General features: G+C 40.7%; 1 protein-coding gene and 1 pseudogene across 6 annotated transcripts; one reads left to right on the forward strand and one right to left on the reverse strand.

Annotated features, from left to right (window-relative positions):
* Nucleotides 1-411: 411 nt before the first annotated feature.
* USP25 (ubiquitin specific peptidase 25) lies at nt 412-102,894 on the reverse strand. 6 transcript variants are annotated; one of them, XM_061627910.1, is made up of 28 exons: nt 102,523-102,894; nt 85,926-86,001; nt 75,383-75,460; nt 73,452-73,596; nt 65,228-65,351; nt 62,228-62,390; nt 47,618-47,704; nt 44,097-44,234; nt 42,933-43,009; nt 42,133-42,206; nt 39,152-39,300; nt 38,255-38,323; nt 36,351-36,478; nt 34,612-34,707; nt 33,659-33,820; nt 32,612-32,817; nt 31,673-31,743; nt 28,548-28,776; nt 27,686-27,886; nt 27,036-27,169; nt 19,315-19,428; nt 14,766-14,861; nt 12,069-12,247; nt 9,714-9,792; nt 8,930-9,009; nt 6,979-7,102; nt 2,066-2,261; nt 412-1,031 (listed from the first exon to the last, which is right to left on the reverse strand). In XM_061627910.1, exons 1-28 carry the CDS (start codon nt 102,549-102,551, stop codon nt 859-861), a joined length of 3,477 nt encoding a protein of 1,158 aa, XP_061483894.1. In that variant the 5' UTR covers nt 102,552-102,894; the 3' UTR covers nt 412-858. The 6 variants fall into 6 exon arrangements, with proteins under 6 accessions (XP_061483894.1, XP_061483895.1, XP_061483897.1 ...); XM_061627911.1 differs by lacking the exon at nt 85,926-86,001; XM_061627913.1 differs by lacking the exon at nt 14,766-14,861 and having other exon boundaries at nt 102,523-102,893.
* LOC133386272 (5S ribosomal RNA) lies at nt 75,042-75,160 on the forward strand (annotated as a pseudogene).
* Nucleotides 102,895-144,179: the final 41,285 nt, after the last annotated feature.

A 144,179-nucleotide genomic window follows, 5' to 3' on the forward strand; every position in this document is an offset into this window, starting at 1 on the left:
TCAAGCATGGACTTCAGGCAGATCCATAGGTTTAAGCACTCTGGAAGGGTCAACTTGCGTTATCCTGATCTATTAGCCTGCACACTTGCTGTGTTGTCTATATAGGCCATATATATGATCTCAAAATAAGCATCAGGTGCTGCTCTTTGCAGCAATAATTGCCAAATGACACCCATAACATCAAAGAATTGCAGGAGCCCACAAACATTGCAAGCTGGACAGTGGAGTACAACAGCCTAAGGAAGCCTTCTATATGCCAACATACAAGTCACCAATCTCTGTGTAAAACCATCCTTAAGGACATGCCGATACTCAGTCTCCTCCCCCACAGTAGATCACTATGCTTTACCTTCATCATATCTAAAATATACCTTTATAATTCAAAAATATACAGTTTATTTGCAACCAAAGTAGCCATAAATAAAACTTTTTTATTCTTTGATGTAATTTACAAGCTACCAGGTACCATGTATTTTACACTGGTCACTTTAAAATTGATGCAGTCACAGAATGGCCCAGAGTGAACAGAAAGCTGTTGTTGATGAAGTAAAGGATCTTAAGACAAAAGCAAAGTAATACTGTAACAGGTAAGTGGCAAAAAAGCAGATTTGCCATAACAAAGTAGACTTGTAATGTTGCATGAGTTCTGGTCAATACAAAAACTGAGCGCCATGCGATTCTCAGCGTTATTGCCTGCTGTCTGGCTAATGTCTGTACAGTCCTCTTTCCTCTTTTGCGATTTGTTAAAATGAAAAAGTTAAAAACTATAGCAGCAACAAGCATACCCTGTGACAGGAAGGCAAGGGTTAAAGAACTAAAAATAGTTTATACAGTATGCTTAAGGGAGGTCTTCAGAGTTCATCTTCCATCAGCTGGAGTTCGACTGAGTGACAACATGATTCGGGCAAATCGTTCGCACAGTTCATGGGTGGAATAAGAAGGTAACTTTGGTGGGTTGTTGAAACCTTTAATTTCTGTAGAACAATCCAGCAATTTTGGCAGGAAGTCCGTCAGCTTTTCTTGCAAGTTGGCTGTAAATAAGATATATATATATACCTGTTTATAACTGGCCAAGTGACTTACACTGTGAGTCATCTGTGCATGCAAACTTTTAGGGTAACAGATTTGTTTTTAAGGGCCAACTTAAAAAGGCAAGGAAGTCTGCACTCTCTTAACCCTTAGTCAGCTCTCTTACCTGAATTTATTCTTAAAACAGCAGCAACAAAAACCCCTTACTAGAACTTTAGGAATCTGTAGTGTTTCTAGCTGTAGCTGTACAGATGTTTCAAACAGGAGTGAAATTAGAGTTGTATGGATAAGGTCTCAGTGACTGCACCCTAAAGGTTTTACTGCTTAATTTTGGATTGAAGCTACGATGGCCTTCATGGGCAGCTATAGCAGAAAAGCTTCTCCATGATGTAAGCCAATAAAGTTAGAGCTAGTGTAAGAAGGGGCAAATTGTGAGTCTTTCCTATGTAAGAATAGCATTTGGAGGAAGGATGCTCTGCGGGAAAGATGTATGTGATTTATTCCATGCATGTGATTGCATCATTCACACACATCCCCAGCTGTTTAGGAAAATCAAAATTCATAAATGTGACACAGGTAAAAAATAAATAAGGGTGGCTTACAGTACTGATTTCATGTAGCTAAAGAACAGAATCAAATACAGTGAGTGTGGCTTAGACCCAAGGGAAGCAACTACACTATGTACACTCTCCTCTTGAGGTGATATTAAAATGAGGTGAGGTATGAATATGCATTGCTTTTATGGTTCAGAATGATCAGTCTTGCAGATTTTTTATGTGCCTCAAAATGTGTTTAAGGATTACTACAACAGCTGAACTCTCATTTCTCCCAACTTTATTTTATCATTATTTTCCAATATTATTCTCCCAGGTTTAATAAAGGGATATCATACTATCTGAAGTGGAGATGGACAAGTCCTTACATTGCACTTTAAGTGATATGTGAAAACAAAGGAAATGCAACTTACTCAGACTTCCTATTAACACATCTCATTACTATATGTCTCAAAGGAACAGTACAATTATAAACAACTTACGCTCCATTTCTTGTCCAAGATATGAACACCATCGATTTCTCATATCTTCTACAGCAACAATATCCTTTTCTTCTGTTTCATCCACCAATAACAATGGCAGACATGGGACAATAAGCTCATTCATAATTTCCAGACCTTTATTCACTTCATCATCATCTCCAGATTCAAACTGTGCTGCAGCACACTCATTTAACTTCTTCATGTAACATCAAGAGAAAAATCAAACTATTAGTGCTGATATAGGTACAGACTGAACCATTTTTTCTCAAGAGGTACAAGCTGTTTGTCTCAAACACTTGAGAACCTAGGGTAACCTACATAATCAAAAGCTTTTCCACAGCTTAACCTTTAAGTATCATGCAATTACTTATTTGTGCAAAAGCATTTTCTCATCAGCCTAGTTATTCCAAGTGAGGGTGCCTATGATATGTTAAAAACACGTGCAACAATGGCTTTATGCGAGTTAGCAATAATGCTTAAGTGCAGTTTCATTTAGAAAGCCTTATCTTGTCAAATATTCATCTGAATCAGCTGCAACTCCTCTCACATTTATTTATTTATTTATTTATTTTTATCCAGCCCTTCCTCCCAGCAGGAGCCCAGGGCGGCAAACAGAAATGCTAAAAACACTTTAAAACATCATAAAAAGACTTTAAAATACATTAAAACAAAACAACGTTAAAAACATTTTAAGAAAAGCTTTAAAAACACCTTTTAAAAAAAGGGTTTAAAACATATTATTCAAGAAAACATATTAAAAGCAATTCTAACACGATGCAGACTGGGATAGGTCTCAACTTAAAAGGCTTGTTGAAAGAGGAAAGTCTTCAAAAGGTGCCGAAAAGATAGCAGAGATGGCGCCTGCCTAATATTTAAGGGGAGGGAATTCCACAGGGTAGGTAGGTGCTGCCACACTAAAGGTCCGTTTCCTATATTGTGCAGAATGGACTTCCTGATAAGATGGTATCTGCAGGAGGCCTTCACCTGCAGAGCGCAGTAATCAAGTGGGTATATAAGGGGTAAGACAGTCTTTCAGGTATCCTGGTCCTGAGCTGTATAGAGCTTTGTACACCAAAACTAGAACCTTGAACTTGGCCCGATAGGAAATGGGCAGCCAGTGCAATTCTTTCAGCAGCGGGGTGACATGTTGGTGATACCCTGCTCCAATGAGCAGTCTTGCCGCTGCATTTTGCACCAGCTGCAGCTTCCGGACCAATCTCAAGGGCAGCCCCACATGGAGTGCATTACAATAATCCAGCCTGGAGGTTACCACTGTGTGGACAACAGTGGTCAGGCTATCCCGGTCCAGAAACGGCCGCAGCTGTCTTATCAGCCGAAGCTGGTAAAAGGTACTCCTAGCCAAGGAGGTCACCTGGGCCTCTAGTGACAAAGATGGATCCAGAAGCACCCCCAGACTACGGACCTGCTCTTTCAGAGGCAGTACGACCCCATCCAAAGCAGGCAACTCACCAATTATCCGAACTTGGAAACCATCAACCCATCTTGCTAGGATTCAGACTCAATTTATTGGCCCTCATCCAGCCCACCACCGAGTCCAGGCAGCAGTCCAGGGCTTGCACAGCCTCTCCCGATTCAGATGTTATGGAGAAACAGAGCTGGGTATTGTCAGCATACTGCTGGCACCTCACCCCAAATCTCCTGATGACTGCTCCCAAGGGCTTCATATAGATGTTAAACAGCAGGGGGGACAAGATGGTACCCTGTGGCACCCCACAGCACAACTGCCAGGGGGGTGAAAGACCAATGATATTCTCTGAGAGCGACCTTTGAGATAGGATTGGAACCACTGTAAAACAGTGCCTCCAATCCCCATCTCACCAAGTCAGCTCAGAAGGATACCATGGTCAATGGTATCAAAAGCTGCTGAGAGACCAAGTACGAACAACAGGGTCACACTCCTTCTGTACTTCTCCCAATAAAGGGCATCCATCAGGGCAACCAAGGCCGATTCAGTCCCATAACCAGCCTGAACTCAGACTGGGATGGATCAAGATAATCTGTTTCATCCAAGAGTACTTGCAACTGCTGCACCACAACCCTCTCAATCACCTTCCCTAAAAAGGGGGTATTTGCAACCGGTCGGTAGTTGTCATAAACCAATGGGTCCAGGGTGGGCTTTTCCAGGAGTGGTCGGATCACCGCCTCTTTCAAGGCACCTGGAACCACTCCCTCCCACAATGATGCGTTGACCACACTCTGGATCCACTTGGTCAAACCCCCTCAGCAAGCTTTAATAAGCCAAGAAGGGCAAGGGTCAAGAGGACACGTTGCTGGCCACAATATCGCAAGCACCTTGTCTATGTCATCAGGCCGCATCAACTGAAACCATTTCCAAGAAGTTGCAGCAGACGTTGCACTGGACACTTCATTGGGGACTACAGTAGATGTAGAGGGGGTATCAAGACTGCTACGGAGGTGAGCAACTTTACCCTCAAAGTGCCTTTCAAACAATTCACAGTGGGCCTCCGAAGGGCCTAAAACTCCACTGCCTGGAGTTGATGTCAACAGACTCCTGACAATATGGAAAAGCTCCACCAGACGGCTACTTGAGGATGTGATGGAGGCACAGAAGTGGGCCTTCTTTGCTGCCCTCACCACCACACAGTAGGCACGGTTATGATGTTTTACTCGTGCCCGATCAGCCTCATAGCACGTCTTTCACCACTTGCACTCTAGCCGTCATCCAGCCTGTTTCATTGCCCTTAGCTCACTGGTGTACCAAGGTGCAGACCGGGCTCCACAATGCTGGAGAGGGCGCTCAGGGGCAACCATGTCAAGAGCTCAACGTGCCTCATTGTTCCACAGCGTGACACGGGCTTCAACAGGTCACTTCAAGGGGATCACCTGCTCTATCTACTGGGCATTCTACCAGGGCATTCAGGAATCCAGTGGAGTCCATTAGGCTCCAGGGGCAGACCATCTTAATCTGTCCACCACCCCTGCAGGGAAGGATCAGAGCCATAAGTCTAAACTTCAACAGGAAGTGGTCTGACCATGACAATGGGGTGACATCCACCACCCCCCATCTCCAGACCACTCCTTCCTCCATCTGGAGCAAAAACCAAGTCGAGGGTGTGACCTGCCCTATGTGTCGGGCAAGTGATGACTTGAGACAACCCCATGGAGGCCATGAAGTCCCGAGCCAGAACACTAGAGGCAGCCTCAGCATGGACATTGAAATCACCCAGCACTATCGTTCTGGGCTCCTCCAACACCACAGCTGAGAAGGCCTCCACCAGCTCAGTCTGAGAAGCTGCTGGGCAGCAGAGTGGACGGTACACCAGCAGCAAATCTAGTTTACTGTCTCCTTGGCCCGACACCAGGTGCAGGCCATCACAGCCAGCTCCAATACAGAGCGGTTTCCTGGTGACAGAGATGGAAGTTCTGTAGACCACAGCAACTCCTTCCCCTGTCCCTGCAGCCTGTGCTGGTATTGCACCGAGTATCCAGGTGGGCAAAGCTGGGTCAGATCAACTCCTCCCAGCTCACCCACCCAGGTCTCAGTAATGCACACCAAATCGGCACCTTCATCCACAATCAAATCATGGATGAGAGTGGTCTTATTGTGTACTGATCTGGCGTTAAACAACAACACACACAGGCCAGTGGGCACAGCAGATGAGCAACGAGGAACCCATCCATGAGAGAAGTGGCAGCAAGGAACAAGGTGCAGATAGCCTTGCCCTCATCTTCTACGTTAATTCACCACATCCCCATGGCTATATTTCCCTCTACCCGTGATCGCTGAAATTGGGGTGGCATCACCCATGTTCCTCCGTACTAAGACTCCTCCTAAACATCTGATATGGACCCAACGCGAACCCACCAACAAAGCCTGCTGGAGCCCATTATCCCAGATGACCTCTGCGAGAATTGGGAATAGTCATACCTGTTCAAACTTTTTCATACAGGGCCCATCTACTCCCCCTTCTGTCTCACACCCAGAGAGGGCCAGCCTTCTGCCAGTTACAGACTCTCACTCTGAAGGCATCTGGCGACTTTCTCCTACCATTCAGTTCACTGCGCAGGCTCTCACCCTTTGCAGGAACTACACATGTACCACACACCCTCCCCACCACCAATCTCCTCTATATTGGTTTAATAGATAATTAAAGCAAGCAAAAAAGAAAGGTAATAGAAGGGGGGTGCGCCCTCATCCTCGGTTCTCCCTAAGGTGACCCCACCAGTGGCAGACCTGCCGCACAAGGGCAGCTGGGCTTTTATGCCTCCTGACCAAGCCAGCAGCTGATGCAAGAGGCTGCAAGATTAACTGCAGCCTCTCTTTAGAGCCAGGGTCAGGCAGGGGGTCCCAGTCCTTGCAGCACTTACCAGGGACTTCAGCTGTCTTGAGAGACAGCACCCAAAGGAGCAAGCAGCAAGCACCCAGATGCTCAGGTACTCACTCCCAGGGCAGGTCTTCTTCAGTCCCCTAGTGCTGCAGCTGTTCCCAAGGACCCTCCTTTATTGGAACAGCCCTTAACATTAACTTTTGTTAAATCCTTGGTAGAGGCTGTGTGGTACTTCCATTTGCATTCTGGCAGAATCATAGAAAAAGCCATTTATATATTGGTTCCTTATTGAAATTGATTCTGTTAAGCCATATAGCACCAAGGTTGCTCACCACTGTGAATGTGACTCATTTGCACTATGGAATAAGCAGCATAGGATGTATGTTAATGTACTCTAAAGTGTACTGTATGCTATAGAATTATTGCACAGGAAAAAGTATAAGCACAAAGTTGTCTGAAGCCACACATAGCACTACACATGATTATAGTTCCTTTTTAGAGGAAGTTGCAATTTTACTTTGTAACTTAAACATTGTACACCAATTGAATCAAGAAGCAACAATGATGGAAGGATTAGAAAGGTGTTCTATGTATTTTACTTACTAGCAAACATTCTCTTCTATAATAGGATATCAGTTCTTCATCATGACCTCTGTATAAGCCTTTTGACGTGAGTTCTTTGTTCTTGTGATAAGCACAGATAAGGTACAACAAGGCATCCTTAAAACTAGAATACAAATTAAAAACAAAATACTTTTTTAACATACTAGAAAGTCATTCTTAGCTCGATTCTTGAAATGGTGTCAGTGGCTTACAATATTAAATATAACTTCAGAAACATATTGTATAATATGCCTCAAACACCCAATATGTAATTTTTTTTGTCCCGTGTACTGAGAATGGGTTACAAGTTGATAAGGCATAAGCGTATGTTGCAAGAAAACATTCAGTAGAGGCAGCTCAGTTCTATGGACAGCAGCAGCTAAGCCAGAGAAACTAGTTTACTGTAATTAAGTCCTGATCTGGAAATGCCTCCATGCAGACAATTCCGCTAATCCTCTTTATAACATATTTATTTAGAATACTAATTTCCTGCTTTATAGCCTCAGGAGGCTCTCAAAGCAGCTTACAAAAAGATTCTCAAAATCACATCCAAATCAGGTACAGGAACAGAAACTGCATGGTGTCCACAAAGAACCAAGGTTATTCATTTCCTGCCCTTGGCCTTGTTTTCTCCTGGTGATACCTGACAGCAGCTCTCAAAGCCCTCTGAGGCAAGGGAGTAGGAGTCAGCAGATAAAATTGCTCAGCCATGATGGATGCTGGCAGCACTGGAATTATTATTATTATTGATAAAATATTGTTATGTATCATCATCAGTATTTGAAATGGCTTTTACTCTTTACATTGTTCTTCATATTTATACTGATGCCTCTGTAAGGCGAACCAGCATTTTTACTGGGGAGAGCAATGGAATGTCACTGCCCATTTGCTCTGTGGGAAAGGGAATGTAAGAGGAAAAAGAAGACATGGACAACAGTTCTACCACAAAGTAATGTACATAAATAATTTCTAAAAAAACATTTTATTGATTTTAGCTGTATTTTATTGATAATTTTATTATGTACACCCCTTAGAGAGATTAAGTAGTCTACAAATATTTCTAAATAAAAATAAAAATGGAATCCAGAAGGCAAAGCACATCTTTCAGGGACCTGCTCCAACACTTTATTTTAGATGGAAACTAGAACACAAAACCCTTGGCTCTTCAAAGCAACACACTTAGCAGACAGGCACAAGACTTGACAGAAGAGAGGTTCATGATGGGCCGGAACTAGCCCATGATTCAACGTTAGCCATATAGCCCAATATGCTAACACTTTGACAACATTCAAGACTTCAGTCTTCCCTACACACCCACCCATATAAAATGATAGCATTGCACTCTTGAGTGTAACATCATAGTCCCTGCTAAATAAACAAACACAACTCCTACAGTAGGACAGAAAAAGAACAATGGCGTCAATGTAAAGCATTTTTCTGCTGGATTCTGCCTGTAAATGTTTCACTATCTACTGCAATGGAGAAATAAAATGGCATATCGTTTTCTGTATGACACCAGGATTACTCTGCCATGTCAAAGTATCTCATTCATCTCTGGCCATAGAAGAGGTTTTGGGGCCTCGGACTAGTGTTTACTTGCAGGCTTGATCTTCTATCCCTCTACCCTTCTTACAGAACAGGTACATCAGGCACGCTGGGCCACAGCAAGGCTAATGCAATTCAAGTTAAACTGAATTAAAATCACTAGTTATATAAAATAAATGGAAAGATTATAGATATTTAAATGTCAGTAACAAACTTTTGTAAGAAAAAACACTCTACAGAGTGCACAACTGAGTAGAAAACTTCTGTTTCCCTCCTCAGTCATCCTTACACATTACCACCATTATTTATCACTCCCTTTTGTCTGTGTATGTGGTGTATATATCCATCAGATTTCAAATGCACTGCAATACTTTCTTTACAGATTTTAAGTGGTGGATTCCCTTACTTCTTCCTTTGGAAATGTTCCAATCCCACCGTGAGGCACACAGTTGTATCTCTGAAATTTCTGTATTCTTGGTGCCACCACTGCATGCAAAAGAGAAAATGTGTGCATTATTTTTATGAAGGAATAATAAACCCAAAGTTTCAGTCATGTCATACTGTGAGCTCAAAATATTTTCTCTTCCTTCCTTCCTTCCTTCCTTCCTTCCTTCCTTCCTTCCTTCCTTCCTTCCTTCCTTCCTTTATTTATTGCACTTGTATACCGCCTCATAGCTGAAGCTCTCTGGGCGGTTTACAGCAACCAAAAACATTAAAACAAATATACAATTTAAAACACATATTTTAAAAACAATTTAAAACACAATTTAAAAATTTAAAACAATTTAAAACACATGCTAAAATGGCTGGGAGAAGAGGAAAGTCTTTAGACGTCACGTTGATGAGAAAATATCTTGTAACTCCAGCTATGGAAATTGAACATTCCATTAAAAACAGTGTATTCTACCTGCTGTCTGATTTTCTGACTTTTTTTCTATTTCTGTGCAAACACTGCTTATCACAAGGAAAAAGCTTGCAAGCAAGTTTAAAATCAAAAGCAAAAGGCCACGTAGCTATCCATTTCACTGAAAATTCACAGCTTCTGACCTCAATATTTACTGTTTGCTGTTGTCTTAGGACTTGCTTTCTCAGCACATAATTTATTTTGGGCTCCTGCTGGGAGGAAGGACGGGATATAAATCTAATAAATAAATAAAAAAATAAGAGGAAATGTTTCAGACAATACTAACCTCATAATCTTCCATGTTGACTTCATCTGGCTTTATTATTTCAATTTTGGCTTGAGCCACTTTCATTATGTGGCGGCACCTTAAAAAAAGAAAAAGGAAAAAGGCATTATAGATTTTTCAAACTCCGTTTTGTTTCCTGAGCAAGAACCTGACCTTGCGTTCCAGGCAAAAAGAGAAAACTGCTACTCTCCAGACACCTCCTTCGTGTGGGCCTGCCATTTTCTGCAGGATTGGTGTGGGTGTGTATTTAAACAGCCTCTCATATCAGATGCAAACTGATTTTGGACCATTCTGGATTCATGCAGAATGGGCAAGGAGATGGGAGGTTCTGGGAGGCTGCAAATAAAAAAAGGCCTAGCCCCTCCCGTTCTTCTGAAGAATGGTATTCATGGGAAAGAAAAAAAATATGAACCTGGACCTTTCATGTCTCGTCAAGTAACAGACCTACTGGTTGGCCAGTCATTACTTTTGTGACTTTGTTGTTATTTTTGGTTGTTTTATTTTTAGATGGCTTGACTTTATGAACTAGCCTAATGCATTGCTTCAAACTGCTGCTATAAGAATGGTGTTGTCTCAGGGGGTCTCTTTTTGTGTTACAGCTGTATATGAGAATGGTGTGCTGATTGCCTTTCCTCCAACCTTGGACAAAATATACCTGCTTGATAGATACTATACTCCTCAAAATGCATTTATGTATAGGAGATGCATAGATTGTATTCAATGTTAACCTCTTTTCTACATTTTCCCGAGCTGACTTGGTTGTGCAGCACCATATTTCATAGAAAACTACTTTTTAAAAAAAGTATTTTGTTTCATTTTTCTTATACTTCCTTTGTTCTTTCATTTGTTATTCATTGCTCATTTTAGGGCCCTTTACACTGCAGTGTTACATGCTGTACAGGATAAAGCCGGCCTTGGAATAGATTTAAATTATCAATGTGTGTGATCACATACACAGCACACACTTTTATCTGGTTAGTTATGGGATTAGAGTGCAGACTTCCATTTAAACGTGTATTGCCCCACATGAGCCTTTCCTCTTTTGCTGTAATGCAATGCCAGCAGTTATCATTAAATGTCACAAGATGGAGCTACAGCACTTTTTAAAAATACCTACAGTTTATCTCATAGAAAAATGGTATTTCCTTTTGGAAAGTGCTCGTTTTACTTAACTGCATTTGCTGTGAGAAAACAGTTGACTTTCCCTCAATTAGTGCCAGTATTGACAATGCTAAAAGAGAAGACACGTGAGGGTCTACATTGCTCTATCACAGCCTTTCCCAACTAGTGGGCCACCAGGTGTTGTTGGACCACAATTCCCATGTTTCCTGACCATTGGCAATGCTGGCTGAGGCTGATGGGAGTTGTGGTCCAACAACATCTGGTGGCCCACTAGTTGGGAAAGGCTGCTTTATCATAACTGTTCAGCTACGAGGAGAAAAGAAGCTGGCAGTTGTCTTTTGTCTCCCTTTGCCTCCTTCAATACGCCTTTCTAAAATCTGCATCAACTGGTGATCTCAGCTTTGGGTCAATAAGCCTGTGTCTTCTCCACATGCTGATGCCCATATCCCTAGCCAGATGGCCACTGTGTCTGTGGTACTCGATTAGGGTCACCACTGTCAGATTTCCCTCAGAACCTATCTGCACTGGACTGTACAAAGTTTGTTTTATGAAAGCTGCCTTAGATCCAGACTTCGTTCCTGCTGCCAGAAAAGATGAGGCCCAACTTTTTCTAATTTGCCCCTTCCCCCTACAGCCCCTTACATCCTCTGGAAATCTGCCCTGGGTGATTAGGGGAGCCTCCAGAACAAGGAAGGGGCTGCAATAGGAGAGGTTAATCAGCCAATATTGACTCCTCCCCCTTCCAGTAGTGGGATCCCTCTGCTGGATCAAAAGCATGTCATGAATGGACCAAGCCCTTCTGTATGCATATGGCTAAGCATTCATTTCACCCACCGCCCTTTCCTACTATTTCTCCAAATTATTAGATGTACACCTGTCCTCTATCCAGACAATAAGCCAAAGAGGAAGGTAGTTGCTAACTAAATGACTTATCAATCTAGAGATCTGGCTATTGAAGACTGACTACATTTGAAAAGGCTTGAAAGATAGTTCAGTCAGAAGTGGACACGCTGGTGGCATAGGAAGAAATATCTACAGCTAGAAAGCACTGATGTTGGTACAAGTCTATTGGGAAAAACAACTATTTTCACAGAATTGTTTTTAAAAAGCAGAATATGGAAAAGGGAAAGAATACATGCTGAAGCTAAATAATTTTTTTTTTTTAACAAAGACCAATATTCTGCTGACGCTTTGCCTAAATTATGTTGGTTCAGATGTGCTTAAATAAATTACCTTTCATCAAAACTCAAATTGTGATCAGCAAACTGTTCCAGCAATGTTCTCTCAATTATTTTGTTTGCAGCCTGGTTTTGGATGAAGTATACAACTGCATGATGCAAGCGATAATCGCACTCAGGTTGCGTGTCTTCTTGGGCAAGTTTGAGTAATCGTGCATATTCCAGTTTTATTGCCTAAACACAAAATAGTAAGACAGCCATTTTTAACAACCCAATTCTTCAAAATGAATATACCGTACTATGTGAAAGGTTCTATACAATTAAAATTACAAAGCAATGTCACTAAATAATAAACAAAAATATTTACAGCCCAGGGAATAATTTAATTCAAAAGCCATGATTCTCTTTTTCTATGTAACTTGACACTTCAAGCTATCCCGGATGAAGACAGGAAGAAACTGTAAAACATCATTACAGCAGTATAGAAAAGGGGTTACAATAAAGCATATAACAAACATTCAGCTTCTAAAAATAAGAAAATAGTTTAAACTGCAAGATATCAAACCAATGGGTTGTATCCAGTGTTTATTTTATTTTATTTATTATGAAATTTATATCCTAGCCTTCTGCCCAAAGGGAGCCCAGGGCAGCAAAAAACAAGCAATAAAATAATGTCTTTTAAAAATCTGAAAAGAAAACTTTAAAAACATCCATGTTAGTCCTAATCAGAGGAGATTAATGGAAAATAATGAGCATGATTTAGGTCCATTAATTTTAATGGCTCTCCTCTGAGTAGGACTTACTTGGATTAACCATCAATAACAAAACTAGTCCTACAACAGGACTAGGCTGCATCTTCACAGTATTTAAAAATCCTAATCCTCAAATGGCAAATGGGCAACAACAGACAACATAATCTCTGGGCAGAAAGCACTTCAGTAAAGATGTCATGCATTTACAGTATTTTTAAAAATATTTCAACATTTTATTTTGAAGAAATAAATGGTGTACCATACACTCCCTATAAACAAGCTGTACCATAATGTCTATCATATTTCCTAGACATGTGACCTATAGCATACAGAATACTAGTGTAACAACAAAGTCCATGCTTTACACATTTAACTGGCTAATGCTGCTTGCTCATCTCACTGCTGAGAGCTCCAACATTTCCCATCTAAAAATTTCTTTCACAAGTTACCGCATGGGAAAGGCAAACAGACGTAAGAGATAGTCTTTCTTCGTGAAATAAAGTAATTTAGCAAATTAAAGAAAGTAAGCAATTGAAAATTGAAGTGCATCACTATATTACTAGCCTTCTTCATTGTAGTGTCCTCCAGATATTTTGGACTACATTTCCCATAGCTGATAGGACTAGTAGTCCAAAACATCCAGAGAACACCAGGTTGGGGAAGTCTGATCTATTTTGCAGTTTCTATAATAGAGCATATCTAAAACACAAACTGTATGGATTGTGTCCTAAAATGTTAAATTAAGGAAGCTTGTAGAAGTAAAGTTTCCTGTCAACAGCTCTTCATGTCTCGTTTCATATTGATAAGAACATAAGACCCTGCTGGATCAGGCCAATTGCAATTTTCTAGTCCAACATCCTGTTCTCACAGTGGGCAACAAGTTGCCCATGGGAAACCCACAAGCAGAACCTGAGTGCAAAGAGCACTCTCACCTCCTGTGGTTTCCAACAACTGGTATTTGGAAGCATACCGCCTCCATCTATGGTGGCCAAGCATAGCCATCATGGCTAGTAGCCACTGACAGTCTTTTCAGGAGCCCCACCTACTCAAATCCTCTAGAGAAGCTTTTTTGTGTTCATGGGTGTCAGGAAGCTTTTCTTCTATGAACTTCCATAACTGAACATCTTAGGATCCATCATGGATGGTTCCTTTAAAACAAATACAATCTAAATTCTGAGAAGTTATAAGGCAACAGGACAAATACACTTTTTGTAATGATACTTTTATTTACTTAATCGAAACATATAATAATTAAAGGCAGACCATTTTTCCCTGGCATCAGATAAGGAAGAGTGGAAATCTATCAATAACTACATGTCAGGAAAGGCAAATAAAGCTTGGATCCTTGATCCACGTGTGTAGTAAAGCATGGTGTCATCTAGAAAAAAAATATGAGGGGCAGGGGACAATTTTTATGTTGGTTAGTAAGTGCTGAATTGGAATATGTCTTCTTCAAAAAGGAGGAAGTGGATGGGCAGAGAGTTAACAGTACAGATCGAGCATGGGCTATAGCCATGCCTAGTTATCAGCAGTACAAATTAGTAAACATAATTGTTTCACCTGGTGGTGGGCAGCACTGATGCAGTAGCTGTGCATGATTTCTTGCATACAGGTTAGCAGACTAGTGTGGTAACAACCAAGCCCTACTTATACTTCTATAACTCCAACTGAAATCAACATTTAATGCACAAACCTGGACACAAATGTAGAGCAGAGGCTACATAAGGTCTTCCACTGCCATGTAGAGCTTTCTACTGGTGTGCTACTTTTTATTTAACTTTATGTGGGAATATGAATTACTCTTCATATAATTTATTTTTAAGAAGAACCCCTTTCAAAATATTGGATGGCACCATGTCAGTCCTTATTTTTCTCTTGATAAACCCGCCCCCAACAACAATTAGATGTAGCAATGAATCAAAACTCCAAGAACAGTCAAACTTTTAATTTTAGTTTAAGTACAAAGTAAGAAAGAAAGAAGGTGAAAGTGTTAGTTGTACCTTAAAGAACCCTGCTTCTGGCCCACACCTGTCATAAACATTCGTGGCTTTACCTATAGCCATGATAATACCTTGCATGTTCGGGGTCAGCATGACCTGTCACAGGAAATTTAACATATATATTTTGAATGAAGAGAAATATATACAACGCAGGTCAGTATCTGCCTTGACATACTCATGCAACTGCATGCATACTTTGCAATGGCAAGCATTTCAGCATTGTATTGTGGCATTCACAACATTCTGGTCCATCTCTAATATATAACCTAGTTACACTACATTAATAAACCCTTAAGGCATTTAAGAGGGGGAAAAATATTTCAAAGCTTCATGTACATGCATACTAGACTCTTGAAGACGAGCTGTTAGTGAATAGAATTAATACACAACTCTATTAAGAGATCTTGGCTTCTCCAACAAGGTACACAGCACTCTATTCTTCTCAGTTAAACATAATTTTGCAATTCTTATCTCTGCAGATAAGTCATAGATTTTTAATGTGCACGTTTGCTTAACCACACCGCTATCACAAATACTCTGCCCTAATTTCATTATAGAACTAAAGATGAAGCCGGAACATGGCTATAGAAGCATCTGATAAAGAAGTAAAAAGCAGCAAAATGGGAACTCCTCCTAAAATTATTCACATTTTCAAACTGGGAATACATAATGCAACAGCAGGGCTTCTCCCATTCATGGAAGTGCCCGCAGCAGCAGAGGCTTGCACTGTAGGAAGGGGGGGGGGGAGAATAGAGATTATTTTTGCCAATCCACATATTTATGGAACAGTGGAAAGAAAACGTCCTCCTCAGTCATCTATCATGTAAGTCACCCACTCATACTTCCAAGGCATGGCTGTACATGGATTATTTTGGGATGGACACATTTCTTCAGTGCAAACATCACTGCATGTCACAAGTGGTTTTCCCCCAGAGCCAAACCAGTCTTGTAATCATTTCAGTGAGCCATGTGGATTGGCAGAGGCATGTATGATCTGCATGGCTGCCTCTGTGTGGACAATGAGTTGCATTCTAGGTGGTGAACAGATTAAACTGTTATGGGGTGACCGCATGTTCAATGTATGTAAATTTCCCATCTAAGAGTCTTTAAAATATATGTATTAATCCTAATGTATAAGATATTTTATGTCCAGGTTTGCAGACCTCATAGTATCCAGTCAAGCCTTGTAAAGTCCAAACTGGAAAAAAGTTTTTCTGCTCCCTCCTTTTTCTAGTTCTGGGCCAATGTACTCTTGTTTGAATAAACAAAGGAAACAAGTTGTAGGAGCCACAGAAGAAAGCATGGTGTGAACAACCCCTGCTTCTGGTTAAAGTGACTAGTTGGAAGGTTAGCTCGTTCCACCTGCAGCCTCTGCAAGGCGGCACGAGAGATGTTGCATAGAGGCAGACAGCTGTTGAGCAAGGTCATAGCCTTGAGACACTCCTATAAAAAGAGGAGCTCAGGAGCAGTATTTGGTTAGACTCCCTGGAGACTTGGTTGAAGACACACCACTGCCAATAACCAAAGGTTTGTCTCCCACAAGGGTGATATGGTTGCATTTCGTTATGGATAAGAAACAAAAATATACTAAAAGGAAATGTAACTTGTTTGATGTTGGTTCCTTGCAATATAACTTCACCATTATTGCAATGTAACTTGTATAACATATAAGTCTGAAGTGATAGCACATTATACTTTAAGATGTGTTAACTGTACACTGCAATGTATATTGATATATAAGCCTAATATGTAATTCTGAGCTATAAGCCTTATATTTGACTTCTGATCATAACTGATTTCACCTATTTGGCTCAGGCCTATACTGAAGATGTAACCAAACGAAGTCATACATGTACACTTTGAAACATACTTTGATTTAATTCTGACTCAATGGCTAAGGCCACTGTATGCATTACTAGTAAAGATGTTGAATGTTTAACGAATAAATATTATGACATTTATAAAGATTATCCGATAACAAATTCCTATTTTTGCTGAAATATCCCTAAATCTTAGTATGTTCTTTGGTGGGACCTCCAACCGTTAGTTCACCTAGACAGACCTAACTGCTGTCAAAAACACTAGAAGCTTGGGTGACCACAATATTTGCCATATACGTTGTCTAGATATGGACTAAGGGGAGTATGAAAGAACCCTCAATCCAGTGCATTCGTGAGAGCAATGGCTCGAGAACTTTTCAGAACTCTCTACTCACCTACTGGTGAGCAGAAGATTCAGTCCTGCTCTCTGAAGTGCAGTTGAGAACCTCCTCCAAACTGCATGCTTAATTAGGGCTTAAAATCCTAATTAAACTTTAGGGCTCCCCCCCAAATTTGGAGCCCGGATATGGGTTGGGTTTCTCCTGGATCAGAGCTGATCTGAAGTTCCAGATTGACCCCAGTATCAGATATGGGGGGCTACACAGATCCCTAATATCTAGGACATCTCACACATTTATTTTTTACTGCTGGCAATTCTGTAGAAGAAATGGCATTCTACTGTCCTCATAACTAAATACTGATTTTATTTTGAAGGATTTGCCATCTAATTTGTAACAATATCAAGCTTCAACCCCAGGTTCTCGGGCTGCACGGTTTTACTGAAGCTGTGGGGAGCCTTTGGCCTCTTAAGATGTTCCTGAACTACAGCTCCCAACAGTGCCAGCAAACATGGCCAATGGGCAGGGATGATAGCACTTGTAGTTCAGCAACATCTATCGGGCCAAAGATTCCCCACACCTGTTTCACTGTTAAATATCAATACAACCAGCTGTGCCATGTATCATCTAAAAACAATGTATGCTTTATCACAAACTATTGGGCTGTATCTAACGTAGCGGTACATGACTGTTCCATCAGGATTTCTGACTGCACAACAGACCATTCTTGCCCCCCACCCCATAAGTCTGTTCTAGGGGTTCTAAAGAAGGTGCAGGGGGAGGAGGGGGGGAAAAGCCCCATTGTACAAACAGCAATACTTGTGCTGATGAGACATATTAGTTGAATACTACCCACTGTTTATTCATTTGCAAATTGATGATCGATTAAACAAAATTTATATAACTCATCAACTAAGATTTTTTAATTGGGTAGCATAAAACATAAGAACATAAGCTCTACCTCGTTCAGAATCCAGTTTCCAACACAAGGCAGCATATTACCTCCAGGAAGCCCACAATAAGGACATAAAGGCAACCATTCGGGAACCTTTGTTTGTCCTTGTGTGTGTGTTTGTGTGTACAGACAGACACACATAGCCTCCAAACATCAGGGCTCTATTTAAGGATGGTAACCATGCAAACACAGGGAATTGTAGGCTCACCAATTGTTTATATAGGGATGTACATTCAAACGTGTATCAGAGTCTACGCTACATTGTTTTTAATGGAATGTGCATTTTGATGTTCAGATGATGAAAGTAATGCAGTGCAGTTAGACTATCTGCATAGGGATCCGCATTCCATTTACCCTGGGTCCAATTATATTAAAGGGTAAAGATTCTGCTGTGAAAACACATACTTAAGTGCGTATAAGAGATCTTCCACTATAATTTTTTAAGATCACACAGACCCATTGATCATGACCAGTAATTCTGTGGATCCAAAGACCAAACAGACAGACAGACAGACAGACAGACAGATGCTCAGAATGTGGTTTGTCACCCAGCAGAGCCTGCTTTTACCTAATCCCTCTGTGGATCCATTAGGCAAGAGGATCCACTGTGCTCATGTTAGCCAAAGCTATCATTAAATCCCCCCATAATATATGCCATAACTGTGGCATAGAAAACAATGAGGATTGTTTTCTAGGGCCTACTCCATCTGCTCTACTAAGTCCATCTCCCAATTCAGCTTCTCTCCCTGAACTCTTTCCACTTAAGCTGCTCATTGTATAACTTTTAAAACCTGGTGGCTGAATGCACTTCCTTTCCTCTTCCCTTAACATCCATTTTTCCCTTGTCATGTCTTCTAGATTTTAAGCCTGCAACCAGCACTCTCTTGCTTTTAATCTGTGTACAGTGCTAAGCAATTTTCAATGTGTTATAATTATTCATAAGTAGGAGAACAGATTACACTCACAGAGGACTTCCAATAAGACAATGACTTTTATAACATTAAAGCAGCGATGGCTAACCTGAGGCCCTCCAGATATTGTTGGACTCCCATCAGCCCCATCCAGCATGGCCAATGGTCAGGGATGATACAGTTGTACTCCATTACCATATAGAGGACCACAAGATTATTAGCCACCAAGATTACTTGCTTAGTCTTCAGTTACTATGGATAATCTAAACACGATGCTTAAAAATGCTCATAACAAATATGCCAGTGATCTTAGTCAAATTTTATTTCACAACATGCAAAAATAGGAAAGAGAAGCAGCATCTATCAATTCTTGCTGATTTGAAAGATTCCAGTAAAATCAGTTAAGACTTTGGTAAGTGTTTAGATACGTGCCACCATGTGCAAGCATACCAAAGGCCACTCATCAGGCAGCTGTCTACAGCACATGAAAGGTGCAGAAATATGTGATTAAGGTAAAGGTGGTACCTCATCATCATAACCTCCCTCCTCTGACTCAATCACATAAGTCCCTAAGTCGGGGATCGCCACCTCTAATAGTTTCTGTTTAGAAGCTGTTGGAACTGGGACACTATCAGAATTCTGTAGGGAAAAAAATCATGTTGAAAAAATCAAAATGTTCAGATAAGGTACTCTGAGAATACTGGCAAATCTTACTTTTACTGTTTTAAAAAATCAATTAAAAAAATTAAATGTAAGTAAACAGCTTAAAACTAAAAATTAAGGCAAACACAATAGGTTGCATGTACATTATAGCCATTTACACAGAAATCCTTGATATTAGGTGTTTTTAGATTTCAATGGTTGTTTCTCTCTCTTCTTCGCCTGAAAATAATCAGGTGAGGTAAATAATAAAATAGTAGTAATAGTAGTAGTAGTAGGAATAGTATTTTTTTTTCATTTATATACTTAAAAGCTCCCAGAGTGGTATATACAATATATAATAAAACATAGTAACAAACAAATAATTTAACAAAGCCCTCATATTACACAACTATAATCAGAACAGAAAATACGGCGGCAGATGAAGCTACCATGTAACAGTAGCAAACAGTAAAAATTACTTGGCAAAAAGTATCATGGAGTCCCAAAGGACTGAGAAAACAGGTGATTTAAGATGGCATCAAAACTGATGTATTGTTTACTCCCATCACATCTCCAGAGGCAATAAGTTCCATAAATGTTATAATGGAAAAGGCCCTATCACTATGTGGACACCACCATGAGGAAGGCCCCCTCCACATATCTCAGGCAGGTTGGCATATGCAACAAGAGGTGGTGCTGAAAGAGAAAGAGAAGACTGAGGGGAGATATGATAGCACTCGTCAAGGACTTGAAAAGTTGTCACACACAGAGAGGAGGGCCAGGATCTCTTCTTGATCATTCCAGAGTACAGGACACAGAATAATGGGCTCAAGTTACAGGAAGCCAGATTTTGGCTGAACATCAGAAAAAACTTCCTAACTGTTTGAGCAACATGGCAATGGAACCAATTACCTAGGGATAATAAGGAGGTGGTGGGCTCTTCAACACTGAAGGCTTTCAAGAGACAGGTGGAGAACCACATGTCAGGTATGCTTTAGCTTGGATTCCTTCATTGAGCAGGGGGCTGGACTTGATGGCCTTATAGGCCCCTTCCAACACTACAATTCTATGATATGAAAGTATTTGGGCTCAAAAGAAAATAGACAGAAATAAGTGTAATATGGAGATCATGGAGAATAGGTGTAATATGGTCCGACCTTATCAGCACTGATTGCCAATTTGTTATAAATTTAAGGTTCTTTTGTTGAGGTATAAAACTGGGACCAGGAACACTTTCTTCTTTTGGATGAGGCCCGCTCGGTTGTACTGCATCCTGATGTCCATCTTTTGACAACTCAGTAAAGAGCCTTTTCCATTGTAACACTGAGCTTATGGAACTGCCTCCCCTCAGGCATTTAGTTTTTTAAAATAAAATTTTTATCATGTAAGTAAACAAAACAAAACACCCCCAATTCAAATTGAATACAATAATCATCAGGAGTGCATCACTCACATGAAAACACATAACTCAAAGCAGAAAAGTATTACATAAAACAGCATCATATTTCATACACCAGTGTAAGAAGTGAATCCAAAATATTATTAACTAATGTAAGAAATAAATTCCCACCATACTGCATAAAATGTTCAGGGTTCTCTTGTCCCTCAGATCATGGGTAATTTTTCCCCAAGTTAACCAAGTTACATAAATTCTTATACCAAAGTTGTAAGTTCAAATTTTGTGCAGTCTTTCATTTCTGTGCTATAGAAAATCACCCTTTGCAGTGTGTTAATGCAGTCTCTATTATGTATTGTGATGTATTTTAACGTGTTGATTTTATTGGAATTTTATTGTTGTGAACTACCCTTGTATTACTAATGAAGGGCCATACAGAAGTGTTTTAAATAAAAAAAAAATGAGCAGCAGCATTCTAAACAACTTCCAAACCATCTTCAAGAATAGCCCTCCATACACCATATTACAATAATTAAGATGTAAGGTTACTAGGAGATGGATCCCTGTGGCACAGCTATAAAGGTCCAGGAACAGCTGTGGCTGGAAATGGGCATTTTTGCCACTGAGACAACTTGGGCCTCTAGTAACACCACTGGATCCAGGAGCACCCCCCAACCTACACACCTGCCTTCAAGGAGAGTGCAACTCCATCAAAACAGTCTCAGTCTCAGTTTTTTGGCACTCTTCCAGCGCATTACTGCCTCCCAGCACTGATTGAGCATCTTTACAGCCTCATCCAATTCAAATGAAACTGTGAGAGAGAAAGCTGGGTGTCATCAGCATACTTGATAACACCTTGACCGAATTCAGGCTATAAGCTAGCAACAAAACATGTATGAAAAACTGAGCCTGGAATTCCCACATGCAAATATTGCATCTTATTGTCTTCCCTATACTATACTGAACAATTAAATTCCACTGAGGTAATGGGGGAAAAAACTAAAAAATCCAATTTCTTGACCTGAACTGAATTATGGACTATGAAATAATGATACTGTCCATTCCATGTAGAAAGTTTGAACAGTTTGATTATTCATGGGATCCACTCAAACACTGTTTTTCTTACCTTCAAATGAGAAGGAAAGGCAGAAAATACACACACACGTTACTTGTGAAGTGCAACAAGCATGTTTGTTTCTGACTGTATATTTGCAGTAAAGTTAACAGACTGTAGTTTGCAAACAACTATATACATTTTTTACAAATGCAGAAATCATGTCTATAAAAACACTCAAGTTTCAAGTGGCCCACAGTATGTAGCATACCAAGTGTGCACTTGCTGAAACATGTTACCTTGGGGTATAATGTGGCAAGCAACAAGGTTACAGGAACTGTCATGATAGGCCTTAGATTTCTGCACCTAGAGTTAAAATTACCACCTCTAAATTTTGAAACATCAAAATGATTTCCTTTTGGACTAGGGATTTCATTTTAACAGGATGTTCAGAGGTGAAACACTTGATTGGGAAAAAACAGAAATTTGCCACTTCAAACAGCACAAGTTGCTTCATTTTAAGGTCACTCGAAGAAATGTGGGTAATGGAAGGAAGACGGAACTTTAGGAAGTACTTTGGGGGAATGAATTGTGAACTGTTGAGGATGACAGATGAGGAACTAAAAAAAGGCACAGATTATATATTACACTATAGGTACTCTAGGAAACAAGAGTTATTAACTTTGAAGGAATGACAATTCAAATGAACATTTTAACAAGAGCCAATGGCTTTTCACTTAATAAAAAATGAATGCATGAATAATTTATGTAGCATATTTCAAGTCCATTGTGTCACTAATGAAAATATTAACCACCTATAACCAAGAAGAATAGTTTCAAACTAGTGCTTCAAGATGAGTATAGTGGTGAATAGTTAATTTTGCAATTTATTGTTTTGTATCGGATGGCATAATTTTTGTTCAGAGAACACCATTTACTGCTCACGCAATGCACCTTACATATATTCATAAGTGGCTAGTTGGTTTTGGTTTGCAGCATGAGTTAGTTCTGCAAGTTCTGTCCTATGTCCAGTATTCAAGTCCCCAACATGTTTGTAAGCATACTGGCAAAGTAAGAAAGTGGTTCACGCTTATTGTGACTCCCACATAAAGGACTTGGGATACATACGTAGGCCTTTTGCTAATACTTGTACATAGGATTATGTACTGATTTTATGCCTTCTACGTTAAATTTTACCTTTGTAGTCCTTTTAGTATCACTCCCTATATATATGTATGCGTGTATATATATATTGTATTTTATGTATTTTAATTATTTTAATTTATTTTAATGTTTTTGTGTTTTTACTGTTTTTATTGTTGTTGTTGTTATGTGCCTTCAAGTCGATTACAACTTATGGCGACCCTATGAATCAGTGACCCCCAAAGAGCATCTGTCATGAACCACCCTGTTCAAATCTTGTAAGTTCAGGTCTGTGGCTCCCTTTATGGAATCCATCTCTTGTTTGGCCTTCCTCTTTTTCTACTGGTAAGAGCCTTTGTTGTAGAATCTTGAGCATTACTTTACTTGCATGGGATATTAATGCAATAGTTCGATAATTACTGCATTCCCTGGGATCCCCTTTCTTTGGGATATATATTGAACGCTTCCAGTCTGTGGGCCATTGTTTAGTTTTCCATATTTCTTTGTCAAAAGTTGGACAGATTCAGTCTCAGTAGCTTGTAGCGACTCTATTGGTATGCCATCTGTTCCTGGTGATTTGTTTCTTCCAAGTCTTTTAAGAGCAGCTTTCATCTCGCATTCTAAAATTTCTGGTTCTTCATCATATGGTTCCTCCGTGAATGAATCTGTCATTCTGTCATCTTTTTTATAGAGTTCTTCAATGTATTGCTTCCATCTTCCTTTTATTTCATCTCAGTCAGTCAATGTGTTCCCATGTTGATATTTAACATCCCTACTCTTGGTTTAAATTTCTCTTTCATATCTCTAATCTTTTGGAATAGGGCTCTTGTTCTTCCCTTTTTGTTGTCCTCTTCTATTTCTATACAATAACTATTGTAAATGTTTTCTTTGTCCCTACGTACTAGTCGCTGTATTGTTGCATTTAGGGTTCTGACCGTGTTTCTATCTCCTTTTGCCTTTGCTTTCCTTCTCTCTTTAACCATTTTAACAGTTTCTTCAGTCATCCATTGAGGTCTTTCTCTCTCTTTAATTAGAGGTATTGTCTTTTTGCATTCTTCCCTGATCATGTCTCTTGCTTCACTCCATAGTTCTTCTGGTTCTCTGTCAACTAAGTTTAAAGCCTCAAATCTGTTCCTTATTTGATATTTATATTCTTCTGGAATGTTATTTAAATTGTATTTTGGCATTATGATTGTTTTGTTGTTCGTCTTTAGCCTTACTCTGATTTTTGATATGACCAGTTCATGATCTGTACCAGTATGATCCTGGTCTTGTTTTTGCAGAAAGTATGGAACTTCTCCATCTTCTGCTACCAATTATATAATCAATTTGATTTGTATATTGACCATCTGGTGATGTCCGTGTGTACAGTCGTCTTTTCAGTTGCTCAAAAAATGTGTTTGCAAGAAACAAATTATTGGCTTCACCGAATTCAATAAGTCTTTCTCCTGCTTCATTTCTGTCTCCTAAGCCCCATTTCCCCACAATTCCTAGTTCTTCTGTTTCCTACTTTTGCATTCCAGTCCCTCATGATTATCATATCTTGTTCTGGTGTGTGATCAATTTCTTCCTGTACTTCTGTATGAAATCTCTCCAATTCCTCTTCTGCGTTTGATGTTGGAGTGTAGACTCGGATGATGGTTGTGTTAATAGGTTTCCTGTTTAAAATCTCATTGATGTAACTCACTCAAACCTTGCGTTATAGCTCCTAATTGCTTTTGCTACGTCACTTCTCACTATAGAGCCCTGTTTCTTCTTAATTTCTCATTTCCTGCATGAAATATTTTGGTTTTGCCTGATTGAAAATGTCCCATTCCTGTCCATTTTAATTCACTCACACCAAGGATTGTAATGTTGATACGTTCCATTTCTTGCTTGACAATTTCTAACTTTCCCTGGTTCATGCTTCTCACATTCCATGTTCCTATCATGTGTGTCGTACAACTCAGGACTTTCCTTTCGCATCTGTGCACATCAGCCTCTGGGCTTCCTTTCGGCTTTGACCCAGCTGCGTCATTAGTCATAGTGCTACTTGTACTGGTCCTTTGTTCTTCCCCTGTAGCTCAGTGAGTGCCTTCTGACCTGTGGGTCTCATCTTCCAGCACTATCTCGTGTTGCATTTTGGATACTCTGTTCATAGGGTTTTCGTGGTATTCAGAGATATTCAGAGGTGGTTTACCATTGCCTTCCTCTGAGTTTGGATGCATCTTAGTGTGGTGTGTCAGCTTTGACCATTCCTCCTTGGGTGCCCCTGCTAGGAGTCTAGCCTCTTGGTCTAGACTCCTGATGGCATTGCTCTCAGCTTCTTCAACACTCTCAAATGCCCTCACCTTAAGGTGTGCATCCTAAAGGGTTTACACTTTTATTATGTACGTGTTTGATTTTATTTCTGTAAGCCGCCCTGAGTGCCCTATTATAGGGTAGAAGGGCGGGATAGAAATATTTTAAAATAAAAATAAAAAAATAAAAAATAATTTCTGAGAGCTAATGTTCCCAACAGCAGCAGTGAACATGAAAACCTGAAAAAGAGCGCTGCTCATGTGGGATCTCTTTAATATGAACTTACCTCATGTAGAGGCAAATAAATGATACAGTGCCATTTATTCAGATTATCTAACAGGTCAAGTTCACATTAGCACCTCTGTTTTACTATAACTGGATGATATATCAATGTGACATTTATGGCACTGAGTTGTATTTGCGTGTGTCCAAATGCATTTTAATCTACAATTAAATTATGTGATGTTAAATGAATGTGCATTATGGAAGAATGAAAGTTTACTGTTCCTCAAAGTAGTTAAGGCTATAACATCATGTTTGGGTTACTTTAGAAAATACAGATAATTTGATATGCATTATGTAAAGTTCCTCCTATGTGACAATCTTTTTTCTTATAATAAATCAATCCAAATGTGGCCTTTAATGCTTTTGTTCACATCAAACCATTAATTTTTACATCCTAACACAAACAATGACTGACGAACCATAGGGAGGCTCTTTTCCAAATTTGGTATAAAACAGCTTCCAATTCCATCCAAACAGAGAAAACTGTTTTTTATATACCAAAACAAGTTTAAAAACCAAGGCTCATATTCACAGGAAGTGGAAAACTATGTTGCATACCTCATCTTGAATGGAGACTTTGAATCCCCTTCCCTTGTGCATGAAGGAGGGAGAAAGGGGAGGGGGAAGTGTGCAAGCCCAAAACTTGAAAAAGTAGTCTCCTCAGAACAAACCATTGTTTGTTGTGATGTCTAAATGTGGCCAATTTTTCTATTTTCTAATAAAGGTTCACAGAATATAGACTGAAAAACATGTTCTTTTCACATGTTACAGAAGCTTATTCATTGTAGGCATCAGTAAATAATTTCCCTGGGTTATTCAATTGCTTAAGCAAATACAACACTGTGAAAGTATGAAAAGTATAACAGTGAAATAATTGGTTTACTGCAAGAAGTAAAAAGTGTTCCATAAGAAGTAGTAAATTATACTGCAAGTCAAATATAATTAGGGTGAAACTCAGATACATAAGGTATTTTATTATTTTAGAAAGTATAAAAAATATTGTGATGACATTTACATACATATACATTTAACAGTTTTCCCTGAGATCATCACATGCTTACCTTCTAGAAAAATCAATTTACAGAGGCTTCTGCATATAAAGACCTGAAATAGAACACTCTTTCAACAAAGAATAGCTAAGGGACAGATCCTACTGTGTAACTGGTGAAGTGTAACATGCATCAAGAGGCTAAGCCCACTGCTGATATATCAGAACATTAGAAATTTTGGACCAGAAGAGTGAAAACAAGGACTTTTAGCTCAATTCTAACTCCCAGGCACTTTATTTAAGTCTTACTTAAAATGCGTATACCATTTGTTTGTGAAAAGAACCTCTAAGTAGTTTACAAAAAAAAAACTTATGTATTTTTATGTACACATTCTCTAAACATAACAGAAAAAAGCATTCAATGCATATGAAGAACACAAATATTTTGCATTTCTTACCAAATGCGTAATAGCTTCAGGACTCTTATCCTCTTGTTCAGTGAATGCTTTTGTGATTGCTCGTACAGAATCTTCTTTCAACTGCTTTGAGACATCAATTCTTGAAGGTTGTTCCAAATATTCTGGTTCTTCTCCTTGAATGTTAGGAAGGTGGAAAAGGGTAAATGTTTATATTATAAATACAATAGTACAATGTTACTAAACCCACTGCTTTCCACTTAAGTCCGCTGCTTTCAGTGGGTCAACTCTGAATGTGATTAATTGTATTACAAACATGAGAAAAGCAGCACAAGGGGCGATATCCAATATTTACCTGTCTTAATGGAAGCTTAAGCAGTTACAAGGAAGGGGTGATAAAACAGCAGCTATACATCTTGATGAACTCTTTAAGACGGGTGGGGAACCTTGCAACGTCCAGATGTTACTGAACTACAACTCCCATCTTCCCTGGCCATTGACCATGTGTGCTAGGTGTTGTATCTGGATGGGCAAAGATTTCCCCTATTTTAGGATTCTGGCATTGGGCATTCATTGCTGTTGTTGAACAGGCTTATCTGTGCTCTCATCCTCCGGTTCTACTGATCACAGATTGGGGTACTGGGTTGGGATGGGGAAGAGAAAGTATTACAGAAGCTGCTTTCTTTACTTACCTTGGGCAGTGGAAGGCATAGGAACCCTGGGTGTTGGGGACGTTAATACTTTGTCCTGTTGTGCTTTCAAAGCAATCTGTGCATCCCAGTCTTCTAGCTCTTTTTCAAAGTGCTTATTGTCTTCTTTGACATAATCTCTTAGATCAGGAGGTAATGTATCCATTCCAACCACCATATGCCCCGTTTCCTTGTTGAATTCCTCTATAATAGAATATCATTTGTGTGTTTCATGCATCAAATAAAAGAACATGAAAAGGAACATGATTTTTACAAAATATTTAAAACCAAGTAGCTAGATCAGTTTCATGCAACAGTCAGCTCAGGATCTCTTTATAAGACTTCAGCTTTTGATTTTAAAACTACAGCTGCACTAACATGCTATATCATTGTAATTTTTATATAACAGTGCAACTGTGCTAGCATTGGTTAATAGGCTATTGGTTGAGTTAAACTAGATGAATATCCCACCTTGCTTTTACTGTCAGCAGCAAGAGGGCCCACACCACATTTACAAGGAAAAAGCCTCTGCAACATGATTTTCTCCAGCTACTTTCCTTCCAGCTGATGATTCTTACTATATTTGTTGGTTATGTGAGCTAAAGTGGCTGGAGAGAGTTGCAGATGAAAGTGAAGTTCCAACACCCCTCCGCATCCATCACTACAAATCCCTTCCAATTTGCTGTTTACTTACATAGGACCTACACTTAAAAAGCAAAATACAGACCCAGTAAATTGCACACATGTGTTCAAATTGCAAAGCAGTAGTGCCTTAACCTTGTCACAGGTCCCTAGGTATCAGGATTAACTAAAGTCATTCAGATGATCAACCTCTGAATTCTGCATTTTCTATTACAGTATTTACCTTGTATCAAAAATGGTTCTTTATCATTGATATACATTAAACAGTAGGCACTCGCATTCCGGTAACCACCAAATGAGTCACGTTCAAGCTCTTCCCAAGTAGACTTAGTTACAGAAATATCGTTGTATTTCATCCACCTCCTTTGGTAACTATCATAAATATATGCCCAGTAGTGTCCTGCATTAGCCTGGCCTTCGTGAACTAATACAGCATGTAACCGATAAGGAACCTAAGTCAGATAAAATCAAGGGTTAATGGGCAAATTAGGTCACAATTATTAATAAAAAGGACAAAAGATTAAAAAAGATGTGAACAAGGAATTAATCAAAGACCTATCAGTCAGAAATAGCTCATAGTAACATTTTATTCTTCTCATCAATACTGTAAAGCACTTCACCCAGCTATACCTGCCCATTTTACTAAGCTCTGGTTTGAAGGAGATTATTATTATTATTATTACTATTATTATTACTATTACTATTGTTATTGTTATTATTATTTATTACATTTGTATACCACCCCATAGCCGAAGCTCTCTAGGCGGTTTACAACAATTAAAAACATTAACAACAAATATACAAATATACTAGCAACTACCTTCTTCCAGTGCCATCTTAAACTTCATCAAACTTTAACAGAAACAATTGACATTTTCACATTCATAGCGCAGTCTTACACATATCTACTCAATAGTTGTTCTCATGGAGTTCAACTGGACTTACTCCCTGGTATATATGTTCAGCATTCTAGTCCCAACAATCATAAGTTATGTATTTGAATAAAGATTTTTTTTAAAGAAGTATGTTACAGGATAACATGTTGTTCAAGTGAATTTGAGCTACAGTTATGCTCAACTGAAAATAGGAATAGACAACCATGGGGAGGCAGTGAGCTACCATAGAAGATGAGGGCAAGGCTATGTATAACTTGTTCCTTGCTCCCACTCCTCCCATGGACAGGTTCCTCATTGCTCATCTGCTGTGCCTGCTGGCCTGTGTGTGCTGCTTAATTCCAGGTCGGTACACAATAAGACCACACTGATTTGATCATGGATGAGGGTGCCAATTTGGTGTGTATTACTGAGACCAGGGTGGGTGAGCTGGAAGGAGTTGATCTGACCCTGCGTTCGCCCCTGAACACTTGGTGCAACACCAGCACAGGCTGCAGGGATGGGGGGGATGGGTTGCTGCAGTCCATAGAATTTCCAGCTCTGTCACCAGGAAACTATCTCGGAGCTAGCTGTGGGTTAGAGAACTGGGAAGTCTGGGCCCATGAACGTCCCAAATGGAGGTTGGCTATTATCAAAGGTGCTATGGACTTCAAAGAAGCATGAATACAAGGTGAACGGGACAAACATGCTAAGCGGAAGGCACATCAAACAAATCCTCATCGCAACCATCTTCCATCTGGAAACCTGTGTTCTCACTGTGGGAGGCTGTGTGGATCCAGAATTGGTCTCCACAGTCACTTACGGACCCACTGTTAAAGACCTTATCTTGGAAGACAATCTTACTCAGCCACGAGTGATAGCCAATGAATGAATGAGTTAGTGGTTCCCGAGTTTGGATAATTGGTCAGTTGCCTGCTTTGGATGGAGCCGTACTCCTTCTGAAAGAGCAGATTCATAGTCTGGGGGGTGCACCTGGATCCATCTTTGTCGCTAGAGGCCCAGACGACCTCAGTACCTAAGAGTGCCTTTTACCAGCTTCTGCTGGTAAGATAGCTGCAGTTGTTTCTGGACCGTGATAGCCTGTCCACTATTGTCCATGCACTTGTAACCTCCAGGCTGGAATACTGTAATGTACTCTCTGTAGGGTTGTCCTGGAAGCTGCAGCTGGTGCAAAGTGTGGTGGTGTGGCTGCTCACTGGGGCAGGGTATAGCCAACATGTCACCCTGCTGCTGAAAGAACTGCACTGGCTGCCCATTAGCTACTGGGCTAAGTTCAAGGTTCTGCTTCTGGTGTACAAAGATCATCTTACCCCTTATATACCCAGTCAATCACTGGGCCTCCCACAGTATTAGAAGGCCCGTTCCACACAACACAGGAAGCATACTCTTAGTGTTGTGGCATCTACCCTTTGGAATTCCCTCCCTTAAATATTAGACAGGCACAGTCTCTTATCTTTTTGGTGCCTCCTGAAGTCCTTCCCCTTTCAATAAGCTTTTTTAGAGACCTTATCCCAGCCTGCATCTGTGTTGAAATTGCTTTTAAAGATGTTTTTAAAGCTGTTTTTTAAAAAAGTATGTTTTTAAAGATATTTTCTTTTAATATGTTTTAAAGTCTTTTGTTTTTAAGATGTTTAAGAGTGTTTTTAGTGTTTTTGTTTGCCACCCTAGCCACCTTCTGGAAGGAAAGGCAGTATAAAAATTTAATAAATAAATAATAAAAAATAAAAATAAGCATAAAATAGAGGTACTAATATGTGCATCCACATCATCCTGCTCCCCTATTCAATGGACTGCAAGTTTTGTGGCTCTTTAGTTCTTCCTACTAAGTTTGCTATATCCAGAATAACCAACTGCAAGAGAAAAGTAAAGAAAAATGGTGGGGGTATTAGCATCTTAAAGGAACTGGATATTGTTGCTGATCTTTTGCTGCAAGACAATAGCTTTGGTCTGCCTAAAATAAGGTGAAAAAATAATTTAGACCCCCAAAAATAAAAGGGCTGTGTGTAATATGGTTCCTGTACAGTGCATCTTCACCAGTGAGACCAGTTTACATATAAGTCAGCACTAGTTTACACATGGCCCCAACATGTAGGTTATACATGCAATGGAGAGCAATTGTCAAGCTTATGTATACAACCTTTCATGTAAGCTGATCATAAACAAACTGAGGACTATGACAGTATGTCCTGTTGGTTGTTCTATTTATTGAAGAAAAGTCTGGGCAGAACTGTATGAATGGGTGTTACTGGTGTAGGAATTTTCATATCTAGGACTGCAGAAGTTGGTAAAACCCTTAGAAAATCTTTGATTAATAGCATAAAGTGTTATTGCACAGTGTTGTAAAGGTGGCTGAGAACTTTTTAAAAATCTTAAAATACACAACAGGTCACTATGATTATATTATTATATTTAGAGGGAAATAACTGATTTTCTCTCATATAGAAATGATACTTACCTGCACCATTGATTTGTCAGAGTACATTAATTCAATTGTCCGCTGTATTCTAGATATGCTTTCTTGCAAGTCTAAGGTGAGAAGAAAAAAAGTTATTTCCTCCAAGATTCTGTACGACTCAAAAATTACACTTCTGTAGATAAAAATCATTCCACTAGTAGCTAATTTACATACTCAGTAAGTTATGAATCATAATTTCTCCCTGCATTTAAAAAGACATTTTCATTCAGGTACTGACATTTCCCAGCACTGCATCTCACAAGTAGTGTCATCCTCAGATATCTGTATCTGTCAACTTTTCAGAGAAAATATGAGACCATGAAATATTCATTCTCTCTCCCTCTCCGTGCTTTGCCCCATTATCAAAAATTCCCAATAATGTCAAACCTCTCACATATTTTTACTGAACAGCCAAGACTTCTATGGGCAGAGGTCTGGCTAGAACCAATTTACCAACTGGTCCCCATCCCATTTATAGAGCAGGGCCTGCATAACTTTAACATAAAAACTGATTCCATGTAATCAAAGTTTCCAAATTTTACCTTATAGGCAATTCCTTTGCTACTCCTCAGTTGTTATAATATCCAGTAAAAAGAAAAATAGAAAATTGAAGTTATAGCCTCAGCCAGAGGACAGCAAATTTTACCTGCCTTAGTAAGCAACCAAAATCACTTGCCAATTCCATCCCTTTGCCAATATGGGAGGAGCAGAATATTGTTTTCAATGCGACACTGAGTATCTCTGAGGGCTAATGAGACTGTGGTGTTTACTGTGGTGCCCCTGCCCTGCTCTAAGCTAGGCAAGAAAAAGTGCTGGCACCAGCCTGTCAACATGAGTTTATCCAAAGGCAGCGCTTTACATGAGACCTTGCTTAGGCTCCAGAAAAGAGATGAGTGCATTTGTGAGTCCCTGGCCTTGGCCAAACTTCTGAACCAGTACCTCTAGTGTCATTTTCTACTTCTGTTCTCCAACGATGTAAACAGCCCTCCAGCACTGAAAGCTCCTCTTCAGTTATGTGTCTTGGTGCTGGGTGCATTGGCAGGTCTGGAGGAATCCGAGATTGTGTGAATGGCTTGTGTATTATTGACCGTTGTGCAGGTGATGTGCTTTGTGTATCTGTAGAAGGCCCCTGTTGTTCTGTTGTGCTACATTTGTTAAAAATGTGAAATATTCAAAATAAGCAACTGAATCAAACAATTTCAAAAGATACTACACACTGATAAACAGGTCTCTGCCTGCTGAAATGAATGCCGTTCCAAGCCATCATTAAAAGATGCCCATTGCAATATACATTATTCGAAACCTGAAAATTGAAAATCTGGGGGCAGAAAGCCATCTACACATAGAACATGAGAATTTGTACATTTTGGTTTTTGTTATGCCTATTAAGCAGACTACCTCCTCTCATATCAACTCTTTTAGTATCATATGAGGGCTTGGGACTGTCTTCAGAGCTTTTGACACCCAAATCAGTATATCAAATCTGATGTCTTCTCTTATTGTACCAATGTCTTCTATTTTTTCACTGATGAACTATTTTCTAGAATATTTATTAATAACATTTTTGCTCAAATTGCATTTGAAAAAGGAAAAGAGGCAAACACCAAAAACAGTGTGAAACCACATTTGTACAGAATTAAGTTGTTTAGAGTGAAATTCTAGACATCTCACATGGGTTGGTGATACAAAGCTGTGCAAAGCATGAAATATTTTCCCACGTGGCCCCAAGTTATGATCTGAAGGGACATGATGCCACTTTGCTGAAACTAAGTAGGTTTGGGTCTGATCAGTGCCTGGATGGGTGACCAGACATACTGTCTTGGGTTACATAAGGTAAGTGAAATTTAAATGCAAGAACAACAAAATATTTTCAAGTATTTAAAAATATTTAAGAAATGTTCTATTTAGTCACTTAGTCAGTGACTAATTAACTGCAGTTAAGCTAATTATAATCAGAAACACTGGACGCATATGATGCATTTTTACCTTGGTATTGCCTGTGTCGACAAAGTACCACTAGGGAGAGCAGTAGCATTAAGATCCTCAATAGGAGATGTACAAACCGGCTTACTTGATGCAAACTCTAGAGCATACTGTAGGACATCTACCAGGGGAAATCTTTTGGGACCAGAGCCATAGCTTAAATATCTGCAAAAATATATTAATACCCTCATTACATGACAAAATGCATCCAAAACATATACATTCATTTCAGGGGCAGTTATCTTAATGGTAGCTCCAGAGGATAAGGCGTGCTTCATATATTACTCTGACAGTGTAGTTGTAGAAGAGAAAACAAGTCAGATGGGGTAACCTTCACCTGCTAAATGTTCTGAGAGAGCCAGCTACTATGTAGTTCTGGCCAATTTTAAAGCCAACAAACTCTGCTATCTCCCATGATTAAAATTGGCCTGGAGCACTTGAATGCCAGTGCACACAAATACCTATGAATCGGGTATAAAGGATGATTCTTATATACAAAAGAACGTCTAGTAACCAACTAATTTTCAGGGGAAGGGTTGTAGCTCATTGGTGCAGCACACGTTTTGCATGTAAACATGTCTAAAGTTTAATCTAGCATCTCAACAGGGGTAGCAGAGACATTTTCCTGAAATTCTGGAAAACTATAGAGTGTAGAAAATGCTAAGATGGATGAACCAGTGGTCTGTCTTGGTACAACACAGCTTCTTATCCTAACAATACTATGGGGCAGTCTGAAAGGATCTGCAGTACTTACTGTTACATATTCTTATAAGTAACAGAAACTAATTGCAATGAAATATCACTTTATTTCTTTTGAATTTAGACAAAACAGAATAATCTAAAAGAAACATGAAAAATTCTGGGGAAATAATTATATAAGGGCAAAATAGGTTCTAATTTATATACCTGAAATTCCTCATGAGTGACATTTAGTATCAAAAAAAAATCTATGTTACCGTTCTAGTCTTTGCTGCAATATTGTTAGGTATTCTTTAAGCCTCTTGATTTCTTCCCGTTTTATTCGTGTTATTTCTCTGTTTTTGTGCATATATCTGTCAATAGAGGAGCGATTTCTCTGTATTACATTTTAGCAACAAGAACACATGGTATCTGAACACTTGCTTATACTGATTTGATCCACAATATTTTGATATTTTAGGCTTTTTATGAAAAAGATACTGCACATTCAAGTCTGAAAAAATCTGTGTAACCTTTGAATACAGGATAGATTTCTAAACAATACAGGATAAATTTATAAACAATTTCCATTGTCAAATTCTCACTTAATTCTCTAGTTATTGGAAAGTGACTTTCCAAATGCTTTAAAGATATTTTTCTGGCATTAGGGATGTTACTTCTCTAGCTTGCTGGCTAAAGGCCTTTATCAGCTTAGCTTACAAAGCCCAAGGCCTCCCTATCTTGTAAAGTACCGTAGTCCACTCTACCAGGTTGGCAGCTACCACAGCTGCCTTCTCTGTAAGTGACCCCCTACCAGATATCTGTAGGGCAGCTGCTTGGTTGTCTCCAAACATGTTCATCTTCCTCTATAAGATAGACACCTATACCTCTGCCAAGGCTGCTTGTAGATGATGTGTTCTCCAGCACATCATCAGACAGCCTTCCCGTTTCTCCCTCCCCATCTACAGGCTGCTTTGGTACATCCCATCTAATGGACTGTCCTCCAGGGAGAAAAGGCCATTGGCCTTACCTAAACTCAATTTCTCCTGGAGGACAGACCATCAGAACCCATCCTTAGTGGAGTGCAGTTGGCTGCCCAATGTTCATTATGAAATCAATGTTATATCAGTCCCTTTCTAAAGTTAATGTTCTTTGAGGAAGTTCCTATTTTTTTCCTTACTGGCACTGTTGCACTGTTGCACTGTTGTGGTGTTCTTCTCTATGTATGTTTGTCATTCTCAGCTTTGCTTGAAACTACCTTCCGGACAATTGTCATGAAACGGCCTGGGAGAATCGTGAGACTATCTATTTCCTCATATCTTTTGTGCTGTATTTCCTGCCTGTGGTCAATAGATGGCAGCAACTCCCATCTGATGGTCTGTCCTTCAGGAGAAATTAAGTTGAGATAAGGCCAACAGCCTCATACTAAATAGGGTGCTCCATTTTGGTGTTAATTGTATTTTACAGAATATAGAAAGTCCCTGATATTTATTTTTAAGTATTTGCTGTTTATTTATGATGTTTAAACTTATGTTGTAAACCACTTAGTTTTCTTTCCATATAAGCAGTATATAAATTGTCCAAATAAAACAAAGAAACTGGTCAGATTTTCCTCAATACAAGCTGTGTGCCTCAGGGGGACAAACAGACTGAAGACAGAGGAAGGTGATACTGGATATAAAGATTGAGAGTGATAACACCAAAATAGAACATCCTTTTTAGTATCATGAAATGCTATTTAAAGTTATATAAATACTCATACATATCCAAGTCCAACAAAGATTATTTCTGTGCCATACACAAATGTTTTGCTTGGCAAAGTTAAAGCATACACTGTAATCCTATGCACAGTTATCTGGCAGAAGCCCCTTTGATCGCAGTAGGATACATGGGGAGCTGTTAAAACTTTATACTGTGTAGAAATGAAAAAACTTGTCAGATAATTGGCTGGGGGTACTCTCTATTTATTATATTGTATGTTATATTATGCAATATAATATTGTACAAGGTTCTGTACCTGTCCAGGTATAGAACTTGAGGAAATTCTAATTTGTTGTGTATCTTCTCTGGCCTTCCCAAAGCCTGGTTGAATTCGAATCTTGAAAGCTCAAAGGTTAAGACAGGTGGAAGTTCAGTAAACCAGTGCTGAGGGGGGAAAAACACACACACAGAAAGAATAATTGCATTTTACCCATATTATCTGGTAAAGAATATAACTTTCAACTCTAACCATCAAAGTAAAAAAACCATTTTGGAGAATAGATCAGTGTAAACTTTCCATGGCACATCTTTTATAGTTGCATTTAAAAAAAAATGCTTTCAGTCAAACATGAATTAACAGAATTAACAGGTTCCAGTTCTCAATAATGACAAGAAGTCTGTAAAACATATGATGAAAACTCAGGGAACTTATACAGATCTACAGAACTTGAAACCACACAAGTTTAGTTACAATAAGGCTTGTGTGACTAGCAGGCCTTGCATCCCTTACATCAACATCTGGGACAAACACACAGCTGTAGGCTTTCTTCTAAAAAAGTCTGTTCTCTTTGAGGCTTCAACATAAATATTTTTTAGAATTCATTTTTTCTTTGCTGGTATGTTTTCTTTGCTGGTAATTGGTAACTGTACAGCAATGTATTTCTACATCACAATAAATGACTTGCTTTTTAAGTTTATTCACTACTACTGATTATTCTGTGAATTGAGATGTAATGCAAACTGACTTTGGTTCAAAGATAAAGTTGATTAAAATGCTAATATAGCATACTTTTCTATATTAAAATTTGGAAAAGCATTGTACACTCTTTGCTTTATTCATGTATTTAATCCAAATTACTGACCTTGGTATACAATAATCAAAATGTGTCAGATGCATATAATTTTGTAGTGTCTGCTTTTCTAGAAAATGAACAGATCTGTTCTCTTTATTCCAACTCACTAGGCTGAACTTTGGATGCAGTAATTGCATTGAGAAACTCTTTGGGTAAGATGTTATCCTAGAACCTTAGAGAAGATCAGGACAAAAAAATGAAAAACACAAAATGTTGTTATCTACAAAGAAAGCCCGATAATTGTGGAAGATTTCTAGACATACCTGAGAAATTAGCTCCTATTCATAAGGGAAACTCATTAAAAAAACTATGTACATATTTAAGTAGTAAAGCTTTATAAACGTAAGGTTGAGAAAGAAAGTACAGAAAAAGTTTAGATTTTCTTATTAAAAATGAAGTCCATTTTAAGAACCACTTCTTGAAGATGACACTGAATGCATAGCTAAGAAAAAGCTATTTTTCCTACTTACTAGACAGGAGATACATATTAACTTAAATTACATTGTTTAATATAGTGCAGTCCTTATTTTACTGAGTTGCCAAGAACAAATGCATCTAAATCAGGATTACCCTTCCAGTTCTATGGCAGAGACAAAAGCTGAGTACAACTGTAAAGCATTTTGTATACTGAGGAATACAATAGAAGTTATAAGACCTGAAAACCTACTGTTCATCTGTGGTTTGAAGCACTATTCTGAGATCTACCAGCATGTGGAACAAACAGGTATTTTCTCACACATGTGCTTCATAGTCTATGGGTCATATCCAACTAAGTCACACCCAGAGTAGACCTACTGAAATCAATGGACAAGTTAGTCATGACTGCTAATTCCATTGATTTCAGTGGGTCTACTCCAGATATGACTTAGGCAGACCACGACACTGTACAGCTCAAAGTAAAAAGATAATATTCCACTCAAATTAAAAGGTGACCTTCCAATAAATTGCCAGGTTATTATTAGCTCATTATTAGCTCACACAGTGACATCTTAACTGTTTTCATCAGTTCAATCACGCTGAGATAGAAGAATCAATTTCAAAAGGAAAATTGTAAGGGAGAAGAGATTTGACATAAACCTAGTCTAACCTCCAGTCTCTTTTTCCTGACTGAACGTTTCCTCTCTTGAGAACATTGTTCTGCCTGTTTCATCATCACCTGAAGAAGAGCATGGACAAATGAGTCCAAGGAAATATTTCCTCCTAATCTCCATTAAACATAACTTTTCTAACAAAAAAAGAAAAAAGCATCCCTTGTTATAGAGCTATGTTACAGAGCTGCAGCTTGTGCAAAATGCAGCGGCCAGATTGGTAACAGGGACCAGATGGTTTGAACATATAAAACCAATTCTGGCCCGCTTGCATTGGCTGCCTGTATGTTTCTGAGCTCGATTCAAGGTGCTGGTTTTAACCTATAAAGCCTTACACGGCTTAGGACCACAATACCTGATGGAACGCCTCTCCCGATACAAACCCACCCATACACTACGCTCAACATCTAAGGCCCTCCTCCGGGTGCCTACTCCGAGGGAAGCTGGGAGTCTGGCAACAAGGAAGAGGGCCTTCTCAGTGGTGGCCCCCAAATTATGGAATGATCTCTCTGACGAGGTGCACCTGGCGCCAACACTGTTATCTTTTCGGCACCAAGACTTTTCTCTTCTCCCAGGCATTTTAGCATGTGTTTTTAAATTGTTTTTTGTGTTTTAAAATTTGTATATTTGTTTTAATTGTTTTTAATTGCTGTAAACTGCCCAGAGAGCTTTGGCTATGGGGGGGATATATAAATGTAATAAATAAATACATTTTCCAAACTGGTGGGGATCCAAATAAACAGAGAGTATATTTGGGCTGAAACAGTGGACAAGTCTTATCAGAGTAAATAAATGACCTGCCAAAATATTTTGCATTTGTGTAATTATATTTTAACTTCAGTCAGCATCGTAGAAAGGATTGCAGATGTCTCTAGAAATCTAAGCATATCACTCACCTCCTGGCCGGATTTCCCAGAATTTTCTGAGTGCAAGGATTCAATTTCTCCTTCAATCATGGCAGCTTCTAAGCACTCATGTAGATCTTTGAAGCCGTTAACCTGAAGTGGGTACTGGCCAAACATCTCTGTATTTTCAAATTTCTTCCCTTATCAGAAGAGGGAGGAGTTAAGATTTCAATAGTAAACATTTGTCTTCATATAGGTGCACTATGAAGATGAATTTTATTTCATAGCAGCTCTCAGATCAATGCATTTGAGGACCTTTTCTAGTTCTCACAGCTGCCCTCCCCAGTCCTAGCCTTCTTCTAATTTCTTGACTATTGTCTCCATTTTGGTTAATGACTGTATTGATAATCCTTGACAAGTTCAATGGCCTCATTGTCAACTTAAAAGTTAGTGGGATTTACTTCCCTGCAATCATGCTTAGGATAGGTGAAACTGACCACAAAGGGATGGGGAGGGGAGGAGGGGGTGGGAACAGGCGGGAGGGGAGGAGGAGGGCAGGTTTTATCATTTGTGTTCAAATTGCCAAGTAAATTTTAATTTTTGCAAAGTAATATTCTTGAATTCAATGGGATTTACTCCTGTGCAATCATGCTTAGGATATGTAAAACTGACCATTGGGGAGGGAGGAAAGGAGAAAGGGAGGAAAGGAGGGCTGGAGTGGGCAGGGGATGAGGAAGAAGAAACAGGGATGGGGAGGAAGGAGGAAGGGAGAGGAGAGGAGGAGGAGGGAAAAGGCAGGTCTGATCATTTGCATGCTTACTGAGTTTAATGGGATTTACTTCCATGCAATCACGATTATGATCGGTAAAGCTGACCCATGGGGGAAGAGGTGGCAGAGGGGAGAGCAGAGGGAAGGTGGAAGGGAGGTGTGCCGAAGAAGGGGGAGAGGGAAGGAGGGAATTGGAAGGAGAGGTGTAAAGAAGGGGAGGTGAAGGGCAAAAGGGAAGTGATGAGAGGGAGGAGGAGGGAAGGGCAGGTCTGATCATTTGTATGCTTATTGAGTTTAATGGGATTTAATCCCATGCAATCATGCTTAAGATAGGTAAAACTGATCATAGGGGGGAGGAGGGGGATGTGAGAGGGGAGGGGAAGGAGGAGGAGGAGAGAGGGAACTGAAAGGGGATGGGGAGGGAGGGGCAAAAGAAGGGGAAGGGGAGGGGCAAGAGGGAGGGAATAAGAGGGAGAAGGAGGGAAGGGCAGGTTTGATCATTTCCATGCTTTTTGAGTTCAATGGGATTTACTCCTGTGCAATCATGCTTAAGATAGGTGAAACTGACCTGGGGGAGGGGCAAGGAGGAAGGGGGAGGGGAGGATGTTGGGTGGGTGGGCACTGGGCAAAGGAGAAGCTCTTTCCCTTTCCAAAAGGAAAACACTGTTAATAGTATCATTGTTTTTCAACATTTCCCCCACCTTTTTATTCTACAGCAGGCACATGTAGTCTTCCACCAAAATTTAAACCAAAGCTGTGGCTGGCCATATCTACACCAGACCTTTATTTCACTTTGGACAGTCATGTCTTCTCCCAAAGAATCCTGGGAAATGTAATTAGTGAAGGGTGGTGAGAGTTCCTAGGAGATGCCCTGTTCCCCTCACAGAGCTTCAATTAGAGCAGCTGACTGTTAAACCACTCTGGCTACTGGAGCTCTGTCAGGGGAATAGGAGTCTCCTCTCAGCACCGTTCACAAACTATACTTCCCAGGATACTTTGGGGGAAGTCATGACTGTCTCAAATGAAATAAAGGTCTGGCGTGGGTGTGACCCCCTGATTAGCCTAGCCAAGCCAAGCCAAGCAGCTGTCAGTCTGGCTTTTGATGGTTGTAACTGAGCATGCCTGGGCTTATTATTGACTGTAATGCTAAATTTCTTAAATTAATTAAAATTCAGCCAGCCATTTTTTTTTAACTTTTAAACTGCAGAAGATGAAGGTCAGAGTACAGGGCAAGGTCAGTAATAGGGTTACAAGTACTCTGTGAATATCGCTGATTTTTAATGAATTTCAACATATTATGAGAACTCTGACAGAAAAAAGTCCAAAAGGGGTCTGTTTCTTCTTTCTCTTTTTATTTTATTTATTTATTTATTATTTGACTTATATCCCGCCCTTCCTCCCAGCAGGAACCTTTAACCTTTGAACTCTGGATTCTCTCTGTTTTGTGTATTGCCATGAAAACTTAGAGGGTGTTAAGCAAGCATTTCTGAGTTCAGGATTATAAGTTTTGTAAGGTTTTGTTTTGAAATGAGCTTATGGGAAGCATCAGAATGGCATGGGGGCATATTTTCAATTTAACATTGCAGAATGCAAAAAATCTATGCTGGCTATAGTATACACTCTCATGGGTGTATACTAAGGGGGAATAAAATATTATTGTATTGTGCAGAGAGGAGCATGTAGGCCTCCTGGCACACCACCCCTCAACCCTAATCACTTCTACCTCCTTTCTAGGATACTTACTACAAGTGGTTAACTGCTTGAGCAAGGCAACTCTCTCCTCTTCTCCCCGTCTCCAGTACCCCATCACCACTCCACTACTATTACCTTAACATACTGTATATCATGAAGACCTCATATATGGGAGTGCTTCCTCACTGACTTCAAGTGGGAAGGGTAACTCTGGAGGTATATGAGAATATGTCAGCAGAGCTACCCAGCACTGAAATTATGCCTCATTCATGGCAAACAGATGCATAAAAAGTATTTTCCATAATCCTTTATGAAACACTTGTCAATAACTTTAAACTGTTGGGAGATTACACTTTCAGTTTAACCAGGTACTGTCAAACCAAGTCCTGCTGCACTTGCACACCACTATCCAGAACATTTAGAATGTTTCCCCTAGATTTTTAGTTCACTGCTCCTCTAAGCATACATACACTTTTACTTGTTTGCACTATTTTTGTTCATCATTAACATTTTCATTACAGAGATCTGATTAACTTAGCTAACTTAGAATGTTCCCACTCAAGAGCTGTACCTTCAAGAACTCCAACTGCTAGAAAACGTCCATAAAACAGCTCTACCATCGGGTTCTTTGGCTTCTCTCCATCCCTAAAGATACAATGAATATGTTGAGAATAAAAATTAAAAACCTGAAATTCCAAGAGTAATCTGTTTGCTTTAAGAAAATGTTCATGTTTATCCTTGGAAAAATCTCTGCAGACAGATGCTATCTGTCATGTACATTTACAATAGCCAATAGTTCTCAGGAGAACTTGAGATTTATTTTTTACAAACATTATTATTAATGTATTCAGATTGTATCCATATTTTTCAACCAGAGTCCACAAAGTGGTTAACATCAATAGCAGTTTCATCATAGATATTTTGCTTAAAGCAAGCAACCCCCGCTCTCATAAATATGGACAGCATGTAGTTCCTCTAAACACAGGAGAGGAGTGTAAGGGGCAACTCTGATCTGACCCAGGTGCTGGTGTGTGATGGTTCTTTGTCTTCTGCCCCTCTTCTGGTTTTTTGTCACAGGGCAGTTGTTGTCCACATGGATGACATGGTGTGGGGAGGGGACAGCCCAGCTGATCAAGGAGGAAATATGTGATGGTATTTTCGTTTGTCTTCCTCTCTCATAGTTGATATTACATGGCTGCTATAATGCCAAGTTTTATCAGTACTGCCGCTATTGGAATTTATTTTCTTAGTATGAACAAGGAGCATATTTAGATTCCTGAAAGTGAATACTGACAAAAGCCTCTCTAGTCCAAACAGATTCCCGTCATACAGAAAATCAGGATATGCTGCTGGCCTAAAATGCCTACTTACTGTTCCTCTTCAGCTTTTATCTGGAAGGCATCCTCTAACCAGTCTAATAACTTGTGTGTGAATTCGCTGACATCTTGCTGTTGAGAGAATACACAAACACATATTTAAGTCTAACACTAAAGAAAATATTCTATGTACCTTATGGAAGATGATTCTTCACTGGCTAATATAGTAGAATCAGCATTTTAAAAACACATTATTACCTGCCTGGGAGCCTCTGTGGCTTCAAGCGTGCCCTCTAAGTAAAAGGTACTATAGCAATCTGAAGGCTAGCCTATACTATTCTTTGAATCTTAAACATTTTCAAGGAAGTTAGACTGTGGAATAAGTTCCAATGTAAGCAGGAAGTATCGCAATTTCTTTCTCTCAATCACACACAGGCATGTGGCCTAGGGCAAAATGGCCATGGTAATACAGTACATTCCAACTTCCAGGTTTATGTTGGCATCAAAAGACTACAGGATATGATGTGTACCCATCACTATGGATCACTGCTACAATGCCAACCATAATGTCAATGAAGACATGGTAGTGTTGTGTAAACTGCAGTGTAGTTACATGAACTTTAGGAGCAACTGCATCTTTTGCAAGACATGTTACCTTAAGACACTCCAAGGTTACAGATATGCATAGCTGTAAAGTAACAGACATAATTCCACTTATACATAACAAATTGATATTTCAGCTAGCAAAATTAGCTCTCTAGGCAGAAATAATGGCCTGCTGCAATCCTTGTTTGACTCCTCAACCCCCCGTAGTGCCATGTGTATTAAGAGTGAAACCACAGCAACTTCAGTGGATAGGAAACATAATGGATAAATTATGCCAGTCCTTAAGATTCAGCAAGATGGTTTCTGTTGCCAACTCCCTAGTTTCCCTTATTCTATCATAATCAAAGATAAATTTATTCTAATTTTAATGAGGCGGAAAATTCCAGAATATAAAATTGGAATGAAACAAAAAAGTGTATATGAAGTCCAGGATGTATGCATTGGTGCAAAGGCTATGCAATTATTGGAGTACTGTATAATATTTGATCACAGCAGGTAAGCATGGTGTCTCATATTTTAATGAAGTAGTAGAAATTGTAATGTCACATTTGCATCATTTGCTCTAACGCAGATGGTTATATCTATTCAAAATAAGATAGAACATTAACATTACCTGCTGGGAGTCATTCGATTTGAATGCATCTTTAAGGATTTCAACAGCTCTGGATGGATCAACGTATTTTCTTTTCGAGCCAACAAGAAGTGCAAATAAGTATCTTAGCTCACGCATAAAAGGCAAGTTTCTATGCTCCTGTGTTTGAAATGAACATAATTCTTTTTAAACTTTTCTATTGTTACATTATAACTTCTGAATTGCTACTGCCTAGCGAAACCAGAAAACTGTTCTACAATAGCAACCACAACATTCTGCAAAAAAAGGAAAAAGGAGAGACTAAGTAGGTTCCCTGAAACAGCACAATGAATGACTAATACCGCCAAAATATCCAATACAGTGTACTACTTTAGGACAAGAAAAATTTCCCTATGTCAATTCCAGTCCACAGAAAGGGGATCAGTGGCCTAGATAAGTCTCTGAACAGTTATACTAGTGTTAGACACTACACTCTAAGTTCTTTTTTTAAAACATTTTATGTTTTCTTTGCCATACAAATATCAGACTCTAAGTTCTATTCATCTGCCATAAGGCAAAGCCCTGTCTTCCATTTAACTATGTAAGGATTACCATACATTAACTAGTCACACATTTATACATTAATTTATACATGATTTGCAGAGTGATATCACAAGTCATCAGAAGTGATGGAAACAAAATGAAGATGTCTCTCATCTCTTGAAGCTCAATTCTATTGTCTGCAGCTGTTGCGACAGAAGCTTATGGTGAAACACTAATCATAGTATCCTGAATGAATCAAGTGGTCCAAAGCTAGACAGTTTTACTTGTTTGCCTTTAAATGCAAAGTAAAATCTCTTGCTAAAGGTTGGCAGCATTCTCAAGAGCTTAGAAGGCACTCTGCAGACCTAAGGATGTACTGTGAAAGACAGTCTCCTTCCCTACAGACTGTCTTGGGTATTAAGACCAGCAGAGGAAGCACTCTTGGTAGTTCTACCACCTTAGAAGTTCAGGATGTGGCAGTCTCTATGGCAGCCCCTAACCTGTGGGAGTCCCTGTCCAGAAGAGGTACGTTGTGTGTGTGTTATGTGCCTTCAAATGGATTATGATTTGTGGTGACCCTATGAATCAGCAACCTTCAATAGCATCTGTCATAACCACCCTGTTCAGATCTTGTAGGTTCAAGTCTGTGGCTTCCTTTATGGAATCAATCCATCTCTTGTTTGGCCTTCCTCTTTTTCTACTCTCTTCTGTTTTTCCCAGCATTATTGTCTTTTCTAGTGAAACCTGTCTTCTCATTATGTGTCCAAAGTATGATAGCCTCAGTTTCATCATTTTAGCTTCTAGTGACAGTTCTGGTTTAGTTTTATCTAACACCCAATTATTTGTCTTTTTTGCACTCCATGGTATGCGCAAAGCTCTCCTCCAACACATTTCAAATGAGTTGATTTTTCTCTTATCCACTTTTTTTCACTGTCCATCTTTCACATCCATACAGAGATCGGAAATACCATGGTCTGAATGATCCTGACTTTGGTGTTCAGTGATACATCTTTGCATTTGAGGACCTTTTCTAGTTCTCTCATAGCTGCCCCCCCCCCAGTCCTAGCCTTCTTCTAATTTCTTGACTATTGTCTCCCCTTTGGTTAGTGACTGTGCTAAAGTATTGATAATCCTTGTCAAGTTCAATATCCTCATTGTCAACTTTAAAGTTACATACAGTAGGGCCCCGCTTACCAGCGTTCTGTTTTGCAGCGTTCTGCTGATGCGGCGGCTCTCAATTAGGGGAAATTCCCCGTTTTAAAGCCGATTTTGCAATTTTATGGCATTTTGTGACATTTTCATGTCATTTTCGCGCAACGCGGCCCATTATAGCCAATGGGTTCCGCTTTATGGTGGGGGCCTGGTCCCTAACCCGCCGTATAAGCGGGGCCTTACTGTAAGTCTTCTGTTGTCATTACTTTAGTCTTTTTGATGTTCAATTGTAGCCCTGCTTTTGTGCTTTTCTCTTTAACTTTCATCAACTTTCATCAGCATTCATTTCAAATCAATACTAGTTTCTGCTAGTAGTATGGTATCATCTACATATCTTAAATTATTGATATTTCTCCCTCCAGTTTTCACACCTCCATCATCTTGGTCCAATCCTGCTTTCTGTATATATCCTGTATATAGATTAAATAAATAGGGTGATAAAATACACTCCTGTCTCGCGCCCTTTCCGATGGGGAACCAGTCAGTTTCTCCATATTCTGTCCTTACAGTAGCTTCTTGTCCACAGTATAGGTTGCGCATCAGGACAAACAGATACTGTGACACCCCCATTTCTTTTAAAGCATTCCATAGTTTTTTGTTGTTGTTATGTGCCTTCAAGTTGATTACAAAGTATGGCAACCCTATGAACCAGTGGCCTCCAAGAGCATCTGTCATGAAACACCCTGTTCATGTCTTGTAAGTTCAGGTCTGTGGCTTCCTTTATGGAATCAATCCATCTCTTGTTTGGCCTTCTTCTTCTTCTTCTACTCCCTTCTGTTTTTCTTAGTATTGTCTTTTCTAGTGAATTATGTCTTCTCATTATATGTCCAAAATATGATAACCTCAGTTTCACCATTTTAGCTTCTAGTGACAGTTTTGGTTTAATTTGTTCTAACACCCAATTATTTGTCTTTTTCGCAGTCCATGGTATGCGCAAAGCTCTCCTCCAACACTACATTTCAAATTAGTTTATTTTTCTCTTATCCGCTTTTTTCACTGTCCAACTTTCACATCCACACGTAGAGTTTTTCGTAATCTACACAATCAAAGGCTTTGCTATAATCTATAAAGCACAGGGTGATTTTCTTATGAAATTCCTTAGTCCATTCCATTATGCAATGTATGTTTGTGATATGATCTCTGGTACATCTTCCCTTTCTAAATCCAGCTTGAACATCTGGCATTTCTCGCTCCATATATGGCAAGAGCCTTTGTTGTAGCATCTTGAGCATTATTTTACTTGCATGGTATATTAAGGCAATAGTTTGATAATTACTGCATTCCCTGGGATCCCCTTTCTTTGGAATTGGGATGTATATGGAATGCTTCCAGTCTATGGGCCATTGTTTTGTTTTCTATATTTGTTGACAAATTCTTGACCAAATTTGGACAGATTGAGTCTCAGTAACCTGTACAGTAACGTACAGTAAGGTATGTTAGACACCTTCATTATGTTGTTTTACCTCTTTATCCTAGCCTCTGACACACAATATTCTCATGACTGTAATTTGCTTTAACTGGTTTTTATGTTGCGTTTTTAAATTGCTGCAACCCACCCTCTCATGGTGAAGGGTGGGTAAAAAATCTAATAAATAATAATTAATGTTGCCTACAGTAGAACCTTAGTGCTAACCCTATACGTTATTGTTTATGAGTGGCAGGTTTTATAAATCTAAGAATTTTCATGCAATTCTCTCCTTTCAACACTACATCTAAATTTTCCAAAATTGGGACAAGACACAGTGAAGCACTATGCATGAGGAGAAGCATTATGTTACTCCATTGACAATGTATTTCTCTAGTTATACCTTTTGGTTTCGGGGCAGATCTTGAGCACTTGCAGGAGGACTATAATTCAGGACTAGCCTTCGGAATTCCAGCAGATTAAATAATGACTGAAAGATAAAGATAGGAATTGTATATAACCTTTAAGAAAATGTATATAAATTAATGTTTGGTATTTACACTTTAAAACACTTAAAAATACAGTAGAAGTACAGAACTAGTTTTTAGGTTGTAGCCCACGTGGAGTGCTTTGTATGCTTTTTGCTTTATTGTGAAGAGCTCTGCGGAAAAATCACTTTTCTCTAACTGTATTTTCTGAGGTAAACCTTTTGTTTTAAAAGGAACGTACAAAGATATTCACAATGTGAAATGTAAAAGATTAACTATATAAACGATATGCTTTCTGCTAGGATTTGTAAGAGATACCCATTATCAGAATGTGCAGGTGACTGACTGACAGTTAACTGACACATTAACAGCAACTTTCTGTTTTTAGAGACACACACAGGATTGAAAATGGTAGGTTTTGATCGGTCTAGTTAGTGCACATTCTGCCTCCCTCCACTCCAGACTAGAATTATGATCCAATGGGGGGGGGGATTTCTATCCAAATTTAAATTGATTGGCTGGAGGATGCTGCTGCTTGAGCATAAAAGGCAGGTATCTGACCTCAGCAGGGGTCAGTTGTGAGGAGGGTCAGACAGAAGGAGTAGTAGCGGGTCAGCTGAAAAGGTGAAGCAAGGAGCCAGACAAACTATACTGTGATTTAAAGGGGCTTGGGAAGCCTGAATTCACTGGCTGGAGCAGCAAAAGATCTGTGAGGGAGACAGTCCCAAGAGAGAGGCATAGAGAGAGCGCAAGAGCTAACAGTTGGCAGGCTGCCAAGTGCTTATGGCAGCAGAGGTTGCTGGAACAAGGTGAAAACTGTGGCAGGCAGAAGTCCTGATAGAAGCCTGACAGACTCCAAGGCAAGTAGTCGAGGCCCAGATTGAAAACAGCAACTATAATCTTCAGTGCCTAGTTGTTGAGAGTTAACTGGGTTGGAGAGGCATAGGGTAATAGGGTTTAAATAGGGAAAGGAATGCAATCTCTCAAAGCTGCTTTTTTAAAAGCTACAGTAACTTACCAAATATTCTGATTTAAAGTAACAGTATCCAAGTTAAAGTTAATTTATAGTAACTTTTCAAGCTATCGTAACCATGTTTTTATTTTTTCACTTTAAAGTGGTGTCTGTGCTGTTTTGTACCATACCTAATCACAGTTACTGGTGGGTGAACTAAGTTTTATCATTGACTGATAATTTAAATACATGACGGCAGTAGGAAAAGGGTTTTAACAAAAAGGAGATAGCGGGAGTCACCAACCTTTATGGACCAGAGGGCTCATCTCAAATTTTGAGAAAGTTCTGGGGACGCCAGTCACAAAATGGCTGCCACGGGGATGTACCTTCTGAGAGTAGTAATGGTGAAGCTTTCCCCTTAATTGTATTTCCATACTAGAAAAGGCCTAGCCTTTTGAATTTCTGCTTGCCGTACTGCTGTTAAAGGCACAATAATCGTGATTGTTCACAATGCCAAACCTAAACCAAAGCCTTGGCTGCCATCCTGTACCCACTTACCTGGAAGCAAACCCCATTAAACAGAGAGTCTAATTTCTGTGTAGACATGTATACCATCATACTGTAAATTAATTATACACTGAATTCTTAATATGTCCCTGGTCTTTAGCTCCTGCAAAGTAGGATACATGCCTATGTCTCTATAGAAAGTTTTCACATTTGCCTACTGAGGGGAAGGGGATTCTTTAACACATCCCTAAACTTATTGTGTAATAGTACTAGTAGAAAAGAAAATAATTTCTAGGCACTACCTCATCTCAGGTGAAAAACGAAGGGAAACCATTCCAAGGACTGGTAAAAAATGATGAGAGAAGAAAAACTGCACTAAAAGGGAACGCAAAACAGCAGCTCTTTAGAACCCTAGGGATTAGCTGATGTCCAAACAACTCACTAGTCACAGCACTGACTTCACTCACTAGCTAATAACATTGACAGGCAGGAGCAGTCAGGCTGGCTCATTTCACATAAACTGAAGGGTACTCCACATTTTGCTCCAGAACATCCTTTCTAGGAAGGCAAAGCACTTCTTTAAAAAAAAATGAAAGCTCAGATTCTGGACTACCACCTGGTGGCATCATCAAAGGCCTTCACAGGTGCCATGACACTTGCAAATTTGAATACTGCAGAAACATAATTTTAGTTGGCCAAAAGTGGTTTGCAATTTATCCGTACAACCAATAGTGGTTGGCAGAGCAGGGCTGCTTACATGGCTTCCCAATGCTGGGGTCACTACCAGTTACTAAGAGAGAGGGGTGCAGCAATGGGGAGATTGGTGCAGTGCCATATTGGCTCAGCCAATGCATCCTTGATCTCCCCAGCACTCCTGGTAACGAGCAGCAACCCCGGTATTGAGACACCAGGTAAGCAACGCCGCTCCACCCTGTCCTGCCAACTGCTACCACGCACAATGGCTTTGGAAAAAACAATAAAGACTGAGACAATTATGTTCATAATTCATAGCAAAGCAACTGTGCGTTCTTGAGTATCTCACATGCATACCTATCCCTTTACTGTAAAAAATAGACTGTTTCTTATTTTAAAAAAACCTCAGAACTAGTCTAAATGTTTCACTCTCCAGGTGGAAGTTCTTAAACCCTCCATATGAAGAATCCATCTGCAACTGTACCAGTGGAGTGAATAACCATGCAACCTCCCACTAATATATGAAGTCTCTGAATAGCACCAGCAGATGTTTACGGCAGACACTGGAATGGAGACTCTCTGTGAAATGTATGTTTTAGGCTGCTGGTATGTAACATTCACCATGCTAAGGCTGTTTGTGAAAATCTCAATATGGAGAATGCAATGAATACAGCCTTCTTTAGAACAAGCTCATTACTACAGAGCACTCCAAATGCAGTTTAACCAGAACTGAATGTATCTTCTGGTCACATGTTATATATTCACTAATAGGGAAAAAAAAAACCCGCAGTTTAAGAACGTACCTATAGTCAATAGGTATTTCTATCAAACTTGAAAAGCCAGGAAATTGGGAAGCTATACAGGAATACCCCGCAATACGGACCTTCATTTTAAGGACACTCGCAAGTACAGACATACTTACAGTAGCACCATTCCCGTTTACGTACGCTTGCTTCGCAAGAATGGGCACTTAACCTTTGGTTATGGCCTGTTCTTTCGGTGCATGGGGGGTAGAGAGACGCGATCGCACGACCGCAAATCAGCTGGGAGGTGCGATCGCGATCAGCTGGGAGGTGCAGCAGCAGAGGCTTTAGCACGGGGCTTTGAGAGGTGGAACAGTGGCAGCGCAAGTGAAAAAGGGTAGTGCTTCACTTTAAAATACATTTTCGGTTTACGTACTCGCTCTGGACCCATTGCGTACGTTAATGCGGGGTATTCCTGTAATGAATGCACCAGGGGAGCAGGAGACCTGACTTCCTCTCTGAGATATTGTACTGCCCTACAAATTTGTAAAAATTCAAACACAAATTGGGTTGGTCTTTCACAGTGCGATCCACTTCCTGTGTAGCTTGGAAGAATTTGGTAACGTGCCTTTAAATTTAACTGCTTTTTAATCTGGGAGATCCTGTGCCAAGTTTGCTGAGAATGGATTGATCACTTGCATACTTATTGAGTTCAATGGGATTTACTCCCCTGCAGTCATACTTAGGATAGGTGAAACTGACCACAGGGGGAGGAGGAGAGGGGGGAGAGAGAGCTGGAGTGATGGGAGAGAGGGGGAGGCGGAAGGAGGGGAAGGCAAGTTTGATCCTTTGCATGCTTATTGAGTTCAGTGGAATTTACTCCTGTGTAATTTACTCCTGTGTAATCATGCTTAGGATAGCTGAAACGGACCGGGGGAGGAGGGGGACTGGAGGGGGGAAGGGCGAAAGAGTAGTGGGTGGAGAGATTAGATGGGTGGACCCTGGTCAGAGGGAAAGCCCCTTTCCAAATGGAAAACATTGTTAACAATGTCATTATTTTTCAGGGTTTACCCCATCTTTTTATTCTACAGCAGGCACATGTAATCTCCCACCCAAATTTAAATCAAACCTGTCTCTGGCCATATCCACACCAGATATTTATTCCACTTTAAAGAGTCATTGTTTCTCCCAAAGAATCTTGGAAAGTATAGTTTCTGAAGGGTGCTGAGAGTTGTTAGGAGATGTGCTATTCCCCTCACAGAGCTACAATCACCAGAAATCTCTGGGAAGAGGGGCTGGTTGTTAAACCACTCTGGCTACTGCAGCTCTGTCAGGGGAATAGGAGTCTCCTAACAACTCTCAGCACCCTTCACAAGCTACACTTCCCAGGATTATTTGGGGGAAGCCATGACTCTTTAAAGTGGAATAAATGTCTGGCATGAGCATGCCCGCCTAATTAGCCAAGCCAAACAGCTGGTAGTCTGGCTTTTAGAACACTGACAGTTGGTTCTTATTGACCATGCCTGTGCTTATCATAGACTCCAATGTAAATTTTGTTAAATTAAAAAAGCGCATGGCTGGTTTGTAATTAACTGTAATTAACAGCTGCAGCACTGGGGGACTGGAGAAGACCTGCCTTGGGAGTGAGTACCTGAGCATCTGGGTGCTTGCTTGCTTGCTCGCTCCTCTGAGTTGCTATCCCTGGTAAGTGCTGCAAGGACTGGGACTCCCTGCCTGTTCCTGACTCTCAGAGAGAGGCTACAGTCAATCTTTCAGCCTCCTTCATTAGCTCCAGGGTGGGTGAGGGGGCATAAAAGCCCGACAGCCGTTGGGTAGACCCTTAGGGAGTCCCAAGGGTGAGGGCGCTACCCCTTCTCTTACTTTAACCAATCTACAGGAGATTGTTAGTGGGGAGGGGAAATGGTGCATGTGTAGTTCTTGTGCAGGATGAGAGCCTGTGCAGTGAACTGAACAATAGGTGAACGTTGCCAGATGCCTTCAGAGTGAGAGTCTGCAACTGGCAAAAGGCTGGCCTTCCGTGGGTGTGAGACAGGGGGAGTAGATGTACCCTGAGTGAACAATATTGAGTGGGTTTGACCGTTCCCAATTCTCTCAGAGGCATACTGGGATAACTGGTCCAGGTAGATTTTGTTGGTGGGCTCTTGTTGGGTCCATAACAGGTGTTTACGAGGAGTCTTAGTAAGGAGGAACATGAGTGATGCCACCCCAATTTCAGTGACAATGGGTAGACAGAGATATAGCCATGGGGAGGTGGTGAAATACTACAAAGGATGAAGGAAAGGCTATCTATGCTTTGTTCCTTGTTCCCAGGCCTCTCGTGGACAGGTTCCTCATTGCTCATCTGCTGTGGTGACTGACCTGTGTGGTGTTGTTGTTTACACAGTAAGACCACACTCATCCATAATTTGATTGTGGATGAAGGTACCAATTTAGTGTACATTACCGAGACCTCGGTGGGTGAGCTGGGAGGAGTTGATCTGACCCAGCTTTGCCCACCTGGATACTCGGTGCAACACCAGCACAGGCTGCAGGGATGGGGAGCTGGAGTTGCTGTGATCTACAGAACTTCCATCTCTGTCATCAGGAAACCACTCTGTCTTGGAGCTGGCTGTGAGGGCCTACACCTGGTGTCATGCCAAGAAGACAGTAAACTAGGGTTGCTGCTGGTGTACCATCCACTCTGCTGCTTGGCAGCTTCTCTGACAGAGCTGGCAGAGGACGTCTCAGCTGTGGTACTGGAAAAGCTCAGAACAATAGTCCTGGCTGCCTCTATTGTTCCAGCTCGGAACTTCATGGCCTCCATGACAACCATAGGGCTGTCTCAAGTTGTCACCAACCCAACACATAGGACTTTGTTTTTGCTCCAGATGGAGGAAGGGTGGTCTGGAGATTTGGGGGGAGGATCAGACCACTTCCTGCTGAAGTTTAGACTTACGGCTCCGATCCTCCCCTGCAAGTGGGGTGGACAGATTAAAATGGTCTGCCCCAGAACTAATGGAATCCACTGGATTCCTCAATGCCCTGGAGAAGTTCCAAGTAGACAGAGCAGGTAACCCCATTGAAGCTCTTGTCACACTGTGGAACAGTGAGGTGCATCAGGCTCTTGCCACGGTTGCCCCCGAGAGCCCTCTCTGGCATTGTAGAGCCCGGTTTGCACTTTGGTACACTAGTGACCTAAGGACAATGAAAGAGGTTCGACGATGGCTAGAGTGCAAGTGGCAAAAGAAGTGCTGTGAGGCAGATCAGGCACAAATAAAACATCATGACTATGCCTACTGTGTGGCTGTGCGAGCGGCAAAGAAGGCCCACTACCCTGCCACCATAGCATCCCCAAGTAGCCCTCCAGTGGAGCTTTTCCATATTATCAGGGATCTTTTGACATCAACTCCAGGAAATGGGAATTCTAGACCCTTAACAGGCCCACTGAATTGTTCACAAGGCATTTTGAGGGTAAAGCTGCCTGACTCCGAAGGAATCTTGATGCTTCATTCACATTTCCTGTGCGGTCACCAGTGAGTTGTCCAATGCAACGTCTGCTACAATTTCTTGATATCGGTTTCAGTTGATGCAGACTGATGATGTGGACAAGGTGCTTGCAACGATGTGGCCAGCAACGTATCCTCTTAACCCATGCCCTTCTTGGCTTATTAAAGCTTGCCGGGTGTGTGTGTGTGTGGATCCAAGGTGTGGTCAACACATTGTTGCGGGAGGATTTAGTTCCAGCCTCCCTGAAAGAGGCAGTGATCCGACCTCTCCTTAAAAAGCCCACCCTGGACCAATTGGTTTGCGATAACTACTGCCCGATCGCAAGTACCTCCTTTTTAGGGAAGGTGATGGAGAGCAGCAACTGCAAGTACTCTTTGATGAAACCAATTATCTTGATCCATTGCACTCTGTGTTCAGTCCTAGTTATGGGACTGAATCGGCCTTGGTCACCCTGATGGATGACCTTTATAGGGATGAGGACAGGGGGAGTATGCCTCTGCTGTCCTTATCAGATCTCTCAGCGGCTTTTGATACCATTCACCATGGTATCCTTCTGGGCTGACTTGGTGAGATGGGTATTGGACGCACTGTTTTACAGTGGTTCTGATCCTATCTCAAAGGTCGCTCTCAGAGAATAGTATTTGGCGATTGTCTTTGGCACCCTGGCAGGTGTTCTGTGGGGTGCTGCAGGGTACGATCTTGCTCCCCATGCTATTTAACATCTATATGAAGCCCTTGGGAGCAGTCATCAGGAGATTTGGGGTGAGGTGTCAGCAGTACCCTAACGATACCCAGCTCGATTTCTCTGTAACATCTGAATTGGGAGAGGCCGTGCAAGCACTGAACCACTGCCTGGACTCAGTGGCAGGCTGGATGAGGGTCAATAAACTGAGTCTGAATCCTAGCAAGACAGAGACGCTGTGGGCTGGTGGTTCCTGAGTTCAGATAATTGGTCAGTTGCCTGCTTTGGATGGGGTTGTACTCCCTCTGAAAGAGCAGGTCCGTAGTCTAGGGGTGCTCCTGGATCCATCTTCATCACTAGAGGCTCAGGTGACCTCAGTGGCTAGGATTGCCTTTTACCAGCTGCAACTGGTAAGACACCTGCAACAGTTTCTGGACCGGGATAGCCTAATCACTGCTATCCATGCACTGGTAACCTCCAGGCTGGATTACTTTAATGCACTCTATGTGGAGCTGCCCTTGAGGTTGGTCCGAATCACTGGGGCAGGGTATTGCCAACATGTCACCCCACTGCTGAAATAATTGCACTGGCTACCTATTAGCTACCAGGCTAAGTTCAAGGTTCTAGCTTTGGTGTAAAGTCCTATACAGCTTAGTTTGGGACCAGGATACCCGAAGGACCGTCTTGCCCCTTATGTACCCAATCAATCCCTGCACTCTGCAGGTGAGGGCTGTGATGTTCCTGCTTATAGTGTAAATATGGTAAGTGCTGTTTATATAGAAGACATATGGTAAGTGGAGTGAAAGAGGAGGGGGGAGTACATGAGCAGTAGAATGCTGGATGATTGGCTGAGCGTTTGAATGGCTGGGAGTATAAATGGAAGAATGACAGTTGAATCTGGGTGGATGGTAGTAGGGTGGAGAAGAAGGTGTTTGAGGGTGGATGTTGGGAGTGTGGAGAAAGAGGTATTTGAGGGGGGAGGTCAGGAGTGTGGAGAAAGAGGGAGTTGGAGTTCTGATTAATAATAAGTCAAGTACAAAACAGGAATAGATGAAACCATATGCTTGTGAAACATTCTAAAACTAATCTTGTTATTTCTGATATTTATAAATACTTATTTGGTTTACCAAAGGCCTGATCCTTGGCTGGGGGATATACATACCAGAAGGGAGGGCAAGGTAATTACCAAGGCTGAACAGAAACAGTATCTAATGGTGGCAGCGGTGGAATAATAACAATTCAAGTATCCAGAGCAACCCAGAGTTGTATGCGTTATCTATAAAGATACAACGGGGTTGGGAACAGCATAAGCACGCAGTCACAAAAGTAACCAGCTAGAGAGAGACTCAGGCAAAGTCTCTGGGAGTATTGGTTATAGGACGTGACTGGTGGTGCTGCCTAGCAGGGGGATCTAGTGAGATCTGTGCTAGAGCGGAGTGAGAAACCATATGAAGGACGGTCCGGACTGGTGGTATCCCTGGTGGTGCCTAGTGAAAGGCAGTAGCCACATGCAGGTGGGAACCTGACAGGGAGAACCAGGGAAGGACGTCACAAGGGCCTCCTGCAGATATCATCTTATCAGGAGGTCCGTTCTGCACAACATAGGAAATTGACCTTTAGTGTAGTGGCACCTACTCTTTTGAATTCCCTCCTCTTAAATATTCAACAGGTGACATCTCTTATCTTTCTGGCATTTACTGAAGACCTTCCTCTTTCAACAAGCCTTTTAAGTAGAGACCTTACCCCAGAGTCTGCGACAGAATTGCTTTTTAACATGTTTTTAAACCTGTTTTAAAAAAGATGTTCTTAAAGCTTGTTTTAATAAGTTTTTAAGGATGCTTTGTTTGAATATATTTTAAAGCCTGTTTTTATGATGTTGTAAAGTGTTTTTAGTAGTTTTGTTTGCCACCCTGGGCTCCTACTGGAAGGAAGGGCTAGATATAAATAAATAAATAAACTGCAGAAAATGAAGGTCAGAGCATGGGGCAAGGTGAACAATAGGATTACAGGTCCTCTGTGAATATGGCTGTCAGGAGCCATGCAGGGAGGGGGTGGATAGACGAGCGTGAAACAGGATGGACTTGGACTAGGAACCCGGAGAGGGGGCAGACAGCAGGGTAGACTCGCATGGTGGACTCGCAGGGTGGCCCAGCCTCTGTCTTTAACAGGTCAGCCCCCTCAGCTCCTGACTCCCCTGTGGAATCACCACCTGGTGTGTCTGACACTCTCCAGCTGGACATGCCGCCACCACCACCACCACCAGATTCAAACTTGCACATCAGACATTTCCCAGCCAAGTGCTTCCCAGCTTCCCACCCCCGAATTGACAGTTAGCACTCCCCCTGTTGGAGGGGAAGCTGAGATCAAACCACCTTCACCCTGCGCTTGAGGCAGGAAGTTCAACAGACTGAGCTGAGGTGGACTCTTCGTTTGTGCGCGTGATCCAAGCCTACTTAAGTGGACTCAAGGGGTGAACCCAGTTGCTGATTAAATGTGTTAAGAGTCGCGAAGTCATACTTAGTTAGAGCTAGAGTAGAGCTGAGTTCCTAGAAAGAGCAGTTAGGTTAATGAGGTGAACTGCTTTGGATGTATCTAATAAAATGAGAAAAAGTCACAGCCGAGTCTGAATCCCTCAACTTCAGGCAATACAATGGCTGATTTTTAATTAATTTCAACAAACTATGCAACCACTGACAGAAAAAAGTCCAACAGCGGCCTGGATTTCTTTATTCTTGTTTAAGACTCTGAACTCTGTATTTTCTGTTTTGTATATCGCCAAGAAAATTTAGAGGGTTGCTAAGCAAGCCTTTCTGAGTTCAGAACTATACGTTTTGTAAGATTTTGTTCCGAAATGAGCTTATAGGAAGTGGCAGAATGGGATGGAGGTATTTCCAATTAAACATGGTATAATGTGAAAAATTAATGCTAGCTATAGTATACAGCCATTTTGTGGCTGTATCATTATATCCAGCAGTCCTCATATGCTCGGTTCTTTTGACTCTTCAGCATATGAAACTTAAAGAGTATTTAGTATTGTTCCTTTTTTCTGAATGCATTTATACAAAGTTCCCAGTTTTACAAAACTAATTTCAAATTTGTCTCACTTTCCTGGTTTAGAGATTGCTGCTTTCTGCCAAGTAAGTCTACACTCAAAAGCCATGACAAACTATACATAAAACTTCCTAGCAACACACCAGTTCTAGCACAAAGTTGAAAAAAGGGGACATTGCTTTTTTGGAACAGGAAAATGATTTAAAGTAGTTAAGCATGCAACTTAAACCTTTACAAGTTTACTCAGAACCAAATCCCATTAAATTAAAGGATATTTACTCTTGGGTAATTGTGCAAAGGAAGGCAGCCTTAAATACATTTGAATTAAGAGGGAGCAGCCTTGAGAGCATTTCAAACATTACTAAGACTTGCACTTTTCTTTTCACACATTCTACTGTTGCACTGCATGTAGGGCTAACATCCTGAATCTTACTTGTACAATTAAACCTACAAATAGCATTTTAGATACCACAGAAGACATGGGGGTGGGGGAGACAGGGAACATATGCTGCTTATGCCTTCCCTGTTTGTGTGTGTGTGTGTTTCCAGTAATGGATTCAAGGATGCAACACAAAAAATGGCCACTGACAATGTTAGTATAAATTATTATACAGACATTAAAATGTCTTATTCAAATGAATCATCCATACAATTTGCTCTTGGACAATCCTGCAAGTAACGTCAATCTGTGAATTCAACTTGCTCAAGAGGAAATTTTCCAAGTTGTGTAGATAACCCATTTGGTTGATACTTTTTATACACACTTGATTACTACAGAATCTCTTCTACGAATGCTACACATTACACAACCAAAGTAGTAAAGGAACAGTTAGAAGGAGTCATATGTATCAGTATGGTGTGATATTTTTGGAGTGAGCAGTACAGTACATTTCTCGTTATTTGTTATGAATCTCCTTAGTTGAACACACACACTCTGTTGCCATAATGTTAAAGCTAAAGTGCACATTTTTGTGCGTTAGGGAGGATGCAAGTTATGTATGTGTGAAAGGTAATATGTTATAGTGACATTATTCCAAATTAATGTACCATGCTTAATTTTTATTTTTATGAAATGTATCAGGGAGCCACAGGCTCACCCTGCAGACTGTACTCCTCCACAGCATTCAACTCAATAATAATAATGATTATGATGATAATAATAGGTACAAAGTCCAGCCTTGATTACATATAGCAGGATCCTAAAATGTGTTGTGGGAAAAGTAATCAAGACGGATATTTTTAAACATTTGTTTTCCTGAACAACACACACAATACACATATACATACATACACACAATATAGTGGCTGCCCATTTGCTACCAGGTCAACTTCAAGGTTCTAGTTTTGGTGTACAAAGCCCTATACAGCTTGGGACCAGGATATCTGAAAGACCATCTTACCTCTTATATACCCAGTCAATCACTGCGCTCCGCAGGTGAGGGCCTCCTGCAGATACCATCTTATCAGGAGGTCCATTCTGCACATCATGGGAAACAGACCTTTAAGTGTGGCCACACCTGCCCTTTGGAATTCCCTCCTCTTAAATATTAGGCAGGCGCCATATCTGTTATCTTTTTGGTGCCTTTTGAAGACTTTCCTCTTTCAACAAGCCTTTTAACTTGAGATCTATCCCAGTCTCCATCTGTATTGGAATTGCTTTTTAATGTGTTTTCTTAAAAACTTCTCTTTTTAAAAAAATGTTTTTAAAGTTGTTTTGTTTTAATGGATTTTAAGGTGTTTTTATGATGTTTTAAAGAGTTTTTAGTGCTTTTGTTTGCTGCCCTGGGCTCCTGCTGGGAGGAAGAGCGGGATATAAATCAAATAATAAATAAATAAATAAATAAATATTTGTGTCAGGGCAGTTGTGCTTTCATCATTTAAAATTCAACAGAAATGCTTCTTTTTAATTGTTAAACTGAAGATATCCCACTGGAAAGGAAAAGCCAGTTACTGATGAGAGTACTTAGTGTTGATCAGAGCCAGTAATTCAATCCAGATGTCATGGAGCTGACTGCCAAGCCATGATTTGAAGTGCCCTCATTGGCTCACAATCTCTTACCCTCCTTTCTATCATTTGAAAAAAGAGTCAACGAAATTCATGCCAGAACTTTTTTATCTAGTTACTGAAGAAATTCTGCTGTCCACAGAAGATGAGTTACTCTTATTGGTTGTACAACTATGTAGAACAAAATAAGATGGAGAGTAAATTGAAATAGTAAATGGGTAAATAAACCATGGGATATAATTTTAAATTCTAGAAAAATTTAGAAGGTGATCTTATTATGACTTATGAAAGAAACTGGGATCTTCATATTCAGCAGTGCTCACTTGTAGGTGCGCTGCTGAAATTGATAATGATGTGATTGATGTTATTGTAATACTGTGTTTTTCAAAAGTGCAGTTTTATATATATATTAAATAAGTAAATAAATGGCTAGATATGGAATCCCAATTTCCTATTCAGCCATGAAATGTCATGCATGAATGCCATGTGAAAGTTAAGTTTTCAGAAAAGATTGTTTCAAAACATTTGTGTTACCACATGGTCTAACAGAACGTTCAAAACAACTTTGCTTTCTGGCATATGAAAAATATACCAACTGAACAAAAATAAACTTTTGGCTCAAGATGCAAGTGGTGAAAAACAAAAGGAATGATCCATAAAAAGACAACATCAATATAACTAAGGCTGCAATCCAATACACATTTACCTGGGAATAAGTTCCATTGAATCCAATGGAGCTTACTTCTGAGTGGACATGCACTGCATTGCACTGCACTGTAAACTTCCATTAGGGCAAGTTTTCAAAAGGAAACTTGTAACAGTAGTTAAGATTTGTTTTTGTTTTATCTTAGTACTATTCCACACAGCACGTCACTGATTAATGAAGGGTAGCATTACACATTGCTGACCTCTATTAAAATGTGTCAGATTTCCCTATGGGAAGTTTGAAATATTGTCACACAGTTGATGCAACCTAAGGAGCCTATCAGTGCTGCGGTTAAATAAATACAGTAGTAGGTAATGTCCAAATTTACCCACATGAAGTAAACCAGGATGGTTAGATGAAACATAATCTGTTCTGGTTGTAGATAAACATAAGAGTATGTATTTCTATCACCACAAAATTGTAATATGTCAAACTTGGAAGTTTAAAGCAAATTTTGAGAAGATAATTATTGTTCTAATTTGTACCATGTATATGGCAGATAGCAGCCAATATAATACTTCTATAAAGTATAAAGTTGCATATTGGTTGTAATTAATACAACATAACAAGACAAAAATCAGTTTTTAAGTATCTGGACAAGATTAAGTTTCCACTACCCGGATATACACAAATACTGGAAATGAGGTCTATTGTAAATGTTAGGGAAAACTAGGCTTTGAGAAGTTATTTGGTTCTCCTCCATTTGAACAGCACCACTAGGGAGAAGAGTGGAAGGATTACATATAGGCAAAAGGACCACATATATCTATAGCCAAGGACATACTTCATCACATGCTGCAGTTGTATCAAAGAGTCTCAAAAGTTGCTACCAAAAATGGATGGGATACAAGCCTTGTGAATGTGCATACGGAAGTCACGAAGCAACTAAGTCATGCCATGCTACAGCCAAGCTGCAATGTTATGGTATGCAACTACCACCGCTTACCACCTAAGACTGTGGTGACAGCCACATTTTATGTCTATTATTTTAAATGTTTATCGCAATTTAATTATAAAAAAAATACTTTAAAAATCAACAATGCAGAAGTATTTTGCAACAGGAAGCAGTATTAAAAACTGTTAACTTCCAGTGATCTACAGGTCAAAGGCTTTACAAAACATTAACAATTTTGTGGCCTTCCTAAAAGTTTCATTCCATGGGAACTGTATAAACCAGAAACCATCACTGAAAAAGCCGCAATTCTACTGATGGGTGACAGGTTTTAACCCAAAGGGTGGCATCTGAAATGATGTCAGAAGTAACAGACTGTAGCTTCAGGGAAGTTTTACATGGAATTATTGTGCATGAGAGTAATCTTTTTACTTTTTACAAAATCTATATAGCCTCTGAGTTAATATATTTATAATGTTTTTATAAGGTCTTTTATTCTTTTTGCAAGAAAACCAAGCTAATTCATCAATTTGTTCATTATTAAAGCATGTTTCCGTTTGTAACAGCCAAGTTTTCTTTGGCATGAATTCTAAAATGCACATGCATCGTAGAGGGAAATACTAGGGCATTATGTTAAATGTAAGAAACACTGCAAGTTTTCTACTTCTTCATATTCAAGTTTCAGCATAGCATTATTTTTGTGTTAAAACACACTTATATCTCCAGTATATGTAAGTGCCAAGTACAAACCATGGTTCGATTTTTTTAAAGTGCATAAATCCTTTACCTGAATAACTGCACTGAACCAGCATGTGTTGCCAACATTTTTTAATCCCACTGGACAATTATCTTGACGTTTTCTATCATATGGATTTGGAGAGTCATTCCACACTTCTGGATGTGTCCTTTTCAGACTTGCTTTGTTTTCTGCTATGCTGGCTTCTAAAACTCTTAGAAATCAAATGAAATAATGAGAAAATGCAAAATAAGCAACAGTATGTTGAGATCGTGGTATAACAGGAAAGACAACAGCTCAAAAATGTAAGATACATCAGGGCAGATTTTCCATACAACAAATAATAATTTAGCAACTGAGCATTTTGCCCTTAAAAATAATTTCTAGAATGGGAAGCCATGTTAGCCTATAGCAATAAAAACAATAAATTCGTGTGGCAACTTAAATAACACCATATTTATTATGCCATATCCCAAGCAAATTTTTCTGGCCCTCTAACAATCCACCATGTTTTGCAGCAGCAGCAGCAAAAAGAGAAAAATGTAGTAAAAATACTTGCTTTAAACCTCATCACCTGATGTGGATGCAAATTCCCCCTTCCCTGGTCACCAGTCCTTTGTTGAGTTGGGAGCCAACTATAACCCCTTCTCAACAGCTGATCTGCATATAAGCATCCTGGGAGTACACACATACGTGGGCTGGCCAGACCCATTGCTAGCATGTGGTCCCCGGAAGGTAAACCAAGGGAGAATGCAGAACAGAGGCCCAAAAGGTTACTAAGGCTGATAGCATAATCAACATATTGGTCTTTAAGGTGTCACAAGCTTCTTTGTTGTTAATAATAATCGATGTCTAGTGTTATATAGGTATAATACAACCATCACCATTCTTTTTGAAAATTAAAATTTGCAAGTATGTTTAAACAACTGTTTTTGATTTAACCTAAAATTAAAGTGCAATGTTAATACATTCAATTTTAACAATACACAGAGCACACTGCGTATCCAATCCATGTTATCAAGCATGAAATAACACATTTTTTAACACAGAATTGTTCCCTGATGGGGGCAAGACCACTAAAGGTTGTAATTCAACTAAGTCTTACTCAGAGAAGACACACTGAAATTAATGATCCTTAGTCGTGTATTAACGTCAATGGGTCTACTCTGAGTAAGACTAGCATTGACTACCATGCTAAATGTGTTGGAAAATGACAATGACAAACTGTTAAAAATATACAGCAACACATGGGTACATGGCTCCTCAAATCAAAATTCCTACCATAGGATTATCATAACAGAGTTGCAAGGTGAATTTCCCAAACCCTATTTTCCTTTATATAGACACTACTTATTTAAGCAAGAGACACTGAAATTCCCAATAGGGGTACATCAGCACTCAGCAGACTATATCTGTATCCTCAGTTTGAATCATGTTTACTAATGATACAAGCCACCTTTATAGTTTAGGACCATTACACACTTCCAGGCACATGCATATAAAATTAAGAAACATTTTTTTGAAATTGAAAGGATGAATTATGGGAGCTATAATAAAAAAGTAAATAGCTGCCTGTTTTCAACAGACCATTTTACTGGGCTGCAATGTTTGCCATTTTCTCAGGAGCATTCTTAGGCTTCATTAGTGATAACCTAGATAAGCATACTCGTATCTACTGGCAATTCAGATATAGGTACGCAGACCACATAAAGTAGGAAGTCGAAATATAAAGAATCAACACTGGTATAAATCTCTTCCACTTATTATTTTACATCAGGAATGACAAATGGACAGTCCTCTCATAATGTAAGATGAGAAGTGTTCTGAGGCTTCTAGTATTTCAGATGTATTTCTCCTATGAAGAAATCAATAACGAACTTCAGTACAGATAAGGACTTGGATGATTTAGAAATTTTAAAAATGTGAAATAGTAATTCAAGACCTTCCAAACTTTAGAATGTAGATTTCATTTTACCCTCTAGCTGTTAATGGCTTCTGAGATAAAGAGCATCTGAAGTATCCCTTTCTTTCTGCTAAGCACAATGTAGGCAGTAAAAAATTCTCTTTTAGTGTATTCTTTCCAAGCTCCAAGTCGTACTAAAAAAAATCCCTCATAACAGAAGAAAAAAACAAGTAGAGCCTTTCTTTTAACAGATTTATCAAATGCTTTTTGATTTTGCCCTAGGCTATCTAGTCACTGACTAGCTGCTAATCTTCTGACTGTAGCTACACTCAGGCAGAATGTACACCACTTGGTATACCATTACATTTATCTGATGTTATCCAAATCCATTTATGATGGCATTGCAGGTGAGGAACAAGAGAAACACACACAGGGGTAAAGGAAAATATTAACAGCAGAGATGTGCCTGGAGGAAGGAGAGGAGAACAAGAATGAATAAGTGGAGCAGGCAGTGGGCGACCACAACTTAAAGTAGGGGTGGCTGACCTGTGGCTTTCTATATGTTGCTTAACCACAGTGCTTATCAGCTCAAACCTGCATGGCCAAAGCTCAAGGATGATGGGAGTTGTAGCGCAACATCTGGAGGGCCACAGGATAGCCATCCCTGGTCTGAAACTACATTACTGGTACCGCAATTTATTATCATATACATAATTAATTTTACTGATTTCAATGGATCCAAGGCATGCTAATTCTGAAGATAATAATGCTACTTTAAGTTAAAGCCTGCAAAAGTTTCCAGCTCTTGGGAGAGCCAATTGCTGGATGCAGCTGCCATGCATAGAGCCATAATAATTTTTAATCCTGAAATATATTGAAAAGTGACAGTTAAAGTTTAATGTCAAATTCCCTTTCACACATTCTTCTCTGAAGAATTACAAAAATAGGTAGTTATAACACATGAACTTTTATGAGGAGTAATTTTTAATATTTGGAGCACAGCCCAACAAAGTAACACTCAAGAAAACAAATGAGACCATCTGCAGTATAGCAATATAAGTGAAACTTACAATTCATAAGGAAAATCAATACAGGTCTATTTGATTCTTTTTAACACATATTTCTCATCATACAACCAGTTTGCTTACCTGCTAATGGCTTGTTCTTCATCTGTTATGCCAGTCTCCCTGAATGCCCTGTTTGATTCCTCCAAACTGAGAGCAATTGCTCTCTGAAGGTCATCTTTATCATCTCCTGTGAGATCAATCACATCTGAAAGGAAAAACTATATTTCTCAAAATTAAAAATGCAACAGATTAAAAAGCAAGCCCACTGCAGATGATTCAAAATTATAACAATATTGACTAGCTTCTTCATTCTCTCAACATTCCATCATCCCTAACACTGAACTATTCTTATTTTCCCTGACTTTGAAACATTGGTCATATTCAGACAATCATCCATGTCTTCATAATCCCTGACTTATTTTATATAGTGCCTTGCAAAAGTAATCAGACCTCTGACCAATGCTCTCATATTACTGAATGACAAATGGTACACTGCAATTTTGTTTATTTATTTTATTTATTTATTTATTTATTAAATTTATACCCCGCCTTCTGGCCAAAAGGCCCTCAAGGCGGCTTACAAACAACACGAACGTAATACATCAATAAAACATAATACAGCAATAAAATAATACAGTTCTCAAGATTAAATAACAATTCTCAAAATTAAATAACAATTAACATTTGCACTAACTAACTATAAAATAAGATGATTCCCACATCATAACATAACAGTTAGCAAAAAACAAAACAAAACAAAGCAGTTCTGTATGATATTTTATTTTGAAACACTGAAACTCAACATCAATTATTGTAAGGTGTTATGCTGGGAGATGTTTGTAAGAAACATACAAAACTGAAACATGTTCCTTGCATGTACAACCCTTGTACTGTGGAAGCTCCCAATTTACACAAATGAAAGAAACTGCCCTATCGAGGACACAATTACCTTACCATTGGCCTCCACCTGTGAACCCTTAAAGTTGCTGTCACATTGTCAGGATAAAAAACCCACTGTTGAAGAATCATTGGTCAGGCTGTGGGTCTGAAGGAAAATGAAGACCAAAGAGCATTCTACAAAAGTGAGAGATAATGTAAGACAAGTGCAGAATAGGAAAAGGGTACAAAATAATATCCATGTGTTTGGATATCCCAGTCAGCATAGTTGGATCAATAATCAGGAAGTGGAAGCTGCATCACACCACCCAGGCACTGCCAAGAAAAGGCCGTCTCTCAAAACTCAGCATTCAAACAAGGAGACTTGTGAGATAAGCCACAGAGAGGCCAACAATCACTTTGAAGGAGCTACAGAGTTCAGTGGCTGGGAGTGGAGTAATGGGGCACCAGTCAACCATATCAAGAGCTCTGCATAACACTGGCCTGTATGGAAGAGTGGCAAGAAAACTTTATTCAAAAAGCATCCTCTGAAAGCATGCCTGGAGTTTGCCAGAAAGCATGAGAGTGCCCGAGCTGCAATGTGGGGAAATGTTTTGTGGTCAGATGAGACCAAGATAGAGCTTTTTGGCCAAAACTCAAAGCGCTAGGTGTGGCACAAACCTAGCACTGCCCATGCCTCAAGCCACACCATCCTTACGGTGAAGTACAGTGACAAAGAGTCTGTTGCACTGCGTTGGAAAGAGCATTACCACGACCTCCTTAATCGTAACTCTTACGTGACTGGTGAGGTCTTCTCGCAAATCCCACAACAACAAATTAGAGATGAGCTTGCAGTATCCCCTAATTTGGATGAAGTCAGTAAAGCCATTAATCAAATGAAGAATAACAAAGCTAGTGGGCCTGATGGGATTCCTGCTAAAGTCTTTAAAGAAGGTGGGCCTGAACTTACACAACAACTTCATAAGCTCATCAAAAAAATCTGGATGAGGCAGGAGATCCCGGAAGACTTTAGGGATGCCATAATTATCACTCTTTTCAAGAAAGGTGATAGAACAGATTGTGGGAACTACCAAGGCATCTCTCTTCTAGCTACCGCAGGTAAAATCCTTGCAAGGATCCTCACAAATTGCCTCCTACCTATCTCAGAAAACATCCTCCCTGAATCCCAAAATGGTTTCTGCCCTTCCAGGGGGGACAGTGGACATGATCTTCACTGCACGACAGCTTCAAGAAAAATGCAGGGAGCAAAACAAACCTCTGTATATGGTGTTTATTGATCTGACTAAGGCCTTTGATACTGTAAATCAAACTGCTCTCTGGACCATCCTTCTGAAAATTGGATACCCTGATAAATTTGTGAATATTTTGCGACTCCTCCATGACAACATAAAGGCGACAATTTTGGATAACAATAGCTCTCAATGTGATCCATTCAAAGTGGGATCAGGCATCAAACAGGGATGCGTCATTGCTCCGACCTTATTTGCTATTTTCATTGCCATGATTTTACACCTTGTTGAGGGGAAACTTCCCACTGGCGTGGAAATCACATATTGAACAGATGGAAAGCTTTTTAATCTCAGTAGGCTAAAAGCAAAAACTAAGGTAATTACAACCTCCATCGTAGAAATTCAATATGCCGATGATAATGTAGTCTCCGCACATTCAGAGGAAGATCTTCAAACTATCCTAAATGTCTTTGCAGAAGCATATGGAAAGCTTGGCTTCTCGCTTAACATCAAAAAACCCAAAGTGCTTCATCAGCACGTGCGAACCAATCCCTCTGTAGCACCATCAATCCATCTTAATGGTGTGACGCTGGAGAATGTTAATCACTTTTCTTATCTTGGCAACCATCTCTCTGTAAAAGCTGACATCGATGCTGAAATTCAGCATCGTCTGAGCTCTGCGAGTGCCGCATTCTCCGAATTAACCGGAGAGTGTTCGAGGATCAAGGTATCTGCAGGGAGACCAAAATGATTATTTACAAAGCCATTGTACTACCGACCTTACAGTACGCCTGTGAAACATGGACCATCTATAAACACCATAAGAACATAAGAACATAAGAAGAGCCTGCTGGATCAGGCCAGTGGCCCATCTAGTCCAGCATCCTGTTCTCACAGTGGCCAACCAGGTGCCTGGGGGAAGCCCGCAAGCAGGACCCGAGTGCAAGAACACTCTCCCCTCCTGAGGCTTCCGGCAACTGGTTTTCAGAAGCATGCTGCCTCTGACTAGGGTGGCAGAGCACAGCTATCATGGCTAGTAGCCACTGATAGCCCTGTCCTCCATGAATTTGTCTAATCTTCTTTTAAAGCCGTCCAAGCTGGTGGCCATTACTGCATCTTGTGGGAGCAAATTCCATAGTTTAACTATGCGCTGAGTAAAGAAGTACTTCCTTTTGTCTGTCCTGAATCTTCCAACATTCAGCTTCTTTGAATGTCCACGAGTTCTAGTATTATGAGAGAGGGAGAAGAACTTTTCTCTATCCACTTTCTCAATGCCATGCATAATTTTATACACTTCTATCATGTCTCCTCTGACCCGCCTTTTCTCTAAACTAAAAAGCCCCAAATGCTGCAACCTTTCCTCGTAAGGGAGTCGCTCCATCCCCTTGATCATTCTGGTTGCCCTCTTCTGAACCTTTTCCAACTCTATAATATCCTTTTTGAGATGAGGCAACCAAAACTGTACACAGTATTCCAAATGCGGCCGCACCATAGATTTATACAACGGCATTATGATATCGGCTGTTTTATTTTCAATACCTTTCCTAATTATTGCTAGCATGGAATTTGCCTTTTTCACAGCTGCCGCACACTGGGTCGACATTTTCATCGTGCTGTCCACTACAACCCCGAGGTCTCTCTCCTGGTCGGTCACCGCCAGTTCAGATCCCATGAGCGTATATGTGAAATTAAGATTGTTTGCTCCAATATGCATAATTTTACACTTGTTTATATTGAATTGCATTTGCCATTTTTCCGCCCATTCACTCAGTTTGGAGAGGTCTTTTTGGAGCTCTTCGCAATCCCTTTTTGTTTTAACAACCCTGAACAATTCAGTGTCGTCAGCAAACTTGGCCACCTCACTGCTCAGTCCTAATTCTAGGTCATTAGTGAACAAGTTGAAAAGTACAGGTCCCAATACTGATCCTTGAGGGACTCCACTTTCTACAGCCCTCCATTGGGAGAACTGTCCGTTTATTCCTACTCTCTGCTTTCTGCTTCTTAACCAATTCCTTATCCACAAGAGGCTCTTCTCTTATTCCATGACTGCTAAGCTTCCTCAGAAGCCTTTGGTGAGGTACCTTGTCAAACGCTTTTTGAAAGTCTAAGTACACTATGTCCACTGGATCACCTCTATCTATATGCTTGTTGACACTCTCAAAGAATTCTAATAGGTTACTGAGACAGGACTTTCCCTTGCAGAAGCCATGCTGGCTCTGCTTCAGCAAGGCTTGTTCTTCTATGTGCTTAGTTAATCTAGCTTTAATCATACTTTCTACCAGTTTTCCAGGGACAGAAGTTAAGCTAACTGGCCTGTAATTTCCGGGATCCCCTCTGGATCCCTTTTTGAAGATTGGCGTTACATTTGCCACTTTCCAGTCCTCAGGCACGGAGGAGGACCCAAGGGACAAGTTACATATTTTAGTTAGCAGATCAGCAATTTCACCTTTGAGTTCTTTGAGAACTCTCGGGTGGATGCCATCCGGGCCCGGTGATTTGTCAGTTTTTATATTGTCCATTAAGCTTAGAACTTCCTCTCTCGTTACCACTATTTGTCTCAGTTCCTCAGAATCCCTTCCTGCAAATGTTAGTTCAGGTTCAGGGATCTGCCCTATATCTTCCACTGTGAAGACAGATGCAAAGAATTCATTTAGCTTCTCTGCAATCTCCTTATCGTTCTTTAGTACACCTTTGACTCCCTTATCATCCAAGGGTCCAATTGTCTCCCTAGATGGTCTCCTGCTTTGAATGTATTTATAGAATTTTTTGTTGTTGGTTTTTATGTTCTTAGCAATGTGCTCCTCAAATTCTTTTTTAGCATCCATTATTGTCTTCTTGCATTTCTTTTGCCAGAGTTTGTGTTCTTTTTTATTTTCTTCATTCAGACAAGACTTCCATTTTTTGAAGGAAGACTTTTTGCCTCTATTCTGCAAATTACTTGGGAAGATAGGCCAACTAATGTTAGCGTACTGGAAGAAGCAAAGACCAGCAGTGTTGAAACAATGATCCTCCAACATCAATTTCGTTAGACTGGCCATGTTGTTTGAATGCCTGATCACCGTCTTCCAAACCAGCTACTTTACTCCCAACTTAAGGATGGAAAACGGAGTATCGGTGGACAGCAAAAGAGGTTTAAAGATGTCCTCAAAGCTAATCTAAACAAATGTAACATGAGCATAGAGAACATGGAAGCCTTGGCCCATGAGCGTCCCAATTGGAGGTTGGCCATTATCAAAGGTATGGACTTTGAAGAAGCACGAGTACAGGGTGAAAGGGACAAAGAAGCTAAGCACATCAAGCAAATCCTCATTGTGACCATCTTCCATCTGGAAACCTATGTCCTCACTGTGGGAGGCCGTGTGGATCCAGAATTGGCCTCCACAGTCACTTACAGACCCACTGTTAAAGACCTTACCCTGGAAGACAATCTTACTCTGCCATGAGTGATCGCCAATGAAAATGAATGACAGTGAAGTATGACGCTGGCAGCATCATGCTGTGGGGATGCTTCTCACCAACCTCGAGCGAATCTGCCAAGAAGAATGGGCCAAAAGCCCTCCGACCCTGTGTGGAAAGCTGGTACATACCTACCTCAAAAGACTTAAAGCTGTTATTGCAGCGAAAGGTGGCTCTACCAAATATTAATGTGTGTGGGTTGAATACCTATGCAAGCAACATATTTCAGTTTTTTATGTTTCTTACAAACATTTCCCAACATAAAACCAATGTCACCTTACAATAATTGATTTTGATACTAAATATCACACAGAATGAAATTACAATGTACCATTTGTAATTCAGTGATATGACAGCATCGGTTAGGGGGTCTGATTACTTTTGCAAGGCACTGTAAATAAAATAAATTTATGAAACTATGAATGAGCGTTGTGGCCGCATGCTCCCACCACCACTTCATCTTATGCTGGTTTCAGCACAAAGATCTTCAAGATTCCTCATTAAATCTGAACTGGGGAATTACAGTTAATAAACCATGATACACCAGGATAAAACAGGGAATAGGAAGCACTGCCTTAATGCAAACCAGGATTTCCACAAAGAAAACTAAAGTGCAACAGGATAAAGGAACAGGGGAGAGAGGAGGGCTGAAGGAGAAAGGTGGATAATGATCCAATACAGCCAGTGAAGAAAAACATTTTCCCCAGAGTATAAGTACATATATTTCCTACATGTGTTTTTTTTTTTAAATCACATCAGGTAATCAGTTCAAATGAACACATCTCAGTTATTACTTGAAAACAACTTCAAACCAACTGGTTTGTTCAGAACCTAGTAACTATAGGTTCCTGGTTTGGACATAATGAGGAACTATGATTAATTTTCCCAAGTAATCTTCAGCAGCAGTGCTCAGGAAAGGGAGGGAAGGGGCTGATGTCAAGACAGAATGTACGGCCACACAGCTCATGCATATCTTGGTCTAATAAGCTGGGATGTGTATGTATGAACTGGATCATATTATACGGTGGTCACTAATGGCCAACATGGCTGCTAATAACATATAGGAAAGCCAGTCATCTGCAGAGTCTAGTGAGTCCAACAGTGCCATGCTCCCAAAACTGCTTGGAAATCTGGAATAATCTGTGTTGGGTCATGAAAAATCTGGAGGATGAAGATAATCAGCTTTCTACAAGGTTGGAACACTTCATGTATTAGAGCTAACAAACAGGATGGCTTTAAGCAGCTGCCACCATACAGTTTAGAGCTTGTCTGCTATCCTAGGTGTGTTCCAAGGCATTATTCTTTCATTTCCTTTATTTTAACAAGAACACTATCACGACAAATCAGACACTACTACCCATTGTTAAACATGCAGAATCTGCCAAAATGAGTCAAGGTCACACTCTACTGCCCTTCCCAATGTATATAAACCCTTCCCTTTCCTTATTCCTGAACAACAAGTTTTTCTGCAAAAGGGAGAGGGGGAGTAGACGGAGTTCTCACACCTGTCACAATAATGATAACATTAACATGTAGCAACCCAAAAGAACACAAAATTAAAATACAATTCTGGATTAACAAAAGGTTGGGGTCTAATGCTTAGAAATGTACCGTGTGTGGTGCTTCACATTTAGTTAGCATTATATATGAATATTACAGGTCAGACATATTTATTGGTACATTAGCTTTACTCTACACTACTATAATTTGTTAAAACCAAGAATATATTAACTTTTAATTTTAAATCTATGCAGCATTATTTGGCTAAATTGCCAGTTTTTTAGTATATTGCTTTGGGACACATGGATTCCAAACAGAAATGGTTACAGTCTGACTTTTAAAAAAATTTATATGGATTGCTATTTGATTGAACATGGGTTGCACTGCAGTGAGTCCATTTGCATGCCGTAAGGTTTTTGGGTACAGACAGCAAAATAGGCAGGGGTGTTCATCAGAGGAAAGCTTCATGTACACTACTGTATAGCAGGTGAACAGGCCTTAGAATATAGGGCAGATATATATTTAGATGATTTTTATGATTTCTTAAGTTTCACTAAACAATCATGCTTTATTGCTTAATATTATGAAATAATCATCCATTTGGAGGCATTTCTAAGAGTACACAGATAGAGCTCGAAAGATACTGTCAGCAATTTTCCAGGATAATGAAACAATTAACAACCAGATATTAATGTTACTCTTCATACAAGGATGGTGAATAGATACAGTTACCTCCACTAAATGCTTGTGGTTTCCCTTTCAATTTTAAAACATCAGAAAATAAGGACTGGTGGACCACAGATTGGAACATATTGCAGAATCATGGGGCCATGGCTCTAATGGGTCTTGTCTTTAGCAGTTCTGTTCTAACTTTCTTAAGAGAAGAAACTCTGTTCAGAGCCTCCTTTCATATAAAAGTTTTATATGGCAAAAGTGATCTCTAAAATGTTTTCAACAGGCTATGAAAATCAACACCAGCATCTTGAAACAGGCTCAGAACTTCATGTATGACCACTGTATTTTCTGTAACATCTGTCTTCACCAAAAATACAATTGACTAACTTTTTAAAACCCTTTTGAAAGTTATATTTAAAACAAAATCTCCAAGATCTGTAGGCATAAAGGAAACAATTAATGTAAAGTATCAGACTGGAGCAACAAGATTTTTCTGACCAACCTTATAGTTTGGTTGATCTTCAGTTGCACAGAGAAAAGGCACTTACTTGTATCTACCTGGCTGCCTACACTGATGTATCTGTCATTGCCAGAAAGTGCTGTTTGATAGTATGTTGTCTCTTCTTGTTGAGGAATCTTAGCATTCTTTGCAGTAAGGAAAGCAACCGCTAACTCCAAATTCCCATTGCTATCCTTTAAATGTAACAGAATAAACTTATCAGTATGCTATTTTATAAACAACCAGTTTGTACATAGCCAATTCTCAACATCATGTCTAAGTGACTTTCATGTTACAACTGTACATAATACATACAATGTTATGATTGGAAGCTTATTATACCGTCATTTATATATAAGATAAGTATCAGTAAGGAAGATGATAGATTTAGGATAGAATCTAACTAAAGCTAAGTACTTTTGAGTCCAACTGATTTCAGCAGAACCCTCTACCACTGCAAAACCAATAGAAATTAAAAACACTTAATTTCCAATTAGACAATATGCATAGTGTACAGGTTCCTTGAGTCAACTGATTGCAAAATGAATTTAAGACTAACTTGCAACTTCAGTGCTGAATCTGAAGTAAGTATGCAGTTAAGCAGGGTAGTAAATCCTAGCCACTCCATGCAGCTATATCTGATCCTGAAGAATATTAACCCCCACACACACTGTTGAGCTGCAGCCCCCCCATCCTATAAACCTGTTGCTTAAAAGCAATTCTGATGTCTTAAAATTTGAAATATTTTGCCAGCTCCAAGGATAATAATTTGATAACACTCATGCTAAAGCTCACAACAGACATTCTATATAGCAAGTATTAGGTAAACCAGCAGAACAAGCAGTCCTACAAGATTGCTATTTTTGAAAGGAAATCATACCTTTTTCATATATTTGGCTTAAATGTTTTGAGATTACTCTACTTTTTTCCTTTCTTTTTTTAACACATTCTCAAGTAGTAAATCTATGACTGAAACAGCTTACAATTGATAAAAAGAACAGCTGAGCAGCAAGGCCTGCCAAAAGCTAAAGAACATAGATGAGGCAGATAAGATTCATGTCCAAGGCAAGCCACATAGGCTTGAGACTTATCTTCTCTCCCCTGTTCTCAAGTTCAGGAGAGACAGTAAGAAAAAACATGTTTTTCCAAACAGCAAGAGGTGGGAGGATGTTGAGGTTGACTGGCATTGTGTAGGCATAGGCGAGCAAGGGGGAATGTGCAGACTTAACCCTAACCCAAGATATCTTTTCTCACCTGTGTTTCTCTTTGCATAACTGGCCATGTGGAGGCAAAGGTCAACGTCTCAGGTAGATGAAACAAATGTTTTTACCACTGTATGCTCTATATGCATAGTATTTCTTAATTACATAAAGTATTTTATGGGCATGTTGAACCACTTCAAAAGGCCCTTATGTTTCTTAGACCACAGGGTATGGTCTGATGGCACATGAGCTTCCCAACTTGCTTGCTAAGCAGGTCTATATCTGATGAATGCCTGTATGAGATCATGTATGAAGTACATACACACTATGCCTTCAGTTTCATAACTGAAGGAAGAAAGGCAAGATATAAAGGAATAATTGTTTTTAAAAATAGTTCTTTATCATACTTTGTTATCTGAATCTCCTACATATATGATAGCTATGGCCAAACTACCCTGAACACGCCCGATCTCGTCTGATCTTAGAAGCTAAGCAGGGTCAGGCCTGATTAGTACTTTGATGGGAGACCACCTGGAAATACCAGGTGCTGTAGGCTTAGAGGAAGGCTATGGTAAACCACCTCTGAATACCTCTTACCATGAAAACCCTATGAATATATCCATAGGGTCACAATAAGTCATAATCGACTTGAAGGCATATAACAACAACAACAACCATATATGATTTTAAAGCAATTGTTAAAACTTTTCCAATCAGAAGGAACCTAATTTAGACACAGACAGATATATAACAGAGTCATCTTTGAAAACCACTATACCTTCAAGGCTTGCTGCAGTACTTGGGTGTCATTGATACCAGTGATTTCTCTTAGCTGATTCAGAAATGTCTGCTGGTGCTGAAAAATTAAAAAGCTTGTCAAGCACAAGACAAATTATGGCAACAAGACAAAACCCGTTATGCTAGTGAAAAGATGATTTGTGAAATTTTTATTCTACTTTAAAACAATTATTTTCTTTAAAACAACATGTTAGGGGACAGCCTGAGGAACACATATAAGCTGAAGACGAAAGAAAGGACTTCCTCTGTGAGAACCAAGGTATTAGGGAACAGAGATTCAATTCAGACCTCTCATGTTTTTATACATTTTAGAATCACGCCTTCAAAGTGCACATTAGAACCATTAACACAAAAACAACACTACACAATCTACTCATGTGATAGCATGGGCTATGGCTATAACTGTAATCACTTTCGTCTCAATATAGAACGTTCTTATCTAAGCCCACAAATCTCCCGTTATGTAGAGAAGCTAATTCAGGGATAGTCAACATGGTACTCTCCAAATGCTGTTGGCCTACAGCTCCCAACATCACTGGCTATTTGTCATGCCGGCTGGGACTGCTAATGGAAGTCCAACAATATCTTGAGGGGAAGAAGTTGGTTACCCTTGTTCTAGCTGGTTTTTAAGTCTTATTCCCAAAATTCAAAAAATCATAAGACAACAAATTAAAAATGAATGGATGCTATCAAGTACCCAGAAAGTCTAAAAAAAATAGTGCTGGAAAGTTGTAAAAATAAACAAGTGCTTTAGTTTTGGTTCACATATTTCGAATTCAAATATGATGTAACTTAAGACAGTAAACAAAATAGTATCAAATCATATTGCATATTTCAGCAAGAAAAATAAAAACTGCCCAGAGAAGGTTACTTAAAAGTATATCCTACTTTTCCACTATGAAAACAATACTCACAGTGGCTCACAACATTAAAAACAACAAAAAACACATCTGAGTCTTGTAATACAGTGTCCTTTGGTTTCACAGAATGCATCAACTGTGGCATTGAGCATTCTAAATTGATCAGATGTCCATTTATTTATTTTGATTTACAAATATATTTATATAACACTATTTCATTTAAAAACATCAAAACAGTCTACAACTTTTAAAGAGTACAGTAAAAACCATTACAGTACTGTACACAGAGATAATAAAAATATATTTAAAACATGTTTCAATAATAAATACAAATGGAAAGTACCTATATACACAGTTTCCCTCCTTAAGTATTTTGGACATTGTTATATACAAGTTTTCTAAAATCCATGTGCCTAAAAAGAAGAAATTGCCTAATATTACAGCACAAAAAAAGGTGGGTGGCCGATATGGAAACACTTAAAATTGGATTTTTATCTGTCCTATTGGTTGAAGTGCCTGCAGTTTTATACTATATTTTAAAACCTCATGGGGTGAACATGACAAATTCACACTGGCCAGCTGCAGTTTTTGCAAGGCTGCTGATGTCACCAGATAACAAAGCACGGCTATGTGACAAATTTATTACAGTTCTTCTGGAAAAACAGTCCCCTTATACAAATACACTTAAGGAATGACATGCAGTGCTCATTGTTAGGCTCTTACCTAAAGATTATCTGACCACAGAGTAACTCAAGTTCGGCAGTATAATAGTAGGGCTTAGCTACAATCTAAGTCCAGATCCCAAGAGTTACTTTAGGTCACACAATGGATTTCAGATAACCAAGTAGGATTTTAAAGTTTTTCATTTAGCAAAAGTCTCATCTATTTCAAAAGCAGTTCTCTATGTGGCATTGGGAGAGAGGACTGCTGCTAAAAAACTAAATAAAATCTACTGCAACCTGGAGCTCAGTTGCAAGACTCTTTGGAATCCACCTTAAGTGTTTAGATAGAGTACTGCTTAAAACCTATCATTAGGCTATCTAGCACAGCTCCGACTAAATAAGACTTAAAAGCCAACAGCTACTCTCTCTAATATATACATTTTGCAATCTGTTGACAGAAAGAGGGAGAGAGAAGGGATAGCATGTCTGAAAGTAACATAAACAAACAAGCCTTTCATTTTATTTTATTTTATTTATTTATTTACACTTTTAAACCGCCCTATAGCAACAAGCTCTCAGGGCGGTTTACAACAAAATAAAACCACATTTAAAATACAAACAAGTGTGGATTACAGCATACGATTATAAAACATGTTTAAAAACAAGATTAGAATACAAATTAAAATAAAATTACAATTACAGTTAAGTTTAAAATTAAATTTAAGCTTAAAATGCCTGGGCAAAGAGGTAGGTTTTTACCTGGCGCCGAAAAGATAACAAAGAAGGCGCCAGGCGTATCTCATCTGGGAGGGCATTCCATAGTTCGGGGGCCACCACTGAAAAGACCCTAGATCTAGTTGCTGTTCTCCAGGCCTCCCTATGAGTTGGGACCCGGAGGAGGGCCTTAGACGTCGAGCGCAGTGAACGGGTAGGTACATAGCGAGAGAGGCGTTCCATCAGATATTGCGGACCGATGCCGTTAAGGGCTTTATAGGTAAGAACCAACACTTTGAATCTGGCCCGGAAACATATTGGTAGACAGTGCAGTTGGGTCAGAATAGGTGTTATATGGTCAAATTTCTTCGTCCCAGTAAGAACTCTGGCCGCAGCATTCTGCACTAGCTGAAGTTTCCGAATCGTCTTCAAAGGTAACCCTACGTAGAGTGCATTACAGTAATCCAATCTAGAGGTTACCAGAGCGTGAATAACTGAGGCGAGGTTCTCCCTGTCCAGATAGGGTCGTAGTTGGGCTACCAGCCGAAGCTGGTAGAACGCATTCCGTACCACCGAGGCTACCTGAGCCTCAAGTGATAGGAGCCGGATCTAATAAGACCCCCAAACTACGGACCTGCTCTTTTAGGGGGAGTGTAACCCCATCCAGGGCAGGTCTAACATCAACCATCTGGGCAGAGTGCCCCCCCACCAACAGCATCTCAGTCTTGTCAGGATTGAGTTTCAGTTTATTGGCTCTCATCCAGTCCATTATCGCGGCCAGGCAGCAGTTCAGTACATTGACAGCCTCACCTGAGGAAGATGAAAAGGAGAAGCAGAGTTGCATATCATCAGCATATTGCTGAAAACGCACTCCAAAACTCCTGATGACCTCACCCAGCGGCTTCATATAGATATTAAAAAGCATGGGGGACAGAACTGAACCCTGCGGGACCCCATATTGGAGTACCCAGGGACTCGAGTAATGCTCCCCAAGCATCACCTTCTGGAGACGACTCCCAAGATAGGAGCGCAGCCACTGCCAAGCAGTGCCTCCGATTCCTAAATCCGTGAGTCGCCCCAGATGGATACCATGGCCGATGGTATCAAAAGCCGCCGAGAGATCAAGGAGAACTAACCGAGTTACACTCCCTCTGTCTTTCTCCCGACAGAGGTCATCATACAGGGCGACCAAGACCGTTTCTGTACCAAACACCGGCCGAAAGCCCAATTGAAATGGATCCAGATAATCAGTTTCATCCAAGAGAGCCTGGAGTTGGCGAGCGACCACGCGCTCTAGAACCTTGCCCAGAAATGGAACATTTGCTACCGGTCTATAGCTGTTGAAATTATCGGGGTCCAAGGAGGGCTTTTTTAGGAGCGGTCTCACCACCGCCTGTTTCAGGCAGAGTGGGACCACTCCGTCTCGTAAAGAGTCATTAATTACCTCCTTGGCCCAACCGGCTGTTCCATTCCTGCTAGCTTTTATTAGCCACGAGGGGCAAGGATCCAGAGCAGAAGTGGTCGCCCGCACCTGTCCAAGCACCTTGTCCACATCCTCGAGCTGTACCAACTGAAACTCATCCAATAAAACCGGACAGGACTGTGTTCTGGACACCTCATTAGGTTCAACTGCTACAATATTGGAGTCAAGGTCCCGGCGGATGTTCATGATCTTATCTTGGAAGTGCCTCGCGAACTCATTACAGCGGGCTATTGATGGTTGTATTGCATCCGGAGGACCAGAGTGTAAAAGTCCCCAGAAAACTTTATAAAGTTCCGCTGGGCGGTTACACGATGACTGAATGGAGGCAGCAAAGTACTGCTTCTTTGCTGTCCTCACCGCCTTCACATAACGTTTGGTAGAGGCCTTCACAAGTGCATAAGTACAGCCGTCGGGAGTTCGCCTCCATTTGCACTCAAGCTGTCTCCTTTCTTGCTTCATCACTCTTAGCTCCGAGGTAAACCAAGGAACCAATTGAGCTCTGCAACGGAGAGGGCGCATCGGGGCGATTGTGTCAACTGCCCGAGTCATTTCCGTATTCCACAGAGTGACCAGGGTTTCGACAGAATCGTCAGTTTTATCAGCCGGAAAATTCCCTAGAGCCCTTTGAAATCCCTCAGGATTCATTAGTCTCCGGGGATGGACCATCTTAATCGGTCCTCCACCCTTGCAGAGGGGAGAAGACAATGTGAGTCTAAATCTCAGTAGGCGGTGATCTGTCCATGACAGAGGAATAGATGTAAAATTCCTCACTCCCAGATCACCATCCCCTAGCCCAGTGGCAAAAATCAAGTCTAGAGTATGTCCCGACACATGCGTAGGGCCAGTAACAAATTGAGACAGCCCCATGGCTGTCATGGAGGTCATGAAGTCCTGAGCCGCTCCAGACAAAGTGGCCTCGGCATGAATGTTGAGGTCCCCCAATACCAGAAGTTTGGGGGACCGCAACACCAAATCCGAGACCACCTCCGTCAGCTCAGTTAGGGAAGCTGTTGGGCAGCAGGGTGGACGGTACGGCAGCAGTATTCCCAGTCTGTCTCGCTGACCCAACGCAATGTGCAGACACTCCAGGCCATTAGCCACCTGGATAGGGTGCCTAACGAGAGGAATGGAACTTTTATAGACCACAGCGATTCCCCCTCCCCGGCCCTTGGATCTACCCAGATGCTGGACCGAATATCCAGGTGGGCACAACTGGGAGAGATTAATACCTCCCAGATCGCTCACCCAAGTTTTGGTAATACATGCCAGATCGGCCGCCTCATCCACAATTAAATCATGGATGAGGGAGGTTTTATTATTTACCGATCTGGCATTAAGAAGCAGCAACTGGAGATCCGAGGGTTGGCTGATAAGACTACCAGCAATCCTGTGGGTGTGAGGAGGACCGGAACATGGCACAGCCACCAATTGTCTGGGCCGAGTTCCCCTTAACTGGCATGTCTTCCTCACAGCGCCATACCTCCCATTACCCGTCACTGCACTGATTGGGGCCCCCTCTGGTCCTCCCTCCCAACACACTACCCTCTCGCCCAGGCACATAATAAAAATAAAATAAATCACAAAGCTCATACTTTATACACAATCACACACTCACTCATACAACCACTCATACATCCAGATAGCACAGCAGCAACAGCAATGTCCTAGCAGCCAGCGGGTCGCAACAGCGGCAGCCGCAGCGGCAGGAGCTCAGGAGCGACGATGCCCCCCGACCAAACAGCAGCATCAATGGCAGCGACCACAAAGGCTGCAAGGTCCAGGCAGCAGCAACAACGGTTAGCAGCGATGACGATCCCAGAACAGTTCGAGGGCGTCAGGACGAAGCAGCAGTGAGATAGCACCCAGATCCGCAACAACCGCAGCAACGGCGATGGCAACTCAGGCGTAAGGTCGCAACAGCAGCAGTAGCAGGCGCCCAGCATTCGAAACAGCAGGAAGGCGACGTCCGGGTCCACGACTGCCGCACAACGATGATGGTGCACGGGTCACACAGTCGCAGCAGCAGCAACAGCAGAGCAGCGCCCAAGCCCACAGCAGTCACAACGGCAATCCAGGGCGCGGAACCGCGGCGGCAGAAACAGCACAACAGTCCAGGGATACTGGATTAGATATTGCTAGCGTGCTCAGAGACTGAATACTTCTCTCATCATCTGAGCTTATCTCCATTTCAAAAACTTCTTCATTTCCAGGAGCAGAGATTTGATCTTCCTTCTTGGCATCTTGTTTACACTTTCTTTTCCTCCGCTTTTTCTTCTTCACTGACCCAGAGGGGAAAAAAGGCTCTGCTTCCATAATCTGTGGTATTTCTGAGCGTGTCCTTTCATTTTCATCTTCTAAGCGCAATTGTCCTTTTCCCTGACCTTATTTGTTTGGTAGATGGAACAGTCTATTTAAGAAAACATCAGGATTATGGAACCAGAAGTAAAACCATATATAAAAACTCAAAGTGTCATTGTGATGTCTGCTTTATGTACCTCATGTCATAACTACTTCTGTGTGCTGTGTACTGCTTCCTGTGCCTTGTTCAAATTAGTTCCTCAGGAACTAATCATTAGTAAATAATTTCCCAGCATCTAGGCTTGTACAAATAAAGTTATGAAGTATCTCTGCAGCTTTCTCACTTTCATGGCTTAACATATATTCATAAATTGACTTTTTTTTTCTTTCCATCAAGTCATAGCATCAAACTGAAATCCATTTGCCATTTTTTTAAATATAATGAAGGACTCTTATTAAAAGACACCTTATATAAAGGGGTATTAAGCATCATCTGAACTGATAAATTGGCTAAATGAATAAATAAGAATACACAGGTAATATCATCGACAGAAATTCTTCTGGCTCATTCCCCTTGTAAACTTTCTGCTTCCAAAATCCCAGAGTGCAGCTGTAAACTGTGTTATGTGGACATTCATCCCTTCACAACTGGAGAAGCATCAACCTTCCTACATAGGTTGCCAAAAGAGAGTCTCACTAGATGCTGACAATCTTAATTTAGATGAAGCAGGTTCAGGACAGCAATAGAAAACTTCACAATACCTTCAGGGCCTGAATACAAAGACCCATCTAACCTCTTAATACCAGTTGCTGGGGAACTGCACTAATGTCTGCTTGTGGGCTTTCCTTAGACACCTGGGCTTGCCACTGTGGGAAAAAGGATGCTGAACTATATACACTTTTAGTATGATCCAGCGTGGCTCTTCTGTTGTCTGTTTATTTAAACTTGCATAAATTTGCTTGGATTAGACTAATCTCATTACATTAACAATATAAACTTTCACAGTCACATAATTTTCATTATTGCGCACTTCCGGGAAGGGTGACTTCGCTTGTGCCTGCTTTTGAGACGGGCTCCCACCTCAAAAGAAGCTTATTCAGATATAAATCAGTCAGAACATCTTTTTTTGACTGATGAAATTTCTCCCGGGCAGGGAGAAACGTAGAGATCAACCTCAAAAGCCTGTTTTTGTTGGGAGGACTGGATTTCATTAATTTATGAGAAAAGGTCCAGCCAACAATGCCGGACGGACTTCCGAACAAGCTCTATCTGATTAATGCGATACGTTTATCTTTTCTTCAAAGAGAAAACGGACTAACAGGCAAGCACCCTTCTTTCTATCTTTTTTTACTTGGTTTAAATTGTTGCAGCAAAAAGAGATTTGTCAAATGAATCAGCTTTAAAGAACTTCTGGGTGAGCTATAACTCTTCTCTGTTATTCACGAAATTAACAGCTTATCTCTGTTTCTATTGCAAAAAGCTGTCCTGGAAGTGCATTCTAAAGATATAAACAGAAGAGGGATTTCTATTCCGAGGAGAAAAAAATAAAAAATATGAACTTTGGAACATTATATTGTCTGGGACTATTCTCTTTTTGGTCTATTTTATTTTGACGAATCTGCTTCTTCACGACGCCACTAACTGTTTTGATGCTGGGAACTAAATTTGTTTTGTATTCTTGAACATAGAGAGATAAGGCAGGCTGCTCTGTTTATACTGTGATGTCATCAAGCCTGGAATATTAACCCAATTGTTGCTGAAATAAGAAGTGGTTTTTCTTTATTTTTGTTTTGTTTTGTCTTTGTGGTTTTAAAAATGGCAATCAAGAAAGTGGCTGAGAATCTGGAAGTAATTATGTTTCAGAAAATAATGGATGAGATTGAGATAACGAAACAAACCCTGCGACGGAAGTAAGGAGCTGAAAATTGAACTGAGCAAAATGACGCAGGAGCTTAAAGAAATAGGGGATCCTGTGAGAGAGGAGAATGAGATCAGAGATGAGAAAAGAAAAAATAAAGGGAAGATACAAGCCCTGGAGATTGGAACAAATGTGGAATTGGAAAAAGATCTGGAGTTTATGGATTTTAGAAATAAAATCTACTGTTTGGAATTTAACGTTATCTCTGAAGAAATTAATAAAGATATTAGAGATAAAGTTATCAATGGCTTGGATAATTTTCTGGACTGGAATGACGTGATGGAGCTTGATATAGAGAAAATCTATGGAATTAACTGCAGCCATGTGACAATGGAAAAACTCTCAAGAGATGAGCCAGTGCATTTTGTAAAAAAGAAGAACAGAGATATGACTTTACAACAATATTTCAGCAACTTATTCAGAATTGATGGCAAGAATATATTTGGGATAGAGGAAATCCCCATCAGACTCTTATTATATGACTATGGCTATGACAGCAAGATTATTATGGAATACTGATAATGGAAGATTGGACACTGAAATTACTGGACTTAACAGGACTATTGAAGATGGAAGATGGAATTAATATGGATAATGGCATAATGGCTATTGAAATTATTGGACTTAACAGATTTGATGAGATGGATTAATCGATATGTTTATTTGGACTATGGTTATGACAATAAGATTATTATTATTATTAACGAGATGGATTAATCGACATGTTTATATGGAGAAAAATTGATAGATATATTTCTTAAAGAATTGAAACCTCTCTTTGACTTTTTGTGGAAAGAATAAAGTAATGTCTATGAGATTTGATGATTAATTAAGATAACTACTGGAGGAAAGTGATTTTATAATATAATTTAAGAGACAGGATTGTTATATATTGTAGACCTATAACTGATCTGCGACAAATGGGAAGTCAACATTTTATTTTTTTGTTTAATCATTTTTGTTTTGTTTTGTTTTTTGTCTTTGAATGTTTTATGATTTTGTTTTGTTTGTTTTATGAAAATTTGAATAAAAATTATTGTAAAAAAATTTTTTTTTTCATTATTGCATGCAGCATGCCGTGTTTTTAAATATATATTACTGCTAAACTATTTCAGCTGCTTTTTAAATATTTGTATAGCAATCATTATTATAGCAATGGATACACTTCCCTGTGTCATTCTAAACAAAAATTTCTGCCATAATCTGCAAAGACGCTGAAGCGGTACATGGAACAGAAAACTCCCAAAATATGGGGCTTTAGATGGGTCACTTAAATACTGAAGTCTAGGTATCCTGCTTCATGCCAGGTTTGTCACCTTAGTCTTCCTCAAAACAACCTAATTCATGACATTTCACAACCCAATGATAGCTGCTCTCGTGTGGATGTATCACTATAAATTTTGAAGAAAAAGATCATTGTCATCATATCAAGGTGTAAAAATGCAACTCAGTGTTCTGATTTGTGTCACCTGTCAGTACCACTGATACAAGAAAGTGAAGTACTAATTAGCTCCTTGCAGCCAAAGCCGCTGACAGCTCCTCAGTATCATACTGGGCCCACTGACAAAACTTAAAACATCAACCCAAGCCAGGCTGCCATATAGCAGGACTTGTTTCAGCCTCATTAATACATTCAGTGAATTTCTATTTGTATTCAAGCAAATCGGCATTTTGATAAGGGACTCTGTCTTTATATTGATACTAGTATTAACTATTAAGACAAACCATTTATGCAACTGTGCATATAAACGTTATATGGCACTATTCAAAGTCAGTCTAAAAATATACCTGGAGGTTAACTAGGAAAGGCCTTGGAAAATGTGTGTTCGTGCACACCTGCTTTAGGGGAAATTACCAGAATTCAGGGTGCTCTGCCTTGTATGAGTGAAAAGTCACTTCCACTCGCACATTTGAATGTTGCCAAATGTCTCTTACAACCGGAAACAATACCAGAAATTTGACAGCCATTCCCAAATCAACAATGCTTTTAATGCACCTATATTATGCATTCACGCTACTGCAACATTCATTCTGTATTTTAATACAAAAACTTGTTCACTTCAAATACTGCCAAACTCCGTCTTTGTCTTGCAGCAGCGCTATTCATACCAATCCTTGTTTGACCACTTGCTGGCAACTCCAGAATATATTCTCATCTATCACAACTGTAATTCAGATTTACGCAGTCTGAAGAAGACTATATATTCCATGCTACAGCAGGACTCTGAGCAAACAATTTTAGCACTACAAGACCCACACAATATACCACTCTCTCAGAGCAGCCCACTTTAATATGTAAATAAAATTATAAAATACAATACTATCCGTTTATCTACACAAATGCAAAGATGAGTGTCATTCACACTGTAAATATTGTTCAAGTTTGAACATGTTGTACAAGGAGAAGTGTTTCCTTCAAAGCTGAAACATCTATAATGCTAAGGCTGTAAACATCTTTGAAAGACAAGAAAAGTAGGTAGTGTGCACTGGCTTCCAGAGATCTCACTGCACCTGCCCTGCATTGGATTGGGGTGGGATGGGAAAAGCACCAGGGGTCAGATCCATAGAAGATCCAATACAACTCTACCTGTGCTTTCCTGGCTCCTCTGCCCACCAACCAATATCGCTGAAGTCTCCTGAGCTCCTGCAGCTCAATGGACTGTCTGAAATGAGAGAGGATGAAGTACAGAGGGTTTCAGCAGGACGAGGAAATCTAACGTATCTCTGGATACAAAATGAGATCTGTCAGACATTTATTTTCAATGTGTAGTGCTGGGGTTTGAGAATCACAAAGCCATCCTGACAAAATAATTGTGTATAAATTGATTTTTCAATATGAAATTCATATTACAAGCCAACAAGGACCTAGAGCTTGGTGATCCATCATCATTAATCTGGACTTTTTTCATAAAGTTACTTTAGTGCACTACTGTCAGACACACAGTAAATTTAAAGCACACAAAGCAATGGAATTAAGAAACGTTTACTATGGATACTAGTCAGTATACTATTAGTGTCATATTTGAGCCAAAGGAATAAAAAAATTCACACACACAAAGCCCAAAGTCTCAGGAACAATGGCATCTCAAATTATGAACTTTATCCATAGAAACAACTTTCCTATGTCCTCTGAACATGTGTACTTAGTATGTGAATTAGTGAGTGTCTATCTTGTCTGTACTATATTTCCCACTTATAGCAGCCACCCTAAGCTCTGGATGGCATCAGGTTGGCCACTGTGAGAATAGGATACTGGACTTGAAAAGCCACTGGCCTGATCCAGCACAAGGCTTTTCTTGTGCTCTTGCCGCTACCACTAAATTTCCAAAAGGGCAAAGTAGCCCAAAGGACTACTTTAGCAGCGCAATCAGATGTTTGCAGTATTTTGGCTATAGATGTATCCAAAGCATTAATTGATAGGAGCTATCCAAATATTCCTTACTTGCCAATGAAAATAAGTACATGTCCCTTATTAATCAAGACCCTAAATATCTTGAAACGTGTGGCTACTTAGACAGTCTCTGGATCCATGGACCAGTTGGTAGCTTCACTATCATAACCCCAAGATCACCCAGGCTTAGAATTCCACTACGGGATCCTATGATCTATTAGATTCATGTAGTGGCTCACTGTCCAGGAACGCAAGGCTACCATTTTCATGTTGTGCATTTGTAAAAGAACGCTTCAAAGCAGTTACACACATGTAAACAGACACAAAAAATGGGAAGCATCATGAGATTGGTTCTCCTTTTTTGTTCTTTTACAAATGTAAACAGGCAAGACTAACTTCAAGAAATGATCAGGTCACAGCACATCAAATGCAGGAAGTATGCAGATGGAGAGGTAGCCCCCTCTCGGCATGTAACCACCCAATGCAACTGATACATAATACTGATCCTGCATTAATAAATATGACATTTTTGGAAACTAGGGACCAGTGCACACTGGGCTGCAGAGATTGAGTAAACCAAAACAGAACTCTAAAGTAAAGACTATTCAGAATGTAAACTGCCTGCAAATGGGATAATTTCTATTAGCTTTAGTATACCTAATGATTTAATCCACAACCTCTGGTTTAATATACAAAGTAGGACTATTTGATTCAAAACCTGTGCTCAACAGATCTTGGAGTCCACAAATTCCATAATATCATGAGAACCTTGGTGCATTTAGACCTGGATTTATTTTTTAAAACACTGGTAGTCAAAATTTTGTTTGTGGAACTACGTGACTAATAACCTAGGATTGTTTTAACCTCAAACAACTAACAGGTTACAACTAATAGCAATGAAATGCACAACTATGAAATAAAGAGTAAGCCCTGTATATCAGCGACCCATTCGCATTTCACTTCAGTAGCCATCTCTACAAGTCTTTTTAATCTATCTCAAAAAGATAATGAAATACATTTCTGAAATCCAGAATATATACTACAACTGGACTGTGTGGGATGTTGACACAACATTTCCATTATAGTGAAGTAACTGCAGCTTAACTACTTGTTTGGGGGGCAGGCTGAGGGAAGAGAGAACAGGAAATAAAGATAAAAGTGGGGATATTTTTAACCATGTACTCAATGTAATCCCCCCCACCTCTCACCCTGATTTATATCTCCTTGAACAAGCCTTGGATACTGTTTGTGGTCTGTTTGGAATAAAGCAAACTACAAACCAGGTTGGGATAGCATAACAAGCTACACTCTGGTTTGTTTTGTTTGTGGCACGGCAGCAGCAGAAGTGAAGGAAGAGCACTACAGGTACTTTTGAGCATCATGCACCAGCACACTGCTTGTTCACATTAAACCAGGCGTGGTAAACTTTTGGCTCTCCAAATGTTGCTGAACTACAACTCCTATCATCCCTGGCCATGCTTGCCGGGATTGATGACAGCTGTAGTTCAGCAACACCGGGAGGGCCAAAAGTTCCCATCCCTGTATTAAACCATAGTTTGTTTTACACTATGGTTTATTAATATGGCATGTGAACCAGAACAAAATCACTGGTTTCTCACTGTTATCATTTCACCCCCTTGAAAGAATGTTCACGGTATACTGTAATATAATATATATAAATCAAATAATAATAATAATCCTTAGTGTTTAATTAGTACTTTTCCTGACTGAAAGTGTTCCAGACGCATTCTCTCAGCAATCTGCCAAACAACCTTGTAAAATAGGCAGATTTGGTGCTGATTGGAGGGGGGGGCTGAGATTGAGAGCTGGTGGCCTACCTAAGTTCACTTAGTAAATTTACTGCTGAAACAACCTATATCAGGGATTTTCAACCCATAACTAATCCAAAATTATATACAACCTTTGTGAAAACTCACTTTCATGGGATCTGATAATACAGCATTCATTTACAGTACTGTAAATTTCTAAAATTCAGTAAACACATTTTCAAATTTAAGATATTCAAGAGCATTTTATTCTTGCTCCAAGCACACTAAAATAGTCTTCATTTTATAATTCAGCACACATTTGCAAGGCAGGAAAATTCAAGCCAGCACTATGCCAGTAAAAGTAAATTCAGTTGAATTATACATGCAATATATCTAACAATTTATACCAAAAAAATATACATGTCTTTGACATGTTGTGGGTCCCTCTTCTTTGGCAAGGCATTTTCCATGAAATGAGGACTTTCAAAAGCTTTGTTTGTTGCCAGAGGGTATGTGTGTTCACTGAGCATTTTCAACCTGTTCATAAGCTAGTTTATTTAAAAGTAAAGTTCCACCATATTAAAGGCACTTCCTAGTAAGTATGCTTATAATTTGTATCTTAAAACAATGATTTAAACGAAGTGGAATTATTTGGAATTTAAGCTGTTCCCTATCAGTGTTGCTTAACAGTGCAAATATTGTTTAAGTACCGCAAGATATTTTCACCTTACGTAGAAAAGCTTCTCAGAGATTTGCTACAGAATTCCTTCAACTTGTGAACTTTATTACAATCAATACATAACAAAAATGAAACATACCCACTTATATGCAAACCTTTTAAATAATTCAAGTACATTATTTATTTAATATTTACATATTACTTACCATTAGCAAAGTAATCTCAAAGCAGTTAGCAATCTCAAATCATACCCATGCACGACTAAACAGGATAAAACGTTTAAAGACTTGTAATTTCTTTTACTTCACACTTTAGTATCAGAAAATGGAAAACAATTTCTGCGCATTAAGCTTTTGTTTTGTATTTTCTGCCTTTAAAGTTGGTCTAATGGAAGTATCAGATCTTGCCTTAAGATCCATTCTCAATCTTGTTTTCAGAATGAATACTGCTCTTGTAACTAATGCGGCATACTTTTGGACACATGATAGGCAGATGTAACTAGATCAGCCTTTCCCAACTAGTGGGCCACCAGATGTTGTTGGACCACAATTCCCATCTTTCCTGACCATTGGCAATGCTGGCTTAGGCTGATGGGAGTTGTGGTCCAACAACATCTGGTGGCCCACTAGTTGGGAAAGGCTGAACTAGATATTCCCTGGTAATAACTAGTTTACTTCAGCAGGGGTTCCCAAACTGTGGTTAGTGGATCACTAGTGGTCTGTCTATGGAATTCAAATTGTAATACAATAAAATACAATATATAGGAAATAAAATAAGCAATGAAATGCAATTAAAAATCATACAGCATCTAGCACAGCACATTACAATTGCTACAACAGGCAGAAAAATCATTAAGTGGTCCACCAAGACCTCTGGCAATTTTCAAGGAGTCTGTGGGAAGTTTGAGAATCACTGTACTACAGGAATGTTTATGTTCTGTATTCCTCAGTGAAATAGCTTTCATTGGAGAGTGAATTAAAATGTTCTACAATTAAGTCAATAAGAACCTCCCAATCCAGACTGTTCCCTATCAGCACCACACAACAGTGGGGATTCTTGGACTAACAAGTGGGAAAAGGTGCTCTATTATCCACCATGCAGTTATAAACAACAGTGGGTAATCCGGCTAGAGGATATGCAACCTTTAGAATCCTTCTCAGATCTTTTAAGACAGCATGTTCCCGCATAGTTGGAAATGAGAACAGATACAGTCACAAATGGTGGAACAAGGAACAAAAATAACAGCAGGGCTGCCTTTGGTACTGTGGTGGGAATTCTAGGGCTCTGACAGGGGAATAGTAGGATACTCATCCATTTAATGTATCTTCAGTAGACAAAATGAGGGTTGCTAAATTTTACAGATACTAAGAGTATAAACCTACATATATCAGAGGAAAGTCCCACTGATTTCTCCAAAAATTGTGTATAGGATTGCAGCCTAAAGCTATGAACTTGTGAAAAACAACAACCATTTGATCGATTACAGAAAAGGGGAAGTTATAAATAATCTTATTTTCGTAAAAGGGACTACATTATTCTTTAGCTAAACTGACATCAAATTTAATCAACTTTTCACAGGAAACTAGCAATGTAAAAACAACTCATCCAAGACACAAAGAGATGAGAAAAAAATAGAAAGGAGAAATAAAAAATAACTACGAAGTATGTTAATGTTCTACTTTGATTTTTCCTTTCTTCCTTTTTTAAAATGAACAAGATTCCTCCCAAAGGCTATGAAACATTTGTAGCCTTGCAAATTTGACCCCTTCACTTCTAAATACAAATTCAATTGTCCCATTTTTATCCCATTGTGACAGTAGCAACCATGTAGCAAAGAGAATACAAACTTTTAAAAGTTTGTTAACACAGTACACTGACATGAACAAACTGGAAATCTTTACAAAAAGGGCACTCTCGTACAGTGTGAAATCAGATGGTCATCCAAGACCTTTCCTTATTATGGGTCTGTCCACAAAGATCACAATACAATTAGTAACAGCTTCAGATCAGGAAGTTTTGAAAGAAACAGTGAACAAAGACAATAAAGTGGATTGCCACCACACTAGTTTTTTCTTGACAAAACTAATAAAGAACTGTACATTGTTAGAAAGAGGAGCCAGTTTCCCATAAGTCTTTCCAATAAACAAATGTGACCAAAGCAAGACAGATTATAAGCATACTGTGCCAGAGAATCCTAATGATACACTAGTACTGTTAGATAACAGGATCTATGTCAAGGCCCAGAGAAAAAGTTTCCAGCGGGAATCAGCACAAGCTGGGAAGACACCAACAGTTTGTGAAAGAGAGGGCAATTGCATTTGGTTTTATTTGCATTCAACTGGGGAGAGGTAACAAGAGGGACTCGGTCCTGGGCCCAGAGCCCTTCAACATTTTTATTAATGACTTGGATGAAGAGGTGCAGGGAATGTATATCAAATTTGCAGATGAGACATAATTGGGAGGGATAGTAAATATCATGGAAGACAGAAACAAAATTCAAAGTGATCTTGATTGTCTGGAGCATTGGGTTGAAAACAACAGAATTAAATTTAACAGGGATAAGTGCAAAGTCCTATACCTAGGAAAAAGAAACCAAATGCACAGTTATAAGATGAGGGATACTTGACTCAGCAGTACCACATGTGAGAAGGATCTTGGGATTGTTGTTGGTCACAAGCTGAACATGAGCCAACAATGTGATGTGGCTGCGAAAAAGGTGAATGCTATTTTAAGCTGCATTAACAGAAGAATAGTTTCCAAATCATGTGACGTATTGGTTCCCCTCTATTCAGCACTGGTTAGGCCTCATCTTGAGTACTGTGTCCAGTTCTGGACACTGCATTTTAAGAAGGATGCAGACAAACTAGTTCAGAAGAGGGCAAAAAGGATGATCAGGGGACTAGAAACAAAGTCCTATGAGGAGAGACTGAAAGAACTAGGCATGTTTAGCCTTGAGAAGAGAAGACTGACAGCACTCTTCAAGTACTTGAAAGGTTGTCACACAGAGGAGGGCCAGGATCTCTTCTCGATCATCCCAGAGTTCAGGACATGGAATAATGGGTTCAAGTGCAGGAAGCCAGATTTCAACTGAAGATCAGGAAAAATTTCCTGACTGTTGGAATGGTACAACATTGGAACCAATTACCTAGGGAGGTGGTGAGCTCTCCAGCACTGGAGGCATTGCAGAGGCAGCTGGACAAGCACCTGTCGGGTATGCTTTAATTTGGATTCCTGCACTGAGCAGGGGTTTGGACTCTGTGGCCTTATAGGCCCCTTCCAACTCTACCATTCTATGATTCTATGAGTATATTAATAAAATTTGGACACAGGGAATAAGTAGGGTCCAGCAACAGAATGTTACAGTACATCTCCAGGCTAACAGTGGTGCTTCTGTTCAGGGCTCTAACCATGCTGGAATATCGGCCTTCTAGCTGGTATAGCACAGTGGGAAGGAGAGCCTGGCTGGGAGTCCAGAGTCTGTGAGTTCAAATCCCCACTCGTGTCTCCTGGGGGTAAAGGGCCAGCTAAAGATCACCCCCACAGTGAGTGGCTCAGGGGTTACGTGCCCTGCCACCCGTGCAGCTGTGGGCAAGCAGCATAGTCCCAAGGAGCCCAGCTGCCCCCCAGCTGGCAGTTGCGGACAAGGAAGGGGCTGGCTTGTGCAGCTGTGGCAAGCTGAGCAGGCCCTAGCCAGCTGGGGAGGACTAGCCTCAGAGGGAGGCAATGGTAAACCCCCTCTGAATACCGCTTACCATGAAAACCCTATTCATAGGGTAGTCATAAGTCGGGATCGACTTGAAAGCAGTCCATTTCCATTTCAGTAGTACTGAAGCACACAAAGTGGAAGGTGGGAAACACAAGGGAGATTTTCTTATGGTTTCCTTGAGCATATAAACATTTCCCTCTTTTTAAAATCTCAATGACTAGGCCTGTCAGCACTCACCACTGGAGTTTGCTATTAGAGGGAGTGATGATTCTGACAATGACTACAGTGACTCATATTGTCTTGCAAAGGCATTCTATACAGACAATACAGAAAAGCTGTAGCTCTACCTCTGTAACCTATGCAAAAACATAGAAACCAGCTCAAATATAAAAAGCCAATGTTACATTCCAGGTTCATAGAGGACAGAACGAAAGTTGAATGAGTTTCAAGTTCAGAAATATCAAACATTTTATCCAAAATTAGGCTCTCTTTCTCATTCACTTTTAAATGAACTGAGCCATATGTAGTTCTCAGATATTTTTCCACTGGGACTGAAGAACCAACAAATATTAAGTACCTTGTCTCAGGATAAGAATCATTGTATCAACACAGTTCTTTTCCCTCCTTAGGATCAGTTTCCATAGAATGCTGAGAGAGATGTTCATGAATAATGATTTCAAAAGGATAAATTCATTAAGGTAAAAAAAAAGGTTTTGCACTGCCTCTTGCTTAAGGTTATCAGAATCCTAAGGTGCAATATCTGCTAGGGAACAATTAAATTGCATGCATAAGTCCTTTTGCTTTTGTGAACTGTGTATACTAGATCAAGACAGCAGGGGTTTCCCTGCATCACAGCAATAGAAAAACAAATGCACTAGTGGCACCAAGAAGAGCAAAAACTAGGCTCATGTTCACAGCCCTTCCCACTCACAAAACTGCTGAAACACACTACATGCACAATGAAACACACACACTGTGAACAAAGTAGCAAAGTTGCAAAATCCTTTCAACTCATCTCTTAGTAAAATACTGAGAATGTGAAGGATGCTGAAGCAAAGGCAAAACTGCAGGAAGGGGCTCCCATTAGGAATCATGGTATGTTCTTCTCTCTGCAACTGATGAACTGTATAACAGCTTAAGAGAGCCAAAGCAACAGATTTCACTAACAGAGCAAAGTCCTTTCAGTTCTTCTTTCAACTACTGTTCAAAGATATATAGACTGTATGTTCACTCCTCTTTGGAAAAATACTTTATCCCCAATTCTGAACGGGTTTAGTATGAAGATGTGTAGTAAATAATTACAACAGCCTATTTCCATTAAACAAGTCTATTCGTTCACCATACATTTTACCAAATTATCAACAAATGCAGAACTTAAGATTATTCCTACTTCTGGTACACTGAAAAATTTGAAAATTTATTTAACACATTTTAGCCAAACTTCCTATGACTGTTTCCTGTGTGTTCTTAACAAGCAACAGATTGTGCTTTAATTCTCCTCTTACTAGTTATAATGAAAAAAAAGAGACAACAGCTATTCACTAATAGGCAAAAAACCTTGCGGTTTAAGAACATACCTGTAGCCCACAGATATTTCTATCAAACTTTAAAAAGCAGGGAAATTGGGCAGCTATAGTGATTGCACCAGGGGAGCAGGAGACCTGACCTCCTCTCTGAGATACAGTAATACCTCGCATTAACGTACTCAATGGGACCAGAGCGAGTACATAAACCGAACATGTCCTTTAAGTGAAGCAGTACCTTTTAAAACTTTTTTTACCTCTCCTTCATGCGGAGCCTCAAAGCCCCACGCTAAAGCCTCTGCTGCTGCGCTGCCACGCCTCTCAGATGATCACAATCACGCCTTCCAGCTGATTTGCGGTGGCGCGATCGCGTCTATTTCCACCCCCACGCGCTAAAGCCTCTGCTGCTGCGCTGCATTTCTGGAGAAATACAGGTATATGAAGCATGTACGTTACAGCGAGGCGATGTTAAATGAAGCAACGTTAAGCGGGGTATGCCTGTATTGTACTGCCCTACACATTTGCATTTGTAAAAATGCAAACACCATTTGGGTTGGTCTTTCACAGTCCAATCCACTTCCTGAGCAGCTTGGAAGAATTTGGTAACATGTGTCTCTATTGACTATAGGTATGTTCTTAAATTGCAAGTTTTTTTGCCTATTAGTGAATTTCTCTGCTTTTAAATCCAGCAGGTAAGAAATGGGATCCTGTGCAAGTTTGCTGAGAATGGACTGATCATTTGCATGCTTATTGAGTTCAGTGGGATTTAATCCTTTGCAATCATGCTTAGGATAGGTGAAACTGACCACAAGGGGTGGGAAGGGGAGGCAGGAGGGGGAGTGGGAGGGCAGGTTTGATCATTTGCATGTTTACTGAGTTCAGTGGGATTTACTCCTGTGCAATCATGCTTAGGATAGGTGAAACTGACCTGGGGGAGGGACAGGGAGGGGAGGAGGAGGGCAGGAAAGGAAGGGGGAGGGAGGAAGAGGAGAAGCGATTGGATGGGTGGGCACTGGGCAGAGAGGAAGCCCCTTTCCTTTCTAAAAGGAAAACACTGTGAACAGTATCATTTTATTTCAGCTTTCCCCCCACCTCTTTATTCTACAGCAGGCACATGTAGCCTCTCACCCAAATTTAAACCAAAGCTGTCCCTGGCCACACCCATGCCAGACCTTTATTTCACTTTAGACAGTCATGGCTTCTCCCAAATTATCTTGGGAAGTGTAGCTAGTGAAGGGTGCTGAGAGTTGTTAGGAGATGCCCTGTTCACCTCACAGACCTTCAATCACAGTGGCTGACTGTTAAACCACTCTTGCCACTGGAGCTCTGCCAGGGGAATAGGAGTCTCCTCTCAGCACCCTTCACAAGCTACACTTCCCAGGATTCTTTGGGGGAAGCCATGACTCTCTAAAGTGAAATAAAGGTCTGGTGTGGGTATGGCCCCCTGATTAGCCAAGCCCAGCAGCTGTGAGTCTGGATTTTAGAACACTGACAGTTGGTTCTTACTGAGCATGCCCAGACGTATCATTGAGTTCAATGCTAAATTTATTAAATTAATTAAAAATCAGCCAGCCATTTTTTTAACTTTTAAACTGCAGAAAATGAAGGTCAGAGTACAGGGCATGGTCAGTAATAGGATTACAGGTACTCTGTGAACATGGCTGATTTGTAATTTATTTCAACAAATTATGAGTCTGAGAGAAAAAAGTCCAAAAGGGGTCTGGTTTCTCTCTCTCTTTTTACACTTTGAACTCTCGATTCTCTGACTGTTTTGTGTATCGCCATGAAAATTTAGAGGGTTGTTAAGCAAGCCTCTCTGAGATCATGAATGTCAGTTTTGTTTGTTTTGAAATGATCTTATGGGAAGCATCAGAATGGCATGGGACTCTTGTGGCTGTATAGTAAGGAAAATCATTGCATTATGATACGAAACCCATTCAGATACTGTATAATAAACCACAGATGATATGCTTGAAAAATGACAACTGCAATATTTTGTAACTGAAAGCAACTGTTTGGTACTGTTTATAATAGAATTTTAAAATCAGTTATGTGTCACATTATTTGTCTTATTCAGAAATATTCTCCCAGGGCACAATGTGCACTACTTCCACTGTGCTTATTACTGACCACGTTATACACAGAGAATGCCAGTAATTGTGGTAATAATTAAAGCCACTAATTATACATTGAAGAAGTGTATCACAGTTCCTAAGTACCAATTATGTATACGTATTTCCTTGAATGAAAAAATGAAACATGTACAAAATAAACACATGTAACACAAGAGTCTTTTGAAAATATATTTTCAGTGATAACTGCCTTTGCTATAGGCAGTCAGTGAGGGAAGAGAATGGAAGTCTGGAACAGGGCAACCTTCCCCACCTCCTGAACCTATTTACACGCATGAACCCTGAAACCAGCTGCTCACATGGAAGGGTAGTCAGTGGCATTTCTTGTGAATAAGGGCCAAACCTTAAAAGCCTCATACTCTTCAACAGGGAATCCTGCATGTGTGATTCCACGTTAAGAGTGAAATGCAAACTGTCCTTAAGTGATATATGAAAAACCTAACATACAACATTTCATACATTTTTCTAATACGCTTGACTGTACTTGCATGCAGGTGACATTTTAAAAACATAAAACTAACAAAAATCAAACTGTTTACACCAATATTCTTCCCCTAATTTATTATTTAACTCCACCTGCTAACACTTAATTCTTCTACAAACTTTATACACAGTAAGAGACTCCATTCATTTTAATAACCTTATATTGTTATATACATGGCACCTATAAGATGACATTCCTTACTATATTTCTAGGTGCTACTTCAAAATATATGTATAGGGAAAGAAATAGCATGTCTAATGTTCGAAACTATCATCATTTCATGATTAGTGCATCTTGTGTCATACCAGTCAGGCAACAGGGCTAAACAAACAAGCCTCAAATCTGCATATACACCTTTATCTGTGTATGTTCTGTACAGCTATGTACAGAACAAAAGCAGCCCACTAGTACAATCATCTCCATGGACAATGTTATGTGGAATGTTTTGCATGTTAAGTTCAGTATGCACACAGTATGTTTCTAGGTTTTGCCCCAACAGTAGAACTAGAAGGCCACTTCGGCTGCAATCCTATTGAATCATGAATTCACTGTTTGCACATCGCCAATTTCTGAAGAATTTCTGTATTACAGATTTTCATAACGAAGTTTGTTCTGCAAGTCTGCAGTATGTAAACTCTTCAGGAATTGGTGATATGCTAAGGGGTCTTCTAGCGCTACAGTTGGGCAAATACTATGTACATGAAGCATTCCATATAAATTTGTACCACCTGAACTACAAATCCTATTGGATATCTGCATCAGTGAGCTGTTTTTGTTTATGCTTATGTCACACAGACACAGGGAAGACCTACCATATTAAACTGTCATTGTTGTGGTAACAACTCCACCATCTAATATTTTTTTCTTTAATGTAAGCTGCAGTCAGTAAGTCTTTTTAATGAAAAAATGTACTGACAACTACAAGTAGCAATACACATCTAACAACATTCTTTTATGGGAGTTCACTATGGGAAAGAATTACTCAAGCCGGAAGAGCCTGGTTCCCAAGCATTATTCCCATATGTTTATATTCTCAAACTAAAGGCAAACATTTAAAACATGAAAAACTAACATGGGAGGCAGGAACTGAAAATTTCAGATCTCTGCTTTTGTACTAATAACAGGCAAAACACTTTTTACCCTCTGACTAAACAACAAAAAGATAGAACACACCCTCCCTGCCCAGTATTAACTTATGTTATTTCACCTTATCTTTCTCATTTCAAAACACAGGGATTGTTTATCAATTCACCTCAAGATGTACATTTAAACGTTCATTCAGCAACAGTAGATGGTTTCTCTGATCGGATGGTGGATATATACCCTGTCCTGGATGGGGTTACACTCCCCCTAAAGGAACAGGTGCGTAGTCTGGGAGTCATCTTAGACTCTTCCCTCACACTTGAGGCTCATGTAGCCTCGGTGGCCCGGAATGCATTCTACCAACTTCGGTTGGTAGCCCAGCTACATCCCTATCTGAGTAAGGAGGACCTCTCATCAGTGGTACATGCTATGGTAACCTCGCGTCTGGACTACTGCAATGCGCTTTACGTAGGGCTACCTTTGAAGACGATTCAGAAGCTACAGCTAGTGCAAAATGCGACGGCCAGACTGCTAACAAGAACTAAGCGGTCTGAGCATATAACACCTGTGCTAGCCCGTTTGCACTGGCTTCCAATATGCTTCCGGGCCAGATTCAAAGTGTTGGTACTTACCTATAAAGCCTTATACGGTGCGGGACCACGATATCTGTCGGAACGCCTCTCCCGATATGACCGGCCCGTACACTACGGTCTACTACGAAGGCCCTCCTCCAGGTTCCGACTCATAGGGAAGCCCGGAGAGTGGTGACAAGATCTAGGGCCTTCTCAGTGGTGGCCCCCGAACTATGGAATGGTCTCCCCGAGGAGGTGCGCCTGGCGCCGACACTATCATCTTTTCGGCGCCAGGTTAAAACCTTTCTCTTCTCTGAGGCATTTTAATTCCTGTTAATTCTAAATTATTATATTTTGATTTTAGACTGTACAGTTTTGTGTACAGTTTTGTGTTATTTTTATTGTATTTTTAATGTTCACCGCCCAGAGAGCTGTTGCTAGTCGGGCGGTATATAAGCTTAATTAAATAAATAAATAAATAAAATAAGATACACAGACATTATTTTTACATATATTAGTCCATTCAGTAATCTCACTTACTAATGGTCCTTTTTATTTTACAATATGAGCAAGGTGACATTGCATATCAATTACAGCAAGACAAATATACTTTTAAAGAACATTTAAAACATGAAAAACTGTATCCTGAAATGAAACAATCATGCTGTAAAAGATACCAGTCTTTGCCTCAAAAGCCAACCTTAGCTGAAAGCCAAACAGGCACTCAAGCAGCTTGCCCCTGGAACCAAACTTAACTACAGGATTCCAACTCCTAAGCAGTAGCTTGCTGTTAAAGGATCACAGCTGTTTCGGACATCCCTATGACAACTGTTATACACTGGCCATTCAGAGTAACATCTGGCCTCCTGGACATCCAATTGGGCTACGATATTGGTTTTCAAAAAACAAACAAACCTTGATTTGTGTCCACAAGCAAATCAATTTGCATAAGGTAATTTGCACTGGAAAATTCAGTCTGCATTTAAAAAATTCTGATACTCTAGATTAACTTTTGCCAAGCTGGCACATTCCAGATATTTTGGGCTAAAACTCTCATCAACTGGCTGGGGCTGAAAGCTGGGCAGCCATGCTGGCTAGGGTTGAGGGGAGTTGTCATCCAAACCATCTACAGAGCACCAGTTTGGCAAAGGCTGCCCTAGAGGGCGATGCAATTTAGCATATCTATTTTAATTGTAAACAAAGCTAAAAACTTTGAAACTACCAAGCTTGCCTAATATTGTATTTGCAACTGACATCTCAGTTACTAATGAACTTATGAAATTGTTACTAATGAACTTAAGAAATGGTGTTTTTTTTATGGAAAAACAAAACAGTGGAAAATGTTCTGCCCCACATCACTGCGGGTAGAACAGCCTTGTAGTCAACAACTCACCTGATAACTGTAGGCAACCAGGAATTTTATGACCTAGTAAAGGAGGGACAGATTGCTTCATTCCTCCTCTGCCAGCCCACTTGGTTTCCATACTCACTGCAGAAGGAGAAAATTTTCTTCCTCCACAAACAATACAGAAATGCTCTGTTCCTCCTCCACCAATCCACTTCGCAGATGGCAATTTTTCTTCTAGCCTGCGTTTTCATGTTGGCTGCAAGGAGGTGACTTCCCCTTTTCAGAGGTCATCATGGAAATGCAGGTTACTAGCCTCTTAGAAAGCTAGTAAAAGTTTTTGCAGACTAGTAACTTTTGTGGGCTTATGTACAGGCTTGGGTAGGATGTACTTAGATGTAGGAAGCATCTATCATACTTACTCAATACACAGGGATATGGAATATGATTACTCCTCTCCCCCCCCCCCGCCATGAATGTAAACAAAGCAAAGGAGAACAGCAATTGTTAAATCGTCACTGGAACAGAGTGTCAACAGCACAGAAGTGCTCTGTTGAAGTTACTGGAGGAGTAGGCTTCAATGGACTTAAATGCTTGTTAAGAACACACAGGAACTGCTTACTGTAAATCTTGTGTTTTATGAGACATCTTTGAAGGAGTCAGGGGCAGATTTAAAAGGATGGGATGTGGGAAAAAAAAGAGCAGGCAAGCGGAAGGAAGTAAATGTGCAAACAGCAGACAGCATTGTTATTTTTTAACACATACTTGTTCAGTGAGATTGTAGGAGAATATACAGCATTGTTGCAAGCATTTGGAATTTCCCTATTCATTTCACATTAGTAAAAAACACTCAGTATCCATTTTTAGTGGCTACCCATACACAACTAAAATTAAGTGACAAGTTACAAAAATGTCATGGTATCCCCCAATGATCACATTTGATTTATAAATTATCTGTGTTTGTAACAAGTCCATAACAAATTATCAACTTCCCAAAATGTGAATGAATGGCTTCATATCATATGAAGTATGGTGTAGCAGAGGGTGTTAGGCTTAGATCAGGGGTTCAACCTTTACTAAGCCATAAAATTTGCTGGATAACCTGGGAAAAGTGACCATCTCTCAACCTAACCACCCCACATGGATTTTGTGAATATATAACAGAAATAAAACAGAGAGCAGATGAAGATCTTGTCCACTGTCAGAGGCAGTACGCTTCTGAATACCAGTTTCTAGAAACCAGAGGAGAGAAGAGTGCTATCTGATTGGCTACTATGAGAACATAACACTAGATGAGATGGGCCTTTTGCCTGATCTGTCACAGCACTTCTTATGTACAACACCCTCCCTTCCTTGGAGGAAGGATAGGATTATTCACAAACTCTGAGTGATCATGTCTTTCACATAAATTCAAGGATAGCAGTTTCACTCTTTCTTTAAACTGAAAGGATTACAAGAGAAAGGAGTAACTCTTGCACACAACTTTACTTGGGACAAAATAGCATAAACTTACTCCAGTCAGTTAGATAGCTGGGGTCCTATATACACATACAATACTAAGGCAAATCTCCAGATAAAGGTCATATCTCAAAGGAAACAGGTATACAGCTATAAAGTTACTACTTATTAACAAACTGTGAACCGCCCAGAGAGCCATTGGCTAAGGGCGGTATAGAAATGGATCGAAATAAATAAATAAATAAACACTTTAGTTAGCCTCTTCTAGTAAATTCAAGTAAAGCATACCTGCTGTCAATCACACTGTACTTTCATCTAACAATCTGTTCCACTGTACCCCCCCAAAAAACCCCAAGAAGCAGCATGCTTCACCCCAGACTCATCCTCTCTCATATACATTTGTTGATTTCTTTCAAAGCCTTAACTTAACTGCATGAAATATAGTTTTAAGGAGATAGCCCGTAGATATTTACTACCCCCATAAGTACTACAGAACCGGTTGGAGAGCTGACATGATCAAAACCGAGATGCGTCCCAGGACTCAAGAATCGGGGAGGATGAAAACGTCAGTCCCCCTATTTAAAAATAAAGCAGCACTTAGGAGAGAGGGGGCAGGGAAGTAAGGACGAGGTGGGGATAGAAATACTGGACCCCATACCCGAGGGCAATTCTTTGACAATGTACAGAAAGAAAAACAGCCCAAGTGCGAGAAAAAGATTAGCTGAAAGGGACCTAAAATGAGGGGAGGGTGGGGGGGTGCAGAGAAGTAATAATGCCTGGAAGGAAATATAGGTCCAAGGCGCTGAGCCAACACCCCCTTCCCCAAACCCGCGCCTGTCTTTCTCGCTATAGGCAAAGGTCACAGAGGGAGGGGAGCACTGGCGGGAAGAGGCAGACCCACTTCGGCTCCTTTAGGCTCCAAAAAGCCAGGCCCTCGCGTAGCCAGAGCGCCTGCAAAAGGGCTTCCTGCATCGGCTTGAGCGGACCACAGGGCATATCTCCCCCACCCACGCACACACGCCCCGGCCAGGTCCTCCCTTACCTTCTGGGAGTTGCTCTGCTGCAGCACATTCTGCTCCACGGTCATGGCCCCCTCCCGACTTCGGCCTCCCGCCCCGCCGGCCTGAAGAGGTGCAAAAGGAGACGGAGCTGGCAAAGAAAGGGCGGGGAGCGGACGGCTAGAAGGCAGCGAACGCCAGGCCAGAGTGGACACGGGCCGCCGAAGGAAGAGGGAGGGGCCGCCGAAGGAAGAGGGAGGGGCCGCCGCTCTGACTCAGCCCGGCCGCGACGTGCCCTGCCGTTCCGTGCCGCCCGGGCAAGTGGCGGTCCGGGGAGGAAACACGGCGCGCTCAGGCCCGATTATGTGCCTCTCGCTTGCTAGCGTACGTACCGCCGCCCGCCTCAACCAAACATGCCCAGCCCAGGAATGTGCTTCGGCTCCTCCCATTCCTCCACCACTCCTCCTGACGGTTTACCGCACAATCCTATACATGTCTACTCGGAAGTAAATCTTAGTGATTTCAGTGGGATTTAATCCCAGGTAAGCGCACATACGGGGTTGCAGCTTTAGCTCAGAGGGTCAAACTGTGCTTGAAGTTTAAAAGAAAGCGTGCTTAACACTGTGTCACTTGAGTGTTGAAGGAAAAGCGTCCGATCAGCTGTTGCTACTAAGGAGGGGCGATTAAACAGTAAATGGTAACGCGGACCGTCCAGCAAGAAAGTCCCCCACCGCACGATAGGGGTTTAGGGATCCTTTTCGAGGAAAGGACAACATTCTTTTCTGGAGGGACGGGAGAAGGGTACACCTCAGTGGTGGGTGGGGCAAAATGCAAAAGTGGGCAGTGCCATTAATGAAAAATTTACCTTTTTTGCAGTAGGTTAGTTTCTGTACACTCCCATACCCACTCTGTCCTCCATCTAGGCTTGTAAGAGGCAGCATTGGAGTTTAAGGTGCTGGACTACGACCTGGGAGATCAGGGTTCAAATCCCCACATAGCCATGAAGCTCACTGGGTAACCTTGGGCCAGTCACTGCCTCTCAGCCTCAGAGGAAGGCAATGGTAAACCGCCTCTGAATACCCCTTACCATGAAAACATATTCATAGGGTTGCCATAAGTCGAGTCGACTTGAAGGTAGTCCATTTCCATTTTCTAGCGAGGAACACCCAAGGAAGGTGTGAAGCAAAGTCAATGAGTGGTGTGGCCTGGGCAAAGTCCCAAGGGCCAGATAAAAACATAAGAGCCTGCTGGATCAGGCCAATGGTCCATCTAGTCCAGCACCCTGTTCTTACAGTGACCAATCTGATTCCTGTGGGAAGCACACAAGCAGGACCTGAGGGCAAGAGCACTTTCTCATCCTGTTTCCAGCAAGTGGAATTCAGAAACATCATTCATTGGCTATCACTCATGGCTGAGTAAGGCCTTTGACACTGTGAATTGAACCGCTGTCTGGACCATCCTTTAAAAACACACAGAAGAGGCAGAGCATAGCCATTAGGATTAGTTGCCACTGGTATCCTTATCCTTCATGAATTTATCTAATCCTCTTTTAAAGCCATCCAAGTTGATGGCCATAACTGTTTCTTGTGAGAGTGAATTCCATAGTTAACTATGCGCTATGTGAAGAAGTTCTTTCTTTGGCTCTCCTAAATCTTCCAATGTACACTTAAACCACATACCCCCCCAATCGTGGAAACCATAGTTTACCCCTCACAGACCTGTAATTCCCAGCCCCTTAACAAACTGCAATTCCCAGAATTCTTGGGGGGATGTGTTTTCCATGTATGGTGTTCGCAGCTGCAGCCTCGTTGGCTGCCCCAGAGTTCTAGTGTTAATGTCTCTGACCTCTTTCTTCATAAAGAAAAAAAAATGTAGCCTTTTCTCATAGGGAATTTCGCCCATACCTTTGATCATTTTTTTGCCCTTTTCTGAACCTTTTCCGGCTTTGTAATATCCTTTTTGAGGTGAGGTGACCATGACTATCCCAAGTATTTCAAGTGCAGCCACACCATAGATTTGCATAATAGTATTATGATACCAGCAGTTGCATTTTCAGTTCCTTTCCTAATGATCCCTAGCATGGAATTTGCCTTTTCACAGCCGATGCTCAATGGTTTGACATCTTCCTTGAAGTATCCGCTATGACTCCAAGGCCTCATTCCTGGACAGTCACTGGACTGTTCCTGAACAGTTCAGACTCAAGGAATGAATATGTGAAATTATGGTTTTTTTACGCTGGTGTGGCTTACTTGTACTCTCCATCTGAGTGTTGTGGTAGTCATCCTTTGCACCTCCCAGGGTATGTGCGAGCTGATAGAGCCTTTCAGAGGAGAGGACTAGAAACAGTAGCAACTATCACTTGCCCAACCCTTGAGGCCAAGAAAAATAGTCAAATTTATTTATTTATTTATTTAATAGTCACTTTTCTTCACAATAGTGAATCCAAAGGGACTTGCAATCAATAAAGATCAAAACCAGTGTAAAAAACAAAAACTAATAAAAACCTGAAAAACATAGTACATAAATGTAAAAGTCAGTGGGACAACCTACCCCCTAAAAGAGGTTACAACATCAAAAGCCATCCTGAGCTAAGAGCTGAATGCCTGGGGGGAAAGAAATGGTTTTGCCTGGCACCTAAAGATGGATAATGATGGCTTCCAGCATGACTCCCTGGGGAGATCGTACCCTAAATGGGGAATCCACTGAGAAGCATGGTGGGAAGGTCTGGACTGTATCTTGCCCTAACAAGATGTGAGAGTGAGACTCTGTTATGTACATAGCTGAACGTGGAAGTGTCCTGATTGATGCCAGAATGAAAAGCTTAAGACAACAGGACGTACAGTGCAATCATATGCAAGAATGTCACACTGTGGTCAATGGGGCTTACTCACTCATTAGAAAGTTATTTAGGATTGCAGTCTTAGTCATGGCATATCACATTGTTTTCAGTGGGATGTGTGATTAAACTTTGCTATATTGTGCCCTTAATTTGTACTAGAACATAGCCCTAGAATCAGAGATTTTTGTTCAGGGTCACCAGCCTTTTTGGCCACTGGACACATTTGGAATTTTGAGAAAGTGCCGTGGGTGCCAGTCACAAAATGGCTGCTGGGGCAGGGGGTGCATGGCATAACACAAATGGGCTTACACATCTAAAAGGGCAAAAAATGGTGAGAGCATGCCCCATCAACTCCCCCCCCATCAGAGGAGGAAGAGGCATCTACATCGACCATTACTGTGCTTGTTGATGGAGAAAAGCTCTTTGTTCCTCCCCTTTGTTCTAAATGGAAAAGAGGGTGGTGTGATGTTCCTATATTAATGTATATATGGTAAGTGTTGGTTGTTTAGAAGATACATGGTAAGTGGAGTGAAAGAGGGGGAGTGAATGGGCAGTAGAATGCGAGATGATTGACTGAGTGTTTAAAATGGCTGAATGTATAAAAGGAAGAGTGAGAGTGGAATCTGGGGGGAGAAGAGAACTGAGTGGGTTGCTTGGTGGGGTTTAGAGAGTTGTTTGCCAGGAGGGAGGTGGAGCTCGGATTAGTATTGAGTAAAACCATATGCTTATGTGCCTTAAGAAGAAATCTTGTTAATCTTGTTAGCTTTGTTATCTGTAATAAATACTTAATTTGGTTTACCAAAGGCCTGATCCTTGGCTGGGGTTTCACAGACCAGAAGGGAGGGTAAGGTAATGACCAAGGCTGAAGGGGAACTGTAACAAATGGTGGCAGCGGTGAAGAGAATAACAATACCAGTATTCAGATTCTCTGGGAATACTAGTATTGGGACGTTACTGGGGGTTGCCTAGCAGGTGGATCTGTTGAGATCTGTGCTAGAGCGGGGAGAGAAACCATAAGAGAGAGCGGTCCGGACTGGTGGAGTCCCTGGTGGTGCCTAGTGACAGGCAGTAACCACGAGCAGGTAGGAACCTGACAGGGAGAGCCAGGGAAGGACGCCTCACATGTGGTGGCAGTAGCGGTGGGATACAAACAACAGAGAATCTAGATACGAACCAAAGAGAGTCCCAAAGACACGTGGTGACAAAGGAGACTACGTCACAGGTGTTGGCTGTAGCAGTGAGATACGAATACTAGACAATCCCTAATAGTTGTGTGGCAAACAGAAATAACAAAACAAGATTACTTGTGAGAGTGACTGGCAAAGAGTGTGTGGCAAAGAGTGAGTGAACTCAAACACCATGGCTGAATATATAAAAATGAAAAGAGAGGAGCTGGTGGAGAAGTGCATAACATTCAATTTACCTCACGAGGGTAAAGGGGTAGATGAATTGAGGGTAGCACTTATAGGATTTGCTACTGCCCAGCAAAAACAACCGGTCAGGGAAGAGACCCCAGAAGGATATTTAAGCAATCCTGCTTATATAGAGTACTTGAGAGAGAAGTTGAAGATGGAAGCTGAGAGATTGAGGATGGAAGGTGCAGAGAAGGAAAAACAGAGAGAGTTGGAAGCTGAGAGATTGAGGATGGAGGCTGAGGAAAAAGACGAGCAGAGGGAGTTGGAAACTGAGAGATTGAGGATGGAAACTGAGAGAATGAGAGTGGATGCGGAGATACAAGGGGAAAGATTAAAATTGGAAAGAGAGGTTTCATTCTGATGAAACAAGAAAAGACAGAGATGGAGCAAAAATAAAAATGACTCCAAAGGACTTTGCTGTCTATGAGCATGGTCAAGATCCTCAAATTTACCTCAGCACCTTTGAAAAAGCAGCTCAGTTGTGGGGGCTACCTGAAGATAAATACATGCAGTATTTATCAAACCTGATCAAAGGGGAATTGGCTGAGGTATACCAATATTTCCCCTCAGACAGGCCCGTCACCTATGCTGAATTCAAAGAAGCAGTGTTTAAAAGATTCAGACTGGGGCCTGATCATTTTAGAAAGCTTTTCAGAAACTGCCAGATACAGACAGGGAGGTCTTTCGTGGAGCTGGGGGCAAAACTGATGGATATATTTGGGAAATGGCTGACAAGTGCAAAAGCTCAGTCTGTGGAGGAGGTGAAAAATCTCATGATATTGGATCAATTATACCATCAGTTACCACCAGAAATAAGGCTCCTGGTCAAAGACCGTTCCCCTACATCGGTGCAGGAGGCCGCAGAGATGGCGGATCACTTCGCCTCCAACAGAACTGGCTGGGTGGGGAAAACATCAAGAGAGTTTAAACCCAGACCATATAATGCTGGCAGAAGGGATGTGGTACCACAGCGAGTGAGTCCTCCAGTAAAATCTGAAGGGCACAGGACACCCCAGAGTGGATCTGTGTACCCTAAAAGTGAGGAGAAATTATGCTACAAATGTGGTAGACCGGGGCACCTACGTTTTCAGTGTGAGGTTGCCAACCCCAGTAGTAATCCTGCTCAGACAAGGGCAGTGAAAACAGAGCCCAAGGCTTTAGAAACAGCGAAAAAGGTTCAGTTCTGCCAGATAAACTGGACAGAAGTAACAGACCTTGATTCAAGTCTGAGAGAGGAAGTGAGTGTACAAGGGGCAAATTATTGGGCATTGCTTGATACTGGTGCCGCTCAGACATTACTGAGGCCAGATTTAATAAAATCTGAAGAAATATTACCTCAGGAAACTGTGACTATCCAAGGAGTGAGGGGTCAACCAGAAAGTTTGCCTGTGGCCCTGGTGGATATGACTTGGAGAGGCCGAGAGGGCCGATATAAAGTAGGCATTAATGCCCAGCAACAAGAACCAGTAATACTGGGAAGGGATGTAATGGGTGCCCAAGGAAAGATCTATGTAGTGACCAGACAGCAAATTGGCAGAGAAAAAGATGCCATATTAAGGGGGGCTGAAACAAACAGGGTGGAATCTGTTAACCAGCCTCAGATCACCATAGCAACCACTAGCAGGCCTGCTGAAGGAGACAAACTGTATCAAGTGGTCTCTGATAATGATGAGGCAGATCAATTCAGGGAAGAGCTGCAAAAAGATATAAGTTTGAAGCAGATAAAGGAACAAGCTCTGACCCAACAGATTCCTTTCACTGACAAACTGAGGAATCAAGTTGTGTGTGAGAATGGGATTTTATATAGACTGTGGATGCCTGCTGAGAGAAAGGATGAATGTGAACCAGTGAAGCAATTGATAGTACCTAGCAAATACAGAACCAGATTGCTAGAGGTAGCCCACGATGTCCCATGTGCAGGACATCTGGGAATAAAAAAGACCAAGAGGAGATTGGCTGCACACTATTATTGGCCAAACATCTCCAAAGATGTAAAACAACATTGTCTATCTTGTGGAAAAGGTGGGAAAAAGTGGAGTAAAGACTAAGGCACCCTTAAAGCCCCTTCCTATAATTGGACAACCCTTTTACAGAGTGGGAATAGATTTGGTGGGCCCTTTTTCCAAACCCACAAGGCATGGCAAGAAATATCTATTGGTGCTGGTGGATTTTGCCGCCAGGTACCCAGACGCAGAAGCACTAAGATCTGTAGAAGCCCCTGTAGTGGCAGAGGCTTTATTAAAAATCTTTATGAGGCTGGGTTTCCCTCATGAAGTGCTGATGGATCAAGGCAGTGTATTCATGGGAGAAGTGATGCAATGTATGTGGAAATGTTGTGGTCTAAAACATCTAAAGACCACTACTTACCATCCCGCCACTAATGGGTTAACAGAGAGATTCAATGGCGTTTTGAAGGGCATGATCAGAAGCTATGTTCAAGATCACCCACAAGACTGGGATGAACGGTTGGGATGCTTCTTATTTGCATACAGAGAAGTCCCTCAGGAGTCAACAGGCTTCTCACCCTTTGAACTCATGTTCACTAGAAAAGTGAGGGGACCTTTGGAACTATTAAAAAATTCATGGGAAGGAACCCTGGGAGAGTACAAAACATCTGTAGTAGATTTTGTATTGGAATTCCGCAATAAATTAACATCAATGATGGATGTGGTGGAAAAGAATTTGAGTCAAGCACAGGAGAAGCAACGTTACTGGTATGACAGAACAGCCAGGGAACGTGTGTATGATGTGGGAGATATGGTTATGGCATTCATACCCAGGGAACATGACAAATTACAGGCTAACTGGGAAGGACCATATACCATCAGAGAAAGGCTTGACACAGTGACGTATGTAATTACCACAGACCAATTAAACAAAAGCAAAGTGGTTCATGTAAATATGTTGAAGCCTTACCATACCAGGGATGTACAGGTGTTGCAAGTTACCTTATTCCCTGAGGGAAGTGGGCCTGAACTTCCAGATTTGGTACAGGAAAGCAAAGACAAAGGAGGGGTAGATCAAGTGGAATGGTCAGAGGAGGTGAAGGAGGAAGTAAAAGAAGAGATTCTGAGAGATTTGAAAACCTATAGGAATCTCTTTAGCAACAAACCTGGCCGAACCAGTATAGTTATACATTCCATTGATACTGGAGATCATGCCCCAATCAGATCTGTTCCGTACCGTGTGAATGGGAAAGTGTTGAATGAGATCAAAAAGGAGGTGGAAGATATGCTGGAATTAGGAGTGATCAGGGAATCCATCAGTCCCTGGGCCTCAAGTATTGTCCTGGTTCCGAAAAAAGATGGAACGACCAGGTTTTGCATTGATTATCAGCTAATCAATAAAATTACTGTCCCAGATGCGTATCCTATGCCTAGGGTAGACGCAATGTTAGAGTTATTGGGGGCAGCAACCATTATCTCTACACTAGATCTCTGTAAAGGATTTTGGCAAATGGAACTAGACGAGCAATCCAGAGCCAAAACTGCCTTCAGTACACCAGATGGGTTATATGAGTTTGTGACCTTACCCATGGGACTAAGGAACTCACCAAGTTCATTTCAGAGGCTAATCAATACTGTGTTGCGAGGCATGTCAGATTTTGCAGTGGCCTGTATCGATGACGTGGCCATTTTTAGCAAGTCGGTGCCTGAGCATGTCCAACACCTGACAACAGTATTGGAGGCCTTAAGAAAAGCAGGCCTCACAATAAAAGCTAAGAAATGCCAGTTTGGACTAAAGGAAGTAATCTATTTAGGACATAATGTGGGGAGTGGGAAAATCACCCCCTTATGGAGCAAGGTGGAGGCAATACAAGTGTGGCCGATCCCCTTAACCAAAAAACAAGTAAGGGCATTTCTGGGTGTGGCTGGATTTTATAGGAAGTTTGTGAGAAATTTTGGGGAAATAGCAACCCCCTTGCATGAATTAACAAAGAAGAAGTGTTCTGAGCGTGTGGTATGGACGGATGAATGTCAGAAGGCTTTTGATCTACTGAAGCAAGCCTTGTGCCAAGGACCCATATTAATAGCACCAGACTATGAGAAACCATTCATCGTGGCTACAGATGCGTCGGACCTGGCGCTGGGAGTCGTCTTGCTACAGGAGAGAGAAGGCACCAGACATCCAGTGGCGTACCTGAGTCGCAAGCTGACGCCGAGGGAGAAAAACTATTCATCGGTCCAGAAGGAGTGCCTAGCAGTCGTGTGGGGACTGAACAAGTTGCGCCCATACGTGTGGGGATGAAGATTCACAGTGACTACGGATCATTGGGCCTTGTTATGGTTGCAGACTATGAAAAACCATAACACTATGCTGCAGAGGTGGTCCTGGGCCCTACAGGACTATCAAGTGGACTTCCAGTTCATCAAAGGCAAGGACAATGTACTGGCCGATGGACTTTCCAGGCAAGTGGCTGGGACTGCAGTGACGTGACCAGACAGAGGAACAAAGAAAGACATTTTCCCCATAGAGACTTTTATTTGTTAACGCGACGTATAAATCCTGGAACAGGAATAATACTCTGCTGTTGTTTAAGGGGGGGGAAATGTGATGTTCCTATATTAATGTATATATGGTAAGTGTTGGTTGTTTAGAAGATACATGGTAAGTGGAGTGAAAGAGGGGGAGTGAATGGGCAGTAGAATGCGAGATGATTGGCTGAGTGTTTAAAATGGCTGAATGTATAAAAGGAAGAGTGAGAGTGGAATCTGGGGGGAGAAGAGAACTGAGTGGGTTGCTTGGTGGGGTTTAGAGAGTTGTTTGCCAGGAGGGAGGTGGAGTTCGGATTAGTATTGAGTAAAACCATATGCTTATGTGCCTTAAGAAGAAATCTTGTTAATCTTGTTAGCTTTGTTATCTGTAATAAATACTTAATTTGGTTTACCAAAGGCCTGATCCTTGGCTGGGGTTTCACAGACCAGAAGGGAGGGTAAGGTAACCAAGGCTGAAGGGGAACTGTAACAAATGGTGGCAGCGGTGAAGAGAATAACAATGCCAGTATTCAGAGTCTCTGGGAATACTAGTATTGGGACGTTACTGGGGGTTGCCTAGCAGGTGGATCTGTTGAGATCTGTGCTAGAGCGGGGAGAGAAACCATAAGAGAGAGCGGTCCGGACTGGTGGAGTCCCTGGTGGTGCCTAGTGACAGGCAGTAACCACGAGCAGGTAGGAACCTGACAGGGAGAGCCAGGGAAGGACGCCTCACAGGTGGGTGTTCAGTCCTGGCATCCAGTGAAATGTGGTCATAATCAATGTAGAAAAAGTTGAGCCAATGCAAACAGAAACTGAGCATGAAGAACAAACTGTCTCATGCAATGTGGATTTTTGAAGGGATATTTACTGAGATGTTTCACAGGAAGTACTGGTGCCCACAGCAGACCCTGCTTTAGCTTATGAACTTATTTTCATTTCCAGGGCTCAACTCTGGAAGATGTGAAGTTATATGTAAGGGTACATATTCTTATCTAGGAGTAGGCTTCCTTTGAAGAGTGGCTTGCCTCCAGGTAAACATATCTGAAATTAGCCTGCTCAGCTGTAATCCTAAGCACACTGTACATATAGGGGAATAAGAACCAACAATGTGGTGTATTGGTCAGAGTGTTAGACTTGGACCTGGGAGACCTGCAGTCAAATCCCCACTCAGCCCTTGAGCTCACTGGGTGAGCTTGGTCCGCTCACTGATTCTCAGCCTAACCTACCTCAGGATTGCTGTGAGGGTAACAACGGGATGGAGAGACCCATGTGTGCCAGCTTGAACTCCTAGGAGGAAAGATGGATATAAATGAAAAAACTCACTCACTCACAGTGTCATTTAATCCTGAGTAGACATGTTTAGGGGTGCCCTGCACAGAAGTTAATATTTATGGGTTTGAAAGGAGAGCATTCTTTTCACTGCTGTTACTGAAGTCAGTTTATTTCAGCGGGTCTACACTGAGTATAACTAATATTGGACATCACCAGAAAATAAGAATCTATTTTTTTTAACTAGGTTTCTGTGTTCCCACACAACCAGTTTATAAAAATATTAAATATATTTAATACCATAAAAAATACCAAAACCATAAAAAAGAAAAAAAATGCAGCATAAGAACATTTGGCAACAGAGAATAAAATCAATCCAGACAGCAATTATTCTCATAGACCACAGACACAACTTAATCATCTAAGTTCCAAGACCCTATAAAACGTTTTGGACAACCTTTAAAAAGCTAAGAGAATAAAAAAGTATTCACCTAGTGCCAGAAAAAATACAAAATAGGCATTAGGTGAGACTCTTTGGGAAGCACATTGTACAACCAGGTTGCTATTAATTAGAGGGTTCCTCCCTCCTCATTGCCATCTGCAACACTTCACTTGGCAGGAGCACCCAGAGAAAGACCTCTGGCAATGGCCTCAGGGAATGGGTTGGTATATGTGGGGTAGAAGTGATCCTTCAGCTAACTTGGCCCCAAGCTACTATGGGCAGTTTATGGAATGAGATGAACTACAACAATCTCTCTTCAGACCTGGCCTCCCAGTGCTGGAAGGTCAGGGTGGAGAGGGATAGGACCAGTGCACATGACCCCCATCTATTACATAGATAAATGTTAAAAACAGCCGAGGATCAATGACACTGCAGTCCTAGAATCATAGAATTGTAAAGGGGCCTATAAGGCCATCAAGTCCAACCCCCTGTGCAATGCAGGAATCCAAATCAAAGCATTCCCGACAGATGGCTGTCCAGCTGCCTCTTGAATGCCTCCAGTGTCGGAGAGCCCACTGTCTCTCTAGGTAATTGATTCAATTGTCGTATGGCTCTAACAGTTAGGAAGTTTTTCCTGATGTCCAGTCAAAATCTGGCTCCCTGCAACTTGAGCCCATTATTCTGTGTCCTGCACTCTGGGACAACCGAGAACAGATCCCGGCCCTCCTCTATGTGACAACCTTTCATGTACTTGAAGAGTGCTAACATATCTCCCCTCAGTCTTCTCTTCTCCAGGCTAAACATGCCCAGTTCTTTTTGTCTCTCCTCATAGGGCTTTGTTTCCAGTCCCCTGATCATCCTTGTTGCCCTCCTCTGAACCTGTTCCAGTTTGTCTGCATCCTTCTTGAAGTGCGGAGACCAGAACTGGATGCAATATTCAAGATGAGGCCTAACCACTGCTGAATAGAGGGGAACTAATACTTCTCACGATTTGGAAACTATACTTCTATTAATGCAGCCTAATATAGCATTTGCCTTTTTTGCAGCCACATCGAACTGTTGGCTCATATTCAGCTTGTGATCAACGACAATTCCAAGATCCTTCTCACATGTTGTATGCTGAGCCAAGTATCCCCCATCTTATAACTGTGCATTTGGTTTCTTTTTCCTAAGTGTAGAACTTTGCATTTATCCCTGATGAATGTAATACTGTTGTTTTCAACACAATGCTCCAGCCTATCAAGGTCCCTTTGAATTTTCTTTCTATCTTCCACAGTATTAGCTATGCCCCTCAATTTTGTATCATCCGCAAATTTGATAAGCATACTCTGTACCTCCTTATCCAAGTCGTTACTAAAAATGTTGAAGAGCACTGGGCCCAGGACCGAGCCCTGTGGTACCCCACTTGTTACTTCAGCCCAGTTTGAGAAGGAGCCATTGATAAGCACTCTTTGAGTATGATTCTGGAGCCAACTGTGGATCCACCTGATAGTTGTTCCATCCAGCCCACATTTAGCTATCTTGCTAATCAGAATATCATGGGGCACTTTGTCAAAAGCTTTGCTGAAGTCAAGGTATATTATGTCCATAGCATTCCCACAGTCTACAAGGGAGGTTACCCAACCAAAAAATGAGATAAGATTAGTTTGGCAGGATTTGTTCTTCATAAATCCATGTTGGCTGCTAGTAATCACTGCTTTTAGAAATCATTGTTTTCAAGGTGCTTACAGACTGACTGCTTTATAATCTGCTCCAGAGTTTTTCCAGGGATTGATGTTAGGCAGACTGGTCTGTAGTTCCCAGGTTCCTCCTTTTTGCCTTTTTTGAAGATAGGGACAACTATTCATGTCTATGCAGAAATAAGCAGTGCTGAGCTCAATGGGGCTTTCTCTTAGGTATTTGTGTGCATTCCTATCTCAGCCTCAGCTTTCTTTTGGAAAAATGGAGTCAGAGTGGCCTTCTTTACAGAACTATGCTGACAGTTCAAAACACCCATAGAGACTGCAACTTTAGTTTGCAAACTGAATACATATTTTCAGTGTGGCACTGTATTGCTGCCCTGACTTTCCAATGCTGCATTTTGCTGCCGGTTACCGGGAGGGAGAGGATGAAGCAGTGGGGAGTTTGGCACAGTGCAGTGCAGATTCTGTTTGATCCTGTTGTGTATATGTTGCTATGATCACAAGCTGCAAGGGACTGATCAACTGTGCTGTGGGAGGGGGGCCATACAAGGAGCTTAGGTGCTGTTGGCTTAGCTTTGATTACCTTTTGTAGTAGTTTTAAAGTTGTTATATTGTGTTTTATCTTGTAAGTTGCTTTGAGACACCTGTGTACAATGACTAAGTCAAAACAACCACAGTTAATACAGGATTACAGCCTGAAAGAGTGACAATGTGCACCCCTTCCCATCTATATCTGATCTCCCTCAATTTGGCATAGCTTGCTGCTCTTTCCATGATCATCCCATATCTTAAGAACATAAGAACATAAGAAGAGCCTGCTGGATCAGGCCAGTGGCCCATCTAGTCCAGCATCCTGTTCTCACAGTGGCCAACCAGGTGCCTGGGGGAAACCCGCAAGCAGGACCCGAGTGCAAGAACACTCTCCCCTCCTGAGGCTTCCGGCAACTGGTTTTCAGAAGCATGCTGCCTCTGACTAGGGTGGCAGAGCACAGCCATCATGGCTAGTAGCCATTGATAGCCCTGTCCTCCATGAATTTGTCTAATCTTCTTTTAAAGCCGTCCAAGCTGGTGGCCATTACTGCATCTTGTGGGAGCAAATTCCGTAGTTTAACTATGCGCTGAGTAAAGAAGTACTTCCTTTTGTCTGTCCTGAATCTTCCAACATTCAGCTTCTTTGAATGTCCACGAGTTCTAGTATTATGAGAGAGGGAGAAGATCTTTTCTCTATCCACTTTCTCAATGCCATGCATAATTTTATACACTTCTATCATGTCTCCTCTGACCCGCCTTTTCTCTAAACTAAAAAGCCCCAAATGCTGCAACCTTTCCTCGTAAGGGAGTCGCTCCATCCCCTTGATCATTCTGGTTGCCCTCTTCTGAACCTTTTCCAACTCTATAATATCCTTTTTGAGATGAGGCGACCAGAACTGTACACAGTATTCCAAATGCGGCCGCACCATAGATTTACACAATGGCATTATGATATCGGCTGTTTTATTTTCAATACCTTTCCTAATTATCCCTAGCATGGAATTTGCCTTTTTCACAGCTGCCGCACACTGGGTCGACATTTTCATCGTGCTGTCCACTACAACCCCGAGGTCTCTCTCCTGGTCGGTCACCGCCAGTCCAGACCCCATGAGCGTATATGTGAAATTAAGATTTTTTGCTCCAATATGCATAATTTTACACTTGTTTATATTGAATTGCATTTGCCATTTTTCTGCCCATTTACTCAGTTTGGAGAGGTCTTTTTGGAGCTCTTCGCAATCCCTTTTTGTTTTAACAACCCTGAACAATTTAGTGTCATCAGCAAACTTGGCCACTTCACTGCTCAGTCCTAATTCTAGGTCATTAATGAACAAGTTGAAAAGTACAGGTCCCAATACCGATCCTTGAGGGACTCCACTTTCTACAGCCCTCCATTGGGAGAACTGTCCGTTTATTCCTACTCTCTGCTTTCTGCTTCTTAACCAATTTCTTATCCACAAGAGGACCTCTCTTATTCCATGACTGCTAAGCTTCCTCAGAAGCCTTTGGTGAGGTACCTTGTCAAACGCTTTTTGAAAGTCTAAGTACACTATGTCCACTGGATCACCTCTATCTATATGCTTGTTGACACTCTCAAAGAATTCTAATAGGTTACTGAGACAGGACTTTCTCTTGCAGAAGCCATGCTGGCTCTGCTTCAGCAAGGCTTGTTCTTCTATGTGCTTAGTTAATCTAGCTTTAATCATACTTTCTACCAGTTTTCCAGGGACAGAAGTTAAGCTAACTGGCCTGTAATTTCCGGGATCCCCTCTGGATCCCTTTTTGAAGATTGGCGTTACATTTGCCACTTTCCAGTCCTCAGGCACGGAGGAGGACCCAAGGGACAAGTTACATATTTTAGTTAGCAGATCAGCAATTTCACCTTTGAGTTCTTTGAGAACTCTCGGGTGGATGCCATCCGGGCCCGGTGATTTGTCAGTTTTTATATTGTCCATTAAGCTTAGAACTTCCTCTCTCGTTACCACTATTTGTCTCAGTTCCTCAGAATCCCTTCCTGCAAATGTTAGTTCAGGTTCAGGGATCTGCCCTATATCTTCTACTGTGAAGACAGATGCAAAGAATTCATTTAGCTTCTCTGCAATCTCCTTATCGTTCTTTAGTACACCTTTGACTCCCTTATCATCCAAGGGTCCAATCGTCTCCCTAGATGGTCTCCTGCTTTGAATGTATTTATAGAATTTTTTGTTGTTGGTTTTTATGTTCTTAGCAATGTGCTCCTCAAATTCTTTTTTAGCATCCCTTATTGTCTTCTTGCATTTCTTTTGCCAGAGTTTGTGTTCTTTTTTATTTTCTTCATTTGGACAAGACTTCCATTTTCTGAAGGAAGACTTTTTGCCTCTAAGAGCTTCCTTGACTTTGCTCGTTAACCATGCTGGCATCTTCTTGGCCCTGGCGGTACCTTTTCTGATCTGCGGTATGCGCTCCAGTTGAGCTTCTAATATAGTGTTTTTAAACAACTTCCAAGCATTTTCGAGTGATGTGACCCTCTGGACTTTGTTTTTCAGCTTTCTTTTTACCAATCCCCTCATTTTTGTGAAGTTTCCTCTTTTGAAGTCAAATGTGACTGTGTTGGATTTTCTTGGCAATTGGCCAGTTACATGTATGTTTAATTTAATAGCACTGTGGTCACTGCTCCCAATCGGTTCAACAACACTTACATCTCGCACCAGGTCCCGGTCCCCACTGAGGATTAAGTCCAGGGTTGCCGTCCCTCTGGTCGGTTCCATGACCAACTGGTCTAGGGAATAGTCATTTAGAATATCTAGAAACTTTGCTTCTTTGTCATGACTGGAACACATATGCAGCCAGTCTATGTCCGGGTAGTTGAAGTCACCCATTACTACCACCTTTCCTAGTTTGGATGCTTCCTCAATTTCATATCTCATCTCAAGGTCTCCCTGAGCATTTTGATCAGGGGGACGATAGATCGTTCCCAGTATTAAGTCCCTCCTGGGGCATGGTATCACCACCCACAACGATTCTGTGGAGGAGTCTGCCTCTTTTGGGGTTTCGAGCTTGCTGGATTTAATGCCTTCTTTCACGTATAGATCGACTCCGCCACCAATACGTCCTTCCCTGTCCTTCTGATATAGTTTATATCCAGGGATAACCGTATCCCACTGGTTTTCTCCATTCCACCAGGTCTCCGTTATGCTCACTATATCAATGCTCTCCTCTAAGACCAAGCACTCCAGTTCTCCCATCTTGGTTCGCAGGCTCCTAGCATTAGCGTACAGGCACTTGTAAGCAGTGTCTCTCTTCAAGTGTCTTTGGCACTTGTGGTTTGGCCTGTGGTAATTTTGCTCTTCTGAATTTATATCCTGTGCCCCTGCTCTCACAATGCCTACTTCTAGGCCTACCCCTTTTAAAATTTCATCATTTCTTTGGTTTTTATCCCAGGGGGGAGGTTTATTCCGAACCGGACCTTTCTCAGCTCCTGTCGGGTTTCCCCCCTCAGTCAGTTTAAAAGCTGCTCTGCCACCTTTTTAATTTTAAGTGCCAGCAGTCTGGTTCCATTCTGGTTCAAGTGGAGCCCGTCCCTTTTGTACAGGCCCGGCTTGTCCCAAAATGTTCCCCAGTGCCTAACAAATCCAAACCCTTCCACCCGACACCATCGTCTCATCCACACATTGAGACTGTGAAGCTGGGCCTGTCTGGCTGGCCCTGCGCATGGAACCGGTAGCATTTCAGAGAAAGCCACCTTGGAGGTCCTGGCTTTCAGCATCCTACCTAGCAACCTAAATTTTGCTTCCAGGACCTCACGGCTGCATTTCCCCATGTCGTTGGTGCCAACATGCACCATGACCACTGACTCCTTCCCAGCACTGTCTACCAAACTATCTAAACGATGGGCGATATCCGCAACCTTCGCACCAGGCAGGCAAAACACCTTGCGGTCTACACGCCCATCACACACCCCACTGTCTATGTTCCTAATGATCGAATCACCCACTACAAGGATCCCTCCAGCCCCTGGAGATATATCCTCGGCACGAGAGGATAGCTGCTCATCCCTCAAGGAATGGGTCCCTTCTAAGGGATCGTTTCCCTCTTCCTCAGCTGGATGCTCTCCTTCCCCGAGACCATCATTGTCCATGATAGCAGGAGAGCTATCATCGTTGGAGTGGGACACAGCTATAATGTCCCTGAAGGCCTCCTCCACACACCTCTCTGCCTCTCTCAGCTTTTCCAGGTCCGCCACCTTGGCCTCAAGGAAATGAAGTCGTTCCCGGAGAGCCAGGAGCTCATTGCACCAAGAGCATACCCATGACTTCTGTCCAACAGGCAGATAGTCGTACATGCTGCAGGCGGTGCAAAACACTGGAAAGCCCCCACACCCCTGCTGGCTTCTTACCTGCATAGTTTTGTTTAAGGTTTATTACGTCAATGGGTTGGAGACTGCGGTTTAGTTGAGGTCAGGGAACAGACGGGCAGAGTGGGGGGGCCTGGCCTCCTCGCCCTGCTGCCGAACTCGCTCTGCTGCTTAACTCGCCTTGATGCTTCGTCAGCTGGGGCTCCCTTTAGCTCGTGGAGCAGGCTCCCTCGCTAGGGTGCTCTGACTTTGTATGTGTGGCTGGTTCCTCCCAGCTACTGCTGCCAGCCAATGATGTGTTACTTGAGGCTGATGGCTATCAGCTGGGGCTTAACTCTTTAGTATTCTCTCAGGCTTCCTTCCTGAGCGAGGGGCGGGGCTGTTGAAGCTTTTGGCTGCTTTTAATCTCAGCAAGGGGCTGCGCCTTCCAGGCAAGTCTTTTGTGTTTGCTGTTTTCCCACCTAGAACAGCCTGACCTTTCTTTAACCTAGGGAAACAGAGCTTGTGGTTGTGTTTCAGGAAGGCTGAAGCTGCCCTTCTTGATTAACCATTTCCAGAGCGGCGAGCCTTGTAAATAATCTGCTGCAAGAAAAACAAGGATTCTTGAACCATCTTGGTTGCTTGGTGCTTCTGTAATCCAACTGTACTTTTGCTACTCCATACAGACACCGGCTCAAATCTGTTTTTCCTTCTAGCTGTTCCTTGAATACCAACCAGCAACAAAGCCATTTTTATCTGTTTCCACTTCTTGTTTTCAGAGGCCTGTTACTCAATGAATAAAGCCAATAGTAATAAACAAATAAATCATAGAATTAACTTGTAACACAGTGAGGGAATTTGAAGGAGTCCTTAGTGTCTTATGGATCAGAAACCAGGAACTGTGAGTCAAGACTGAAAGGCAATAAGGATTAAAGGGGAAGCCAGAAGGCAGGACTGGATAACAAACCAGGAGTCAAGACAGCAGGACTAGAAATCAAGATACACAAGAGCTAAGACTTCCGGGAAGGGTGACTTCGCTTGTGCCTGCTTTTGGGACGGGCTCCCGCCTCAAAAGAAGCTTATTCAGATATAAATCAGTCAGAACATTTTTTTTTTGACTGATGAAATTTCTCCCGGGCAGGGAGAAACGTAGAGATCAACCTCAAAAGCCTGTTTTTGTTGGGAGGACTGGATTTCATTAATTTATGAGATAAGGTCCAGCCAACAATGCCGGACGGACTTCCTAACAAGCTCTATCTGTTTAAGCGATACGTTTATCTTTTCTTTAAAGAGAGAACGGACTAACAGGCAAGCACCCTTCTTTCTATTCTTTTTTTTACTTGGTTTAAATTGTTGCAGCAAAAGGAGATTTGTCAGATTGATCGGCTTTGGACAACTTCTGGGTGAGCTATAACTCTTCTCTGTTATTCACGAAATTAACAGCTTATCTCTGTTTCTGTCGCAAAAAGCTGTCCTGGAAGTGCATTCTAAACATATAAACAGAAGAGGGATTTCTATTCCTGATTTCTATTCCGAGGAATATTATATTGTCTGGGACTATTCTCTTTTTGGTCTATTTTATTTTGACGAATCTGCTTCTTCACGACGCCACTAACTGTTTTGATGCTGGGAACTAAATTTGTTTTGCATTCTTGAACATAGAGAGATAAGGCAGGCTGCTCTGTTTATACTGTGATGTCATCAAGCCTGGAATATTAACCCAATTGTTGCTGAAATAAGAAGTGGTTCTTCTTTATTTTTGTTTTGCTTTGTTTTCGTGGTTTTAAAAATGGCAATCAAGAAAGTGGCTGAGAATCTGGAAGTAACTATGTTTCAGAAAATAATGGATGAGATTGAGATAACGAAACAAACCCTGCGACAGGGTAGTAAGGAGCTGAAAATTGAACTGAGCAAAATGACGCAGGAGCTTAAAGAAATAGGGGATCCTGTGAGAGAGGAGAATGAGATCAGAGATGAGAAAAGAAAAAATAAAGGGAAGATACAAGCCCTGGAGATTGGAACAAATGTGGAATTGGAAAAAGATCTGGAGTTTATGGATTTTAGAAATAAAATCTACTGTTTGGAATTTAACGTTATCTCTGAAGAAATTAATGAAGATATTAGAGATAAAGTTATCAATGGCTTGGATAATCTTTTGGACTGGAATGATGTGATGGAGTTTGATATAGAGAAAATCTATGGAATTAACTGCAGCCATGTGACAATGGAAAAACTCTCAAGAGATGAGCCAGTGCATTTTGTAAAAAAGAAGAACAGAGATATGACTTTACAACAGTATTTCAGCAACTTATTCAGAATGGATGGCAAGAAAATATTTGGGATAGAGGAAATTCCCATCAGACTCTTATTATATGACTATGGCTATGACAGCAAGATTATTATGGAATACTGATAATGGAAGATTGGACACTGAAATTACTGGACTTAACAGGACTATTGGAGATGGAAGATGGAACTAATAGGGATAATGGAATAATGGCTATTGAAATTATTGAACCTAACAGATTTTGATGAGATGGATTAATCGAAATGTTTATTTGGACTATGGTTATGACACATCACATTACGTGACGTCATGATGGTTATGACAATAAGATTATTATAATTATTAACGAGATGGATTAATCGACATGTTTATTTGGAGAAAAATTGATAGATATATTTCTTAAAGAATTGAAACCTCTCTTTGACTTTTTGTGGAAAGAATAAAGTAATGTTTATGAGATTTGATGATTAATTAAGATAACTACTGGAGGAAAGTGATTTTACAATATGATTTAAGAGACAGGATTGTTATATATTGTAGACCCATAACTGATTTGATCTGTGACAAATGGGAAGTCAATATTTTATTTTTTTGTTTAATTATTTTTGTTTTGTTTTGTTTTTTGTCTTTGAATGTTTTATGATTTTGCTTTGTATGTTTTATGAAAATTTGAATAAAAATTATTGTAAAAAAAAAAAAAGATACACAAGAGCTAAGGTAGACCTTGTTACTCAAGTAAAACACCATTGAGACTGGAAGCCTACATACTCCTCCCTGTTCAGTCTGGCAAGTGGAGCCAACCCAGAGTCTGGAATGTTCTTCACTGAAAGGTTGCAGTTGTGTTCTTCACCACATGGTGAAGAAATGGTCAGCAGTTCCTGACATATGTAAATTCACCTGGGTAACATAGCTTTTCTGTTAAGGTACATAATTAATTTTTAAATAGATGGTTGCAAGAAGCTGCATCATAGCTGTCCTAAAGGTGAACAATTTTGTGTGATGAATTGACCGTGTGATTTGGCACAGGTACCAATCAGATGATCAGGTGTATGCATTTTTCTCGTGCAGCAGATTATGCAATGGAGAATCACACAGGAATAATTAATGTAATCAGTTCATCATGCAAGAATGAACTCAGTCAGGAAAAGTGTGTTGTTTATCACACATGGCAATCATGGTATTTATGCCATTTTCTATGTAGTAATTATTGAAAAATGTATTTTAGCCTATGAGTCCAGAAGGTGGTTTACATTACATTAGAATTAAAAGTTATATTTTGTTTGCAAAGGAGTCCTGAGTCAGGGTGTCAAATGCAGTGCCGCATCACTTTCTTAATCATCTTCTGTTTCATGCTTCAGTAAGTATACAGTTAAGAAATATATTGACTGCCAGCCCTCTTAAAATGCTTTGTCAGGAACTTCTTCATTGCAGCATTTATTTCAACTGTTTTATTAAACAGCAACTTAATGACTACAGTCCTAAGCATACTTACATGGAAAGACCTAGAATCTGGTCCAGCGGAACCTGTTGGGCAAAACGACATACCCCCTATCCCATGTTCCACAATCCCAGTCTACATTGTCAGAGCCTGTGACTGCTAGTTCTGTACAACAACAAAAAAGCAAGCCTTGGTTAAATTATCACATAGCAATAGTATAGTCTAATTCTGGTCTAAGTCTTATTAAACCCACTGAGATTTACCTCCAATCAAACATGCTGAGGTTGAGAGTGTTTTATTGTGAGTGCAGGGGAAACACAATCACCTTTCTGACCATAAGATGCAGAAATAAAACATACAATGCAAAAATAAAATACTGAGTAAACTCAGTATTAAATGGTATGCAGACTGTGATATTTCTTTACATATTGTTTTTAGTACTTCTTTAGTGAAAATACTTCTGTTAATTAGCTCATTGATGCTTATATCTGATAGTGTTAATTTCCTAGGAAAGCTAGGAGTAGTGAGTAGGTGTGTGGGGAAAAGAAGCTATTTGTTACCATCTTTTAATTGACAATAAACCAGCCTTTATAGTGATCATAAATCAGAGCTTAGTCATGCACTTCAGTACAGTACCACCTGTGCATCAATAAAAAAAGTTGTGTTCATTTAAAATGGAATAAATTTTCATTCTCCAGTGTTAAGAAATGTGTAGGCAATTGAATGTAGTGGGGGTTATGCATGTGGAGGGATATTTTTGTTAATTTTTTGGCCTGCACAGAACCTAATATCACTTGTATTGGTTTCTGGAGCATTTATTTGTATAACCTGTATTATCTGATTCGATATTAGCCCAATGGAATTAAGTGGGACTTACCCACAAGTGTGCAGAGGATCATAGCCTTGAGCTGGACTATATGATTTCATCTGCAAGATTGGTCACAGGGATACTGGATTTGGCTTCAGTGCTTTCCTGGCTTCCAGAGCAATCCCTACCCCAGCTGGGCAGTGGAAGGATGTGATAGCCACTGCCACATCTGTTGTCCTGTCACTTATCATGGCCAGGGTGGAATGCAGAAGCCATGCAAAAGCCTGCTCCAGGCCCTGTCAGCCTGGAGCTGGTATAGTGAGTGGACCCATACAAATTATGGCAGTGGGGCTGGCTCAGGATTCAGCAGATCCTGGACCAGTTCAACCACACATATATCCGGTACACCCCATTTCAGGGCTTTCCTCTAGCGTCACTTCCACTCACCCACTCTTTTGGCAGGTGAACAGGGAGCTCCACACTGGTGGAGTGACACTAGTGCCACCTTGCAGAGGGAAGCTGGTGGAGCTGTTCTGAGCTGGGCATACACACACACATCAGTGTATAACAGATTGGGGATTTAGATTGCACCTCTTCTTAGTGAATCCCAGGACAGTGTTTCAACATCCCAGACAACTACTACTCACAATAGGTCCATTCAGATCCTGCCCTACATGTGTCAGCTCCCCTATGTGATTAGGATTCTAAATTATGCAGGGAGCATACAGACTCCCCATCCCCCAACCTGTGGACCATTGAGGGTGGGATTGAGGAGGCAACAGTGGGAGCAGGGCAGTCCTATTTTTGCCCATGCGTAGTTACCATCATGTGAGATTTGAATGCCTGAATGGGGCTTATCTCAGCTTGAAAGCCCCACCTCTCCAGAGGTAATAATAAAGATCTGCTTCACAAAGAGATTGACCAAAGCATTGTAAAATGCTTGAAATACATAATATAATAAAATAAGCTACCTTTTAATGTTTGGCCTACGGCATACCGAAAAAGAGAGAGAGAAAGAGAGTCCTGGGAAGTGTGAATCTCCCTGGTAGACTGTGGGAATGCTGTGGACATAATATATCTCAACTTCAGCAAAGCTTTTGACAAAGTGCCCCATTATATTCTGATAAGCAAGCTAGCCAAATGGAACAGGTAGATCCACAGTTGACTACAGAATCATACTCAAAGACTGCTTATCAGTGGTTCCTTCTTACAGAATGGGGAGGTAGCGAGCGGGCTACCACAGAGCTCAGTGCTCTTCAACATTTTTATTAATGATTTGAATGAGGAGGTGCAAGGAATGTGTATCAAATTTGTGATGATACAAAATTAGGAGGGTTAGCTAATACCCTGGAAGACAGAACAAAATTCAAAGTGATCTTGATAGGCTTGAACATTGGGCTGAAAACAACAGAATGAAATTTAACAGGGATAAATGCAAAGCTCTACACCTACAAAAAAAAAATCAAATGCACAGTTATAAGTGGAGGATACTTGGCTCAGCAATACTACATGCAAGGATGTTGGAATTGTTGTTAATCACAAGCTGAATATGAGCCAACGGTACAATGGCTGCAAAACAGCCCAATGCTATTTTAGGCTACATTAACAGAAGTATAGTTTCCAAATCACGTGAAGTCCTAGTTCCCTCCATTTGACACTGGTTAGGCCTCATTTTGAGTACTGCATCCAGTTCTGGACACCACACCTTAAGAAGGATGCAGACAAACTGGAACAGGTTCAGAGGAGGGTAAAAAGGATGTTCAGGGGACTGAAAGAACTAGGAATGTTTAGCCTTCAGAAGAGAAGACTGAGGGGAGATATAACACTCTTCAAGTACTTGAAAGGTTGTCACACACAGCACAGCCAGGATCTTTTCTTGATCATCCCAGAGTTCAGGACATGGAATAATGGGCTCAAGTTATAGGAAGCCAGATTTTGGCTGAACATTAGAAAAAACTTTCTAACTGTTAGAGCAGTATGACAATAGAACCAATTACCTAGGCAGGTGGTGGGCTCTCCAACACTGGAGACATTCAAGAGGCAGCTGGACAGGCACCTGTTGGTTATGCTTTCAGTTGGATTCCCTCATTGAACAGGGGGGTTGATTCAATGGCCTTATAGGCCCCTTCCAACTCTACTATTATAATTCTATGATTCTAGGATTTTTTCCTGGTTTGTTGTGCAACAAACCATGCATTGTTTTTGTGCTTTTCATTGCACATACATTTAGACATCTTCATATACAGTTTCATTATGTAAGGAATCACATTCAACATCCAGTTACTTTTATTAAGTAATACTGATCTGATCACAGAGTTGTTATAAAGATTGCCGAGTTAATATATGCAAAGCACACTTGAAACATTAAAAAAACACTATATACATGCTAAATATTATTAGGTTTATTTTAAACCTGTAAATACATCAAGATAGCTTGTTATTAAACTTAAAATATCAATAGGTGCATAGAGTCTTTTTATCTCAGTTGTAGTTCATCTAAGAGTGAACTCTGTTTACTGACCTTCATTACTATGGCATCATAGATTTGTGGGAGCAAAGTATTTAAATGTTAAATCATGAGCAGCTGGGATGAAATAGTATACTTAAAACAGAGACACATTGCATAAACCTCAGCTCCAGTGGCATGGGATGAGATCAAATTGTAATGCTTGTCAAAACTGCATGATAAATGTCTCAGCAATGCTTGCTATTTGCACATCCCAGTCATTGACAACCCTCAAAAACTATAGTGTTATATCTGAAATAGTTCATATTGGATGTGTTAGGTCCAAACCCAACACGCAAGTCGTCCTGTCAACCCCAACTCGCTTATTACACCCGGGAAGAGTGCGGAGTTGAGTGCAAATGAACCCACTATCAGAGATCAAGTAACACGAGACTAAAACCTTTGCAAAGGGGACCCAATACTTACAAGCCGAAGCAGGTCAGCATGGGGACCTCGTTTATTGGTGTTTATTGGTGTTCTAGGGTTTATATAGGCTTACCCCGAAGTTTACAATATCGGGCTCACGTCATAAAATACAAAAGAAGCAACTGCTAAACATTATAGCTTTGGGGTATATGCAAGGAGGTAAAGGGGTACAGGGGGAAGGACAAAAGTGGAAACATCAAGACTATCTCTCAGACTCTGTGTCTGCATACTTCGCAAGTTCTTGAGATAAGCGCTTTGCATGAACCGACAAAGAGAAGAGTAAAGGGGTGGCCGGCTGCAACCGGGCGCCCCATGAGTAGGAGACAGACATGAAAATTACTATGCTTGCATATCGAAGGGTTTCACAAGTCAAGGTCTGTGGGGTAGCGGAACAACTTATAACACTTCTAGGCAAGGCACATTTATAACAATAAACAAGGTCATAGGCATGGATGTGATATAAGAAACACATAATAGTGAAGTTTCCAGCTCAAACCGGCTTTTATTATTCGAGCCACTGGAATGTAGGTAAGGGTCAGGTCACCAGGAAATAAAACCGACATTTTATATCAAAAGTCAAATAAAGGCCACTTTGGTTCTATTTCCCGTAAAGCCCAAGCTGGTTTGGATAGGACAAGTGGACTGTAGTTTTACAAGCACTGGGGTTTCAAATTAACCCCAACAGATGCTTAATCTGAGTGGAAAGCATATAAAAGTATAATTGCAAAAAATAACTAGTTCAGAGACAACTCATGGTTGTACCATATTTATTTAAGTCTGATAGTAATTGTGAATTTAAAATTGGAAGGGCTGAACTACATTTATAGGGCCTGAATTTCAAACTCAGCAGTGTTTAGCTGCTTTGTGACATTTGCTTTGCAAATGATAATCTGGTTAATGTTTTCATTTCTTATTAATGAACACAAAAGATAACAGAGGGGATTGAGCCAGCCACGGTTAAGCACATTTAACAGTTTCTTCAGCAATAAAGGCATAACAGTAGGATGCCTGCTTACACATTGCCAAAAAAAGGAGGAAATGTATTACCATATATGCTAATTTATACGTATCTATGCAAATTTGGGGGAACTTACAATAATTTAACTAGAAATACAGCACATCTCATAGTGGGTTCAGGTGACCTGAATGCCTATTAAGTCTGCTGCTCAGGTGCTAAGTATTGATGGTTCTTCATTTTTTAACCAATCTTGGACAGGACAGCCTATCAAATAAGAGACTCCCTTAAAAAGGAGATTGTCCTCTGTGCAGTGCAACACATGGTCATCTTATATAGCAGCCATTAATCAGACAATACACATGACACACACACACATAGAGAAGGATGAAATAATAAAATGGCATTGTAAACCTGGTATTTGTGTAAACCTATTGATAGATGTCCTGCAATAAAGGCATAAAACTTATGGGCCCTGAAAATGACATTAGAACTAACCATAAGAGTTGAAAAGTAAAAAAGAGGACTCATTTTCATTTTCTGTGTAGATGTATAGAGCCTTGCATGCCCCTGGAGGCTGGCTGGTTTTTCCTTCTGGCATTGCTCCTAAACCTTCAGGGAGCATGGTCTGTCACTGGGTGTAGTTTGATAGTTCTGATTTGCAGGCAGATTACTGCTCATGATACTTTGCATCCTAGGGTTTATTTACAAAGCCAGTTAATTTTTCAGGGTCAAGATCTTTATGAGTTTTTCCCTAGCAAGTGTAGATGGACATAGCATATTATATAGTCCATTTATATCACTGCTGCTCTGACTCATCCTCATGCACAAAGTTTATTTTTCCTGACTCAGGAAGATACAGTTTTAAGACACACACACATGACCCTCCTGACCATAGTTTAGCTACAGCTTGATTTGAGGAAGGAGCCCCTTGTTTTCTGAAGAAAAAGCATGTACACCCAATTTGATCAACATTTCTTCTTTGATGAGTTTGTTAAAACTTCTGTTTTAAAAGTTGCCAAATTTCCACAGCTTGACAATAGGCATAGGAGTGAAGCAATTAACCAGAGACATTTCTAATCTCGCCTCCGAAGTCCACACAGATGCTCTCTAGCAGATGGGCTAAGTTCTTGGTAACAATCCATAATAGAAATTCAAGATGTAGTTTAGGAGAAAGAGATCCTGAAACTGTATAGAAGAGCTGGAATGGAGCTGGGAGCTTGTCAGTGATATTTGCAGGACAAGATGAGTATTTATGTAGTGTTTCGTTAACTGATGAAATCTTACAATCAGTAGGCTAAAAATCCATACCTTGTTGAAGCTAAGCAGATCTGTGGAAAGATCATGGCTCAGTGGTGGAGCACATGTTTTGCTTGCAAAAGGTTCCAGCTTCATTCCCAGGCTTCTCCAGGTAGGGCTGGAAGAGATCCTTGCCTGAAACACAAGTGCTGCTAGCAAACAGTATATGCAGGACTGGGCTGACTCAATATAAGGCAGCTTCCTATGTCCTTGCGTTCCTATGAATCTGCATCACATGGAAGTTGCATCACACCACCCAGGCATTGCCAAGAAAAGGCCGTCCCTCAAAACTCAGCACTCAAATAAGAAGGAGATTTGTGAGAGAAGCCACAGAAAGGCCAACAATCACTTTGAAGGAGCTACAGAGTTTAGTGGCTGGGAATGGAGTGATGGTGCACCAGTCAACCATATCAAGAGCTCTGCATAACACTGGCCTGTATGGGAGGGTGGAAAGAAAGAAGGTGTTACTCAAAAAGTACCGTCTGAAAGCATGCCTGGAGTTTGCCAGAAAGCATGAGAGTGCCCCAACTGAGATGTGGGGAAACATTTTGTGGTCAGATGAGACCAAGATATACCTTTTTGGCCAAAACTCAAAGCGCTAGGTGTGGCGCAAACCTAACACTGCCCATGTCTCAAGACACACCATCCCTACAGTGAAGTATGGTGGTGGCAGCATCATGCTGTGGGGATTCTTACCAGCAGGGACTGGGCATCTTGTTATAACTGAAGAAAGAATGGATGGAGCAAAATACAGGGAAATACTGCAAGAGAGCCTGCTTCAGTCCACTAAAAAAATGAAGCTTGGGAGGAAATTCACTTTTCAGCAGGACAATGATCTCAAGCACAAGGCCAAAGCAACACTGGAGTGGCTCAAGAACAAAAAGGTGAATGTCCTACAGTGGCCCAGTCAAAGTCCTGATCTGAATCCCATTTGCAAATTGCAGTTCACAAGCTACGCCCAACCAACCTGAACGACCTGGAGTGAATATGCTAAGAGGAATGGGCCAAAATCCCTCCGATACTGTGTGCAAAGCTGGTACATACCTACCCCAAAAGGCTTAAAGCTGTTATTGCAGTGAAAGGTGGCTCTACCACATATTAATGTGTGTGGGCAAGCAACATGTTTCAGTTTTTTATGTTTCTTACCAACATTTCCCAATATAAAACCAATTTCACCAAAAAGTATGCCCAAACTCTAATATTCCCTTTTGTGCAAGTTAACTGAGAGGGTGGTGGCCAGCCCTCTGTAGGTATGCCTGGAGGAAACAGATTACCTAGACCCATTCTAGTCTGGTTTCAGGCCAAGTTTTAGCACAAAACAGTCTTAGTCACCCTGACTAATGATCTTTAGCAGGAGAGAGACAGAAAGAGTGTGACCCTGTTGGTTCTCCTTGACCTCTCAGTGGCTTTTGAAACCATTAATCATGATGTTCTTCTGGAGCAAGTTGGAGGTGGGAACTGGAGACACTGTATTATGGTAGCTCTGCTCCTACCTGCAGGGCCGCTACCAGAAAGTAGTACTAGGAGGCTTTTGCTCATCTCCATGGTTTTTGAGCTGTGGGATCCCACAAGGGTCCATTTTGTTTCCTGTGCTATTCAACGTTTATATGAAACCATTGGGAGCTGTCATCCAGGGATTTGGAGCATGGTGTCATCAGTATACTGATGACACACAGCTCTGTCTCTCCATTCCATCTGAATCAGGAGATGCTATGAAGGTAGTAGATAAGTAGATAGACCATTTATTGTTCATAGCCATTGGCCGCCACAATATACAAAAGTAAATACATATAAAAAGAGTAAAACATATGTCACAAGACATTAACATAGCAATATATAATATAGATAGCAATATAAAACCAATCACTAGTAGATAAAAAAAACCACTTAGGGAATTGAGACCCAGAACCGTTTGGGGGTTTGGGGCATCAGAATTAAGATGAATGTTTTTGAAGTCTAGCTCTAATTTTGCCTGCCGCTAGGGCAAATTTAGCTACTTGGGTAGTTAAGTATAGATCACAACCGGCTAGGAGTATACAGATTCACTCCAAGATAGGCCTGTTTGACAATAATAGAAGGGTGGGATGAAGGAATTTAAGCCTTGGCGCTTTATACAGCGGGCAGCTTAATAAATAGTGTACAATTTCTTCAACGTCCCTGATTGGCAAATGCAAAATCTTTGGTGGATTGGGATGTTTGCGTATCTCCCTTCCAAAATGGCCGAGGGCATTGATTGAAAGCATAATGCTGTAAACAATTGTCTCAACATTCTGGAGTTAAAAAAGTGAAATAATGTTCCATAACAAAACTTGTTTTTAAAAGGGGGTACCACAGGGAGAAGGACGAATGGGTGACTGAATATAAGTCCCATCTTTTAGAGTAAAGACATATTCTTTCTCTAAGAAGGTACTTCGCTCGCTGAGAGGGGTTAGAGGGAAGAATATCCATGCTTATCCCATAAGCAGCAAGTATTGTCTTGGTCCGCTTGAGCCAAAAAAAGGAAGACAGATTTTGTATTTGTTCCAGCAGACATTTCTTAGGAATTCGTGATTCATGCATACAGGCAAGCTTAAACCAGTATGCAGCAAGAGCCGTGTGAGCCATAGCTTGTAACATATGAAGACCAGTTTCTGTCCTCGTTAGGGCTACTGGTGTGCTTTGTGGGACAGCCAGGATAGTTCTTAAAAAAGCATTCTGAATTAACTCTAAAGAAGAGAAGTTTGCGTACCCGCAAATCTCCGCCCCATATAGGAGCTGGGGAACTATTTTTCTCCTAAACACCTCTACAGCGGGGGAAACCAAGCTCCCGCCTTTAATATTGTGAAAGCACAGGAGTGAATGAATGGAGAGGGAGGCCTTCAGTTTAACTGTGTCAAAATGTGGTTTCCATGCGAGGTGGCGTTAAATCTCAGCCCTAGATATGTGGCGCTATGGTGTTGTTCTATCGTTTTATCGTTTAATTTCGACACATGGGTTTTCCTTTTTCTGCCAAAAACCACCACATTCATTTTGTCATAGTTAATCACTAAGTGTTCCTTGACACAGAACTTGTCCAGGCTTCTTAGTAACCTTCTCATGCCAATTTGTGTGATAGAGATCAAAACTAGATCATCTGCATATAAAAGAACTGAAAGTTTGGTATCTAAAATTGTGGATGGAAAATAATCTGGGCCACTCAGGTCTTGAACAATATTATTAATATAAAAGTTAAAAAGAAAAGGGGCTAAAAGGCAGTCTTGACGGACACCTCTCAGAGTGGGGATGGATTCAGATAACAGGCCATTTGCTCCCAGTCTAACCCTAAGCGAGGTGTTAGAATGTAGCATCTGGATTAGATAGAGTAATCTTCTATCGAAGTTAGTAGATGTTAACTTTTGCCACAATCGCCCGCGATCGATAAGGTCGAAGGCGTAAGTAAAGTCAACAAAAGTGGCGAATAATTATTTCCTATCGCTTAAGGCATATTTCTGAATTAGATGGAGGAGCGTGAAGCATTGATCTGTAGTGGATTTTCCTCTGATAAACCCCGCCTGTTCTTCTGCAAGAATCGAGTTCTTGGCAGCCCATTGTTAATAATAATAATAAATAAACTTTAATTTATAGGCCGCCTATCTAGCCAATGGCTACTCTAGGCGGCGTACAATAAAACGTAATAAAATACAATAACAATATAGCCAGTACAGTACAGTAAGAATTACAGTATTTAGTAGATTGTTCGTATTACAGTTCCAGAACTAATTCATCTTGGAAGTCTCAAGGATCGTAAAGGCCTGATGAAAAAGCCACGTTTTCAGGCCCCGGCGAAATATGTCTAGGGAAGGGGCATGTCGAAGATCTATTGGGAGGGAGTTCCAAATCGTGGGGGCCACCACAGAAAAAGCCCTCTCCCGAGTCCTCACCAACCTAACTACCTTAGTCGGCGGAACTGAGAGAAGGCCCTGAGTGGCAGATCTTGTAGGGCGGCATACTTTATGACGTTGGAGGCGCTCCTTCAGGTATACTGGGCCGGAACCGTATAGGGCTTTAAAGGTTAATACCAACACCTTGAATTGAGCCCGGAATACAACTGGAAGCCAGTGAAGATTGTATAACACTGGGGTAATATGATCATAACGACGGCTATTCGTAAGTAAACGGGCCGCCGTGTTTTGTACCAGTTGTAATTTCCGGACTGTTTTCAAGGGTAACCCCACATAGAGCACATTGCAATAGTCTAAACGAGAGGTGACCAGTGCATGTACTACGAGTGGGAGCTGGTGGACAGGAAGGTAGGGTTGCAGCCTACCAATTGTTCCAATTTACCTAACAGATATTTAGCATACAGTTTAGCAATCACATCAAAAGGCTAATTGGTCTAAAGTTTTTTGGGTTTGCTTTGGAACCCTTTTTGTGAATGGGAACAGCTATGCTTGTATCCCATCCCAGAGGGGTCTTTCCTTGGCGGTTGATAAATGTGAAAATTTTAGCTAGAATTGGTGACCACCAATCCGGGTTGGATTTAAATAGTTCTGCCGGTAACATATCCTCACCCGGGACCTTTTTGGCAGGCATAGCATTAATCAGTGCAACTATTTCGGAGGGCATGACTGGGTCCCAGTCTGAACAGGAGTGGAGGGAAGTAAAATTTGAAATGAGAAGGGTATCTGCAAAAGAAGCATTGGGTGGGGAAAAGTGAAGGTGTTGGACTAGTGTCTGGAAGCAGTGATGGACTGGGCTGGGGCAAATAAACTGATGCTGAATCCTGATAAGATGGAAGTGCTGTGGGTGGGTGGTCCCCATGTTAAGGAGCATGGCCTCTTTAGCCTCAAAGGAATATTTCATTCTGAGTGACTTACATAATATTTAATATTTTAAGTATATCTATTTTCCATCTGATTCAAAATTAGGAGGCAGTAAAAAACGTCATTGGATATAATTATTAGACTTCCATTATTTTAGGTAGAAATATGCAATTTTTCACAAAAAAGGTTTGAGTATATTTTGGTTCAGGGTCTTCCCTGACATAGATTTGAAATGACTGGAAAATAACACTTTTTAACATGGACGATTCAGTGTGTAAGTTGTTACAGCCTTGTCTTCCTTTGTAACGCAATCAATACGGAGGAGTCAGTCCCTAAAATTCTTGTGATGAAATTTCATAAGATATACTGTATGAGCATAATTTGTAGCTCCTTGCATGAGTTAGCTATGTATGCATTTTTATTTTTTAAGGCTATTTTTCTGTGTGGATCTGTAATGTATATAGTGGGGTTTTCAGACTTCACCCATGGGGAATCATAAGCTTCAAGTATTATCTGATGATCACTAATTCTGCAAACTGTAGTGGAACTGAGGAAAGAAAATAGTCCAGTAGTATGCAGTGCTTCTTTCTTCATTTAACAATCTCACAAGCAAACCCTCAGATTGCCACAATTTAAGAAACGTCTTTTCATTTCATTGAAATACCATTGTAGATGTTTGTTTTCCTTAGACCAGTTGTGGGGAACCTTTGGTTCCTCAGATGTTACTGAACTACAACTCCCATCAGCCACAGCAAACATGGCCAATCGCCAGGATTATGGGAATTGTAGTTCAGCAACATCTGGAGGGCTAAAGGTTCCCAACACCTGGACTTTCTCATATCTTCCATCTATATTTTTGTGTTTTCATTTTCCCCTTAGAGCTATTACCTTCAGGTAAAAACCTATTTGTGAAAGGATATCATTTACTGTATACAATATATTATGGACTGGACCTTCTATTGGGTAAAGTAAGGTGTCCACCTCAGGAAGCAGATGCTAGGGAACACAGACTGAGCCCCCTAGCCATTTCACTCTGTGGAGGACAGACCTGCCTTGCACCATCTAACCTAGCCTGCTGCCCTAAGGCACTATCAGAAGTGACTTGCTGGGTGGGGTGGAGCCACTACGCTAGCCTTCCAGAAGGTGGGCCAGTGTTGCTTACTGGGAGGTAAAGGGACGAGATGGTGGGGAAGTCAGCACGGTTCAAATGCACTGGCTGGAGCGCTGGATTGGCTTTGTTGTTGCATTTGCACCATGCCAACATCCCCACCATCTCCCCCCTCCCCTTGTAAGCAGTAGTGATTGATGTGGAATGTGGGAAAATGTGAAGCCATAAAACTGCTTTGGATGACCTTGTATGACGTGGCTGTATTTTGGAAGAAAAAAATGGGGGGAAATCAATATGGAAAAAAATATTCTCTTCACTTTGTGCTGTCTTTTCCCTCCAGTCTCTTACCATTCCTTGGCCACTACTGCCATTACCTCCTGGACAATTAACTGTCTAGGCCAAGGGTTCCTAAAAAGTGGGAATCAATATGAATATTTCATGTGGACACATGCAGACCACCTGAATGAAGCTTGTGGGCCACTGGTGGTCCGAGAACTAGTTACACTTCAAAATCATACAGTATCTAGCACAGGGCATTATAATTGCTACAACAGGCAGAACAATGATTTAAGTGGTCCACTAAGACACTCAACCCCTTTAGGATACACACCTTAATGTGGTGAGGGGGTTTGAGAGTGTTGAAGAAGCTGAGAGCAATGCCGTCAGGAGTCTAGACCAAGAGGCTAGACTCCTGGCAGGGGCACCCAAGGCGGAATGGTCAAAGCTAAGACACCAGACTAAGATGCATCCAGACTCAGAGGAAGGCAATGGTAAACCACCTCTGAATACTTCTTATCACGAAAACCCTATGAACAGAGTATCCAAAATGCAACACGAGATAGTGCTGGAAGATGAGACCCCCAGGTCAGAAGGCACTCACTGAGCTACTGGGGAAGAACAGAGGACAAATATGAGTAGCGCTGTGACTAATGATGCAGCTGGGTCAAAGCCGAAAGGAAGCCCAGGGACTGATATGCACAGATGCGAAAGGAGAGTCCGGAGTTGTACGACGCACATAATAGGAACATGGAATGTGAGAAGCACAAACCAGGGAAAGTTAGAAATTGTCAGGCAAGAAATGGAACATATCAACATTACAATACTTGATCACACACGAAAACAAGATGTGCTGATAATCATGGGGGACTGGAATGCAAAAGCAGGGAACAGAGAAGAACTAGGAATTGTGGGGAAATGGAGATTAGGAAACAGAAATGAAGCAGGAGAAATACTTATTGAATTCTGTGAAGCCAATAATTTGTTTCTTGCAAACACATTTTTTGAGCAACCGAAAAGACAACTGTACACGTGGACATCACCAAATGGTCAATATAGGAATCAAACTGATTATGTAATTGGTAGCAGAAGATGGAGAAGTTCCATACTTTCTGCAAAAACAAGACCAGGAGCAGACTGCGGTACAGATCATGAACTGGTCATATCACAAATCAGAGTAAAGAAGAAGAACAAAGCAATCATAATGTCAAAACACAATTTAAATAACATCCCAGAAGATCAAATAAGGAACAGATTTGAGACTTTAACCTTAGTTAACAGAAAACCAGAAGAACTATGGACTGAAGTCAGAGACATTATCAGGGAAGAATGCAAAAAGACAATATAGTAAGGCCCCACTCATACGGCGGGTTACATTCCAACCTCCGCCTAAAAGCAAAACCTGCCGAAGAGTGGAACTCCTTCAATAAAATGGCCCCTGACACCCGAAAAATGCCATAAAAGCAGAACAAGCGCCGTATGAGTGGGGCCTTACTCTAATTTTAGCTGCCATATTAGCAGAACACCGAAAAGTGGGCCGCCGAAAAACGGAGCCCTACTGTACCTCTAGTTAAAAAGAGAGAAGGATCTCAATGGATGACTGAAGAAACTCTTAAAATGGTTAAAGAGAGAAGGAAAGCGAAAGCAAAAGGAGATAGAAACACGGTCAGAACCCTAAATGCAACAATACAGCGACTAGTACTTAGGAACAAAGAAAACTATTACAATAGTTATTGTATAGAAATAGAAGAGGACAACAAAAAGGGAAGAACAAGAGCCCTGTTCCAAAAGATTAGAGATATGAAAGAGAAATTTAAACCAAGAGTAGGGATGTTGAATAATCAACAAGGGAACACATTGACTGACTGAGATGAAATAAAAGGAAGATGGAAGCAATACACTGAAGAACTCTATAAAAGAGATGCAAGGATGACAGATTCATTCACGGAGGAACCATATGATGAAGAACCAGAAATTTTAGAATGTGGGGTGAAAGCTGCTCTTAAAATTCTTGGAAGAAACAAATCACCAGGAATAGACGGCATACCAACAGAGTTGCTACAAGCTACTGAGACTGAATCTGTCCAAATTTTGACAAAAATTTGTCAACAAATATGGAAAAATAAACAATGGGCCACAGACTGGAAGCGTTCAATATATATCCCAATTCCAAAGAAAGGGGATCCCAGGGAATGCAGTAATTATCAAACTATTGCCTTAATATCCCATGCAAGTAAACTAATATTCAAGACTCTACAACAAAGGCACTTACCATATATGGAGCAAAAAATGCCAGACGTCCAAGCTGGATTTAGAAAGTGAAGAGGCACCAGAGATCATATTGCAAACATATGTTGGATAATGGAACAGACCAAGGAGTTTCAGAAGAAAATCACCCTGTGCTTTACAGATTACAGCAAAGTCTTTGACTGTGTAGATCATGAAAAACTATGGAATGCTTTAAAAGAAATGAGGGTGCCACAGCATCTGATTGTCCTGATGCGCAACCTATGCTCTGGACAAGAGGCTACTGTAAGGACAGAATATGGAGAAACCTATTGGTTCCCAAAGGGCGTGAGACAGGGGTGTATTTTATCACCCTATTTGTTTAATCTATACCAGAACATATCATACGGAAAGCGGGATTGGACCAAGATGAAGGAGGTGTGAAAATTGGAGGGAGAAATATCAGTAATTTTAGATATGCAGACAATACTATACTACTAGTAGAAACTATGATTTGAAATGATTTGAAACTAATGCTTTTGAAAGTTAAAGAGGAAAGCACAAAAAAGGACTACAGCTGAATGTCAAAAAGACTAAAGTAATGACAACAGAAAATTTATGTAACTTTAAAGTTGACAATGAGGAAATTTAACTTGTCAAGGATTATCAGTACCTTGGCACAGTCATTAACCGAAATGGTGGCAATAGTCAAGACATCAGAAGGCTAGGACTGGGGAGGGCAGCTATGAGAGAACTAGAAAAGGTCCTCAAATGCAAAGATGTATCTCTGAACACTAAAGTCAAGATCATTCAGACCATGGTATTTCTGATCTCTATGTATGGATGTGAAAGGTAGACAGTGAAAAAAGCAGATAAGAGAAAAATCAGCTCATTTGAAATGTGGTGCTGGAGGAGAGCTTTGTGCATACCATGGATTGCAAAAAAGACAATTAATTGTGTGTTAGAACAAATTAAACCAGAACTATCACTAGAAGCTAAAATGATGAAATTGAGGTTATCATACTTTGGACACATCATGAGAAGCCATGATTCACTAGAAAAGAGAATAATGCTGGGGAAAACAGAAGGGAGTAGAAAAAGAGGAAGACCAAACAAGAGATTGATTGATTCCATAAAGGAAGCCACGGACCTGAACTTACAAGATCTGAACAGGGTGGTTCATGACAGATGCTCTTGGAGGTCACTGATTCATAGGGTCGCCATAACTCGTAATTGACTTGAAGGCACATAACAACAACAAAAGCCCCTTAGCAATTTTCAACTGTTCCATGGGGGAAAAAAGTTGGGAACCACTGATCTAGACTATTTTGTTAGATTAGGGATGGCAGGGGGAAAAAAAACTCATTCTCAACCAAAACCAGCCATACCCAACTTTGTGTCTAGCCTATTCCTCAGCATCTATGTCTTGTACAGGTGTCCCTGTGACATGCGTTTTAAAAATTCATTTTCATCCCTTCTTTCAGTCTCGCACATTTCTAACCATTTAAATCTTTGTAACATTAAGATTCTAAATACATGAGTGCCGACAAAAATATACTATAATATTATCAACTAGTGTTAAGTCTTGTTTCTCCAAATTTCTTGATGATTGCGGGGTAGTACGATTATTTCTCTAGATTGTGTGTTTTAAACAGCAAAGAGCACATTAGAATTTTTTCCCCATCAAGCCGTTTCCTGCTATGGCAGATGGATAATCAAAGAAATTCAATGTGTTTTGCATTTGTACATAAAAATAACAGGGCCAAGATTTGATGGATGAAGAGTTGATAGAAGTCCCATAGGGACTTGTATTTCTGGGAAAGGTTGAACTATTCCTAACCTCCTTCTATCAGGAATGCTGTAATTCACTTCTCAAGTCTCTGTATTCATAAACCATGGCCTTCTCAGAGCTGTCTGAAATCTAAACTCAATGCTCTGTCAGCTTTGATAACTTTCACTCCAATTCAGACAGCAAGATTGGTAAGTAGGCACTTCCACCACTGGCAGATCTTTCCTACTGGGAGAGTGAAATATGTGGTTAAAGATAAAGCCCAACATCTAGCTGTACTTATACAACGTTTATTCCTTTTTTACATTTCAAGCACATCCATTCAGTCTACTTCCAGTCCTCAAATACAATAAAACGTTTAAACCACATCAACATAGGAAAATAGGAAGCTGTCTTATACAATTTATTTATTTATTTATTTATTACTATTTGATTTATATCCCGCCTTTCCATCCAGCAGGAGCTCAGACTTATGCTAAGTCTGACAATTGGTCCATCCAGTTCAGATTGTCTACACTGAGTGGCAGCAGCTCCCCAGGGTTTCATACAGGGAACATTTCCAGCCCTACCTGAATATGCTACCTGGATTGAACCTGGGATGTTTAACATGCAAAGCAGATGCTCTGCCAGTGGCCCTTCTCCATCAAATAAGTTATAAACACAGCAGTTACAAACACACAATGGAACATGGGGTTTGAAGCGTAAAGGACTTAAACAAACATTAAGCAAAGCTCTTGGAAAATTACACAATTTTTTTTTAAATTGGCTGTTTAAATGGTAAGGGAGAGCTGGCTTCCCTTAGGAGAAAGTTCCATAGAGGCAACTGTCAATACAGAACCTTTGCTTGTGACCATCAATTTGACTTCAGATGACAATGTGATTCAGAACATTGGACCTGACCCAAATGAAAGGTTCAAACCCTCCACTGTGTGCACTCTGCAAAATCATGTTGCTTCTTTCTGTACAGCAGTTCAAAAATCTTTCTATTCCCATGCCAAAAACTTTGATTCACATTCTGATTCTCTCCAGCCTTGACTATTGTCAGTGTTCAGAATATATGACATCCCTCTTTAAATCCCTATACTGGTTTCCTGTCCACTTTCATATTCAGTACAAATTCCTCTTCCTCATCTTTAAAGGGGTCGCTGATTTAGGCCCCTTTAGATCTCTGTCTTTGTTTCCCAATGTTTCCCTACCTTTGATCTTTCTTTTTCCTGGTCCATCATCCATAGCCACCCAAAGGTGTCCCTCTTCTTTAAACAACTCCATTCTATTTCCCTTGCTACTCAATGTCTTTGGAATTCCTTCCATGAACATGATGCTGCCTCCCCTGTCTTCCAGAGATGACTCCACGGCAAGGGTGGACAATTTGTATCTCTAGGTTGATATGTGGCCTTAGGTTTGATGTCATCTGGGGTTCAAGCTCATTTCAAAAGTCATTTGCAAGTGATCAATCAGACCTCTGGTAAGAGGGATCTGCTTTCCCCAGGCAGCCCAGTGGGAGGAAGGAAAAGAGTGAGAGACAGAAAATAAAGAGGATGGCAGAATGAGAAAAGGGCCACTTTTGTCTCTGGCCCTGCACAACACTGGCTTTGACCTAGCCAACTGCTGGCTTGTGGCCCCTGACAGATTACCCCTGAGGGGAATGTGACCCTCACCAGAAAAAAAGGTTGCCCATTTCTGCTGTAAGATGCAGGAAGTGGTATCTCGATATCCTCACTATTCCATTTGCTCCACTAGCTTTCAGTCACAATATGTTAAGGTCTCAGATAGCATGGTTTAAAACCTTGTTCTGCTAGTAATGGTCCTTGCCATCCTTTCACTGATTTTTCTGGAATCAGCCATGTTTTCTTCTGATCCTTCCTCAAAACCCACTTTTTTATATAAAGCCTTCAGCTCAGCTAGGATTACCATCATTTTGTCATTTCAAAAAGAGTACATTTGGCTTTGATAAGTGAAAAGTAAGAGTATGCTGTTGCACCATCTCAAAAAGAGTACATGTACTCTTAAAAGAGTACACTTGGTAACCCTGAGCTCAGCCCCTTTATATTTATTCCCAACAGAAGCTAATTCTTCCATCATTACCTCTTCTTCCATCATTCTCATTTGTTGCATCATCCATTGTTGAATTTTAGATCTTAAGTTCCTTGACACAGGATATCTGACTTTTATTTGCTATTATGTTAAGAACTCTGTAGTTCACATTGGCACTGATGGCATTATATACACTATTATTATAGTAACAGCCACAAGAGGAAAGGCCATCGTATGATTAGCACCTTCAAATCTGACATTTCCAATCACCTATTTGGAGCCTGTTGCCAATGGTGCAGTCAGCAGTCAGAGGAAAGCTAAAAGTTGTGCCAAGATATTGAGCTGAAGAGCACACCTAAATACACCATAGCTAGGAAGCCCTTGTTGTTTGGTACAGTCCCACCCAAAATAAGATATCTTTTCTGTCTGTTGAGTGGGTGAACGGACTCAGTCCAGACCTGAGAATACTTCATTATCCTAGAAGATGGTCCAAACTGCAACTCTGGTGACTCATCACACAGGTGTCTATTCCCTGGTCCAGAAGGGATAGAAGGCAACTAAATAGAAGCCATAAGGCTTTGCAGAGAATTCAGAGGCAACTACTACAAGAACAACTGCCTGTCTTACACTAAGCATATATAGGAGCTCCTCTTCCTGAGTTTTAGCCAAGCTCCAATCTAGGCTAGTACTTACATGGGCTTCCCTTTCCTCTTGAGTAGTCTCTCCTGCTTCCATAGTCCTGGGTGTGATGAGGAGAAAGATGCAAGAGCCAAGGCAACTGATACGGAGTCCTTTAGTGCCCCAGCTAGAACAGCATTGCAATAATGGCAAACCTCAGGGTTTCTGGTAGTCCTGGGCTTTCCATGGGGGTGGGGTCATGCTCCTCTTCAGAGGAGACCTTAGGGCACAACTGGACTCTGACATCAGGGAAGCTTCTTGCAGGGCTAAGCGTTTCTGGTTCTAGTTCAAATGTCTTTTATACCTTTGGACATTCAATACAACCAGTCCTTTTCTCTCAATATATGATAGCACAAGAAGAGCACTTAGTGAGTGTAGCTTATTATTTCAATCTCTCTTTTTTCAGAATCTATGAATGATCCCACACACTGCTCATGCATCATAATGAATTATTTCCTCTTTTTCTTTAGTATGCATTTATTGTCAGAATTTCTACTTTTAAGTTTCAAAACTTAGTGACTTCAGTTATTTTTAGATTGAAAACAAACAGCAATACTAGATTTCCTGCTTATAAGACATGCATTTTGATAGTCTCTTGTGAACTGGAGCATTGCAGTTAAAATGTGTTAAAACTGTAAAGCTGAAAAATATATGTTACAACAAGTTGATTCTATTTTATAATTGGACAACTGTAAGAAAATGTAGAACTAAATTAATTCTGCAATGGAATGGAATGGAATTTTTAGATGATAATATTCAGTTGCAAAGTCAGCATGATTCCAAATTCTATTGTGCACTAAAGTTTCAAAAGAAATAACATACTGTAAAAGGAATGAAGTATGGGTAAAATGATGTTTGAAATCATCTACTAATATTGACTCTTCTAAGAAAATGCCATTTCCAAAAATCTGGGTTAACCAGTGCTAAATTTTGAAAAGACGGTAGTTTTAAAAGGAATTACCAGGTCCACCAATCAAAGGAATGGGTAGATAAGAAGGTACTCTGTCAAAGTGAAGAGACAGTAGTAGCTCAGGCCAGTGAGTAATCCTAACCTGAAAGCCTGTATAACAAGGGTTTGCATCAACCACAAGATTTGCTTTATATTTGTATCTGTAGCATTGGGAAGCAACCATATCTGTTTTGGATCTGCTCTGCGTCTTTCCTATTCAGCTTGTTATTTGGGTCTGATTTGTTAAATTAACAGTTCTGTTTCTCCCAGTGACTATAATGAGAAATCTAAAAATAGCTATTACTTTTTTTCCTTTTCACAGAAGTGGATGAAATTTGCAGGCAATAAAGCCCCTCCAGCTTTCCAAATTACAGGCAGATCCATTCTGGCTTTTTTGTTTTTTAAAGTTCTTTTTTAAAGCAAAAGTCTCTTAACTATTGTATCTTCTGCCTACATTGCATGCAATTTCCAGGCATGGTTCATCTGAGGAGATAAAACAGCCAACTTTCAGAATAGGTTACAGTGATTTTCTTGGAAGGGCAGATCTTACTATTTTGAGGTGGGCGAAACAGAAATAATTTAATCTTCCCCGGTGTTTTGTGGGCAATTAGTCTGCTAACCAGTGACTTGAGGGAAATGCCCCTAGGTAAGTGGGCAATAATAGGCTGACAGAGAGCAATACAACTGGGAGCTTACTTAAGGGATAAGCAGGGTCAGCCAAGGAGGGGGAGAGAGATAGGTCTAGAGGGGGAGGGGCAAAACTTAATAATAATAATAATAATAATAATAATAATAATAATAATAATAATAATAATAATAATAATAATAATAATAATAATAATACAGCAAGAATTCAGTTTAATGAAATCACAGGTACACTAAATCTGAAGAGAAGAAGATGAAAACAAGCAAATGAAAACAAGGAGGAAAAAACTGAAAATGAATAAAAAACAAACGCATGTAGCAGCAGCTGTTGTGGGAAGGGGGACTCCAAGAGAAGTTTGAACAAATCCGAGGAGAAATAAGAGAAACAAATGGAATACAAAGCAAATAATTAACAAATGTGTTGTTTGTTTGAAAACAAAAAGTGATTAGAATGAAAAGCAACAAATAAATCATATGAATAGCCTTCCAACTGAACAGAGTGGCAGGGAAAGTGGAATGACCCTACTGAGC

This window comes from Rhineura floridana, chromosome 5 (assembly GCF_030035675.1).
Source record: "Rhineura floridana isolate rRhiFlo1 chromosome 5, rRhiFlo1.hap2, whole genome shotgun sequence".
Lineage (NCBI taxonomy): Eukaryota > Metazoa > Chordata > Lepidosauria > Squamata > Rhineuridae > Rhineura > Rhineura floridana.

Excerpts from the sequence above, each read along its gene's own strand:
- USP25 (XM_061627910.1), bottom strand. The coding sequence starts at position 102,551 with ATGTGCTGCAGCAGAGCAACTCCCAGAAG. Across the intron at positions 47,705-62,227 it reads GGTTCAGTGCAGTTATTCAG|TCATTATTTAATCTGCTGGA; the intron begins GTAAAGGATTTA and ends TTTATCTTTCAG. Across the intron at positions 32,818-33,658 it reads TCGACACAGGCAATACCAAG|CACAACAGAACAACAGGGGC; the intron begins GTAAAAATGCAT and ends TAACAAATGTAG.